This window comes from Phocoena sinus, chromosome 1 (genome assembly GCF_008692025.1).
Source record: "Phocoena sinus isolate mPhoSin1 chromosome 1, mPhoSin1.pri, whole genome shotgun sequence".
NCBI lineage: Eukaryota > Metazoa > Chordata > Mammalia > Artiodactyla > Phocoenidae > Phocoena > Phocoena sinus.
Window position 1 is genome coordinate 153,446,897 of NC_045763.1, and position 144,179 is coordinate 153,591,075.

General features: G+C 39.2%; 4 protein-coding genes, 1 non-coding gene and 1 pseudogene across 24 annotated transcripts; 2 read left to right on the plus strand and 4 right to left on the minus strand.

Annotated features, from left to right (window-relative positions):
* Positions 1-15,238: 15,238 nt before the first annotated feature.
* Positions 15,239-22,583, minus strand: LOC116742307. Its single transcript, XM_032609710.1, is given in 1 exon segment — positions 15,239-22,583. A coding segment is annotated over 1 exon segment (6,924 nt). The 5' UTR covers positions 22,191-22,583; the 3' UTR covers positions 15,239-15,266.
* A 20,790-nt stretch (positions 22,584-43,373) lies between these two features.
* TRNAK-UUU lies at positions 43,374-43,446 on the plus strand. Its single transcript has one exon. It is a non-coding gene; the product is annotated as a tRNA-Lys (tRNA).
* A 16,275-nt stretch (positions 43,447-59,721) lies between these two features.
* On the plus strand, positions 59,722-60,492 carry LOC116743004 (annotated as a pseudogene).
* A 3,138-nt stretch (positions 60,493-63,630) lies between these two features.
* SNRPE (small nuclear ribonucleoprotein polypeptide E) lies at positions 63,631-68,937 on the minus strand. Its single transcript, XM_032611007.1, has 5 exons — positions 68,820-68,937; positions 68,296-68,322; positions 67,201-67,263; positions 66,170-66,248; positions 63,631-63,865 (listed from the first exon to the last, which is right to left on the minus strand). The coding sequence occupies exons 1-5, from the start codon at positions 68,871-68,873 to the stop codon at positions 63,810-63,812; spliced, it is 279 nt and encodes a 92-aa protein (XP_032466898.1). The 5' UTR covers positions 68,874-68,937; the 3' UTR covers positions 63,631-63,809.
* A 9,009-nt stretch (positions 68,938-77,946) lies between these two features.
* ZC3H11A (zinc finger CCCH-type containing 11A) lies at positions 77,947-118,097 on the minus strand. Of its 19 annotated transcripts, XM_032621858.1 has the most exons (20): positions 117,928-118,034; positions 117,122-117,270; positions 112,065-112,118; positions 110,659-110,721; positions 106,302-106,500; positions 105,097-105,216; positions 98,394-98,517; positions 96,323-96,526; positions 96,084-96,200; positions 95,713-95,793; positions 94,353-94,460; positions 93,482-93,544; positions 92,023-92,121; positions 89,897-89,965; positions 83,624-84,130; positions 83,035-83,114; positions 81,807-82,137; positions 81,026-81,192; positions 80,600-80,667; positions 77,947-79,949 (listed from the first exon to the last, which is right to left on the minus strand). In XM_032621858.1, exons 5-20 carry the CDS (start codon positions 106,353-106,355, stop codon positions 79,691-79,693), a joined length of 2,451 nt encoding a protein of 816 aa, XP_032477749.1. In that variant the 5' UTR covers positions 106,356-106,500; positions 110,659-110,721; positions 112,065-112,118; positions 117,122-117,270; positions 117,928-118,034; the 3' UTR covers positions 77,947-79,690. The 19 variants fall into 19 exon arrangements, with proteins under 19 accessions (XP_032477749.1, XP_032477621.1, XP_032477567.1 ...); XM_032621730.1 differs by lacking the exon at positions 117,122-117,270 and having other exon boundaries at positions 94,353-94,463; positions 117,947-118,066; XM_032621676.1 differs by lacking the exon at positions 117,122-117,270 and having other exon boundaries at positions 94,353-94,463; positions 117,928-118,065.
* On the minus strand, positions 105,097-116,220 carry ZBED6 (zinc finger BED-type containing 6). 2 transcript variants are annotated; one of them, XM_032621091.1, is made up of 4 exons: positions 112,065-116,220; positions 110,659-111,106; positions 106,302-106,500; positions 105,097-105,216 (listed from the first exon to the last, which is right to left on the minus strand). In XM_032621091.1, exon 1 carries the CDS (start codon positions 116,197-116,199, stop codon positions 113,257-113,259), a length of 2,943 nt encoding a protein of 980 aa, XP_032476982.1. In that variant the 5' UTR covers positions 116,200-116,220; the 3' UTR covers positions 105,097-105,216; positions 106,302-106,500; positions 110,659-111,106; positions 112,065-113,256. The 2 variants fall into 2 exon arrangements, with proteins under 2 accessions (XP_032476982.1, XP_032476424.1); XM_032620533.1 differs by having other exon boundaries at positions 110,659-116,220.
* Positions 118,098-144,179: the final 26,082 nt, after the last annotated feature.

The window sequence follows — 144,179 nt, forward strand, 5'->3', positions numbered from 1 at the left end:
TTTATGTCACCTGATAATTTCATATAAGTATTTCTTATAGGTCTTTATTCCAAGTTGTTGAGGAAAATACTGTATGAAGTAAGGCCTGGGCCCTCAGAGTTCTCTCACCAAGTTGAAATTGATCTTATCAGTATTTGGGTTTAACTTTTCAATCAACAATAAATAAATTCACCCAACTATTTTTGCAGGGAAGAGATTGAGGTTTGTTTAGTAAATAGAGCAACAGACTGAGATTTCTATGAACGTGATTTTGACACAAATTTGTCACTGACTTTGTCAAGTTAACTAACTTCTTTTGACTCATTTGGAAAATGAGAGGGCTACACTAAACTCATTACCTCTTCCAAAATTCAGGGATTTTATCATCTAGTCCATATTTCCCCATGAAAAGAGACAATATTGTACTATCTCTTTAAGTATCCATTTTCTCTCTCAAAGACGGAGCAATAATATTTCTCTTTGGCCTAATTAATGGCACTTCAGCAAAAGTGAGTCTCACAATATTCCCAAGGATAGTCTAATTTCAATTCATTCTAAAAAACTTTGTTGAGTGCACGCATACCGTGCCAGGCATTGTACTAAGGGTCTTCTAAAAGAAATCACCAACAGTAAAAAACAAAGTTAATTACCAAATAAACCCTGCATTCCCCAAATGCCTCCTGCTTGTTGATTTTGGATCTGTGCAGAACTATGGAAGTGTGTCTCAGACTCCTTTCCATTGACACTAGCCGTTGTAGTTTCCACAGCATCAATCATTACTCATTTCATTAAAAGAACTGTATCTTGTCCTTGAATTCTCTGAGATATTCTCTCATTACCTCAGCAGCCTTATGCAATTAATCATTTCCTTCATTCTATTTTTCCAGTGTTCCTTCTGGGATCTTTAGAGAAATGGGAATTATATCAGGATTTGATTAGGGATGAAGACCACGAGGAATGACATAGAATAAAGGATTTATTATGGGGATTGGGTCTTTTACAATCCTGGGAGCCAGTTAAGCAGTCTACGTAAATCTGTTGCTCCTGCATCCAGTGCTGGACCTGCCTGAAGTCAGCAGGGCCAGCAGTTGGAAAGGGGAGACAGATTGGATGTGGGAGACACAAAGGACCAAGTGCAACCTGTGAGGACAAAATGGAACTCTGTGTGGGTCTTTCTTACTCCTACTTTAAAAGCTAGTTTTCCTTAGCATACAGGAAAATTTCCTGTACATGCACAAGGCCCAGAATTTGGAGAGAATGAAGGATATCCAGTGGGAGATGTACCCTGCACCAAACCAACAAAATGAGCCAGTAGATAATTGATGATGTGTGAACTGCATAACTGCTGAAACCCTACACTGACCTTCAGAGCACAAAATTGGCTACTACTTCACTTCTACTTTCAAAATCTCATGCAAACTTCTCTTGTGGACAATTCTAACCAAGAACCTTGCATAGAAGGAAGGAAATTATGGGAAATGTAGTTCTAGCTTAGCTACTGTTGACACAGTACAAAGCCATCATAAGAATCAAAACACAGCTGGACAGCTCTTACAAACTTTTGCTCTTTTATTGTTCAGAATCTTTTGAAGCATTCATTCCCAAATTCCCTGCTGCTGTACTTGTTTCTGTTATCAGGCTATGGGGAAAAAAAAAATGAAACCTACAGAAAAAAAAGACTTCAAATATTTTTTCAGAGGAAATTCTAAAAATTATTTTAAAATATAAAAAAACGAAATAAAAAAACATACTCTATGTTCATAGATGGGAAGCCTCAATATTAAAGTTAATAAGAAAGTAAGTTAGGGGCAGTGGTCCCCAACCTTTTTGGCACCAGGGACCGGTTTTGTGGAAGACAATGCTTCCACGGACGGGGATTGGGGGGGGATGGTTCAGGCAGTAACGCGAGCGATGGGGACCTCTGTGGAGCGGCAGATGAAGCTTCACTCGCTCGTCCGCTACTCACCTCCTGCTGTGCGGCTCGGTTCCTAACAGGCCACGGACCAGTACCGGTCCGAGGCCCAGGGGTTGGGGACCCCTGGTTAGGAGATTTCCCTAGCAGACCAGGGGTTAAGACTCTGCGTTCCCAATGCCGGGGGCGCGGGTTTTATCTCTAGTGGGAGAACTAAGATCCCACATGCTGCACGTCTCAGCCAAAAAAAAAAAAAAGGAAGTAAGTTAGGACCAAATTAATCTAAAAATTTGATTAGATTCCAGACAAGGGCTTTCCTGGTGGTGCAGTGGTTAAGAATCTGCCTGCCGGTGCAGGGGACACGGGTTTGAGCCCTGGTCCGGGAAAATCCCACATGCCGCAGAGCAACTAAGCCCGTGCGCCCCAACTACTGAGCCTGCCCTCTACAGCCCATGAGCCACAACTACTGAGCCCACGTGCCACAGCTACTGAGCCCATGTGCCTAGAGCCAGTGCTCCACAACAAGAGAAGCCACCGCGGTGAGAAGCCCGCGCACCACAACGCTGCTCACCGTGCGCAGCAAGGAAGACCCAATGCGGCCATAAATAAATAAATAAAATTTATTAAAAAAAAAAAAAGATTCCAGACAAAATCCCAAAAGACTTGTTTTGTAGAACTTACACTTCACATAAAAGATTAAAAGGTCAAGAATAGCCAGGAGTATCAAAACCTATAGGTGGTTGCCAAAGGTGGGGGTTTGGGGAAAGTGGGAAAAATGAGTGGAGAGGTTCAAAGGGTGTAAACTTCCAGTTATAAAATAAATGTCATGGGGATGTTAAAAAAAGACCTATAATAAGGACATGATATTGAACACCATGGTAATAGTATAGGGATTGTCAAGGCTGCCAGTGAAGCAGAATAAAGAGGTAGGTGCAGATACATAAAATGTGATCAATGTGACACCACAAATTGTGTAGAAAAAAATTAATTATTGAAAAATTGATATTAGAATAATCAACAATCCACAACTGAAAAAAGTATAATAGATCCCTATTTTATATCATGTACAGAAAGAAAAATCCAGGTAGATCAAGACCTAAATGCAAAAAGCAAAATTTTAACATTTTTAGAAGAGAATTGGAGAATTCTCCAATTCTCATTGGAGAACTTTTTTATACTTCGGATGGAAACCTTACAGAAAAAACCCAATAATTTTGAAAGTATTATAATGTAAAAATTCTGTACAACAAGACACCATAAAGTGAAAAACAAGCCAAAGGCTAAGGGAATATAATTGCAATAAATGTAATTGACATGGGTTAACATTTAGAATATGTAAAGAACCCCTACAACACAATAAGAAACTGAAAAACAGCTTAACAGAAAAATGAGCAAAAGATATGAGCAAGCAATTTGCAAAAGAGAAAATGTAACAGGCAAGAGCCAAATCTGACTATACGTTGGATCTGTTTCTTTAACTTTTGTTTCCCATTACTTCTGTTCACTAAAAGGGTACTGTCTATACATAATGGCCTTCCTCGAGGAACACTGCCCGTATGCCTGAATGTTAAACCAAAGTGCCTTTGTTCAGGGAAACATCTGGACCGTGTCCACCTGTGGATGGCTGCAAGAAAGAATACTTAACACATCCCCTCCACGAGGCTGACCATTCCAGGGGAGTCTACAAAAACAAGTAGTGGTGAGGATGGGAAGAATTAGGACGTAACACACTGCTAACATCTCTATTCCTAGGTATAAACAATCTACTCTAGAAAACCCTTTGTGTATGTACAATGAGAAATGTATAAGACTATTCATTGCAACATTGATGTAACACTGAAAATTGCTAATGATATAAATGTCCACTAATAGGTCACCAAATAAATATAAATTGAGGTATATTCATTCAATAAAAAATAGTCAATAGTTAAAATTAATGTATTAGAGTTACATATAACAACATGAATAATATATAAAAAATAATCTGGAATAGAAAAACAATTTGCAGAATTATATATTTATAGTGTGACACCATTTAAATGAAGTTTAGACATAGGCGAAACAATAGAATATATTATAGTATATAGTAAATGTATAAAGGCATGCAGGAAAATGATATTTACTAACATAACGGACACCCCCAGGGAGAAAGAGAATGGGATTATACCATAAAGAGCACAAAGTGGGTTCAACTATATACATTAATGTTTCTTTTAAAAAAAATCTGAAGCAAACATGGCCAAATGTTAAGATTTGAGAACCTGGGTGATGGATACCTTGCTTTTAAATTAGTCACTATATTTCCTGTTTGCCTGAAATAGTTTGTAATTTAAGTAGAAGGAAAGAAGACAAGAGCAATTCCAATAGGGGCACCCCACCCATCTCCTACTCAATGCTACAGTTTTGCTGCTGTGTCTTCTTCACAGTAGATCACCATGGTAGGATGAAGAGGAAAAAGTCCTGTTTTTCATAGATTTGGGTTCTGGTCCTAACTTGGTCCCTTTTGAGTTGTGTGAGTTAACTCAAGTCACACGATTCAAAAGGTACAGAGCTAGGATTATTTGAATCAGTATTGAGTTGGTTTCCTTTCTGTAAACTAGAAAAAAAGTAAACCCAGTTTTCAAAGTGGTTGTGAAGAATACCTGAAACAGCTTATATAAGATAACTCACAGAGTGCCTGTCTTATAGACATATGATAAACAAACGCAGAGTGAATGAGTGATTTCCTTCACCTATTTCTGACTTCCTGCCCTTCTGTTCCCACTCTCGGTGCCCTATCCTCAGCCTGATTTGCTGAAAGGCATGAATTTTCTTGGTTTTCTCATAAACCTTCAAATTTTTCCTGTCACTCCTAAAAGGTAAGGGCAGTTTCTTTTTCGCATTCTGTAGATGAGGAAACTGAAACCCATAAAAATGAAGGAATTAGACAAATATGGTATTTAGGAGAGTAGCTAGCACTGAATCTCCTGATTCTTGGCCTGCTATTCCAAACAGTCTGCCATAATATTAACAAAACAAAACCAAAAGTAAACAAACAAAGCAAAATCAAAAACCTTAGGACTTCCTAAAAGATGACAAAGATTAACTGTGCTCAGACCCTAAACTTCCCATACTCTTTTTTTTTAAAACTATTTATTTATTTATTTTTGGCTGCGTTGGGTCTTCATTGTTGCACGTAACTTTCTTTAGTTGCGGCGAGCAGGGGCTACTCTTTGTTGTGGTGTGTGGGCTTCTCACTGCGGTAGCTTTTCTTGTTGCAGAGCACAGGTTGTAGGCATGCGGGCTCAGTAGTTGTGGCTCGTGGGCTCTAGAGCACAGGCTCAGTAGTTGTGGTGCATGGGCTTAGTTGCTCCAAGAAATGTGGGATCTTCCTGGACCAGGGCTTGAACCTGTGTCCCCTGCACTTGCAGGCAGATTCTTTAGCACTGTGCCACCAGTGCTTAAGAAGTCCCCCATACTCTTTAAGTTTCAAAAACAAATCATTGAAACAGTGAAATTTCAATATCAACAATAAGACTCAAAAATTTAAACTCAAGGCAAAGGTACACACAGAAGTTAATACAGGGCCTATAAAAATAGTAATACCACGTTAGCTCACAGTTAACCCAACCATTGAAATGGCTGAGCCATAAGAAACACAAAAATATGTTAGAGAGGAGCTGAAAATTAATTCCTGAAGAAGACGCAAGGGAATATCCAGTCTAGAGAATTCTCATGTGTATGTACCAAGCAACACCTGGTCAGATTTTCACATTACCAAGTAAGATAATTGTGTAAAACAGTGAAAAGCAAAATAGACTCAACAGGAAAAAGTCAAATCAGTGAAATGAAAAATAATTTAGAGAAATATATTAGGAAATAAAAAATATAAGTAGATTTTTAAATAAAATGAAAGAGGAAGGTAGAACCAAATTTTGAATAATAGAAGTCTCAAAGAATACAGAAAAACCATCACAGGTGTGATCAATAAATGTATAAAAGAATATTTTTTCACCCCATAAAAGACCCAAGATTGGACACAAAAAAGTTCAGAGGATATCAAAATTAACTAGCAGAGACCAAGACCATGGCTTTGGAAAAAGAAATTAAATGACTAATAAAAATGAAATAGGGCTTCCCTATTAAGAATCCACCTGCCCCACTGGGTACCAAGTTTAGTTAGTATGGAGGCTCTGGGCAGGTCGAGCCTGGTCATAAAAAGGGGTGGGGAGAGGACTGGAGGCCTGAAGTCATGCTTCCTTAGCCCGAGGAAGCATAGGCTCAGATCCCAGATGGGCTGTTTAGACAAGGCCTCCAACAACCAGAGTGCAGTGAACTGAAGTGAGGCCAGATTGTGTGTGTGTGTGTGTGTGTGTGTGTGTGTGTGTGTGTGGTGTTTGTAGCCTTAAAAGTGATATGGATTCCTGTTCTAGAGTCTAGAAGGTCTTGGATTCCTGGCACCTGTGAGTTGTTCCAAGTTTAACATTGCAATTAGGTTGAGCTTAGGGCCAAGCCTAGAGCAGAAGCTTTCTTACCTGACAGCACTGGGAGCTGGGCCCTTAGGTCACTTGTCAATTGAGAAATGATGTTAAAGAGCAAAATCATTAAGTCACTTAAAAATTACACATTTGTATCCAATTTTTTAATTTAGAAGCTTCTTTTTTTAATTATTGTGGGAAGAACACTTAACATGAGGTTGACCCTCTTAAATTAAAAAAAAAAGAATACGCCTGCCAATGCAGGGGACAAGGGTTCAAGCCCTGGTCCGGGAAGATCCCACATGCTGCAGAGCAACTAAGCCGATACACCACAACTACTGGGCCCACGTGCCTAGAGCCCGTGCTCTGCAACAAGAGAAGCCATCTCAATGAGAAGCTCACGCACCACAATGAAGAGTAGCCCCCGTTTGCCGCAACTAGAGAAAGCCCGTGCCGTGCACAGCAACGAAGACAAAATACAGCGAAAAATAAATAAAATAAATAAATTTATCAAAAAAAAAAAGAAATAATTCTAAGCCTTCCAGCCTGAAAAGAAAAGCAGGCTATATGCAAATTAGAGCAGCTTTACATTTTGCCATTAAAACAAAACTGAAGGAATCAAAGGGGAAAAAAAGACATTTATTTCAAATATAAGTTTCATTTGTAAATAAATGGACAAGGAAAGCGATATTAGTTTGGCAAAGTGTTGATAAAATCTAGGAAGCCTTTTGTATTTGGTGTCTTTAAAAGCACCAAAAGCTTTGAAAGCTACTGTTTGAAGAAAAGTGATTTTGAGGAAAAGTGAAGTATTATGTGTCAAATTGGCTAGGCTATAACCCTGTTATTCAATCAAACACTAAACATTCAATATAACCCTGTTATTCAAACACGAAAAAGGTATTGCTATGAAGGTATTTTGTAGATGTGACTAACATTTATAGTCAGTTAACTTAAAGTAAAGGAGATTATTCTAAATAATCTGGGTAGGTCTGATTCAATCAGTTGAAAGCTCATAAGAGCAGAACTCAGAAGAAATTCCACTCGTGGACTGAACCATCATTTAGCTCAGCAAGGAACTTCAGCCTGTCCTTCCTGATGGCCTACCCTATGGATTTCAGACTTTTCAAGCCAGTCCCCACAATTGCAAAAGCCAATCCCTTGCAATGAATCTATTAATATCTATCTCCTACTGGTTCTCTTTCTCTGGTGGAAGCTTGACTGACACAGTGATATTCACTATGGTTGTTGGTAAGTATCTTCATTGATATATTAGGAAGAGATATAAAAGAGAGGTTGATTTTAGGAATTATAAAACCTCATGGTAAATTAATAAAGAATGAGAAACTATGAGGAAATTATAAGACAAAGAAGCTAAATGTACTAAACTGCTCATCTTATAATTTGGTAGCCAAATTCTTATTTTTATTAGACGGTTATAAGTAAGTAAATATAGAGTTAAGGATGTTTCTGGACATAAGATATTCACCAGTAGAATTAAAAATAGGGTGCTTGAGCTAACCAGCCTCCAAGATAGCTCCCAACATCCCTGCCTCCTGGTATTTACATTCTTGTGTTGTTCTTTCCCACACTGCACTAGTGTTGGTCTGCATGACCAATAGAATATAGCAAAAGTGATAGTATGTCATTGGGGGAATTAGGTTAAAAAGATATTATGGCTTCTACCTTGATCCTCCCTCTCTCTGGATCATTTGCTCTGGGGAAAGCCATCTGCCATGTCATAAACAGCCCTGTGAAAAAGTCCATGTGGTAAGGAACAAGGCCTCCAACTACCAAGCCATCAAGGTCTTTTTTTTGGCTGCATTGGGTCTTCATTACCGCACACGGACTTTCTCCAGTTGCAACGAGCAGGGGCTACTCTTCATTGTGGTGCACGGGCTTCTCATTGCAGTGGCTTCTCTTGCTGCAGAGCACAGGCTCTAGGCGCATGGGCTTCAGTAATTGTGGCATGAGGGCTCAGCAGTTGTGGTTTGCGGGCTGTAGAGTGCAGGCTCAGTAGTTGTGACTTACGGGCTTAGTTGCTCCATGGCATGTGGAATTTCCCGGACCAGATCTCGAACCCGTGTCCCCTGCATTGGCCGGTGGATTCTTAACCACTGCGCCACCAGGGAAGCCCCACCAAGGCCTTTTGACAACAGCCACTGAGTGAATCTAGAAGCAAACTTGCAGCATCTGCCCCTCCCCGCATCAAGCCTTCAAAAGACTGAAGCAACAGTAGACTGCAGCCTCCTGACACACCTTATGTAAGAAATACCTAGCTAGACCACTTCCAGATTCCTGACTTTTAGAAATTGGGGTGATAATAAATGTTTGTTATTCAAGCTGCTAAATTTATCTTACAAACTGATTTAAAAGACAAAAGGAAACCAACTAAAACCTATAGAAAAGGCAGAACTGAAAAAACAAGAATAAAAGTTAGGAGACATAAAATAGAAAAAAAAATAGAAAGTAAGATAAACCAAGCATAACAATTAAAATTATTCTAAACACTCAAAATCCTGCATTAGAAGGTAAAACAGCATAAATTGTTCAGAAATTAATTAAATAATATGTTATTACTATAGATACTTAACAGCCAACAGGTCTAGGAAGGCTAAATATCAGAGAATGGACAAAGATAAACTAAGCTAAAATGGGCAAAGATAAAAAAGGAAAGCAATGATAGCAATATTCACATCAGATAGAGTAGAACTTAGGGCAAAAAAAGCACTTAAGGCCAGTGGAGTTATTGCATATGAGAAAAGGTAGTCAACAATGAAAATATAATAATAAGGAATTGATATGGATCAACATGGCATCTAAATATATAATGCAGATTGATAGACTTGTAATGAGAAAATAATAAAACACAATTATAGTGGGAGATTTTAATACTTGAAGAGCAATGACAGATTAAGCAGATAATATATAAAGGCATGGAGGATCTAAAATATTCATAATGTAGATATTATTTCAGATTTTATATTCTCCAAAAATGGCTACACATGTTCATGCATAAAAATTGAGCATCCTGGGTCATGGAGAAAGTTTTCATTAAAGGCAATAAAGGAAAACATTTTATGGGCTATATTTTCTGTCCACAATTGAACAGTAGCAGCATGTGTGTTTTCTTATAAATAGCCCCCAATCACCTGTAAATTAAACAAGTATCCAAGGCTATAAAATTGTATGGTAAATATTAGTGATTTTTAGTAGTTACCTATTTTTAAAAAAATAAGGAAAATGCCAACCTATCTAAATCTTTGTGATAAGTCAAAGCAGTCAAAGCAGTATTTGAAGGAAAATGTAGAGTTTTAAATATTTTATTGTTTCTTGAGAGAGAAAAAAAGATTGTATAAAAAGCAACAACAAACTCCCCAAAAGTAAATAGAAGCATGGGAATAATTAAAACCAAAATAAAATTAATTAGAAAATAAAAACAATGTCATTATGTAAACATCATGAAATAGACAAGCCTCTGACAAATCTAATCAAGGAGAGAGAACATAAACATAAAATATTAGGAATAAGGAGGTAATATACGAACATGCCAAATTTTTCCCTGTCCTAAAGAAGAAACCCTTTCTTTTACTGTAGTTCTCTTTCTCTCTTCTTTTGAAAGACCCTCTCAAAACCAAACAATTTTTTGGAAATAGTGTATGCTTTCTGATTACAAAAGTAATACAAGACTTATATTTCTGGTAGTTTAACAGACTAGGCACTAGAGGACTAAACCACCTGTTAAAATCAACTAAAGTTACTACATTTTTAAAAATCTCAAATGTAATTTAAATTTCAAATTTCTTGTAATTTAAAACTTTTGTATTTACTGAGGGAGATCTTTAGACTTTGTCATCTATTTTTATCACATATTACTCTTGGGCATACATAAACAGTAAAATATAAGTGAAAGAAATCACTTAAGTTATGCCTAAAATTTTCCATTTAATCTTACTTTTCTACACAATCAATGCTCTGTGACATCAAGAACCTTGGTGATATATTATTTCATAAAATAATTCTTAAAAGAATGAAAAACCATTGATGCTGGGCTCTTAAGCCTGACTTTGCAATTATGCAGTACTAACTTACTTTTGACTTACGTTTCAGGAATGTTGCTAAATATGTGTGGTTCACTATGACGACAGCTCCTCTCCGCAGACATTTGATCCCTAGGGGTTAAAATGTGCTCCACTATCATCCTCAAAATTTTCTTCTAAGTCACGGATGTTCATCCTGCAAGTTTTGATGCTTCACTTTTGATATTCATACAAGCATAAAAAATGTGTTTATCTATGTTATGCCTGACCCTGGCTGACCATGATTGTAGGACGCCATCAATTTAAGATGCATACTAATTTCAGAGATTTTAAAATGTTAAAGAATGTATATTTTGAATAATGAAATATGATAAAGTGGGATGAAGTGAAATATCTAGCAAAAGCGGAAGAGCTTAAGATTCAATTTATATAGCACTGCATGGCATGCAAGTTAGAAGTCAAAGCCCAGGAGCATCTAAAATAGGGAAACTCCTTTTAGGAGATACTTTTCCTAACCACCCCCTCCACCCAGTAAAGCTGAGTCCTCAAAGTGTTACACTCTCAGTGTCAGGTAAATTACGAATCATGCATTTCCCTACCACAACTATCATCACCAGGACACTACAACAAAAATTGCTCATCTCAAAAGTCTGTGCAAGTTGGGAAGAAGAGGAGATTATAGCCCCCTAAGAATCTGTAACCACAAGACAACTTTAGTGCAAGTTTGCAGCTCAAACACCTCCAACCTGGACAGTTAAAAAACCTAAAGCCAAGTAATAGGTTTAAAGTAGTCCTAGTACAATGATGCCCTCAGGTGCCCAAAAGAAGCAAAAGCAAATCCCTCTGAAGGAACTCATCCTCCTCTCAGGTTTTAAAAACTTCCCAAAGAAAATGTTTTTTAAAAAATCACATCATAGTAAAACAACAATAACAAAACAAAACAAAAAACAAATCACAAAACCATCAGGAAACAAAGTACCATGAGCAAGAGCCAGCAGAAATCACAGAAAAATCAGAACTGCAAAGACATCAGATGTTGGAATTACCAGACACCAAATAGGAAAATTAAAAGGTATATTTAATAAATTTCTAGAAATAAAAGAGAAAGTTGAAAAAAGTTAAAAGCCAACATATATGAAAAGAAACCAAAAAGAACTAAATATATATATATATATGAATTAAAAAATTTCTATACAGAACAAAGAGAAAAAGATGATAAATATGAAAAAGATAATGGAGGATATAGTGTAAGGACCTAACAAATGACTATTCAAATCTCCAGAAGGAGGAAAGAGAGAAAATGGGGCAGAAGAAATAATTGAAGAAATAATGGCTAACAATGTTTTAGAACTAAAGAAAGAAAACAATTCATAGATCCAAGAAATCCAGGGAATGCCAACTAGAGCAAGTAAAAAGAAAGTTATACCAGACCTGCAACAGGGAAACTACAGAATGAAAAAAAAAAAAAAGTTACTTGAGGCAGCCATTAAAAAAGAGAGATTACTCTCATATGTATCATAATTAGAATGACATATGACTTATCAACAGCAACAATGGAAGCTAGTGAAGCTAGAAGACAATGAAATAATATTTTTTAAATGTTTAACGTGCTGAAAGGGATAACTGTCAACCTGAAATTCTATGACCAGTGAAAACATCTTTTAAAAATGAAGGCTAAATAAAGACATTTTCCAAACAAAAACAGAAAGTTTGCCACCGAATATCTTCATTAAAGGAAATTCTAGAATGTGTACTTTAGGCAGAAAGTAATGACAGATGGATGGTGTGAGATGAAAGAACTTATTAATAATAAAGAACAAAATAGTAAATACATAGATAAATTCAAACACTGGCCACATAAAACTATAATAATAACAATGCCTTATGAAATTTTAAAAAATGAGATTAAAATACATGACAATATTAGCATATAAATTCAGAAAGAAATGTTTGGAGTGGGAATATTCTAAGTTCTTTTTTGTTTTTAAACTTGGCCTTGTTTTTTGGGGGAGAGGTGGCTGCATAGGGTCTTCGTTGCTGCACGGGGGCTTTCTCTAGTTTCAACAAGCAGGGGCTACTCTTCGTTAGAGTGCACAGGCTTCTCATTGCAGTGGCTTCTCTTGTTGTGGAGCACGGGCTCTAGGTGCATGGGATTCAGTATTTGTGGCATGCGGGCTCAGTAGTTGTGGCTCTCAGGCTCCAGTAGTTGTGGCACATGGGCTTAGTAGTTGTGGCTCCTGGGCTCTAGAGTGCAGGCTCAATTGTTGTGGTGCATGGGCTTAGTTGCTCCGTGGCATGTGGGATCTTCCCAGACCAGCGTTCAAACCCATGTCCCTTGCATTGGCAGGTGGATTCTTAACCACTGTGCCACCAGGGAAGACCTCTAAGTTCTTTTGTACTGTCGGAGAGGAGGTTAATGATTCTGATTCACTATAAAATTTCCATTTATCTCTTCATATTACCTTCCTTTAAATTCTTGAGTATATTTAAAATAACTTTAAAATTCTGTGCTACTAATTCCATCATCTCTGTTATTTCTGATTCTGTTTCTATTAACCAGCTTCTCCTGGTATGGGTCACATTTTCCTTCTTCTTTGTATACTATTTTTTAATTGCATGCTGGACATAGTAAATGTTTCAATGTTGAGCAATGGATTTTGTTGCCTTCTTTTAAAGAGTGCTGAATTTTCTTTTAGCGGACAGTCAAATTTCTCGATCCTTTCAAGATTTGTTTTCAAGCCTCATTTGAGTGGGTCTACAGTAACCACTACTCTAGGACTAGTTTATTCCTACTAGTAAGGCTTGATCTTTCTGGAGTCTCTACTAAATGCCCCAGGTATTTAAAAAGTTCTTTCCTGTCTGGCTGGTTAAAATTCAAATGTCTCTCAACTTCATGTATTCTCTGGAATTTTTCACCTTATTGCCCCTCATTAGTTCTTTGCCCAGCCTCAAGGAGTTTTTTTTTTTTTTTTAATTTTAATTTTTTGGCTGCGTTGGGTCTTCATTGCTGCGTGCAGGCTTTCTCTAGTTGTGGTGAGTGGGGTCTACTCTTCGTTGCGGTGTGCAGGCTTCTCATTGTGGTGTCTTCTCTTGTTGTGGAGCATGGGCTCTAGGTGCACGGGCTTCAGTAGTTGTAGTATGTGGGCTCAGTAGTTGTAGCTCATGGGCTCTAGAGCGCAGGCTCAGTAGTTGTGGTGCATGGGCTTAGTTGCTCCGCGGCATGTGGGATCTTCCCGGACCAGGGATCGAACCCATGTCCCCTGCATTGGCAGGCGGATTCTTAACTACTGCACCACCAGGGAAGCCCCTCAAGGAGTTTTACTCTATGCATTCATAGATTGGTATTCAATCAAAAATATCAAGGGACCATGGCCCAAATGTCCAGAACCATTTCTCTATGTAGCTACCTCTTCTCCAGTGCTCTGCTAAATAATTCCAACTGCCTCAGCTTCTCCAGATTCTAATCTTTGTCTCTTTAACTCAACAAGTCCACGGTAATCTGATTGGGTTCTCCCTCTGAAACCAAGCAAGGCCTTGTGGGGCTCCTGGGCACAAAGCCTTTCTGTGTCCCCCATTTCTTTGATTACAGGAAATAACCTTCATTCAACCTCCATGACCTTCCCCAACTTCCAACAGGCAGATTCAAGCAGTTGTTAACTAGGGAAGGGAGGGGATGTGAGACAAAGGAGAAACAACCAGTCAAGAGAAACAATAGTGTAGCCTTGGGGCAAGGTCCTGGTTCCCCACCAACGATACACACAAAGATATCTTTGAGCTGTTTTGTAGATACTGAAAACCCCTCCAGGTGGGAGAAGTTAATGATTAATGATGGTTTGCTGCCCACAAGCATGTAGACCCCAGACCAGTTGGAACCTGAAAGTTGATGATGCTGACTCCTACCTACCTCACCACCAACCCATCAGAAGAATGTAAGCCCATCATTGTCTTGATCCTATCACCTACCTCTGACCACAAGCCCTGACTATTAGACCTCTCCCTATTCCCCAGGGAGGAAGGCACATTTCTTGAGGTGTTACCCTGCTGTGTTCCCTCTTTGTCTGGCAAAGAATAAAGCTACTCTTTCTCTTTCTTCCAAAACCCTGTCTCCGAATTTCTGTTCAGCATCAGTGCACAGAAAGCCAATATTTTGGCATCAGCTCCCTATGTCATATTCCAGAAAACGCCACCAAACTGAAAGCTGGAATGGTCACAGGACTGACCTTGTTTGTTTCTATTCTTTCAGGGATCCTAATCCTTTGCTGCCTATTGATCAATGTCTGAAAATAGTTATTTCTTATGTTTTGTCCAGTTTTCTAGTCATTTGTGATGAAATGCCCACGGTCACGAGACCCCTCCACAAGACCACCAGAGACAAGAGTCAAAGCCAAACGGCAAGGGTCATTTATTGCAGGTTCGAACCTGGACCTCCGCGCACTCGTTGCCGGTGACGCTAAGAGGTTCCGATGGAGTTTAGTACAGCTCTTTTATAGACAGGTACAAACAAGCTCGCGACCTTCAGGGGTGGGGGGTACTGATTGGCTAACTTTTAAACAAAGACATTAGTCACTGATTGGTTAACTTTTAAACAAAGACACTAGTCACCGTCTGATTGGTTGGATGGTTGCAAAAGGGGGTTCAGCAAGCATAGTTACAGAAGCGAGAGCGGCTGGTTAAGTTTCGGTTTCCTGAGGCTTTGTTTTTCAATTAGGAATACTTAAGATGGGGCCATAGTTACAAACAGTACAAACAGGAAGATCGATGCAATCCTAGCAGCACTACGGCCTAATGGCAGGGCATCAATTCAGTCCTATTTCTACCAAAGTAGAACATAGCCCTTCATTCCCCCTTCTTTCATGAACCAGAGGAGCCAATCTTGGGTCCTCAAGGCTCAGTTTCTTCATTTTCTAAGTCCTCGTATGGCTGATATTGTGATCTTAATACCATTAGCTGAACTGTGTTTATTCTTTTTCGGACGAAATCCATGATTTTGTTGAATATACAGGGGCCTATAGTGAGGAGGAGAAGGAGGCATAGTAGAGGGCCCAGGAAGGGGAGGAGGAAGGGAAGCATCCCATGAAATCCTGACCAAAGGGGATTGTCCGCTAATTCTTTCCGACGGCGGGCTAAGTCTTCCTGGAGCTGGTGAATTTTGTTTCTTACAATGCCTGATTTATTTGCATAAAAACAACATTTTTCTTTTAGAGCGAGGCATATCCCACCCTGTTCAGCTGTCAGCAAGTCTAAGCCCCTCCTATTTTGTAGGACCACCTCGGCCAGCGAATCTAATTGGTCCTGTAAGTCCTGAATGGTTCCAGAGAGGGCTTCTACATCTTCTATTAATTGTCTAGACAGCTGATTATAGGAGTGAAGGGAGACCCCAAGACCTGTACTCCCTGTGGCCACAGCTCCTGTAATTCCTAGTCCTACCAGGAGGGGTATGGCTGTAATGGCTCGTTTGGTTCTTCCTGCCCAAAGGTCAAAGCTGGGAATGGGCAATGGAGTGTCTCCCGAGATCAGGTCTACATTAGGGAGGAGGGTGGCTAGGTTGCAGACCCCTGTCCAGTTCTGGGGTAAATAGGTGTATGCTAGGTTATTTCCACAGACAAAGACAGTGGTGTTAGGACTACAGAGGGAGGAGTTTACGGGGATATACTGACTACATCCAGTAGATGAAAGGATTCCCAAGTCAATACTGGCGTTAGAGAGGGAATCGTTCTTGACAAAGCATGAGGTATTAAAGGTAGTTGAAAACTTTGAAAATTGTATGGGAAACGGCTCGGGGAGTAAAGTTGGGTTACATTGTTTGCTGATGTTTAAATTGGCGAAAATGGGGATAGCTATAGGGCGGGGCGGTCCTTGAGGAAGGCAGAGCCAGCAATCTTGTGCTAAGTTGGGGTTGGTGGTATTTAAAAGCGCAAAAGTAGCTTCTAGTATAGTCGTGGTTTGGGGGTCCAGTTCAGAGGGATTGACCTTAGGGCGAATTAGGGGGTGGTAGCTGAGCTGTGGGTACAGATCCTGATAGGCCTTTTCTATTTGTCTTCGGGTTTCTATCTGGCGCACTTCGTCTTGGGGCCCTCCACCGTCTGACATATGTATGGGGGCCCTGGTATTCCAGCACACCGGGGTCCCGGGAGTGCCAATGCATCCAGCCTGAAGGTATTTATTATTATCACTAATGGTGGGACTTTTATTATTCTGTAGTGTGGCTGTGAAATAAGTCTTGTTATTGGTCCCTGTACATTGCTGGTAAGAGGAGTAGCACGTGCTATGCATTGATTCCTGAAAAGTAGAACAGGGGCAAATAGCTGGGGGGGGGAGTGGTTTAGGCTTATGGTGGCATTGCCAGCTGGTTTTGACCCCGGTGCCTCCATATACCTGAACAAGGTATGCAGTTATTCCCCCACAATCCTGCATATGAGTATACCTTCGGGGAACAACAGGAGTCTCGCTAGTACCTCCCCTGCACTCGCACGGTGCACCATATAGTTGTTGCATTAAAGCATTCTTAGTGGGGGGGGGTTGAATCCTCCCCTCGTGGCCCGAGGGTTGAGGGTTAGGACTGTCATTAGAGCTATCAGCAGTACCTTGGTCCTCATGGGGGAGGGTATGGCGTAAGGTCAGTTTGAGGGGATTGTCCTTACTCCGATCAACCGTCCAGGTGACGTCAGCTTTAGTGGACTTGATGAGGTCAGAAAGTGGGTCCACCGGCTTGACGTGGGTGTAATGGATCCAGGCAGCTATGCTGTCCACCTTGATGGCCGTCGGCGTTGTCAGGATGATCTGGTAAGGTCCTTTCCACCTGGGTTCTAGGGTCTCTTGTCGATGGCGTTTGACAAGGACCCAGTCACCTGGTTGGAGCTGGTGTGGAGTAGGCGGGGGTCCTGTTGTATATAGCTCTTTTAGTTTGGGCCAGATTGTCTCATGTATCCGCTGTAAGGCTTGGAGGGAAGACAGGAGATTATTTTCTGGGTCCGATTGGATAAGGTTAGTCTTTAGGTTAGGGATAATAGGAGGAGGCCTACCATGTATTATTTCGTAGGGGGTAAATCCTAGCTTATAGGGGGAATTTCGCACCCTAAACAGAGCGTAGGGGAGTAGGACTACCCAGTTAGCACCAGTCTCCATGGTTAATTTAGTCAAGGTCTCTTTTAGAGTTCTATTCATTCTTTCTACCTGTCCTGAACTCTGGGGGCGGTATGCACAATGTAATTTCCAATCAGCCCCAAGTATGGAAGCCAGATCCTGACTTACCTTAGAAACGAAGGCCGGCCCGTTGTCTGACCCTATCATAACTGGAAAGCCATACCTGGGCAGGATTTCTTCTAGTAGCTTTTTAGCTACTATTTGTGCTGTCTCATTCTTGGTCGGGAATGCCTCAGTCCAACCTGAAAAGGTATCTATAAACACCAGTAAATATCTATATCCATATTTGCCAGGCTTTACCTCCGTGAAGTCCACTTCCCAGTAGGCTCCGGGCTGGTTCCCTCTTTCCCGGATGCCAGCGGTTGGTGGGTGGGTGTTAGCATTATGGAGTTGGCAGACTGCACAGCCAGCAACCAGTCGTTCAGTTTTTTCGGAGACATTTTTAATTTTAAGTCCAGTCTGTCTGATGAGATCCTGTAGCCGTCGGGCGCCCAAGTGGGTGCTACGATGGATCCGTTCAAGGACCAAGGTTCCTAGTTTTTCTGGAAGGAGGATATTGTTCTTAGCGTCCCGCCACCATCCGTCTTTAACCTGGGTTAGAGGGAGTTTGTTTATCCATCTAATGTCATCTTCCGAGTAGTCGGGTTGGGGCGGTAATTCCCGGGGCCCTGGATCTGGCAGTTGTAGGGGAAGTAATGGTATTGGAGTGTATGCCGCATTTCGAGCCGTCTGGTCTGCCAAATTGTTGCCCCGGGCGACTGGATTTGTGGGTTTTTGATGCCCCGGGCAATGTACAATGGCTAACTTTTTGGGTTCCCATATGGCCGCTAGCAAGGCCAGGATTTCCTCTTTGTTCTTGATGTCTTTGCCCTCTGCTGTGAGTAGTCCCCACTCTCGGTATATTGCCCCATGTATGTGTGCGGTAGCGAAAGCATACCGGCTGTCTGTATATATGGTGGCTTTTTGGTCTTTGCTCATCTTAAGAGCTTGGGTCAGGGCAATTAATTCAGCTTTTTGGGCTGAGGTCCCTGGGGGGAGAGTCTTTGCCCATATCACCTCAGTTTCCGATGTTACCGCTGCCCCCACATACCTCTGACCTTGCTGGACAAAACTACTGCCGTCAGTGAACCATGTGACTTGTGCATCTAATAGGGGCTGGTCACGTAGGTCTTCCCGAACCCCATGGATCTGAGCCAGTACCTCTGCACAATCATGGAGTGGGGAGTCTAAGTCTGGGTCAGGTAATAGAGAGGCAGGGTTTAAAGCCCGTGGTGGAGTGTAGCTGATTTTGAGAGGATTTAACAGTAGACCCTGGTAGTGGACCAATCGAGCATTGCTCATCCATTGGTCGGGAGGCTGTTTGAGAACCCCGTCGATGGCGTGGGGGGTGGTGACATGTAATTCCTGTCCCATAGTTAGTTTGTTGGCATCCTTTACCAATAGGGCTGTGGCGGCGATCACCCGGAGGCAAGGAGGCCAGCCTGCAGCCACGGGGTCCAATTTCTTCGATAGGTAAGCGATAGGCCTGGTCCAAGGACCGAGGGGTTGGGTCAACACGGCCTTAGCTATGCCTTTGTTTTCATCCACAAAGAGGTGGAAGGGTTTGGAGACATCAGGGAGACCCAGGGCGGGTGCGGATAGCAAGGCAGTTTTGATCTGCTGAAATGATTGCTCAGCCTCCTCTGTCCATTCAAAGGGCGTCTGTTCTTTGGTGGCTAAGTATAGTGGTTTGGCCATTTCAGCAAATTTGGGTATCCATAAACGGCAGAACCCAGCTGACCCCAAAAATTCTCTCACCTGTCGAGGCGTGGTGGGTCTGGGGATGCGGAGGACAGTCTCTTTCCGTGCATCTGTGAGCCATCGTTGCCCCCCTTTCAGTAGGTATCCCAGGTAAGTTACCTCAGGCCTGCAGATCTGCGCCTTTTTGGCAGAGGCCCGGTATCCCAGGGTGCCGAGAGTCTGTAGGAGGTTTCTGGTTCCCTGCAGGCAGGCTTCAGTGGTCCCAGCAGCTATTAAGAGATCATCAACATACTGCAGGAGGGTTATATTGGGGTTTTGTCTCCGGTACTCACTGAGATCCTCGTGTAGGGCCTCATCAAACAAGGTAGGTGAGTTCTTGAATCCTTGGGGAAGTCTGGTCCAGGTGAGTTGTCCGTTTATGCCTCTCTCGGGATCCGACCATTCGAAGGCAAAGAGTTCTTGACTTTTGGGTGCTAAGGGTAAACTAAAAAAGGCATCTTTGAGGTCCAGCACAGTATACCATTGTTTTTCTGGACTAAGGGCGCTCAAAAGAGTATATGGATTGGGTACGGTAGGATGGATGTCTATGACTCGTCTGTTAACTTCCCTCAGGTCCTGTACTGGGCGGTAGTCTTTACTGTTAGGTTTGCGGACTGGCAGCAGGGGTGTGTTCCAGGCCGACTGGCAGGGACGCAGTATACCTAGGTCAAGAAGCCGGCGAATATGTGGAGTGATACCAGTTTTGGCCTCTATGGGCATGGGATATTGTCTGACACGTGCAGGATCTGCCCCTGGTTTGATTTCTATGAATAGGGCTGGGCGATGTTTGGCTAGTCCCATCCCACCTGTTTCTGCCCATGCTTCGGGGAACTGCTGAAGCCATGACTTTATATCTTGATTTTGGGAGGGTGGTTCCTGGTGAAGTCGGTACTCATCTTCCAAGTTCAGGGTGAGCACAGATATGGGTTGGTTGTGAGGGTCTGTTATGATCGGCCCCTCTGACCGAAAATGAATTTGCGCTCCCATTTTAGTAAGTAAGTCTCTCCCCAGTAAGGGGCAAGGGCTATCGGGAATGACCAGAAAGGAGTGGGTTACTTTTCCCGTGCCCAAGTCTACAGTTCTCTGAGTGGTCCAGGGGTAACGTTTAACTCCTGTAGCTCCCTGGACCCAGGAGGTTTTGTCAGAAATTTTCCCGTGGGGCTTAACCAAGACCGAATGCTGTGCCCCTGTATCCACCAGGAATTGGACTGGTTTCCCCTCCACTTGTAGGGTTACCCTGGGTTCGGGGAGGGGGTCCGAACCCCGTCCCCCCTACTCTGCATCATGTGTAAACAGGACTGGGGTGGTGGCCTTCGGTTGCCATTGCCCCTGGTTGGGGCGCGGCTGCCTTTTTTTGGGGCATTCCCGAGCCCAATGGCCTTTTTCCTTGCAATAGGCACATTGATCTCTGTCCAATGGTTGCCTGGGAGGTCGAGTGGCTGGGGGGCCCCCTTGATCTTTCTGAACAATGGCGGCCAGGACCTTAGTCATTTTCTCAGTGGCTTTAAGTTGTCTATCCTCTGGGGCGTCTCGGTTATTAAAGACGCGCTGAGCAATACGGAGTAGGTCCTGTATCTGTTTGCCCTCCAGATCTTCTAACTTCTGGAGTTTCTTTTTAATATCAGGGGCTGCCTGGTTAACGAAGGACATTACAACGGCAGCCTGATTTTCGGGGGCCTCTGGATCCATAAGGGTATATTGCCTAAAGGCTTCCATTAATCTTTCTAAATAAGAGGAGGGACTTTCTGTTTTACCTTGTACAATTGAATATACCTTGGCCAAATTAGTGGGCTTGCGCGCGGCAGCCCGGAGACCCGCCATTAGAGTCTGGCGATAAATGAGCAGTCGTCCCCTACCTTCTCCGGTGTTGTAGTTCCAATCATCCTGCGGGGGGCGAGTTAAGGGAAAGGCTGCATTAATAAGATCAGGGTTAGCGGTGGGTTGACCATCATCTCCAGGAACCAGTTTTCTTGCCTCCAGCTGGATTCGTTCTCGTTCCTCGGTAGTGAACAGGATCCGGAGAAGCTGTTGGCAGTCATCCCAGATGGGCTGATGGGTAAACATAACACTATCTAGAAGAGCTATCAAGTCTTTAGGATTATCAGAAAAACGAGCATTCTGGGTTTTCCAATTATATAAGTCACTGGTAGAGAATGGCCAATATTGGAGTCGGGGGTTCCCTGTCTCATCGGGAGGGCCTATTTCTCGTAGGGGTAGGGCTGTGGTGGAATCTGGATGGCGGAACCCTGGGTCGCGCTGAGTGCGTCCACGGGTGCGTCCAGCCGGCCCAGGGGAGTTATTTTCATTGGGCAGGAGGGCCGGCAGTGCCTCTGCCTCTCGCTCCTCCGGTTCTGACCTGGGTGGCCTCTCGGGAGGGGCCACAGGAGGTTCTTCCAAGGGGAGAGGAGCAGGGTCAGGAGCAGGAAGGGGGACCGGTTGTGGGGCCAAAGGAGGATGTTGATATGGAGGGGGTTCTATGAGAAGGAGGTCTTGGCTGTCAGAAAGTATGGGTGCGGTTGAGGTCTGAGGCTTGGGAGGTTTAGTTGGTCGGGCCGTAAGGATCTTATATGTCCCTGATGACAAAAAGGGGGCCATCCAGGGAGGTGGGTTTTCTACCAGGTCCTGCCATACCAAGATGTAGGGGATTTGGTCCGGATGGCCTTCTTTCCCTGGTAAGAAAACTCTAGATTTAATTTTTAGGACTATAGGAAGACAAAAGGTACCCTCGGTGGGCCAACCAACCCCGAAAGTTGGCCATTCAGAGCGGCAGAAGGTAATAAGTTTTCTTTTCCGGATGTCCAGACTGAGATCGTGTCCTCGGGATTTCACATCCCCAAAATTAGTGAGAAGGAGGGAGAGAGGGGTACTCTGTGTTTGGCCCATGTTTAGGTCCTGGAAGAGGTTGGTTAGAAAAGGTTATTCTGAAAACGAAAGTGATTAAGAGCAGTCCCAATAGCGGAGCCTGTAAAAGGAGGAAGGGAGGTTATCGCGTGCGCGCTTCAGATGGGCTATCAACCCCCAGATGGGTCGCGGTGGACGTCTCCAACCACGCCCGACTAGGTGTCCTATAGCGCGTCCGCCAGGACTGTCCTAGTCCCCAAAACAGAAGGTACCTTGAGCCAGCTTACTTACCGATCGGTTGTCAGCGATGACCCGTTGACCTGATGTCTGGTGGGCTTGGGGGCATCCCGGACGAGCCCCCAAATGAAATGCCCACGGTCACGAGACCCCTCCACAAGACCACCAGAGACAAGAGTCAAAGCCAAACGGCAAGGGTCATTTATTGCAGGTTCGAACCTGGACCTCCGCGCACTCGTTGCCGGTGACGCTAAGAGGTTCCGATGGAGTTTAGTACAGCTCTTTTATAGACAGGTACAAACAAGCTCGCGACCTTCAGGGGTGGGGGGTACTGATTGGCTAACTTTTAAACAAAGACATTAGTCACTGATTGGTTAACTTTTAAACAAAGACACTAGTCACCGTCTGATTGGTTGGATGGTTGCAAAAGGGGGTTCAGCAAGCATAGTTACAGAAGCGAGAGCGGCTGGTTAAGTTTCGGTTTCCTGAGGCTTTGTTTTTCAATTAGGAATACTTAAGATGGGGCCATAGTTACAAACAGTACAAACAGGAAGATCGATGCAATCCTAGCAGCACTACGGCCTAATGGCAGGGCATCAATTCAGTCCTATTTCTACCAAAGTAGAACATAGCCCTTCAGTGATATATATAGGGAAGGGGCAAGTCCAGTACTAGTTACTCTGTCGTGGCCAGAACGTTATTAACTTAGACTATGAGAAATTAGGCATACATGTTAACATTTCTAGGGTAATTTCTAAAAACATAAGAATAGATAGCATATACTTGTGGTAGATTGCAAAAATGACCACAAATTCTTCCCATCCCAAAAGAAAGTAGAGTCTATTTTTCTACTCCTTTAAAAAATTTTTATTTATTTATTTATTTTTGGCTATGTTGTGTCTTTGTTGCTGTGCACGGGCTTTCTCTAGTTGCGGCGAGCAGGGACTACTCAGCTACTCTTTGTTGCAGTGAGCGGGCTTCTCATTGTGGTGGCTTCTCTTGTTGTAGAGCACAGTCTCTAGGCTCATGGGCTTCAATAGTTGTGGCATGTGGGCTCAGTAGTGGTAGCTCACAGGCTCTAGAGCACAGGCTCAGTAGTTGTGGCACACAGACTTAGTTGCTCTGCGGCATGTAGGATCTTCCCAGGCCAGGGATCGAACCCATGTCCCCTGAATTGGCAGGCAGACTCTTAACTACTGAGCCACCAAGGAAGTCCCTATTTCTCTACTCCTTAAATCTAGGTTGGCCATGTTATTTGCTTTGGACTTTAGCAAACAAGAGATAAGTGGAAAAATGAAGTTTTGTGTAGTGGAACTTATTTGCTTCGTGCTCTTCAAACTTCAAGCTGCCACTGAAAGAAGTCTGAGTGAGATAATGGCTGACAAGAGACATGTGACCCTGTCAATAGTCACCCCTATTGGTCTGGCCAACAGTCTGCCAACCACCAGACATATGAGTGAAGTCATCCTAGATCATCCAACTGCCAGCCAATCTGCTAAATGGTCACAGATTCAGAGATCCACCTAGACCAGAGCACTCCCCAGATGGTCCAGGAATTGTGAGCCAAACAAACGATTGTTGTTTTAAGCCACCGTTTGTTTTTGTTTGTTTTTTGTAGAGGAGAGAAGGACCGTTGTACAGCAAGAGCTAATTATATATAAACTTCAAAGACTAGAATTAAAAACTAGAATGAGAGAAAAAAAATTAGACAAGAAAAGCACAGGACAAAAACAAATAAAAAGCAAAACAAAAAAAAGCACAAATGGCAGAAGCAAAATTTTAATTATAAGTGTAATAACTATAGTGACTACAAAAAGACGCAAGTGAACTAAAAGATACGGCTAAGACAAAGATTGACAGATGGAATTTTTTTTTTTTTTTTCTTTTTTTGCTGGTTCTATGCAGCATGCAGGATCTTAGTTTCCCAACCAGGGATCAAACCAGTACCCACTGCAGTGGAAGTGTGGAGTCCTAACCACACTGCCAGGGAATTATCCAGACTGAATTTTTTTAAAAAGATAACTATATGCTATTTCCTTGAGACATACCTAAAATAAGATGTTTAGGTCACAACTAAAAAGAGGAAATTAACAAGTATACTTTTAAAAATAACTCATGAGTAAAAATAAATCATAATTAGAAAAATATTTAAAAGAACACTAGCATGAAGACTATATCAAAACCTGTGGTATACAACTAACGAAATATTTAGACTAAAATTTACAGTTTTTTTTTGTGTGTGTGGTACACGGGCCTCTCACTGCTGTGGCCTCTCCCGTTGTGGATCACAGGCTCCAGACGCGCAGGCTCAGTGGCCATGGCTCATGGGCCCATCCGCTCCACGGCATCTTCCCAGACCGGGGCACGAACCCGTGTCCCCTGCATCAGCAGGTGGACTCTCAACCACTGTGCCACCAGGGAAGCCCTAAAATTTATAGTTTTTAGTGCTTATTAAAGAAATGAAAAAGCTAACAGTGAGTTAAACACTAACTTTGGAAAAAGACCAACAGAGAACAGAAGGAAGAAAGGAAGAGAATAACAAAGATCAGAACCAACAGAGAACAGAAGGAAGAAAGGAAGAGAATAACAAAGATCAGAATGGAAATCCATAAAATGTAATATAAACACATAATACAGAGAAAAAACAAAATCAAAATTACTGATGAAACTGACAAACTGCTGATGAAATTGATCAAGAAAAAGGAATGGTGGCAGAAATAATCAGCAATACGAATGAAATATAGTATATAACTATAAATGCTACAAATATTAAAATATAGCATAAACAATTTAATGTCAACAAGTTTTAAGAGTTCGATAAAATGGACAAACTCCTAGAAAATATAATTAATTCCTGGACTTTTCTTTGTTAGGGGATTTTAAACTACTGACACTCTCTTTGGTGATTATAAGATTATGTAAGCATTCTACTTCTTGAGTCAGTTTTGGTAAATTACATTTTCTACAAGTTTGTCCATTACCAAAGAATTTATTCCCTAATTTATAAAAAGTTTCTAAGAATCATTGAAAAAAAATAAAATCAATAGAAAATCAATCAAAGAATATGAACAGGCAATTCTCAGAAGAAATATAAACATACAATAAAGTACAAAGTATACTGTACTAATAATTCTTGATAAACGGCAAAGCATAATGCAAATAATGGATGTTGTTAACACATCACTATTTACGACACCACACGTATTCTTTTCTCATTTAATACAGGTAAAACCTCTACTCATTCTTCTCTCTCTCTTCCAGGTTTGTTTCCTTTTTTTTTTTTTTCCACTAGCTCTCTGCCTGTCTCTTTTTCCGTCCTTAGCCTTCTCTTTCTCTCAATCCATGTTTTTTCACATAGGGTGTTCACCACTTTCCATGGTTTCTACTATGCCTATTGAAATTATACTTGTTCTTCAATAATAATAGCTACTACTTACAGTGATTACTTAGTAGTTTATCTTTATTAATCATATTGATGAGGAAACTGGGGCACAGGGCTCTTAAGTAACACGCGCAAGAGACATAACTAGTAGAACTCAGTTTTTTCTTCCAATTTTATTGAGATAAAATTGACATGTAGCACTGTATAAGTTTAGGGTGTACAGCATAATGATTTGACTTAACATATATCATTTGACTTAATGATCGTCACATATATCATTTGACTTAATGATTGTCACAAAAAGTTTAGTAAGCATCCATCATCTCAAATAAATATAACATTAAATAGAAAAAATATTTTTCCTTATGATGAGAACTTAGGATTTATTCTTTTAACAGCTTTCATATATAACATACAGCAGTATTAGTTATATTTATCATGTTGTTCATCCCAAGTACTTATATATCTATATCTGGAAGTAGGTACCTTTTGACTGTCTTTATTCAATTCCCCTCCCTCCACCTTCTAATTCTGATCATCACAAATCTGATCTCTTTTTCTGTGAGTTTGTTTGTTTTTGAAGTATGATTGACATACAACTCTATGTTAGTTGCTTCTACACAACATAGTGATTAGCTATTTCTATGCATTTCAAAATGATCCCCACAATAAGTCCACTTATGTCACCATACAAAGATATTACATAGTTATTAACTATATTCCCCACACTATATATTTCATACCTGTGAATTTTTGTTTTGCAACTGGAAGTTTGTACCTCTTAATCTCCCTCACCTATTTCTCTTCTTCTCTCATCCCCCTACCCTATGGCAACCACACATTGTTCTCTGTATCTATAACTCTGTTTCCATTTTGCTTTGTTTGTTAATTTGTTTTTTAGATTCCACACTTATGTGAAGCCATACAGTATTTGCCTTTCTCTGTCTGACTTATTTCACATAGCATACCTTCTGGGTCCATCCATGTTGTTGCAAAATAGCAACATTTCATTCTTTTTTTTAATGGCTGAGTAACATTCCATTTGAAATATTTACCACATATTCCTTATCTATTCATCTATTGATGGGCACTTATGTTGCTTTCATGTCTTGGTTATTGTAATGCTGCAATGAACATAATGGTGCATATATCTTTTCTAATTAGTATTTTCATTTTCTTCAGGTAAATATCCAGGAGTGGAATTGCTGGATCATATGATAGTTCTATATTTAATTTTTAAAGGAATCTCCATACTGTTTTCTATAATGGCTGCACAAATTTACATTCCCAACAACAACACAAGGGTTTCCTTTCTTCACATCCTCCCCCAACACTTGTTATTTGTTGATAATAGCCATTCTGACAGGTGTGAGGTAATATTGTGAGTCTGATTTACATTTCCCTGATGATTGGTGATGTTGAGCATCTTTTCACGTGCCTGCTGGCCATTTGTATGTCTTCATTGGAAAAATGTATATTCAGATCAGCTATACTTTTTCTAATCTGGTTGTTTGTTTTACTGATGTTGAGTTGTATCAGTTCTCTGTATATTTTATATATTAACCCCTTATTAGATATATTGTTTGCAAATATCCTCTCCCATTCAGCAGGTGGTCTTTTTCTTTTGTTGATAGTTTCCTTTGCTGTGCAAAAGCTTTTTATTTTGATGTAGTCCCATTTGTTTATCTTTGCTTTTGTTTCTTTTGCCTGAGGAGGCATATCCAAAAAAATATTACTAAAACCAATGTCAAATAGCTTATTTCCTATGTTTTCTTCTAGACGTGTTAAGTTTCAGATCCTTCATTTAAATCTTTAATCTATTTTGAACTTATTTTTGTTCATGGTATGAGAGAATAGTCCAATCTGATTCTTTTGCATGTAGCTGTCCAGTTTTCCCAACATCATTTATTGAAGAGGCCGTCTTTTTCCTATTGTATGTTCTTGCCTCATTTGTCATAGATTAATTGCACATATAAGTGTAGGTTTATTTCTGGGCTCTTTATTCTCTTCCATTGATCTATGAATCTGTTTTTGTGTCAGTACCATACTGTTTTGATGAGTGTAGCTTTGTACTGTGGTTTGACATCAGGGAATGTTGTACCTCCAGCTTTCCTCTTCTTTTCCCAAGATTGTATTGACGATTTAGGATCTTTTGTGTTTCCATATTTGTTCTATTTCTGTGAAAAATGACATTGGTATTTTGACAGGGACTGCATTGTATCTGTAGATTGCCTGTGTAGTATGGTCGTTTTAACAATATTAGTTCTACCAATTTCTGAACATAGTAAATCTTTCCATCTGTTTGTTTCATCTTTAGTTTCTTTCATCAGCATCTTATAGTTTTCTGAGTATAGGTCTCCTGTTCTTTTTGATGAAATTGTAAATGGGATTGGTTTCTTAAATTCTCTTTCTGATAGTTTGATGTTGGTGTATAGGAATGCAACAGATTTTTATATGTTAACTTTGTATCCTGTAACATTGATGAATCCTAGTATTTTTTTGTAGCATGTTTAGGGTTTTCTATGTATAATATGTCATCTTCAAACAGTGACAGTTTCACTTCTTCCTTTCCTATTTGGATTCATTTTGTTTCTTTTTCATGTCTGATTGCTGTGGTTAGGAATTACAACATTGTGTAGAATAAAAGTGGTGAGAATGGGCATCCTTGTCTTGTTCCTGACCTTAGAGGAACAAGATCCTCAGCTTTTCACTGTTGAGTATGATGTTGGCCATATATGGTCTTTTTTTTTTTTCAGTATGTGGGCCTCTCACTGTTGTGGCCTCTCCCGTTGTGGAGCACAGGCTCCGAATGTGCAGGCTCAGCGGCCATGGCTCACGGGACTAGCCATTCCGCGGCACGTGAGATCTTCCTGGACTGGGGCACGAACCTGCGTCCCCTGCATCGGCAGGCGGACTCTCAACCACTGTGCCACCAGGGAAGCCCCATATATGGTCTTTATTTTTTTGAGATATGTTCCCTGTATACCCACTTTCTGGAGACTCTTTATCATAAACAGATGTTGAATTTTGTTGAAAGCTCTTTCTGCATCTACTGAGATTATCCAATGATTTTTATTCTTCAGTTTGTTAACATGGTGTGTCACATTGATTGATTTGTGGATATTGAACCATCCTTGCATCCCTGGGATAAATCCCACTTGATCATTCTTTATGATTCTTTTAATGTAATGTTGAATTCAGTTTACAAATATTTTGTGGAAGATTTTTGCTATGTGTTCATCAGTGACATTGGGCTATAATTTTCTTTCCTGTGATATCTTTGTCTGGTTTTGGTATCAGGGTGATGCTGGCCTCGTAGAATACGTTTGAAAGCACTTCTTTCTCTGCAGTTTTTTGTTTTCTGTTTTTTTTGGAAAAGTTTGAGAAGGATAGGTGTTAACTCTTCTCTAAATGTTTGGTAGAGTTCACCTGTGAAGTCATCTGGTCTGGGACTTTTGTTTATTGAGACTTTAAAATTTTATTTCTGATTCAACTTCATTACATGAAATTGGTCTGTTCATATTTTCTATTTTTTTCTTGTTCAGTCTTGGGAGATTGTACACTTCTAGGAATTTGTCCATTTCTTCTAGGTTGTCTATTTTATTGGCATATAATTGTTTGTAGTTATCTCTTATGATCCTTTTTATTTTGGTGGTGTTGATTGTAAATTTTCCTTTTTCATTTCTGATTTTATTGATTTGGGCCCCTCTCTCTTTTTTTCTTGATGAGCCCAACTAACTGTTTATCAATTTTGTATATTTTTTCAAAGAACCAGCTCTTCAGTTTAATTGATCATTTATGTTCTTTTTTTGTTTTTTATCTCTATTTCATTTATTTCTGCTCTGAAATAAATAAACAAATCATGAAGATTTCTTTCCTTCTACTAAGTTTGGGTGTTTGTTTGTTCTCCTTTTTTTAGTTCCTTTAGGTGTAAATTTAGGTTGTTTGAGATTTTTCTTGTTTCCTGAGGTAAGCTTGTATCATTATAAACTTCCCTCTTAGAACTGCTTTTGCTTCATTCCACAGATTTTGGATCATTGTGTTTTCATTTTCATTTGTCTCCAGGTATTTTTTTTTTTTTTTTTTTTTTTTTGCGGTACACGGGCCTCTCACTGTTGTGGCCTTTCCTGTTGCGGAGCACAGGCTCTGGATGTGCAGGCTCAGCGGCCATGGCTCATGGGCCTAACCGCTCCATGGCATGTGGGATCTTCCTGAACCGGGGCATGAACCTGTGTCCCCTGCATCAGCAGGTGGACTCTCAACCACTGTGCCACCAGGGAAGCCCCTGTATCCAGGTATTTTTAAAATTTCTTCTTTGATTTTTTCAGTGAAGTATTGGTCGTTTAGTAGCATATTGTTTAGCCTCCACCTGTTTGTGTTTTTTGCAGTTTTTCTCTTGTAGCTGATTCCTACTCTCATAGCACTGTGGTTGGTAAGATGCTTGACATGGTTTCAATTTTTAAAAATTTACTGTGACTTGTTTTGTGGTCTACCACGTGATCTATCTTGGAGAATGTTCCATGTGCACTTGAAAATAATGTATATCCTGCTGCTTTTAGAAAGAATGTTATGTATATTTATATTGTATATATATTTATATTTATGCTATATACATACATATATGTGTGTGTATATATATATATATATATATATATATATATATATATATTCCATTTGGTCTAATGTATCATTTAAGTCCAATGTTTCCTTATCACTTTTCTGTCTGGATGATCTGTTTATTGATTTAAGTGAGGTGTTAAAGTCCTCTACTATTATTGTGTTACTGTCAATTTCTTCCTTTATGTCTGTTAATATTTGCTTTATGTATTTAGGTACTCCTATGTCAGGTGCATATATATTTACAATTGTTATATCTTCTTCTTGAATTGATCCCTTAATCATTACATACTGTCCTTCTTTGTCTCTTGTAATAGTTTTTGTTTTAAAGTGTATTTTGTCTAAGTGTTACTAACCCCAGGTTTTTTTTTCATTTCCAGTTGCATAACTTCTTCCATCCCTTCACTTTCAGTCTGTGTGTGTCTTTAGGTCTGAATTGAGCCTTTTGTAGGCAGCATATGTACAGTCTTGTTTTTGTATCTATTCACCCACTCTATGTCTTCTGACTGGAGCATTTAGTCTATTTACATTTAAAGTAATTATTATTGATAGTTATGTACTTATTGCCATTATGTTAATTGTTGGGGGTTGTTTTTGTAGTTCTTTTTTTGTTCCTGTCTTCTCCTTTTACTCTCTCTCCTTGTGATTTGATGACTATCTGTATCTGTAGTTATGTTTGGATTCCTTTCTCTTTTTTGTGTGTATCTACTATAGATTTTTGGTTTGTGGTTACCATGAGGTTTATGTATAAAAATCTATACATACATACATGATTATTTCAAGTTGCTCATCTCTTAAGTTCAAACACATTTTCCAATCCTACATTTTTACTCCCCACCCCATGTTTACTATTTTTGACATCATATTTTATATCTTTTTGTTTTTTGTATCCCTTAACTACTTGTTGTGGATATAGATGATTTCACTACTTTTGTCTTTAAACTTTACTACCTTTATACATAGCTGACTTACTACCTTTACTGTATATTTGACTTTACCAATGAGACTTTTTCATTCCTAATTTTTATATTTTTAGTTGTGGCCTTTTCTTTTTTGGTTAGAAAAGTCCCTTTAACATTTCTCACAAAGCTGGTTTAATGGTGCTTGTGTCTTTTAGCTTTTGCCTGTCTGTAAAACTTTTGATTTCTCCATCAAATCTGAATGAAAGTCTTGTGGGTAGAATATTTTTGGTTGTAGGTTTTTCTAATGCATCACTTTAAATATATGCCACTCCCTTCTGGCCTGCAGAGTTTCTGCAAGTCAGCTGATGGCCTTCTCAGAGTTCCCTTGTATGTAACTTGTTGCTTTTCCCTTGCTGCTTTTAATATTCTCTCTTTATCTTTAATTTTTGCCATTTTAATTACAATGTGTTTTGATGTAGTCCTCTTTGGGTTGATCCTGTTTGGAACTCTCTGCTTCCTGGACCTGGATACCTGTTTCTTTTCCCAGATTAGGGAAGTTTTCAGCTATTATGTCTTCAAATATGTTCTCTGCCCCTTTCTCTCTCTCTTCTCCTTTTGAGACCCCTTTAATGTCAGTGTTACTACACTCATGTTTTCTCAGAAGTCTCTTAAACTGTCCTCATTTCTTTTTATTCTTTTTTCTATTCAGCTTCAGTCATTTCCACTACTCTGTTTTCCAGCTAGCTGAACTGTTTCTCTGTAGCATCTAATCTACTGTTGATTCCTTCTAGTGTATTATTTCAGTTATTATATTTTTCATTTCTGTTTGGTTCTTCTTTATATTATCTAACTCTGTTTAAAACTTCTAACTTCTCACTCTGTTCATCCAATCTTCTCCTGAGTTATTTGAGCATCTTTATCACCTTGAACTCATATTGGGTAGATTGCCTACCTCCACTTTACTTAGTTCTTCTTCTTGGGTTTTATCTTGCTTTTTTGTCTGGAATGTACTCTTCTGTTGTCTCATTTTGTCCAGTTTGTTATTTTTATTTCTGTGTATTTTACGTTGGTTCCTGACCTTGGAGAAGTGGCCTTTTGTAGGACACATCCTATATGTTCCAGTAGTGTTCTCCCTTCTGGTCATCAGAGCTATAGGGGTGCCTCCTATGTGGGTTGCATGAGTCCTTCTCTTGTAGCAGCCTAACTACTGTGGGCAGTCTGGTATGTGTGGCTGGCCCCTTGCTCGTTAATTACCAGGCCCTGCCTTGTGCAGAAGTTGCTAGCCACTGGTGTGCAGGACCAAGTCATGGGGAGGCTGGCTTCAGAGCCCTGGGGCGTTCCAGGGCTAGTGCTGGCCCACTGGTGGGCGAAGCTAGGTTCTATTGTGGTTAGCTGTGGGACCAGGGGTCCTGGATCCAGTGTTGGCCTGCTAGTGGGCAAGGCAGGTTCCCGACATGGTTGGCTAAAGGGTCCAGTTTGTCCCAAAGCTGGTGTCAGCCTGTTGATTAGTGGGGATGGATTCTGAGGTGGCTGGTTGAAGGGTCTGAGGTGTCCCAAAGCTGGTGCTGGACAGTTGGTGGGTTGGCTGGGTACTGACATGGCAGGCTGCTGGGCTGTGTTGGTCCTAGGGCTAATGTCTGCTGACTGGTCAGCAGGGCTGGGGCCCAGGGGATCCTGGAGCTGGTGCCTGCTCACTGTTGGGTGAGGCCAGGTCCTGGGGCTAGTGCTAGCCAACTGTTGGGCAGAGATGTGTCCTAAGGTCTCTGGCTGCTGTGCCCAGGGGACCCAGAGCTAGTGTCAGTCACTAGTGAGGTGAGGTCCAGGGTGTTCCAGGGCTAGTGCCATCTCACTGGTAGGTAGAGCCAGGTCCTGGGGGTCTGTGTTCTTAATCACACAGCCATACGTAGAAAATATCACTTCCTCTGAATAACTATTATTTTCTCAAAGAAGAAATAATTTATTCTTTTCCTGCATCATTAAAAAACTCTGATTTAAACAACAAGCAGTGCTGGGATTCAAGTGTACCTGACCCTTTCCACTTCACCACCCAGAGTAGGAGCAGGGGAGGTAGAAGAAACTGGACAGATTTTGTGAAATCCTGGATTAAGACCATTTGTGCATGCCTCTTGAGAAGCTGATAATGTGCCACACTTTTGCAGCTGTGTAGGGTTCTGGTTGGGGTGTTTGGGTGGTCAGAATTGAGAGAGTCAGGGTATTCCACTAATCTCTAAGTAATGGAGATTTATAGTAAGTGAGCCATGGAATACTCAAGCACTTGTGCTCAGGAATAACAAGAACTTAGTAAAGTCGGGTGGTCTCAAAGAAACAGAAACCAAAGACAAGAAGGAATTTGGGGCAGTTAAGGAATTTGGGAATTGACCCTCCAGCACCTCACCCTCACCCTTTGAGCATACTTCAGCCACTCATCACCACTGTCTAATCCATTCTCCTCTTGCTAAGAGATCCCTTCCACTCTCCATATCTTCTCTCTGTCCTAGAACTACTCCTACTCATGGTGAATGCTTTCCTCTGACTTTGTGTTCCCATGACTTCTTATTGCCCTCACTACACATTTATATCATAATAAGCCAGGTTTTGGAGAGAAGGAACCAGAAGACCAGTTTTGGGAAGGAAGACCATGAATCTTGCTTCAGACATGTTGAGTTTGAGGTGCTCATAGGCCATCCAATTTAAATTTGGCCAACTGGGCCAATGTGAACCTTTCCTCCAATCTCCATCTAGGTCTGGAACATAGAGGACAAGTCTGGGCTAGAGATGTGGGCTTGAGAGTCACTCCTAGGTAGAAACTGTTCTAAACTAACCTAAACTCAGGGTACTCTCTTAGTTCCTTCATTTTGTGCTTCTTCAGGGTTTTCACACACAGCTCATGAGGTCGCATGTAGTTAGAGTATGCACAGTCTTTTCAAACAGACAGAGCCAAGTAAACTCCTACTGAGCAACTTATTAGCCATATGAACAAGGAAAAGTCACTTAATGGTTTCAGCCTGTTTCCTCATCTTTAAAATGAAGCAATTATCTGAGGGTTAAAAAAAATAATTATACCAGAGGAGAATAAGGAGACATGACAACTAAGTGTAATGTGATATCCTGGATAAGATCTCGCAAAAAAAAAAAAGGGCATTAGTGGGAAAATTGGTGAAATTCAAATAAAATTAGAAGTTTAGTTAATAATAATGTACCTATGTTAATTTCTTAGTTTTGACAAATATACCTAGTATGTAAGATGCTAGCACTAGGGAAAGTTGGGCAAAAGGCATATAGGAACTCTCTGTACTATCTTTGTAACTTTTCTTTAAATCTAAACTTATTCCAAAATAAAATTTTTATTAAAATATAATCAAATAAACAACTATTTATATATAATTTTATATAAATATAAAATTTATATAAAATTTAAGTGTGTATACTTTACATATATACGTATATTAAATTTTATAGCTCTGTTTGTTGAGATAATTAGAAGCAGCGACACCCCAGTAGCAATGAGCACGCCTCAGCCCAGATCTTGGTTTATGAATACCATTCTCCAATAAAAAGAACCAAGGTTCCTTGAAGAAATGGGATTTCAGGGCTGGGGCAAGGAAAATACAAGATAGGCCTGGAGCACCTTTTAGTGCCAAAAGTAAGAAAGTGCTCAAAAGACAAAATGATGGGGAAATGTCAAAGGGACACAGGAACCAACTGAAAGAGCTCCCAAAGACCAAATTTGGAATAATTTGGGCAAGAAAATAGATAACACAGTATTAGATTATAACCTAAGGCATAACATAAATATTCATGAACCCATATGTATATAAATAAATGATTGAACAAATAAATAAATGAAGAGAAAATTTTTCCTTATAGAATTCCAAATCATGTATGTCGATATTTTGACCCCTCCAGAAAGTGAAGCCTAATTCCCCCACCTTGAGTGTAGGTTCCTCTTAGTGACTTGTTTCCAAAAACAGAGTATGAAAAGGGAAACATAGTATCTGTTCAGTTGAGAGATCTGGCAGACACCACCCTAACCAAGTGAGAAAAGTTAACTCACCAGCAGTAAGTCATGTTAACATCATGTGCCCCCAATATGATGCAATGAGAAGGTTGCTTTACTTCTGTGGTTTTCTTTCCAAAAATCTGTAGCTTTAGTCTAATCATGAGAAAATCAAAACTGAGGAATATTCCACAAAATATTACTTGACCAGTATCCTCAAAATTGTCGAAGTCATGAAAAACAAGGAAAGACTGAGAAACTGTCACAGACAAGAGAAGAAAAGGAGACGTGATGATAAAACATAATGTGGCATTCTGGATTGGATCCTTGAGCAGAAAAAGGACACTTGTAGAAAAATGGTGAAATATAAATAAAGTCTGGAGTTTAGTTAATAGTGATATACCAATGTTAATCTCTAGTTTTGCTGAATGTACCATAATTATGGAAGATGTTAATATTAGGGGAGACCAAACAAAGGTATATGGGAACTCCCTGTACTATCTTTGCAACTTTTCTGCAAATCTAAAATTATTCCAAATTTAAAAATTTTATTGAAAAGAAACCATCTGGTCTATTAGACTCACAATGTGAATTATTTAAAACTTTCAAGAAATTTAAAATTTCTATATTATATAATTTATTCCAAAAAAGATGGCAAGATATAAATTCAATTTATTAGGCATATATGGTCCTGATAAAGGTAACACACACAAAAAAAAACAAAAAACAAAACAAAACAAAAAAAGTAACACACACATTCAAACAGAGGATAATAATAATGACCAATGAAATGTGTTGAATATTTAGTATGTTCCAGGCCCTGTTCTAAGTAATTTATGTAAATTAACTCAATTCATCCTTACAACAATCCTGTGAAGGAGTTACTTTGATTATTATCATTTTATAGTTAAGGAAATTGAGATATAAGCTTAAGTAAGATTACTGAAGTAAGATGTGGTAGATTACAGACCCTAGGACACATCAGTAGACTACAGCCAGTCTTAAAATGGAATTTCACATTCTATATAAGCATAGTGTCAGAAAACACACTTTTTCTCAATGTAACACATTCCTAGTTGTCCACATTTTCTACTTAAGTGTCTTAGTTTGTGTTCCTCCAAAAGCCAAGGCTAAGGTCAAGATTTGGGTACAAGTAGTTTATTTGGGAGATGATCCCAGAAAGCACAGTATGAAAGTGGGGAATGAACAGGGATGACAGGAAAGCTAACAAAATTGTTTTAATAAGCTGGTTAACCACTGTGGGTAAATGGGGCTCAATCTGCTGGGTACCCTCTGAGAGAATGTGCAGAATATGTCTCAGAATTGTAACATGGGTATTTCCCCTCATTTCCAGTCTCTTATTAGTTAAGGGTTGCTCTAAGAGCATTAAATCTCAGGCAGCACATGGACTGAGTGTGTGGCAGTGGCCAGAGAATGCCCCCAGGCAGAGATGTAAGAAGTGATTGTTGTGTACAGTAAATGGTCTGCAGGTGCCCTCAGTTTGAACCAAGGAAACATGGGCTGAACACTGATAGTCACAGTAACAAAACAATGATTTTGTTTGGTGTGGTAATATGTTAAGCTAAAAATGCTGTTACGGACTGAATTGTGTCCCCCCAGATTCATAAGCTGAAGCCCTAACCCCCATTGTGACTGTATTTAGAGATAGGGCCTTTAACAAGTTAGTTGGGGTGGGGTCATAAGGGTGGAACCCTAAACCAATAGAATTTATAAAAAGAGGAAGAGACACCAGACACCCCTTTCTCTTTCCTTGCACACACAGAGATAAGGCCACGTGAGGACACAAGGAGAAGACAGTCTTCTGCAAGCCAGAAGAGGGCCTTTACCATAAACAGAATCTGCTGGCACCTTGATCTGAGACTTCTAGCTTCTGGAAATGTGAGGAAATAGATTTCATGTAAGCTACCAGTCTGTGGTATTTTGTCACTGCAGCCCAAGCAGACTAATACGTTTACTTTTTCAGACATCCTGGTAGCTAGGAGTGAACAGTAAGTCTTGGTTATGGCTAATGATATACAAAGAAGCCTTTGGGTGGAAACTCTGGGAAAGTTTTTTTAAAAAGGTCAGACTCAAATGGCATGCTTCTTCAAGCTCCCTCCATTTTCCTAGTGGAACAGCAGTCCTTTCTTATGATCACAAAGGGAAAGGCATATGGATAATTCTCTCTGTGACAAAGGAAGCAGCAGGGAAAGATGGAAGTAGCCTGGGTGTCTGATGGTGTTGTTGGACTCCCATACTAGCACTGCAATGTGCTATATACCAATGGGTGGCACAGAGCTCGACTGCCTAGCTCAGATTTCTTACTGTGTGCTAAATAAATGTATATTTGTTTGAGCTACTGATACTTGGGTCCTGTGTTATTCGCAAGTTTCCATATGATATCATATTCCCAGATGATAAATCCAAGGAGAAAAGATGGAAAAACAAGAAGTTATAAAGTTGTGAAGCCACAGCATGAAGCATTCTTCTCCATCAGAGAAAGAATGTGGAAGGTGAGTTAAGTTTTTTAAAACATTATTTGTTTTAAATAAAATATTAAGTAAAATGTTTTAAAATGTTAAACAATGATGAAAATAAATGGAAAAAAATATAAGCAAGATCTACATGATTCTTTAAGATAAAACTTAACACTTTAAAGAAATCTCTTTCTTTGATGCATATACAAAAGCCCAGGACCAGATGGCTTCACATTCTATCAAACATTTAGAGAAGAGCTAACACCTATCCTTCTCAAACTCTTCCAAAATATAGTAGAGGGAGGAACACTCCCAAACTCATTCTACAAGGCCACCACCACCCTGATACCAAAACCAGACAAAGATGTCACAAAGAAAGAAAACTACAGGCCAGTATCACTGATGAACATAGATGCAAAAATCCTCAACAAAATACTAGCAAACAGAATCCAAAAGCACATTAAAAGGATCATACATGATGATCAAGGGGGTTTATCCCAGGAATGCAAGATTTCTTCAATATATGCAAATTAATCAATGTGATAAACCATATTAACATATTGAAGGATAAAAGCCATATGATGATCTCAATAGATGCAGAAAAATCTTTTGACAAAATTCAACACCCATTCATGATAAAAACTCTCCAGAAAGTAGGCATAGAGGGAACTTACCTCAACATAATAAAGGCCATATATGACAAACCCACAGCCAACACTGTTCTCAATGTTGAAAAACTAAAACCATTTCCACTAAGATCAGGAACAAGACAAGGTTGTCCACTCTTACCACTATTATTCAACATAGTTTTGGAAGTTTTAGCCACAGCAATCAGAGAAGAAAAAGAAATAAAAGGAATCCAAATCGGAAATGAGGAAGCAAAGCTGTCACTGTGGGGCTTCCCTGGTGGCGCAGTGGTTGAGAGTCCGCCTGCCGATGCAGGGGACACGGGTTCGTGCCCCGGTCTGGGAAGATCCCACATGCCGTGGAGCGGCTGGGCCCGTGAGCCATGGCTGCTGAGCCTGCGCGTCCGGAGCCTGTGCTCCACAACAGGAGAGGCCACAGCAGTGAGGGGCCCGCGTACTGCAAAAAAAAAAAAAAAAAAAAAAAAAAAAAAAAAAAAAAAAAAAAAAAAGCTGTCACTGTTTGCAGATGACATGATACTACACATAGAGAATCCTAAAAATGCCACCAGAAAACTACTAGAGCTAATCAATGAATTTGGTAAAGTTGCAGGATACAAAATTAATGCACAGAAATCTCTTGCATTCCTATACACTAATGATGAAAAATCTGAAAGAGAAATTAAGGAAACACTCCCATTTACCACTGGAACAAAAAGAAGAAAATGCCTAGGAATAAACCTACCTAAGAAGACAAAAGACCTGTATGCAGAAAACTATAAGACACTGATGAAAGAAATTAAAAATGTTACAAACAGATGGAGAGACATACCACATTCTTGGATTGGAAGAATCAATATTGTGAAAATGACTATACTACCAAAGCAATCTACAGATTCAATGGAATCCCTATCAAACTACCAATGGCATTTTTCACAGAAGTAGAACAAAAAATTTCACAATTTGTATGGAAACACAAAAGACCCCAAATAGCCAAAGCAATCTTGAGAAAGAAAGATGGAGCTGGAGGAATCAGGCTCCTGGACTTCAGACTATACTACAAAGCTACAGTATTCAAGACAGTATGGTACTGGCACAAAAACAGAAATATTGATCAATGGAACAGGATAGAAAGCCCAGAGATAAACCCATGCACATATGGTCACCTTACCTTTGATAAACGAGGCAAGAGTATAAAATGGAGAAAAGACAGCCTCTTCAATCAGTGGTGCTGGGAAAACTGGACAGCTACATGTAAAAGAATGAAATTAGAACACTTCCTAACACCAGACACACAAATAAACTCAAACTGGATTAAAGACCTAAATGTAAGGCCAGACAATATAAAACTGTTAGAGGAAAACACAGGCAGAACACTCTATGACATAAATCACAGCAAGATGCTTTTTGACCCACCTCCTAGAGAAATGGAAATAAAAACAAAAATAAACAAATGGGACCTAATGAAACTTAAAAGCCTTTGCACAGCAAACGAAACCATAAAAAAAGATGAAAAGACAACCCTCAGAATGGGAGAAAATATTTGCAAATGAAGCAACTGACAAAGGATTAATCTCCAAAATGTACAAGAAGCTCATGCAGCTCAATATCAAAAAAACAAACAACCCAATCCAAAAATGGGCAGAAGACCTAAATACATATTTCTCCAAAGAGGATATACAGATTGTCAACAAACACATGAATAGATGCTCAACATCACTAATCATTAGAGAAATGCAAATCAAAACCACAATGAGGTACCACCTCACACCGGTCAGAATGGCCCTCATCAAAAAATCAACAATCATTGCTGGAGAGGGTGTGGAGAAAAGGCAGCGCTCTTGCACTCTTGGTGGGAATGTAAATTGATACAGCCACTAAGGAGAACAGTATGGAGGTTGCTTAAAAAACTAAAAATAGAATTACTATATGATCCAGCTCTCCCTCTACTGGGCATATACCCTGAGAAACACAAAAAGAGTCATGTACCACAGTGTTCACTGCAGCACTATTTACAATAGCCAGGACATGGACGCAACCTAAGTGTCCACTGACAGATGAATGGATAAAGAAGATGTGGCACATATGTACAATGGAATATTACTCAGCCATAAAAAGAAACAAAATTGAGTTATTGGTAGTGAGGTGGATGGACCTAGAGTATGTCATACAGAGTGAAGTAAGTCAGAAAGAGAAAAACAAATACCATATGCTAACACATATATATGGAATCTAAAAAAAAAAAAAAGGTTCTGATGAACGTAGGGGCAGGACAGGAATAAACACATAGACGTAGAGTATGGACTTGAGGACACGGGGAGGGGGAAGGGTAAGCTGGGACGAAGTGAGAGAGTAATATTGACACATATACACTACCAAATGTAAAATAGCTAGTGGGAAGCAGCTGCATAGCACAGGGAAATCAGCTTGGTGCTTTGTAATCACCTAGAGGGATGGGATAAGGAGGGTGGGAGGGAGACACAAGAGGGAGGGGATATGGGGATATATGTATGCATAGAGCTGATTCACTTTGTTAAACAGCAGAAACTAACACAACATTGTAAAGCAATTATATTCCAATAAAGATGTTAAAAAATTATATTAGTTTCATGTGTGTTTTCTATATGGAAGGTAAACTATGGTTAATTTTGGTCAGTTTCAGCTCTTAGCACAGTACTATTCCCCATCCCCATCCACATGGCAGGCAGCTGTGCGTATGTTCCTGGAGCAGATTGCACACACCCAGGATGGGTAAAAAGGACCCTGTTCTCCAAATACTGGAAAGTTGTATTCTAATTGGTGATGGCTGCTTCTGATCACAGAGGTGCAAAGAGGAGGTGCCATTGTTGTTGCACCTCCACCCATTGTTGCAAGCCACTTCCCCTACAGCTGAAGTGAACTTACAGGGGATTTAAAGTGCCAGTGCCCTTTTCTCCCTCCCTTTCATTTTTCTCTTTTTTCCCATGTTGGCAGCCAGACATCAAAAGACTGTGACATTCAAAACCAACTACATATATGGGGAAAATTAGAAAGTGCTCAGGCTCAAACAAGAACTGAGAAGACCTTAAGTTTAACCTCCAGCTGATCCTTGGTACAGAGACAACCCATAACAATAAAATAATAATAATAATAATAACAAAAAGCCTCAGATAAGGGGGAGAATCTGATTTCCAGAGATAACATTATTAGATTCAAATGTCCAGTTTTCAGCAAAAAAATCACAAGACACACAAAGAAACAGGAAAATATTGCCCATTCAAAGGAAAAAGCTAAATCAATAGAAACTGTCCCTGAGAAAGACCTGATTGCAGATCTGCTAGACAAAGTCTAACATATCATCTTAACAATGCTCAAAAACTAAGGAAGATGTGGAGAAAGTCAAGAAAATGATATAGGAAATCTAAAAAGAAACTAAAAAAATTCTGGAGCTAAAAAGTATAACTGAGGGACTTCCCTGGTGGCGCAGTGGTTAAGAATCCTCCTGCCAATGCAGGGGACATGGGTTCGATCCCTGGTCTAGGAAGATCCCACATGCCACGGAGCAACTAAGCCCACGTGCCACAACTACTGAGCCTGCGCTCTAGAGCCCATGCCTCAACTACTGAAGCCCACACGCCTGGAGCCCATGCTCTGCAACAAGAGAAGCCACCACAATGAAGCCTGCACACACTGCAACAAAGAGTAGCCCCTGCTCGCCACAACTAGAGAAAGCCCATGTGCAGCAACGAAGACCCAACACAGCCAAAAAAAAGTATAATTGAAAAGAAAAATTCAGTAGAGGGATTCAAAGGCAGAATTGAGCTGCCAGAAGAAAGAATAGGGAAACCTGAAGAAGATAGGACAATAGGAATTATTGAGTCTGAAGAAAATAAAGAAAAAAGATGGAAGTAAAGTAAACAGAACTAAGGGACCTGTGGCACACCATCAAGTGGACCAACATATACACTGTGGGAATCCCAGAAGGAGAAGAGAGAAAGGGGCAGAGAGAATATTTAAAGAAAAGATGGCTGAAAACTTACCAAATTTGATGAAAGACATGAAAATAAACATCCAAGAAGCTCAACAAACTCCAAGATGAACGCAAAGAGACCCACTTATAATAAAATGTTCGAAAACCAAAGATAAAGAATCTTGAAAGCAGCAAGAGAAAAGTGACTTGTCACATACAAGAGATCCTCAATAAGACAATCAGATTTCTTATCAGAAACTCCAGAAGCCAGAAAGCAGTGCAGCTGATACATTCAAAGTTTTAAAAAAAATAAAATTTCAACTGATAATCCTATATCTCACAAAACTATCCTTCACGACTGAGGGAGAAATTAAGACATTCTCAGATAAACAAAAGCTGAAAAAGTTTATTACCACTAAGCCTGCCTTGCAAGAAATGCTCAAGGGTGAAATGAAAGGACACTAGACAGTAACTGAAAACAATATGAAGGACTAATGAGAACACACTGTATAGCATGGGAAACTCTACTCAATGCTCTGTGACCTAAATGGGAAGGAAATCCAAGGAAGAGGGGAGATATGTATATGTGTGGCTGATTCACTTTGCTGTACAGCAGAAACTAACACAACATTGTAAAGCAACTATACTCCAATAAAAAAAAAAATGAAGAAATAAAGATCTCAACAAAGGTAAATGTACACAAGTAATTATGAAAGCTAGAATTATTTTAAAAACAGTCTCTGGGCTTCCCTGGTGGCACAGTGGTTGAGAGTCCGCCTGCCGATGCAGGGGACACGGGTTTGTGCCCTGGGCTGGGAAGATCCCACATGCAGCGGAGCGGCTGGGCCCGTGAGCCACGGCCACTGAGCCTGCGCATCCGGAGCCTGTGCTCTGCAACAGGAGAGGCCACAACAGTGAGAGGCCCGTGTACAGCAAAAAAAAAAAAAAAAAAAAAAAAAAAAACAGTCTCTATCTCCACTTTTTTTCTATATGATTTAAGAGACTAATGTATTTTTAAAAGAATTATTAGTCTAGGGGAATTCCCTGGTGGTTCAATGGTTAAGACTCTGCACTTTTGCTGCTGAGGGCCCAGGTTCAATCCCTGGTCGGGGAACTAGGATCCCACAGGCCACATGGTGTGGCCAAAAAAAAAAAAAAAAAAAAAAAAATATATATATACACACACACACACAACAATAGGATTATTATAATTTTGGTTAGTAACTCCACATGTTGCTTTCCACAAAATTTAAGAAACTGATGCATTAAAAAGAATTATTATTTTATGTTTTGGGGCATACAGTGTTTAAAAGATTCAATTCTGTGAATTGCCAACTGAAACCAGGGGGACAGAGCCATAAAGGAGCAGAGTTTTTGTATGTTATTGAAATTAATCTGGTATAAATTCAACTTAGAATGTTGCAACTATTGAATGTTAAATGTAATACCCATGGTAACCAGAAAGAAGATACCAATAGAATATACACAAAAGAAAGTGAGAACGGAATTTAAAATTTTTACTACTAAAAAATCAACTAAACAGGACTGCAGGAAATTAGGGGGGAAAAAAACTATAACTCATAAAAACAAATAGCAAAATGGCAGAGGCAAGTCCCTTATTACCAGTAATTACTTTAAATGTAAATGGATTAAACTTTCCAGTTAAAAGACAAAGATTGGCAGAATGCATAAAAATACATGATCCAAAATATATGTTGCCTGCAAAAGACTCACTTTAGATCCCAAAACATAAATTTATTGAAAGTATAAGGATGGAAAGAGATATTCCATGCAAATAGTAATGAAAAGAGAGAAGGATTAGCTATATTAATATCAGATAAATAGACTTTAAACCAAAAAAGATTATAAGAGAGAAGGGAGATATCATATATTAATAAAAGGCACACTACAGTTCATAATAATTATCAACATTTAGGCACCTAATAACATGCCAGCAAAATATATGAAGCAAAAACAGAATTGAAGGGAAAAATAGACAGCTCTACTATAATAGTTGGAGACTTGAATACTCCACTCTCAATAATGAATAGAACAATCAGACAGAAGATAAATTAGAAAACAGAGGACTTAAACAACACAATGAACCAATTAGATCTAAGACATATACAGAACACTCTACCCAACAACTAGCATACACATTCTTCTCAAGTGCACAAGGGCCATTTTACAAGATAGACTACACGTTAGACCTTGAATTAAGTCTCAATAGATCTAGAAAGATAAATGTCATACAAAGTTATCTTCTCTGACCACAACAGGACAATGTTAGAAATCAATGAAAAGTAAAATTGGGAAATTTATAAATTGTGGAAATTAAACAACATACTCTTAAACAACCAATGAGTCAAAGAAGAAGTAACAAGGGAAATTAAACAAGAGATAAATGAAAACAAAAACACAGCATATCACAACTTGTGGGATGAAGTAAAAGCAGTATTAAGAGGAAAATGTATAGCTATAAAATGCTTACATTTAAAAAAAATCTGAAATCAACAACCTAAATTTACAACTTAAGGAACTAGAAAAAGGAACAAACTGAAACCAAAGCTAGCAGAAGAAAGGAAATAATACAGACTAGGGCAGAAATCAATGAAAAAGAGAACAGAAAAACAATAGAGAAAACTCAACGAAACCCAAAAGTTAGTTCTTTGAAAAGATCAACAAAATTGATACAACTTTAGCTAGATGAACTAAGAAAAAAAGACTCAAAATTACTAAAAACAGAAATGAAAGTGGGGACATTGCTACTGATTCTACAAAAATAAAAAGGATTATGAGAGTATTATGAACAACTATATGCCAACAAATTGAATAACCTAGATGAAATGGAAAAATTCCTAGAAACACAAAACCTACCAACATTAAATCATGAAGAAATAGAAAATCTGAATAGACCATAAAGGAGATAGAATCAGTAATCAAAAATCTCTCAACAAAGAAAAGCTCTGGACCTGATGGCTTCATTGCTGAACTCCACCAAACATTTGAAGAACCAATATTAATCCTTCCCAAGCTTTTCCAAAAAATGAAAAGGATAGGGAATATTTCCTAACTCATTCTATGAGGTCAGCATTACCCTGACACCAAAGCCAGACAAACACACTATAAAAAAACTACAGATCCAATATTCCTTATGAACAATGATGTAAAAATCCTCAACAAAGTAGTAGCAAACCAAATTCAGAAGCATATTAAAAGGTTACATGCCATGACTAAGTGGTATTTATTCCTGGAATCCAAGGATGGTTCAACATACAAAAATTGATTAATGTAATGTGACACATTAACAGAATGAAAGGGGAAAAAATCCACATGATCATTTCAGTTGATACAGAAAAAGCATTTGACAAAACTCAACAGCCTTTCATTACAAAAACACTCAACAAATTAGGAATAGCAGGAAACCATCTCAACATAATAAGAACCACACGTGAAAAACTCACAGCAAACATCATACTCAAAGTTTCAAAATGGATTAAAGACCTAAATGTAAGACTGGAAACCATAAAACTCCTAGAAGAAAACATAGACACAACACTCTGACATAAATCATAGCGATATTTTTTTTGGACCTGTCTCTTAAGGCAGAAAAGGAAACAAAAGCAAAAATAAACAAATGCCTAATTAAGAGCTTTTGCACAGCAAAAGAAACCATCAACAAAACAAAAAACAACCTACTGAATGGGAGAAAGTATTTGCAGATGATATGATCAATAAGGGGTTCATATCCAAAATATATAAACAGCTCAGACAACTCAACATCAAAAAAACAAACAACCCAATTAAAAAATGAGCAGAAGACCTGAATAGACGTTTTTCCAAAGAGGACATAGAGATGGCTAACAGGCACATGAAAAGGTGCTCAGCATTGCTAATCGTCAGAGAAATGCAAATCAAAACCACAATGAGGAACTTTCCTGGTGGTCCAGTGGGTAAGAATAATCCGCACTCCCAACGCAGGGGGCCCAGGTTCGATTCCTGGTTGGGGAACTAGAGCCCACGTGCATGCCGCAACTACAAGTTCGCATGTTGCAACTAAGAAGGCTGCACACCACAAGTAAGAGCCCGTGTGCTGCAACTAAGAAGCCTGCATGCCACAACTAATAGCCTGCATGCCGCAACTAAAGATCCCACATGCCACAACTAAACATGCTGCAACTAAGACCCAGCACAGCCTAAATAAATATTAAAAAAAAAACCCACAATGAGGTATTACCAATATCACCTCACACCTGTTAGAATGGCTATCATCGAAAAGACCATAAATAATAAGAGTTGGTGAGGATGTGGAGAAAATGGAATCCTTGTACAATGTTGGTGGGAATATAAATTGGTGCAGCCACTGTGGAAAACAGTTATGGAGGTTCCTCAAAAAAACTAGAAATAGGGCTTCCCTGGTGGCGCAATGGTTGAGAGTCTGCCTGCCGATGCAGGGGACACAGGTTTGTGCCCCGGGTCTGGGAAGATCCCACATGCCGCGGAGCGGCTGGGCCCGTGAGCCATGGCCACTGAGCCTGCGTGTCCGGAGCCTGTGCTCCGCAATGGGAGAGGCCGCAACAGCGAGAGGCCCGCGTACTGAAAAACAAAACAAAACTAGAAATAACTCACAGACACAGAAAACAAATTTATGGTTACCAAAGGGGAAAGAGGGTGGGGGAGGGATAAATTAGGAGTTTGGGATTAGCAGGTACAAACTACTATATATAAAATAGATAAACAACAAGGTTCTACGGTATAGCACAGGGAACTACATTCAATATCCTGTAATAAACCATAATGGAAAATAATATATATGAATAACTGAATCACTTTGTTGTACACCAGAAGTTAACACAACATTGTAAATCAACTATACCTCAATAAAAAAATTTAAACTAATTAATTAAAAAGGAAACTAAAAATAGAACTACCATATTATCCAGCAATTCCACTACAGGGTATACATCTGAAGAAAATGAAAACACTAATTCGAAGATATATGCACCCCAATGTTCATAGCAGCATTATTTGCAATAGCCAAGATATAGAAGCAAAATAAGTGTCCATTAGCAGATGAATAGATAAGGAAGATGCAATACACACACACACACACACACACACACACACACACACACACACACACACAAAGGAATACAGTTCAGCCATAAAAAAGAATAAAATTTTGCCATATGCAACAACATGGATGGACTTGGAGAGAATTATGCTAAGTGAAATAAGTCAGACACAGAAAGACAAATACTGTATATTACTTACATGTAGAATCTAAAATGTAAAGCCAACTAGTGAATATAACAAAAAAGAAACAGATACAGAGAACAAACTAGTGGTTACCAGTGGTGAGAGGGAAGAGGGGAGGGACAGGATAGAGGTAGGGGATTAAGAGGTACAAACTATTATGTATCAAATAAATAAGTTACAATATATATTGTATAGCACAAGGAATACAGCCAATATTTTATAATAACTATAAATGGAGTATAACCTTTAAAAATTGTGAATCACTGTGCTGTGCACCTGAAACTTATATAATATTGTAAGCCAATATACCTCAATTAAAAAAAATGTGAAAGCCCTTCCTCTAAGATCAGGTATAAGGCAAGGATGTCAACCTTTCTCACTTTTATTCAACTTAGTACTGATAGTTCTAACTAGAGCAATTAGACAAGAAAGAGAAATAAAAGGCATCTAATATGGAAAAGAAGAAGTAAAATTATCATCGTTTACAGATATGATCTTTGATAGAGAAAACCCTAGTCTACAAAAAAATTGTGACACTAAAATGTTAATTCAGCAAAGTAACAGAATATAAAGTCAACATACAAAAATCAGTTATATTTCTATCACTAATAATCACCAATAATAAACAATCTGAAAAGGAAATTACAAAAACAATTCCATTTACAATAACATCAGAAAGTATAAAATACTTAGGAATGAACTTATCTAAGGAGTTGAAACACTTATACAATGAAAACTACAAATCATTGCTGAGAGAAATTAAAGAAGACATTAAAAAATGGAAATATTCCATGTTCATTTATTGGAAGACTTAGTATTGTCAGTACTACCCCACAGATGTCAAGACTACCCAAAGTGATCTACAGATTCCTAACAAATGTAATGTATTTCTTATCAAAATCAAAATATTTTTTCCAGGAATAGAAAAAAAACCAAAACCCATCCTAAAACCAAGGACTCTGTATAACCAAAACAATCTTGAAAAGGAAGAACAAAGCTGAAAGACTCACTTCCTGATTTCAAAACATACTACAAAAAAAAAAAAAAAAAAAACATACTACAAAGCTCCAAATAGTGTGGTACTGGAATAAAGACAAATATATAGCCCAATAGAATAGAGAGAGCCCAGAAATAAATCTTCACATGGTGAAATTATTTTTGACAAGGGTGCCACAACCATGCAATAGAGAAAGGACAGTCTTCAACAAGTGGTGCTGGGAAAACTGGATATTCACATGCAAAAGAAAATGAAGTTAAACCCTATTCAATACCATATACAATGAATCAGAGACTTAAATGTAGGACCTAAAACCATAAAACTCAGGAAAAAACACAGAGTAAAAGCTACACAACACTGAATTTGGCAATAATTTCCTGGATATGACATGAAAGACACAGGCAACAAAAGAAAAAAATAGGCAAACTGGACTTCATGAAAATTTAAACATTCTCTGCACTGAAAGACACCATCCAGAGTAAAAAGGCAACCCACAGAATGGGAGAAAATATTTGCCAATCGTATATGTGATAAGGGATTAATATCTAGAATATATAGAGAATCCCTAAAACTCAAAAAGCAATTTGATTAAAAAATGGGCAAACACTTGAATAGATATTTCTCCAAAGATACACAAATGACAGGTAAGCAAATGAAAAGATGCTAAGCATCAATAATCATTAGGGAAATGTAAATCAAAACCACAATGTCAATTAATGTAAATTATTGCAGTATTGTAAGATAGAAAATTCATATAATCATTAATGAAAGCACTCTATAAAATTTAACATACATGCAGGATAAAAAGAAGGAAAAAGTATTGTACACTTACAATTTTGTTAAAGGGTAGATATCATGTTAAATGTACTTTCCACAATAAACATTTTAAAAAGAAAAAAAAACAACAACACAATGAGATACCACCTCACACCCATTAGGACGGCTACTATCAAAAAAACAAAACAACAGATGTTGGTGAGGATGTGGAGAATCTGGAACTGTTGCATGCTGTTGGTGAGAATGTAAAATGGTAGGGTTGCTGTGAAAAACAATATGGTGGTTCCTCAAAAAAATCAAAGACAGATTTACCATATGACCCAGCAATTCCACTTCTGAGGATATACACTCAAAAGAATTGAAATCAGGGTCTCCAAGAGACATATGTACACCCACGTTCAGAACTTTATTTACAATAGCTAAAACATGGAAGCAACCCAAGTGTCTGTTGATGGCTGAATGGATAAGCAAAATGTGAGATATATATATATGCAATGGAATGTTCTTTAGCCTTTAAGGAAAGAAATTTTAACATATACTACAACGTGGATAAACCTTGAGGACATTATGCTAAGTGAAATAGCCAGTTATAAAAAGACAAATACTGTATGATTCCACTTAAATGAGGTACTTAAATCATAGACACAAAAAGTAGAATTGCGGGGGCTTCCCTGGTGGTGCAGTGGTTGAGAGTCCGCCTGCCGATGCAGGGCACACGGGTTTGTGCCCCGGTCCAGGAAGATCCCACGTGCCGCGGAGTGGCTGGGCCCGTGAGCCATGGCTACTGAGCCTGCACGTCCGGAGCCTCTGCTCCGCAGCGGGAGAGGCCACAACAGTGAGAGGGCTGCATACCGCAAAAAAAAACACAAAAAACAAAAAGTAGAATTGTGATTGCCAGGGGTTGGTGGCAGGGTGGGGGAGATGAGAGGATTGTGGGAGTTATGAGCATAGGGTTTTAGTTTAACAAGATGAAGAGTTATGAAGATGGATGGTGATATTAAATATTGACCTGTACACTTAAAAATGGTTATATAGAAATTTTATATGTATTTCACACAATAAAAAAATTTTTTAAAACCAATCAAGAGGTATTGAAACCTCAAATACTAACCTCTGGAAAAAGAACAGTAGAGATCCATAACCAAATTTTTGAAAATTTCCTTGCAACAGCCTGTCTTCAACAAGTCTATACAATTTCTTCACCTTCTTTTCTCTAGGCAAAGTTATAAGATCCCCAAACCCCAGGGTATGTATTTTCCAGGTTTCTTCCTCTTTCTAACCCACTTTTGTAATACGTAATAAATATATAAAAATATATTTATATAGGTAAATATATATATTTACCTATATAAATGCTGGTAGTTTTTAAATACACAAACCCACTCATGGAAATATACCTCATGAAGTGCAAAAGAGATGCAAAAGGATGTTCACTGTGGCATAATTTATAGTAATGAAAAAGCTGAAACTACATAAAGAAATATTTCATAAATTATGATTTGTCAACTCAGTGGAATGTTATGCACAAAGCCTGAAGGACAGGAGGAAACAGCTATTACAAGGAACCATGATTATGGGTGATAATTTAAAAATCCTTGAATGCCATAACGAACTGTTTTTAACAATGGAACCTATAGAAAAAGGAACCCTCTAGAGTTGAAACAAGGTAAAAAGACTGCAGCAGAAAGTACCTTTTCATTTCTTTAGCTGTCTGAAGGAAATTAAGAAGAAGAGAAAAGGAAATGCCCTTATTGACCTTCCCTCCAGCCTTTCCTGCTGCTAATTCCTTGACACTCAACACTAGCCAACACTTTAAAAGGGAGCCTATACAGAAGTGGATTCAGCACTCAGGTTTCCTCTAAGAGGAGGTGGGAAGGTTACATATGAAAAGACCTCAAGCTGAAGCCAAGAAAAGATCCACCTGGTAAAAACAAACAAACAAACAAACAAACCCTCACGTCTCTTAAAAAAAAAAAAATGACCTGAAAAATTATTCCCAATCCAAAAGTTAAAAACTGATAAGACAGAAAAGATGGGACTTCCCAACCAGATATTCAGGTAGGTATATGTGAATCTTGTTACTATCTAAAGCAAAGATAGCAACAATGTATTGAGGAATTTATAACACATCTGAAAGTATGACAAAAGAGTATGAACAATGTGAGGAATAAGGTTCTAACACCATACATGAAGCAGTAAAATACTATTGAAGGTAAACTATAATAAGTCAAATATGTATATGTAAACTATAATAAGTCAAATATGTATTGACTATAATAAGTCAATATGTCAAATATTGTAATCCCTAGGGGAATCATGTAAAAAACTTTTTAAATGAGGTATAGCTAACAAGCCAATAGACAAATAAAATGGAATCATAATAAAAACAATCCAAAAGACAAAAAAATAGGTAAAGGGCTTCCCTGGTGGTGCAGTGGTTGAGTGTCCACCTGCCGATGCAGGGGACATGGGTTCGTGCCCCGGTCCGGGAAGATCCCACATGCCGCGGAGCGGCTGGGCCCGTGAGCCATGGCCGATAAGCCTGCACGTCCGGAGCCTGTGCTCCGCAACGGGAGAGGCCACAACAGTGAGAGGCCCGCGTACCGCAAAAAAAAAAAAAAAGAAAAAGAAATGGGACTAATAAAAAACAAGAAAGATGGATTCAAGAACTGTGAAGTATCTGAAATTTTACCCTACTTGCAAGCCAACAGGTTGGCCTGTCACAGTTTCATGGATGCTGGCAGAAGACATGAGGCATCTGAGTTACAGAAGGGCAGCTTATTATTCCTATCAATGGAAATACCCAGAGTATCAGTTTTTGTTTTTTCTACTGGTTCCCCAAATATCAATTAGCACAGAGCAATGCAACTAGGGCCACATGACACTGACATATAGTGCTTTGTCAGGTTCAGAAAAACCGTGAACTTGGAGAACTAAATTTTTTATGTGGGCAGTAAGCATGCCTGCTCCTTGCTCTAGAAAGATACTATCTTCCAAGGCTGTTTGCTAAATAAACATCCTTGAAAAAAGACAGTCAGAAACAAAGGGCAGTCAGTACCTTGCTTGCAAGACACACAGAAACGCAAAAGACTTATGAAGCTCTGTCTCCCACTAGATGGCAGATTTATTTTTAAGTTTTTTGTTCTTTTTTCATTTTTAAATTTTTTATTTTTTTTTTTTTTGGCCGTGCCACGAGGCATGAAGGATCTTAGTTCCCCGGCCAGGGACTGAATCCATGTCCCCTGCATTGGGAGTTTGGAGTCTTAACCACTGGACCGCCAGCAAAGTCCCTAGAACACACATACTTTATAAGTGCATGTGGAATAGTCACCAAGACAGATCATGTGGGCTATCAAACAAACTTAACTTAAAATAACTAAAATCATATAAAGTGTATTATCTGTACACACAGAAATACACTAGAAATCAATAACAGAAAAATAACTGGAAAATCCCCAAATATTTGGAAATTGAACAACATACTTCTAAATAACTCATGTATCAAAGAGGAATTTAAAAAGGAAACTGAAAAGATTTTGAGCTTAATAAAAATGCAATATATCAAAATTTCTGAGACATGATGAAATGCTTATATTAAAAATGTAACCGGGCTTCCCTGGTGGCTCAGTGGTTGAGAGTCCACCTGCCGATGCAGGGGACATGCCCGGGTCTGGGAAGATCCCACATGCTGCAGAGCGGCTGGGCCCGTAAGCCATGGCCGCTGAGCCTGCCTGTCTGGAGCCTCTGCTCCGCAACGGGAGAGGCCACAGCAGTGAGAGGCCCGCGTACCGCAAAAGAAAAAAAAAAAAAAGTAACCAATATTTTTATATCAATAATCTAAACTTCCACCTTAAAAAACTAGAAAATATCAAATTAAACCCAAAAGCAAGCAGACAAAAGAAAATAAAAAGCAGAAATTGATGAAATTGAAAATAGTAAAACATTACAGATTAATGAAATGAAAACCTGTTTCTTTAAGAAGTTCAATAAAAATAACAAATTTCTGACCAAGGAAAAAACTTCGACACAAATTACCAATATTAGGAATTAAAGAAAAGGTATCTCTATTGATCATACCAATATTAGGAATTAAAGAAAAGGTATCTCTACTGATCATACAGGCATTAAAATAAAATAAGAAACATTATGAACAACTTTATGCCAGTTCGATAGTTTACATAAAATGGACAAATTCCTTTATAAAAAGTTTCCTCTCAAAACTCACTCAATAAATGTAGATAACCTGAATAGTCCTAGATCTATTAAAGTAATTGAATTAGTAGTAAAAACCTTCTATCACAAAAACAAGCTGTAGAGATAGGTGAACTTAGGGGACAATGAGTTATTGGTTTTGAATACAGAGGCGTCCTAGGAGTCCTGGGGGATAAGGCGAAGTCCTGAGAGATAGATAGACTGTAGAAAGCATTGAAAGTCAGGTTAAGGACTTCAACTTCCATTACACAGACGATGTCTTTCTTTTTCATGGTGTGCCCCAGACCACCCTCTGCATTTATGCCAGTGAATCTTTTTTTCTTTTTTTTTTTTATTGGCGTATAGTTGATTTACAATGCTGTGTTAGTTTCTGCTGTACAGCAAAGTATGTCAGTTATACATATATCAGTACATATATCCACTCTTTTTTAGATTCTATTCCCATATAGGTCATTACAGAGCATTGAATAGAGTTCCCTACGCTATACAGTAGGTTCTTATTAGTTATCTATTTTATACATAGTAGTGTGTATATGTCAATCCCAATCTCCGAATTTATCCCTCCCTCCCCTTTCCCCCTTGGAAACCATAAGTTTGTTTTCTACATCTGTGACTCAGTTTGTTTTGTAAATAGGTTCATTTGTAGAATTTTTTTAGATGCCACATATAAGCAGTATCGTATGATATAGGATATCACTGTCATATTGTCATTGTCATATTGTCTTTGTCTGACTTACTTCACTCAATATGACAATCTCTAGGTCCATCCATGTCACTGCAAATGGCATTATTTTGTTCTATTTTATTATGCCAGTTAATCTTTAGTATTTATATAGTGCCTTGTACTATTTTCTCTGTTGATTATATGTGTAAGAGTGCCCTAAGTAAGTCTGTAAATTCCTTAGGATAGGTCACATGATAAAGATTTCCAAATTGGGGGCAAAGTTACAGAAACCTTCCACCTCAGGTGGCTTCATAGGTAAAAATATACTAAACATTTAAGGATGTAATGATATGAATCCCATACAACTCTTCCAGAAAATAAAAGATGAGGAAACACTTCCCAACTTTTTGAAACTATTACCCTGATACTAAAACCAGATAAAAACACCATAAAAAACTACAGATCAACATCCCTCATAAGCACAGACACAAAAAACCTTAAACAAATAAGCAAACTGAATTTAACAATATATAAAATAGATAATACACCATGACTAAGTGGTGTTTATCTCGGAAATGCAAGGTTAGTTCAACATTAACATTGAAAACCAGTTAATGCAGGAACTTCCCTGGTGGTCCAGCGGTTAAGAATCCACCTTCCAGTGCAGGGGACTCAGGTTCAATCCCTGGTCGGGGAACTAAGATCCCACATGCAGCGGGGCAACTAAGCCCACACTCTGCAACTACTGAGGCTGCGCATCACAACTAGAGAGAAGCCTGTGCACTGCAACAAAGAGCCTGAGCACTGCAACGAAAGATCCCGCGTGCCACAAATGAGACCTGACACAGCCGAAAATAAGTAATATTTTTTAAAAAAGAGAAAACCAGTTAATGCAATTTGCCTTATCAGACAATAACAGAAAAACCATGTGATCATCCCAATAGGTGCAGAAAAAAGTGGTGACAAAATTCAACACACATTCATGATAAAAAACGCTAAGCAAATTAGATTTGGAGGGAACTTAACCAACTAAAGCGACATGTACCAAAAACCTACAACTGTATCATACTTGATAGTATGTTTTTTCATTAATGGTACACTTTCTTGCTAAGATCAGGAACAAGACAAAGATGTCTACTCCTACCACTCATACTAGAATGGCCCTAGCCATTGAAAAAAGGCAAGAAAAAGAAATAAAAGGCTTAGTCTGGAAAGGAAGGAATAAAACCTTTTCTTTGAATTTTTATTTCTTGCATTTTTATTTGCAGGCAAAATGATAATGTATATAGAAAACGCCAAGCAATCCACAAAAAAGAGACTAGTATTAATAATTGAGTTTAGAAGGGTCACAGGATACAAGGTCAACTTATAAAACTCAGCTGTACTTTATAATAGCATCAAAAAACATGAAATATTTAGGAAAGGATAAATCTAACAAAATGTGTGCAAGAATTTTATGCTGAAAACTGCAGAACACTGATGAGAGAAATAAAAGAAAACCTAAATAAGTGGAGAGATATCATGTTCATCAACGGAAGATGATAGTAAGGTGTTAATTCTCCCCAAAACTAGTTACATCATCAAGTACTCTCAACCAAAATCCCAGCAGATTTTTTGTAGAAATCGACAAGCTGATTCTGAATCTATGTGGAAAAGCTACGGCCCTGGAACAAACTACTTTAAAAGAACAAAGCTGGCTGATTCCCACCACCTGATTTCAAAGCTTATTATAAAGCTATAATAGTGAAGTCAATGTGGTATTGGTTAAAATACAGACCTACAGAGCAATGGAACAAAAGAGCCCCGAAAAAGTGACCCACACATACGGTCAACTGATTTTCAACAAAGGTGCTAAAGTAAATCAATGGAAAATGACAGTCTTTTGAACAAATGGTCCTGGAATATTGGTCATCCATCTGCCAAAAAAATGAACTCAATCTATACCTCACACTGTATTATAAAATTAACACAAAATGCATCATAGATCTAAAGGTGCACCTAAGATCTCTAGAAAAAAGCATCAGAAAAATCTTTGTCACCGTTGGTTTGGCAGAGAATCCTTATGACACAAAAAGCATAAACCATAAAAAAAATTTTTTTGATAAAGGAAAACCTTGAAAATTGAAAAAATGAAAAATTTGTGTTAAGACATTGCAGAGAAATGAAAAGACAGCCACAGACTGGGAAGAAATATTTGTAAAACCCCTCTCTGATAAGGAATTTTTTGTGCAGAATATATAAAGAACTCTCCAACACTAAAAGAGGAAAACAGCCCAATTTTTAAAACAGCAAAAGGTTTGAAGAGACACTTCATCATAGATACAGAAGGCAAATAAGCACATGAAAAGACAGTCGGCCCTCCTCTGCATCTGAGGGTTCCACATCTGCAGAACGAAAATTTTCAGAAAAATAAAATTACCTAAGTTCCAAAATGCAAAACTTGAATTTGCCTCCACACCAGAAACTATTTGCATAGCATTTACATTGTATTTACAACTATTTACACTGTATTAGGTATTATAAGTAATCTAGAGATGACAAAGTATATGGGGAGGATGTGCATAGGTTATAGGCAAATACTACGCCACTTTATATGAGGGACTTAAGCATCTGCAGATTTTGGTATCCTGTGGGAGGAGGTGGGGGGCAGCCACCCGCAAACCAATCCCCCAAGGATACCAAAGAATGACTGCAGTACTCACAATTATTCAATATTAGGAAAGTGCAAATTAAAATAATGAGATACCATTATATACCTATTAGAATGGAGAAAATAAAATCTGACAATACCAATTGCTGGTGAGGATGCAGAGCAACCGGAACTCACATACATTGCTAATGGGAATGCAAAATGGTATAGCCACTTTCAAAAGTCTCACAGTCTCTTGTTAAACATACACTTATCATTTGACTGTCACACCACTCCCTTGCCAAAAACTGGAAACAACCCAAATGTCCATTAACTAGGTAATGGATGAACAAATTGAGGTATATCCATACAATGGAATACTTAGCAATAAAAAGGGAAAAACCACTGATACAAGAAACATGTATGAATCTCAAAAGCATTATATGAAGGAAGCCAGACACAAAAGGTCATACATTGTATGATTCCACTTATATGACATTCTGGAAAAGGCAAAACTGTAAAGTCAGAAATCAGATCAGTAGTTGCCAAGGAGCTAGGGTGAATGAAGTGGATTGACTGTGAAGAGCCTGAGGAAACCATTTTGGATCATGGAAATATCAATGCTATGTTTTGACTGTGGCAGAGGTTACATGACTATACATTTGGCAAATGTCATCAAAGTGCACACGTGTGAAGTGTGACTTTCAGTATCTGTAAATTATGCCTCAGTAAACTGAACCATGAAAAACAAAACAGATTCACGAAATTGTGATCTGTCTCGTTCTATGTGGAATACGTTTACCTTTTCCCCACACGTTCCTAAATAAATCTTTTAAACGACATATCTATCCTCATTTGTAACAAGACAAATAATACTTCTTGAGCATTCCTGAGGCCTGATAGGTACTTTACATGTATTATCTCATGAAATTATTCCACCAGCCCTATGAAACTGAGGTTAAGAGGTTTGGATAATTCTAAAGTTGTCGTTTAAACCCGAGTATGTGGACTACCAAGGTCATCTTTCCCTCTGTACCTCGCTGCTTTCCCAATTCCCCAAAGACAAGGACTAAACTTTTTTTTTTTTTTTAGTAAGTTTATTTATTTATTTATGGCTGAGTTGGGTCTTCGTTGCTGCGAGCAGGGGCCACTCTTCGTTGCAGTGCGCAGGCTTCTCACTGTGGTGGCTTCTCTCGTTATGGAGCACGGGCTCTAGAGCACAGGCTCAGTAGTTGTGGCACACGGGCTCAGTTACTCTGTGGCATGTGGGATCTTCCTGGACCAGGGCTGGAGCTCATGTCCCCTGCATTGGCAGGCGGATTCTTAACTACTGTGCCACCAGGGAAGCCCAGGGACTAAATTTTATATTCTTCACTATGTCTAACATATAACATCCAAATAAAAACTGACACTGGTGAAAAACAACAACTTCCCAAACAGAGTACCTTATCAAGTGTAGGATCTAAAGAAAGATGCTTTTCTGGGGAAAATCCTCCCTTTCCCACTCTACTCCTACCATCTCTGGTTTAGTAACAGCCCATCAAAAGGAGGCACTCATTTGTTTATTCTCCCTAGTTCCTCTCTGCAATTTCCCAGCCCTGCAAAACATCACAAACTCAGGTGGCTCCGGGGATGAGGCGAATCTGTTAATACTCCAGAGACAGCAATTTCTATGGACATAGAATGATGATCCAAGATCACCTTTCTCAGGAATTATTTTCCTAACTAAGGAAGTTTACTGTTTTATTGAACAAAATCAGTCACATCACTTCATTTGTATTCCCTCATACAGTCCAAGATTATCACTTCAATCGCCAACTTTCTTAACTATGGCATTTAACGAATCTTCATTGAACAACTAATCCCATCCCAAGCTTAAGAGGTACTGAAGACAAGTGGCCCCATTCTGACACTGTTCTCAGTTACAATGCTTTAGTTGTAAGTAACAGAAAATCCAACCAGGAATTTTCTTCTATCACATAACAAGTTAGGTGGTAGGGAAGTTCCAGAGTTAATTCAGTGGTTCAAAAGTCATCAAAGGCCAAATTTTTTCCATTTTTCTATTCTGGCATCCTTAGGATGTTGGCAATTATTATTTCATAGTATCCTCACAATAAGCCTGTGAGTTTCATTAAAGCTGCTGCCTAACGGTTGCCTAGTATGAAGAAAACAATTTTCTCACATGTACTTTGGAAGGCAATTTAGAAGTACCTATAGAATTTTTTTTAATGTGTATATCCTTTGATCTAGCAATTCCACTTCTAAGAATTCATCTCAGAAAATGTTAAGTGGACAAAAACAGGCATGAAGACGTTCATTACAAAATTTTTTTTAATGGTAAAAAATGAGAAACAGCCTAAAATACCCATCAATAGGGTGTGATTACTTAAACTGAGAGACTCATATATAATGGAATACATCATAGCTGTTCAACATGGAACTATGTGCAAGTTTTGCTGATAACAGCAGAACTGCAAAGAGTATGTGTGCAGAAATAAATAAAAGTACCTATGACACTAAAAAGGCAGCAGGGGATTCCTGGCGGTCCAGTGGTTAGGACTCTGCACTTTCTCTGCCAAGGGCCTGGGTTCCATCCCTGGTCAGGGAACTAAGATCCCACAAGTTGCAGCAAGGCCAAAAAAAAAAAAGGCAACAAAAGCAGAAACAGATAAACTGGATTACATCATAATTAAAAAATTCCGTGTATCAAAAGACAATGAACAGAATGAAAAGGCAACCCACAGAATGGGAGAAAATATTTGCAAATCATTTATTTAAGCCAGAATATGTAAAGAATTCCTTCAAATTAACAACAGAAAAAAACTGTTTAAAAATAGGCAGAGGACTTGAATAGACATTTCTCCAAAGAAGACAAGCTAATGACCAATAACATATGAAAAGATGCTCAACATCACTAATCATTATGGAAAAACAAATCAAAACCACAACCTCACAACCATCAGGATGACTGCTATCAAAAACAGAAGTTTTACCTCTCTGAAGAATCGACAAGATGGCAGAAATGGAGCAGAAGCACCAGACCTTCGGCAATTTCACCTACAGCAGTGTGGACCTTGTAGGACGTGACCTACAAGCAGCTGGTACAGCTGTACAGCACCCAGCTACTGCTGAACCAGGACTGCCAAGGAAGCACACCCTGCTAAAGCGCCAGTGCAAGGCCAAGGAGGCACTGCCCAAGGAGCCGCCTGAGGTGGTAAAGATGCACCTGCAGGACATCATCACCCTGCCTGAGATGGTGGGCAGCATGGTGGGCGTCTACAAGGTCAAGGCCTTCAACCAGGTGGAATCAAGCCTGAGTTCTCAATCACCTACACAGCCAGGTTGGCATTGGGGCCACTCCTCTGGCCTCACCCCCTTCAAGTAGCCTGCTCGGCCAATAAAGTCATAGACTTCTCTTAAAAAAAAAAAAGAAGTTGTTTTGCCAAGGATGTGAAGAAACTGTAACCTTTATGCACTGTTGATGAGAAAGTAAAATGGTGAATCCGCTGTGGAAAACAGTATGATGGTTACTCAAAAATCTTCAGAGAACATACTCAAAAGAACTGAAAGCAGGGTCTCGAAGATTCACAGCAGCATTATTTACAAAAGTCAAAAAGTGGAAGCAACCCAAATGTCTATCGACAGTTAAATGTATAAACAAAATGTGATATATATACATGCAATGTTATTCAGCCTTAGAAAGGAAGGAAATCCTGACACATTCTACAACATGGATGAAATTTGAGGACATTATGCTAAGTGAAATAAGTCAGTCACAAAAAGTCAAATATTGTATGATTCGACTTATATGAGGTGCCTAATCAAACTCAGAAACAAAAAATCAAATCCAGGGGCTGAGGGGAGGGATGGTTAAGTTGTTGTTTAATAGGTACAGTTTGTTTTTTGCAAGATAAAAAAGTTCTAAAGATTGGTTGCATAACAATGTGAATATACTTAACACTACTGAGCTGTACACTTTAAAATGGTGAAGATAGGGACTTCCCTGGCGGTCCAGTGTTTAGGACTCCACGCTTCCATTTAAGGGGGCAGAGGTTCCCTGGTTGGGGAACTGAGATCCCGCAAGCCGCGAAGCACAGCCAAAAAAAATAAAATAAGTAAACAAGATGGTTAAGATAGTAAATATTATGGGTATTTTACCAAAATTAAAAATTTTACCTAAAAGAAATTTTAAAGTAATACCAAAATGAGAATCAAACCAAGCCATACATATCTGTAAAGAGTTCAGAAACCACCTAACTGTTAACAGTGGTTATTTATGGAGAACACTGATGGGAAAAGGAGGGACTTTTGTTTTCTGCTCTGTATATTTCTGTATAGTTTACATTTGATCATAAACATGTATTAAGTTAATGCTTTTAATATTTAAAAATTCCACTGGATATAACTTTTAAATTAAAATTAAATTCTAAGTAGTAACAGACTTAAGTTCTCATGCCACCTTAAGTTTTACCAAGCATCCCCTCAAAAAAGCATGCCACGAGTATGTGGTTATGATCAGTTCTAATACAAATAATTAATTAGGGAAAAGATCCTGTGTCATCCAGTTAACATGAGATGGTGCTATTAGGTTTTCCCCAGAAAATGCCCGTGACGCTTCCTGGCTAATAATGCCTTAATCCAAATTAGACAGAGATCCACTCTCTAGTCTTGAAATTGACAAATGCGATACAATAATATTTGGTGCCTGCATATACAAAATTCTAGCATTTTCAAACTATTCTTATCCTTCTTTCTCCCTACTTACTACTAATAGAACACCAGGCCCAAATCAGCACTTACTTTTTCAGAGCCTGATTCTCCTCCCACCCCTCACTTCAATAATGTTACAAGAGAGTTCGTGGGTGGTTAGCAAGACCCCCTTCGGAAACCAACAGCCATTCCAGAAAAATAACCGCTCACATACCAAGGGCTGTCAACAAGAGCAGCTTCCCAGCAGCATGTTTTAATAACCTTAATGAAGCAGACAGCAACTCCCTCTGTAATACAAATTCTGGTTGGAAGAAGATCTCCAGGTTGTGGAAAAGTACAACTTAAAAAGTAAACACCACAGGCTCCAGTACAGCAGGAAAGCAAGCAGAGATTTCTAAATACAGAGCTCAATTTTAAAGTTCACTGTACCTTATTTCTCACTATCACCACTTGCTCTGTCAAAAATAGACCTTTCCACGTCTTGATCCATTCAGGATAAGCCACCGCAGGCATAGCTTTGCTTACACAGGGCAGCCAGGTCAGAAAGGCCATACAGGGAACTGGAAAAAGCAGCCAGCAGGTTTTCTTAGAGATTATACTGCTCCAGTTTTTATCCTGCTTCCCAGCTATTTTGGTGCCAAGAAAGCTACAGGGAGGTCTTTGCTCTGCTCTCAAAAAGCTTTGCACCAGAAAGGCTGAAGCAGTCTCAGGACTGCAACTCCCTCTGCTGCCCAATGTTTTCTTTGCATGCTGTAGCAGGTTCAATTGAATTTCAAACTCAAATATGTTAAAAGAGCTAAAGCAGCCCTTTATTTCAAAATATGACCAAAAAGGCACAAGTTCAAATGGAGTGGAACAGCTAGAATGCCAAGTTCTAAGCTAGACTGATTTCTACACTTACCGACAAATCTCCTCTGTCTCATGAAGTGATTCTTTTACTCAGTTTAAAGAAAAGTTCTGGGCTTCCCTGGTGGCGCAGTGGTTGAGTCCGCCTGCCGATGCAGGGGACACGGGTTCGTGCTCCGGTCCGGGAAGATCCCACATGCCACGGCGCAGCTGTGCCCGTGAGCCATGGCCGCTGAGCCTGCGCATCTGGAGCCTGTGCTCCGCAACAGGAGAGGCCACAACAGTGAGAGGCCCGCGTACAGCAGAAAAAAAAAAAAGGAAAGTTCTGTATCTCCCTCATAGGCACTTGGAAAAGCAGGAACTGGACTTTGTGATTCTTCCTTACCTACCGTTAATTATACTGCCCATTACCAGAATTTAAGGTAGGCCTTATTCATCTTTCAAGATTCAACTTAAATAACACTTAGCATGTGGTATTGAAGCTATGTTTGTCAGTCTGTTTCACTGTATATATTCAACTAATAGCAGATGCTCTATAACCATTTAACAGAATTCTAACTAGAACAACCTTGAAACATTGGGGCAAGAGAGAACTGACCACATAAGTTAATTAGGAAATAAGCCATTACTGGAGGAGGAACCAAAATTCTTGGAGATAAGAATAGGAGAGGTGTTTCCCCAACTAACATACTATTGTTCTGCCTAACAACAACTTACCAGTGTTGCCTGTGGGTCTTTTTCTGGTTCCCAATCTCACAGTCTCCCTCCAGTTAACTCTTAACAGAGCTCCTTTCTAACAAACTTTCATTCTTTGCCTATATCCAAATACTTCTCACATTCTGATCTTAGTGATAAAAGAATTCACAAAGGCCTTACACAATAACTCTAAGAGAGTGCTAAGCAAAAACTGAGCTACTATAATGTCCCCAACCTATTGTGGTTAGAAACCCTTGTGTCCCAGCATTCAGAATTAGAACTGATGATATTGGCACCATCATCTTTACTTTTGTGAACACTCCCCTTCTCCACCACCCAGCATCAGAAGATTACATGTCAGGCAGAATTCCTACTCTTTGCCTTAAGAATCTACAGATCCCAGTTCTGTGAAAAGCAAATGCCCAGGACAAGTGCCATCTTCAGAAAACCTTAAAATAAATACTAACAGCTAATGGTGCCATTGTGTAAAAACTCTCTACAACTGGATAAAAGAAAACAATGTAAATATTTTAATAAAAACAATCCCACAGCATTTATTGTCATCTGGTAATAACATAAAGGTGAGCAAAACAATATGAATAAATGCTTTAGAACTACACTTCTAACAAAGCACACCTAAAAAAACTGTATTGCCTTCTCAACAATTCCTCACTTCATTGATCATTTCTAGTTGGAGACACTTTGGAGCAGAGTAATGTTATCTCCTTTTAGCATGATCCGACCTGCAACACAAAATTAAAAAAAAAAAAAAAAAGCTATTAATAGCCACTCAGACTACTTTGTAACCACCTTTTAGCCTCAGAATTTCATATCATTCTTGAGTGATTTTGAAAATGCTTTCTCTCTTGAGAAGGTATGTGACATTTTCCAATATTCATATATTGAAAGGCTGTGCATATCAGACCATGTGTACTTTTCCAACAATAACCTAATGAAGGTAGAGAAATGTTATTTTACAAAAAGTAGTTTCTGTAGACTAAGTCAACTACCCCAACATTTCCTAATGCTCCGAGTTTGTAGAAGTTGAGAAATTGGTTTTTTTTAGGAAATGCAGCATATTTACTATAATCCCTTTCTTACAGTTCTTTTTTTTTTTTAACATCTTTATTGGAGTATAATTGCTTTACAATGGTGTGTTAGTTTCTGCTTTATAACAAAGTGAATCAGTTATACATATGTTCCCATATCTCTTCTAAAATTCTTAATATAATAGATTTCATCCTGTGGTACACAAACTTGTTTAAGTTTTACCTAACATTTTCTAAACTTATTTGAGCAGAGAATACTTTTTTCCTGAGAAATATCTATAAATATCTTCAGGAACACTGGTGTTCAGTAAAACGGTTTGAGAAATGCTAATCAACACCAATAGCAATTAAATTGTTTCACTTTCCCAGGCTTCTACAACAGGTAATATTAATCTGTTCTACAGGGTGGATATTACCATGGGAAAACAACATTTTGCAAATAATTTATAAATAACATCAATAAGGTTAGCTTGGCCTTCCTGGCAAGACATGTTTAAATTCGAAAAATAGCCTAAGCAGGAAAAAGCAAAGCAAAACATTATACCACTCCTTAGAATCTACTTTCCACAGAGCTAGTATAGGCTCAAGAGAATCCTCAAGGACTGGGAGAAAGAGGCACCTGAAACCCACCACTGATAAAAATACCAGTGAGCTCTGAAGTGGGGCATTAAACAATTAAAGACAAAATGTCTAAATAAACCTCAGGTTAATGGAGTTTTAACAGAAATGATTCAGTAGGTCTTGATGAAGCCATGAATGCTAAAGAACGTGGGTTAAGAAATTGCCTTCACTGTTCAAATATTTTAAAATTTCTACTACGTGGCATGCACTGAGTTAGGCACGGAGCATATTAGGGAGCAAAAAAAACAGGACTCATGCACTAATGGAGCATGTGGTCCAGTGGCAGAGACATTAATAATCCCAGTAATGAGTATTTTACTACAAACTCAGCACAGCACACCCTCCATCAATCCCCACCCCAAGCAAAGCCAAACCAAACCCTGGCAGGAAGTGACATTTGGTCTGAGTCCCAAGAAACAGGTAACAGCATATACAAAGATTTATGATGGGACAAATGTACAGATTCCAAGAATTGAAAGAAGTGTGGGTGAAGCTCAGAATATGAAGTGCAAAGTGATACAAAATGAGCAGAGGGAGGTAAGGCCAGATCATGAAGGACCCTGAAGGATACATTAAAGATTTCCTTATCCTATGAGCAGTAAGAAGCCATTGAAGGCTTTCTAGCAAAGAGATAACAAGTTCAGATTGGTGTTTTAAATAAAAGATGACAGGAGCCTGCAGAGCAAACTGGAGGGAGCTGAGGTAGTTGCAGAGAAATTTATTAGCAAACTGAATAGAACTGGTGCCATTCAGTATGGCAGGGAACACTAAAATTGCTCTAAACAGTGTGTGAGGGGTTGGAACTGAGTTTGATTTCTGATATGCTAACTTTGAGGAGCCTTTGAGACATCCAAGTAGAAATGTTGAATAGGCTCAGAGAGGTGTAGAGCTACAAACGTAAATTTGGAAGTCAACATATAAATGTAATTTAAGGTGCAGTCTTGAGTGCCTAGGAAAATAATACTGAGTGACAGGAGGACGTAGAACCAAGACTTGAGCAACTCAAACAGTTAATGGCTGGGTCCTAAAGAATGAATATATAAAAGTCTGAAAAAGGAACAACTAGTAATGAAAAGCAAAAACCTGACTATAGTATCACAGAGCCAAATGCTGCTTAGAGCCCAATAAAATGAGGACCATTCGATTTAACACCGCTAGTCTTTGGTAACCCTTGTGAGAGCTCTCTGAGTGGAGAGACAAAAGCAAAAATGGAGTGGGGTAAAGAATAAGTGGCAAAGGATGATTTCAAGAGTATATTTCTCTCCCAAATAATAACTTCTCAAATGCAAACTAAATTTAAACATGAAATGAGTTGCAGTTCAATTCTGTAAGTGAATAAAAATTTCTACAATTCTTTAAGGCCATCTATAGTCTTACCCAGTTGTTTTCTTGACTTTGTTTTAGAATGAATCTCTTCTGCATCATCTAATACGAGGTTCATATACTCATCAAAACCCTAGAAAAATAAGCCAATTGACTGTCATCTTCACGTAAGATCATATCCAAACCATTCTAAATGAAAATGGCTATATATAGAGATGCTAACTTCAGAAACTCACCTCTCCACTGATCTTTTTAGCTGAAACACCACCTCCCCGTCCTAAGCCTTTTTTTTTTTTTTTTTGGCCATGCTGCACAGCTTGCAGGATCTCAATTCCCCGACCAGGGACTGAACCCGGGCCATGGCAGTGAAAGCGCAGAACCCTAACCCCTAGGCCACCAGGAAACTCCCTAAGCCTCTTTTTAAATAAAGGAAGATGGAATGTACTTCAGATTACTTCTGGAACCCTTGGGACTTAAGATTTCATTAACTATGCCAAAGAGCCATTTCCCTTATCTTTTATAACACGCTCAATATAGTGTGTGTACATATATGAATTAACTCTTCCCATGTTCCCCACAAGACACTACCACCACCAACCACTGTGCTTGTTTTCTAACTAGTAAACAGGGAAGGGGAGATTATTGATGGAATCTACACTGTCTAAAAGAAATACCAGAGTCGTAGCATAACACTTCCATCCATATCTTCCTTTTTAAAAACATTATTTAGGCTATTCTGCCATCGTGGACATCTTATTTAACTAACCCCACCCAGTTCTATTCAGGTATCACCTAACCCAGAACTAATACTCCATTAATCCCATCTCCCCTGCCCCATTTTATTTCTTTTGACCCCTCCTTTAAGGACTAATACTGTTGTTTAAATAATTTTCTAGTAATTTTCCCTCTCTTTTATGAATTACATAATCCCTATCAAGCAGAACAATGAGACAAGGATAGTGGGTCCTGAAGAACTTTCCGTGGGTTGGGTCTTTGACTTTTTGTATATTGCTCTGCTGGCTATCTTTTGGTAAGTCTTTTTCTATAAACAAACTGCTCTGAGATAAAATATCTTGGGTACTCACAATAATACAGCCCTCTATCCGCATATTCACTTGCTCATAAAGCCACACCTGAATCCGAGATCTCTGAAATAATCAACAAAAATAGAAATGTTAAGAAATAAGTAAACAAAATCCAACCACTTTGGTCAAACAACAGACCACCATGGCTCCTAAGAAAACCTTAACAAATAAAAGCCAAGACTAGTTACTTATCAAGAAACATCCTCACTTAATAAATGCTATATTGGAACTAAGTTAATAATTTTCCTGTGAACTTAGAACTCAATCATATTTCCACTGCTTCTAGTCTCTATACATTTAAAGTGAAAATTTGTGACAGGATAGCATTTAAAAGGGCTTCTTTCTTATCTGCTATAGCAAAATCCAACTCCAAGACAGTTTCCTCTAGGTACTCAGTTCTCCATGTCTCACACCTAATAGGAGGGGGACCCTCAATTCCTGTGATTAAAAATTACAAGAGCTTTAAATTAATCTGTTTTTCGATTGTGTTGTCACACACTAAAGTTTGTCAGAACAACAGGAGCCACATTTTCTTTCAGAGATAAATACTCCGCCTTGTCAAGTCAAATTTTGAGTTGCTAAAAACCCTCTCAAAGGAAAGAAGGCTGCCACTAAATCCTCTGAACCTATCCTTCCTGTCTTCCTTTTTTGGTGTCTTTTCTATATATATGTGTCCCCCACCCTGCAAAGTGCTAAACACGACACTTTATGACCTAGTTTAAAGCCGACTGAATTTTTCTTCCAGTGTCTCATCCTAAAGGGAAGGGGGAAAGGTTGCAATGTTCTGGCCATACCCACTGCAACAAAAGTACCCAATTACCACTGTCATGTCAACCAATAATTACTTTTTGAAATTAGTAATTTTGGTCTTGTAGAGTAATTACGACACCATTCCTTGCATGCTTGGAGTTGGCATGGTCACACACCATTTTATCACATTAGAGCTTTCCCAGCACTCCTTCCCCTCAAATACCCTCACAATCTCCAGTTTCATCTACATTTAACTCTAGAACAATGATCAGACAGGATGAAACAAACAGCCAAATAAATTCACCTTTAACTTATAAAGTAATTATGAAACAGTTAACAACTTACATTTTGCAAGTATCTGAAGATGAGATTCTGCAGCAGTAGTTAAGGAAAAAATACACGCATAGCATAGACTCTGCTTCCTGGAACTGGTCAATCCTACCCCCATCTCACTTTTCTGAACGCGACGTCTGTGCCTATGCGAAGTGCCCAACTAGGCATCCATTTGGGGCTCCCTAAACACTGTAAACGAATCCCCTCCCACTCTCATTCTCCTGGAGTTTCTTCGGTGCCGACATCTTCCTCAGGCACGAGACCGATAACTCCCGCTTTCGCTGAGTACTTAACTAAGGTTGTCTTCCAACGGCTCACCCCCGCCATTCTTGCATTTCCCACCGCAGGGGTCGGCCAAGCCCACCTCCCACCTGTAATTGCTTCTTCAACTACCCGCGCATTCTCCCAGTCTCGGCCGCCCCAGGGGCTCATGGGATGAGGGGCCGGACTCCGCTCCCTCTGGCCTGCTCCGTCTGCTCCTTCGCGCCCCATTTCCTGGCCCAAACCTCCTCCTTCTCACATGCCGAGTAGGATACGATTGGCTGCACCATCACCTTCTGCACCTTCTGGCCCTGGCCCCGGTACGCCATGGTGGAAGCGCACAAAGACCACACTATCCCGCACACTACCTCAAAAAGCAACTTCCGGAATAAAGAGCCGGAAGCGGAAGTGCATGGTGCTCGCGGGGCGACCTGGGAGGTTCCTGGGAAATACCTCTCTAGCCACGGGCTCCGCTGATCTCGGTGCTTTGTAGCAACTGCGGCGACTGCATTTTGGAACGTGGGTTGGTCCTACAGCGCCACCTGAAGGGAGGCTGGAGGAGGAGCCTAGCGGCTTCGGTTGTGCCTCGGCTGCCGGGAGGCGGTGCACAGCGCTTGGCCATCGCGACTTCGTTTTCTGAGTCGGCTTTAAGAGCCAGATCGTCCCATTGCGTACCTCTGTCTGTGAAATAGGTCGGTTTAGTGCTTTTTCTAAGGCCTATTTCCCTTGAATTTAGGCTTGATAGCAGCGTGGTGGTGGACAGGGTAGGGCCGCAAGAAGCCCAAACTCAGGGCTCCCACAGCTGACACTTTCGGCCACAGACAATCCGAATTCAAAAGCCAGATGCTCTGGTTTGCTCCAGTAACCGATTCAACTCTCATCAACTTTGGGAGGAGCTAATTGTAAGGTGGCAACAGAAGATCTATGTAGCATGAAAACCCTGAAGTCTGATTTCTGGCCTCAAATCTGGCACTGTTATAGTGTGTGACCAAGAATAAGTTATCCAGACTTGGACTTCACTGGTGGCGCAGTGGTTGAGAATTCCCCTGCCAATGCAGGGGACACGGGTTCGAGCCCTGGCCCGGGAAGATCCCACATCCCGCGGAGCAACTAAGCCCGTGCGCCACAACTACTGAGCCTGCAAGCCACAACTACTGAGTCTGCGTGCTGCAACTACTGAAGCCCGCGAGCCTAGAGCCCCGGCTCTGCAACAGGAGAAGCCACCGCAGTGAGAAGCCCGCGCACCGCAATGGAGAGCAGCCCCTGCTCGCCGCAACCAGAGAAAGCCCACATACGGCAATGAAGACCCAACGCAGCCAAAAATAAAATAAATACATAAATTTATTTTAAAAAAAAGTTATTCAGCCTTGCCATGTCTTGGCTTAGTTGTTACCAAAGTGGAGACAAAAATGTTCCTTCGGGGGCTTCCCTGGTGGCGCAGGGATTTAAGACTCCCGGCTCCCAATGCAGGTGGCACGGCTTTGATCCCTGGTCAGGGAACTAGATCCCACATGCATGCCGCAGCTAAGAGTTCGCATGCTGCAACTAAGGAGCCCGCTGGCCACAGCTAAGACCTGGCACAACCAAAAAAGAAAGATCCTTCCTCATGGAGTTAAAGATTCAATGAAGTAGTAGTATACATGTGTACACATTAAGATCTCAATGTTTGACCTTTTCTTTTCCTGGGTAACACAGCTGGAAGGGGAGGAGTTGGAATTTGTTAGGTTATGTTGTGGGCTGGCAGAAATTTCATTTAATTGGAATACCCATTTTATAGACAAGGAAACTGAAGCTCAGAGTTGAAGGGGCCCGTCAAAGGGGACACCACTTAGGGCAAGTAGCAAAATCCTAACTTGTTTAACTGAGGTTATTACCAAACCAAACTTAGATCCACTCAGCGGAGGAGCAGTAAAGCCAAGCGGTTGATGCTGGTTTGTGATGAAGGAAAGTACAGTGTTTATTGTGAGGCCAAGCGAGGGGAACAGGCAGCTCACGCTCAAAAGACCCGAACTCCCCAGTGGCTTTTAGAAAAGGATTTTTAAAGACAAAGTAAGGGAGAGGCTTGCAGGTACATGATCAGCTCATGCACAATTCTCTGGGTGTTGAGGTAACCACGTGAGGTCACAGGGGTCAGAATTATCAATCCTCAGGCTCCAGGTGGTCTGGAGGCTAGGTGTTCATGGTCAAGTTGCAGTTAGCTTCTTAGTTGTTTTGGTATCTGAAAAACAACTCAAGGATATGGCTCAGGATATTATCTATAGCCCTTGACTTTGTTTTATGGCTAAACTATCATTATTTTGTCTTGCTTGGCTGTTTTCCTTTGTTTCTGCATTTTCTCACTTCTCTGATTAAATTTACTCTTAGAAACTCAGGGAAGTCCTAGGAGGTTAAAGGTTTTCTATAAACAAGAGGCAGGAGATACAAGGGGGTCTGTCCCCTGGAAGGCCTTGCAGGGTCCTGCTCAGTTTCAAGGCCTTCTGTTTAATGAGGATAATATTAATGGCAACCTCATAAAAATGTGAGATCAAAGGATATGAAAGTGATTTTTTAAAAAGGGCTAGATGGGACTTCCCTTGTGGCACAGTGGATAAGACTCCATGCTCCCAGTGCAGGGGGCCTGGGTTCATAACCCTGGTCAGGGAACTAGATCCCACATGCATGCTGCAACTATGAGTTCACATGCTGCAAATAAGGAACTGGAGAGCCACAACTCAGGAGCCTGCCTGCCACAACTAAGACCCAGTACAACCAAATAAATAAAAATAAAAAAGAGAGCTAGAAAACACACGGAATAATTATTTCTTTTTAATCAGCCCCCCCCCAAAACCAAATAGAGGGTCATGATGTACGTGAAGTTGAGATTTGCTGAATTTGAAGACAATGTGACTAGAACACACCAGTATACCTATCCCATCTCATATGTAGAGATGCTTAGCTACTTGTTTTTGCATTTTCCTGTTTCTGAAGTCATGATTTCTAAACTTTTAAGGATTGATCTCTAAAACCAATCATTTGAATGATTATACAACTCATGAGAAGAGATTTACTATTTTTTTCTTAATGATTTTGCCCTTTTCCATTTAAATCTTTGATCCGTCTAGAATTTATCCCAGTATATCCTAGAACTGATACAACTTTAAAAATTTCTAGGTGGCTACCCAGTTGTCCATCACTATTACAAAAAAATAATCCTTTGTTCCTCATTCAATTTTAAATTCCACTTTTATGATATACCAAGTGTATGTGTGGGTGTAGGTATGGGTTTTTATGTATAGCATTTATATTTTGTTCAGTTGATCTTAGTGTCTATTTATAGACTAGTATCACTGTTATAAGTTTTGTAGCTTTATAATGTTTTCGTATTTACTAGGACTAGAAGTACATAGAATTTTCCTAGTTATTCTGTTTTTTCTTTAAAACTTTAGAATAAGCTTATCTAATTTAAAAAATCCTTTTGGTATTTTTACTGTGATTACATTAAATCTAGAACAACTTAGAATTCTTTTTTTTTTTTTTTTTTGCGGTATGCGGTCCTCTCACTGTTGTGGCCCCTCCCGTTGCGGAGCACAGGCTCTGGACGCGCAGGCTCAGAGGCAATGGCTCATGGGCCCAGCCGCTCAGCGGCATGTGGGATCTTCCCGGACCGGGGCACGAACCCGTGTCCCCTGCATCGGCAGGCGGACTCTTAACCACTGCGCCACCAGAGAAGCCCCACAGAATTAATTTTTAAAAATCTAAGTACATGATGGCTTTCTATTTGTTCAAATTTTCCTTTGAGTCTTTGAGAAGTTTTTAATTTTCTGTAGTTCTTAGTTTCTTCTTTCTAGTTCATCCAGTTTAATCATAGATATTTCATCTCTCTTGGTCTGAAAAATTGTCTTTTATTCAATTGTGTGCTCTAACTGGTTTTTAAAAGAAAAGTAATACATTCAATTATATAAAAATTATAAAGTTTTGCATCACTAAAAAGCCACCATAATAAGCAAAATGAGAAGATCTGGGAAAAGTATGTTTGCACCACATCAGAAAAGTGGGTAATTTTACTAATATATAAAGAACTCGAAAAAAAAAGTGCTGTGTAAGAAATATTCCAAAACTTAATGGCTTAAAACAGCATACATTTTTTTTTTTTAATTTGTGACCTTTGTGGGTCAAGAGTTAGGGCAGGGATCAGCTGGGTGATTTTTCTGCTTCAGATGGTCTAAGGCCTTGGCATGTGTATTTAGAAGGCTAGCCCCACCTGAGTCAGTCTCCATGTCTATATAGCCTCAGGGTCTCACCACATGGTCTCTCTGGCAGAGGAATATGCTTTATTATATGGGGGCCCAAGGCTCTAAGAAGCCAAAGCTGAAGCTAACAGCACCCTTTAAGGCCAGGCCTGGAACTAGTATAATGTTCACACCCCAGGCCAGGTTCAAGGGCTGGAAAAATAGAGCCCACCTCTTTATTGGAGGTGTATTAAAGAATTTGCAGACATTTCTAATCTGACACAAAGACCCAAAATAAAAATTGGCAATGGATATGAACAATCAGTTTTATAGCAAAGGAAATACAAATGGTCTTCAAAGGTATGAAAAGAGGTCAAACTTCACTCATTATAAAAGAAATGCAAACTAAACTATACTGAGAAATCATTTTCTCTCACTAGGTTGGCAAAGATCAAAAACTGGTGGTAATATACCTTATGAAGCTCCAATTCTAGACACTTGATCGTACAAACTTACATGTGTGAAATAATATAATCATTGCAGCATTGTTAAAAATACCAAGATGGGAAACAACCTAAATGTCTATCAATAGGAACTAGCTCAATTATTGCATGTTCATATAGTGTAACACTATACAACTATAATAAAAATTGCAGTTCTTTGTGTCCTGTTATGAAAAGATATCCAATACACAGTAAGAGAAAAAGTAAGCTATGATACATTTCAGATTAACTTCAGAATAATTTGGTGGAGCCAGCAGAGCTGGATCTTAGATGGGGCAAGCCTAAGGAATAAAATTTAAGGAGTCACACTTGCATGTGCAAGTACAGCCCTGAGAGTGAGCACTTCCTTAAATTATGCCCAGGTACCTTGCTTGCCTCACCCTAGCCCCAGTCCTGGGGGCCAGAATAGGGGATGGACAGCTGGTGTGGGTATAGGTGAAACAGGATTTGTCATGAATTTGTAATTCATAATTTAAAACTGTTCATAATAAATATAATAAAAGCAAGGTGCAGGATATCACATTTTATATATAATATATAGAAGTATATTTGCTTATATGTGCCTAAAATATCTGTAGAATACCTGAGAAACTGAGAACATTGGTTTTGGAGGAGAAGTGGGTAGCTGGGGCAGGAGTAGGAGGGAGGATTTTTACTGTATACCCTTATACACATTTTGAAGTTTGAAACTTGTGAATGAATATCACCAATTCAATGAATTTATTAGATAGTGGAAAGTACTATAACATTTGTTTCCCTTTTTTTGTTCCAACTAATCATAATGTTCTTGTAAAAATTTGAGATTTTCATGACATTCCCAAGGTATCTGCAAATGGCTGGTACACAGAGACATACCCTGAGAATCACGGGTCCAAAGGGACATATCCTGAGAAGAGTCACCTCCGGGCCTTCTGAATATTGAAGAACATCCTTCCTCTCAGCTTAAAGTTTCTTGCATATCAACCAGGAGCCTCAAAACTTGCTGAATGAAGCATGACGAAGAATGGGGTTGGGAAAAGACGGGGGCAGCCTGACAAAGATCAACAGCCCTTGAAATGGGCAGCAAGTATTTATTGAATGCTTTCTGTTATTTTCCGAAGTGTGCCCCCCAAAATTCATGTGTTGAAGCTCTAAACCCCCAGTACCTCTAGAATGTGACTATTTGGAAATAGGCCCTTAAAGAGGAAATTAAGGTTAAATGAGGTCATATGGGTGGGCCCTAATCCAAGGTGACTAGTGTCCTTCTACCGAGATTAAAATACAGACAAGTATATGCAGAGGGAAGGCCATGCCTCATGTGAGGACACAGTGAGAAGGGGAACATCTGCAAACCAAATAGAAAGGACTCAGAAGAACCCAAACTAGCCAACACCATGATCTTGGAATTCTAGCACCCACAACAGTGAGAAAATATATTTATGTTGTTTAAGCCACCCAGGCTGTGGTATGTTGTTTTGGCCCTAACAAACTAATACACCTTCTATGTGCCAGACTTCTACTAGGTGCTGAGAATATATAGGTTAGTAAGAATCTCTATCTCAAGGAGTTTATACTCTGCTGATGGAGAGGTAAACAATTTCAAAACAATGAGGGTAAACAAAGAGTATATGTCTAGTAGACAGGCACCAGAGCCCAGTTTGGGGAGAGGGAGAACAGGGTATTGGGAGAGGTAACCTGGAAGTCACGGAGTGTGTAGGAATTAGCCAATGAAAAGAGGAGAAAAGAGACCTTTAAATAGAGGACAGCATTAACAAAGGCAAACAGCTAGAGACAGATTGGTGTATAAGGGAAGTCGGCTGTCAGTAATTTTGCTAGTGTAGAGCATGAAGGGTGAGTGATGGAAGAGGCTGGTACAACAGGGCCTTACATGCTATTCTAAGGGACTTTAATTTTGGAGGGAAGGGGAAGGCACAGGAGGATTTCATGAGAACACAGTGACTCAGATTCACATTTAAAATAGATCCTTCTTTCTTTGTAAAAGACCAGTTTATTCCTTAGCCAAGAACAGCTGACGGCAAACTGAGCAAGCATGAGACAAGACAGACTCTGAGAATACCAACGGGATTGTCAGAGGTCACTAAAAACAAACCTTACCTGCTCAATTTGGCTTTTTTTGCAGCTCAAATCATCTCCTTTGCTAAGCTACGCAAAACTCCAGATCTAACACCTCAAGGAAAACTTCCCTGACCAGTCTTGAACTCGTTGATTTCTCACTCATCCCCTTTATAGACAGCATCATCCATTTATTACTTGTACCCATTTCACTCTTGTTACTTTATCCTTAAAAGTATTTCAAAGGCAGAAGTTTACCTTATACTTAATCTATCCCTAGTGGCCAGCAGTGTTTAATGATGGTTAGAATTCATAATGTTCTGATTTGAGCCTCTTCAAGGGAAGGCAGTCCAAAACACTTTGCGGCAGTTATGCCGACGTATTTCACATTTCCTTACAGCTTTTCTAAACTTGACTACCTTCCTTGACCTCTCAACCTCAATAAGTGACCTCACTAATCAAATACACCTACCAGGGAAGGGTTCCTTCTTATTTAGCTTCTCCTTCCCCTTGAAATTTCTCCTCCTCCTCTGAGTGTTCTTGATCCATCCAATGTCCTATTTCAGTCATTTGTCTATTCAACAAACAGCAGTTTTTTTTTTTTTTTTTTGGCCGCACCATGCAGGATCTTAGTTCCCCAGCCAGGGATTGAACCCACGCCCCATACAGTGGAAGCGCGGAATCTTAACCACTGAATCGCCTGGGAAGTCCCACAGTAGTCTTTTACTTAATCATTTTTCCTCCTCTGCATTCTTCAGTCTGAATATCGGGTGTTCACACCCTTAACTCAGCAGGCTATTGCTTTACTCCTATCTGAACACAAATCACAGAATCTAAAGACCAAAAAGCCCAGGAACAGGCATTACCAAGTTTTAATCCACTGTTGCTCGTCACGATTGACTCAGACTCTGCAACACTTTCCCAATTAAATCCAACCAAACTTTACTAATAGGCCCACTCAGTAAATTTTATGACTCCTATTTTTTAAAATATAAAATTTTAATTGCTGTTCTTATTTATGGCCATTGTTTATACTGTCAATTTTATTGTACAATGTTAAGAAAATGGCCGGGCTTTCCTGGTGGCGCGGTGGTTGGGAGTCTGCCTGCTAATGCAGGGGATGCGGGTTCGAGCCCTGGTCTGGGAGGATCCCATATGCCGCGGAGCAGCTAGGCCCGTGAGCCACAATTGCTGAGCCTGCGCGTCTGGAGCCTGTGCTCCGCAACAAGAGAGGCCGTGATAGTGAGAGGCCCGCGCACCGCGACGAAGAGTGGCCCCCGCTTGCCACAACTAGAGAAAGCCCTCGCACAGAAACGAAGACCCAACACAGCAAAAATAATTAAAAACAAAAGTACCAATGCCACCGTGGATGTGAGGATTAGTCAATGCTTAAAAAAAAAAGAAAATGGCCAAGTATTTTGTGTTGATGCCTCTAACATTTTGCAATTCATATAAATTAGAGTTTGGAGAATAAATTATTAATGCAGTTAGATGTGTAGGTTGTGGAAACTTCCACAGACTTACTGAGCAGCTTTCAAAGACCAGATTTAAGAAGGCAGAACCTTCTTGAAAGGTTCAACGAATCAAACCCAACTGCACATAAAAATATACTTTCTTACTGTTATATCTGAACACACTGATTCTGACACTCCAGTGGAGATAAAAAGCAGTAATCTTCCAAGGCAGTGTAGGATTTAGTGTCAAAATGGATATGTGAATGAAGAGGCACATAATAAGTACTCAATATATGTTAGCTACTTTAGAGTGGTGTTACATAGCAACTGGAGACTACACAGTTCCTGTTGGTTCCTGACAAATTCAAAGCAAATATTTTAAAGAACTGCAGAAATATTCTGGCAAAATGAAGCCACAATTTTAGAAAAGGATCATAGAACTTTGATCAATATAGAGAACAAGCTTTATTTCTGAAACTGTAATTATTAAACATCGACCAAAGATTGGTTGAGATGAAAACAAACTATGTTCTGGTTGTATGTGAGAGGATCCACTGGAACTTGAGGTTAAGGCCAGAACTTTAAGGATCATTTATTGAGACAAATACATGAGCTGCAAATTATCTTGAAAGTTCTGGCTATGCTATGACCAAGTTCTAGAACATTTGGGCCCTTTTCCTGTTAAAACTGAAAACCATCATCACTCAAAACTGAACACACAATCTGTTCTACTTTCTGTGAAAAGTTGGCTCAACTTTTTAGGGACTACTTTTAGACTATTTGGGAAAATCTATATTCTCTGGTAAATTAAAAATTTATATGTATTCCCATAACAAAAAACTGGACTTTCCTGAAGTAAAAATTTTATATGCCTTCATGCTTGAAAATTCTAAATTGTTGGAACCATCTAAGATCACTTCTAAACCCTCTCTCCTTTAAAAACATTAATGACATTACTCGAGTTACAATGCTAATGGCTAAGTATCAGTGTCAGAAAATATCCTCACATATAATAGTATATATTCTTACCTAAAGCAAATGCAGCTAAAACTGAGCATACTTGTGGAGAAGTCTGGCAGTATGTCTTTGTAAAAGGTTTCTAAAGACCAACAGTATCTGTGAAACTGGGCCTCTACTGAGGCAGATCCCAGGCTGAAGTGATGTACGACTACTTAACTCATAACATCAAGACTTTCCTACACCAGCTTTATTTAAAACACAAATAAAGTATTTCTCTTTATGTAATGGCAAATGGTTCAAATAATGCTGAAAATGAATCACTGACTAATACAGGGCTTTAAATATGAAACAAAATTATTTTTAAAAAAGCAAAAGAATAAAGGTTATATACAAAAGGGACCTGGAATCTACAAGCCGATTCCAAAAATGAAATGAGTAGAAAATCTGCGGTGAAACCAGAACATTCCACCCTTGCTTTGGAGAAGGGCTATTAGATAACATTCAGTCAGCTGAAGATGGATTGGTAGAAGTGTCTATACATAAATTTCAAGTCAGTTTTGCTTGCGCAGAATCATCCAGATCTTCCCAAAACTGAATGGGCAATCCTGTGGCTTTCTTCCTTTTCCATATTCCCAAAAACGCTACATGAAGTTCAACTCTCGATGAGCCGCTTACAACAGCAGTTCCTTAGGAGCCAACATGACAGGTGGGTCAGATTTCCCTATGAGAAACAAAACCGGCCACCTATAGCAAAATATCAAAATGGGCAGGTCCTTTCCTCTTCCTTCTGATTATGCACAGTATGTCTCCTTTCAAGACTATTATCCCCATCATACTTGTTCCTTCACAGTCTAAACCTTGAGGTGATATGAAGGAGACCAACATCAAGAAAAGAAAATTCAATTCGGAAATGAAGAAAACTGGAAGGTATACAATACACCCCCAGAGCATCTTGATAATCCCTGCTACTGTACAATTCAGCATACTGCTACAGTCCATGGATAAATAATGGCAGCTTGAATGAGTTCATTTCTGCCCCCCTCAGGTGTTTAAAGGGCACCAAATAAATACTGGGCAAGAGGAGTTTGCTAGGAGAATTAGAAATTAAAAGTTAACCAATTTTTATCCCTGTGATAATTCAATGCTAGTAAGGTGGCAAGTACTGAAGAAGAGAAGGGACAACTTTCTTACTAAAAAATAAATTCCTGTAATCATTATGTCACCATCTCTTATTAAGAATCCAAGGAATCCCAGAAATAGAAAATTAGTTTCAGAGGACCCCTGAGGCACTTTAAAGCCTTAAAAAATTACAGTAATAATAAATCAGCTATTGCTCTTCAGAGGCTTACAGAGCAGTAGAAGCATGAAAATCACATCCAAAAAGTTATGTCCAGATTACAGGTTTCCTGAGCTGCTCAGCTGTCTCTAGAAGCTTAGTTGAATTTTCCAAATACCTTTAAAAAGACGTACAATTTAACACAGACTGAGTGGATTTTTTTGTTTAGTGGTGGCATGAAATTTGGTCCTTAATGGTAGCAGCTGTCTTCATCCTTTTCAAACTCAGGTAACAGTAGGTACATTAGGATAATACATAAAAGAAATAATACAACAAAGGGGAAAAAAGCCAAAACTGACAAACACCTCAAGGAGTCACTAAGTTTTCTTGTACCCTTTCACTTAGGTCTCCCGCTCAGTCTTTTTGTGGAGAGAGGGGTAAGACAGAACTTTTTTCTCAAAGATGCTAAACAATGGCATCAAATGGACAAAACGACTACCAAGGGACTTTAAAAATCTGACCCCAAGGAATCCAGAACACACATGGATAATTCAGAGGTATATTTCTTATTTGGGGAAAATTCTAGACTAAAGAAATGATCATTTTGGATAAATGTTATAATAGATGAAACTAAGTCCAGTTTTTGGTGAGTCTTTTTTTTGTGTTTTTGTTTTAAATGTTCTACTACAACCTTCAGCTATCAATCATTTCTGATAGCTCAAGCAGAAGGTCATCTTCATCCTTCCCAGGATCCAGGTCAATCTCAGCTTCTAATTTGCCTCCTGAAATCTCCCATATTAATTTCTCAAAATCATCCTCCATAGACAGTAGCGGCTTTCCTGTTGAGGCAGAGCTGAGTCGGCGAGTTTTTGTGGCCACCTGGGATGAGGAAGGGCCAGATACTTCTGGTGGGGAAGGATCTGAAGAGGACTGGGTTGGAGGCAGCACAAAACTGTAAGAAAAAAAACCCCAAAGGATTATTAGATAATTGCCCTTCATCAATGGTTGGCTGGACCACCCAGTCTCGGGTACACAAAGAATTTTAGCAAAGAGTTGTTTCTGAAGACACACATAAACAAAGAATTGTTTCACTGATTTGGGATAAAGGCATTTTCATCCTTTAAAGGAGAATCCAGACAGGTGTTTAAAAACTGTTTTCAATAATACAGGCAAGGGCTTCCCTGGTGGCGCAGTGGTTGAGAGTCCGCCTGCCGATGCAGGGGACACAGGTTCGTGCCCCGGTCCGGGAAGATCCCGCATGCCGCAGAGCGGCTGAGCCCGTGAGCCATGGCCGCTGAGCCTGCGTGTCCGGAGCCTGTGCTCCGCAACGGGAGAGGCCACAGCAGTGAGAGGCCCGCAAACCCAAAAAAAAAAAAAAAAAAAAAAAAAAATAATAATACAGGCAAAATATAAACAACAGCACCAAAAGAGAACAGCAACCTTGAATATCATGTTTTCCTGCAATTAATATGAAGTTTAGAAGATTTATTTAGATGTGGCTAAACTGTAAATTTTTCAAATTATTTAGCAGTGTTATTCTCTAGAGAGCATGAACAATAATAGCGGCCTAAACTTTGGTTAAAAAGAATCGCAAGGTATTACCTGTCTCTAGGTTTTTCTGTCTCAGGCACAGTGACTGATTTGTCTTCAGAGAGAAGTGGGACAACAGCCTACAAAAGTGAGAGTAAGGTAATTCAGTGGGAGAGTCAGGCTTTTAAATTTGAGCAGATTCATTTTCTCTGCTGCCTTCTTAGAACCATTCTTTAAGCCTGGGAATCCAAGAATAAATCCAAAGACTGAGGGTACAAATAAGCAAAATATCTTAATTAGGTTAAAAAAAAAAAATTCACCCTGCCACTGCAAATGTTTAAACTGTAAACATAATATACAGTAACAACCTAAACAACTAAAATGCTTAGGAATTGACAAACTATTACACATAATACAGAGAGAGCTAACAGAGAATTCATCTTGCCCACTTTCCTACCACACAGACTAAAGCACCACTGAGGTGGATTTCCTTCTTACCACAGCTGCTTTTTTGGCTGGGCTTTTCTGCAGGACACTGCTGGAGGTGAGTGGTTTCACAGATGCAATGACAGCAGAGTGGGCCTCCACTGCCCTGCGTTTTTGGGCCACTTTGTGTGATGAGACAACTTTAGCCACAGATGGCTTCACATTCATTTTAGGTTTAGCTACAAGACAGAACACATCTGATTAAAAGCTAGAATAATCCCCTTTTTACATGGAGAATAACTCAGAATATCAAAATTCCTTCTCAGCAATTTAGAAACAGCACAAATAAGTAAAAAAACGAACCAACCAACTAACCAAAAAAGAAAACTAGACTGAAAATGATCCACCAGCAATCTGCACTACACTTGGTCATAATATATACACACATACGTGTATATATATACACACATGTATCTACATACGTGTGTGTGCATGTACATATATGTATACACACACTCTCCCCTCTCCCCGCCCCCCCCAAACAATTCCTTTCAGTGCCTCTTGAATTTGCTACTGCTCTTTGCTTCCCTGGTGTTTTTCTCCTTCAAAACCAGAGGGAAAAGGCACCATGGAAAGTTTTAGACAAAGCCTTATAAACAGCAATTTTAAATTGTGAAAAAGGAACTCATCTAGTCTTTCTGTCTTTTTAAATAGAATCTTCAGAAATATTACTACCCATCTGTGTGACCAGTATACAAAGGCAAATGAAATTCAACCCAATTATTGCCAGGCAGTCACTGAAACTTGGTAATTTTGAAATTCTAAAGCAAAATGCACTAGAAAAAACATTCACCTTTACCCCTTTTTTCCAAGGTCTGTGTTGCACCTTTCACATTCAGTTTTGAGTGCCCAATCCCTGAGGTTTCCACCTCTGTCTTCTGGGATATCTTTGAATGAGGCCGTTTAGTCAGGAGCCGTGTGATGTCTGGCATGGTAGCGAGCACTGGTTTCTCTGCTAACTGGGTGTTGCAAGTGTCTAAATCTCCCCGAAGGAGTGTCAAAACTGATTTTTCCTTCTGTGAGGTTCCCTTCTCCGACAGTTTCTGCACATGCTTTTCTCTCACTGTCTCACATCTCTTGACTTGAATTTTAGTGATGTCAACTGCTGTGGTCTCATCTGAAGTCTATGGATAAATTTAAACGACAGAATTAAAATCTAGTACCTCCAACAACCTGTATGATGATAATTATTGTTTATAAGTTACCAAGCTAACATCTAAGTCGAGCAAAGTTTCACATGATCTAGAACACAAGAGCTTTTGCCTTTTATATGATATTAAATAGAAAGATCAAGATAAAAGATTAAAGATGTGTGGAACAATAAAAACCGAAATTCTATAAGCTAGACTATCATGACCGTAAGTCTAACACAAATGGTTCCTAGTCAGACACTTGCACAAAAATGTATGTACAAAGACGTTCATTATCTTAACTGGGTAAAACAAAATCCAGTCCAGAAACAGACTATATTTGTGTAATAGAACACTACGTGGCCGGTAAAAGCAATTGTCTTGAAGAATTATTAATATGGTAAAGTCAAAGCAGGCTGCAAAATGATACACTGTAGAGTTCTCACCTATGTTCTAAATATGAGTTAAACATTAAACAAGTTCACGTACATACATATACAAAGAAAAGGCCTGAAAGAAATGCATCAAAAAAACTAAGGGTGGTGACATCTGGAATGTGGAATTATAGGGTTCCTCATTCTTTTTAAAAAATAAAAATTCCTGAGTTTTATAAATGAGTAGCATTACTCTCAAAGGCAAGGGAAAACTTAGTTTAAAAAATATGAATGGCCAATTAAAAACAACTTTAAAAGGGCAGAAAACACCGATATACACAGAAGTACAGAAAACTCTCATAGAAAATTATAAGCATAGTGAAAGACTGTTTACCTGGATATATCAGTGAAGTGTTAAATAGAAAACTTATAAACTAAAACTAAAAAGCACATATACCATTCATCTAGCCTTTGCTTGCCATGGACAAAATTATAAAATGATTCTAAACAAACTCACCTCTTTAGCCTCTGTTCTAGTAACACTGCTCTGAGAAGCAACAACACTTTCTTCTTTAAGTTTCCTCTCTTCTTTTATACCTAGATTCACATTAAACACATCACTAGTAATTTTATTCGTGCTGCAACCTTGTAACAGATGAAGTTAAACAAAACTTTTCTTAATAAAAGTAATGATAAGATAGGACAAATAAAAATTGTGGACAAAATCTATTTAGTCCTCAAACAGATTCAAAATGCACATTAAAATATCAAGGTCTATATACAGTTGTTGTAAAGAAAGAGCTTTAACAACTTTTTTGGGGGGTGGGGTGGGGGTGGGTGCTGGCACGCCTCACAGCTTGTGGGATCTTAGTTCCCCAACCAGGGATTGAATCCATACCCCCTGCAGTGGAAGCACAGATTCCTAACCACTGGACTGCCAGCTTAACTTCTTTCAGTGCCCAGCTTAACTTCTTTTAATCCAGTGGTTTTCAAAGTTATCTGAGTAAAGAAAAGTTCTCACAGAATTCCTATGAATATCCTGTAGAATACTGCCCTTTGAAATATTATCTGGGGAAGTGGTACTACAGACCAAGTTCTTTTGTTACCTGTTCTTTTAGTGATCTGGAGAAGCCGTCTTGCCCCCAGGGTGGCCTCAGGCTGAGGCTGGGAGCTGGTTCTGCTCTCAGAACTCTGCTGCACCCTCAGAGCCTTCTCCAGTTTAATTTCCTCCAGCGTCTTGATATGCACTTCCTGCATAGACTTCGCTCTACCTGCAGGTTCCTCTGACTGTCCTCTGCTGACTACTACAGGTGGCAAAACCACTGTTTTTTTAATTTCATTATCAGTCTTTAGCTTGATGCAGGTTACGTCCTTTTTGCTTTTTTGTCTCTCTGCTTCCTGCTGCCGGTGTTTCTTTTCAGCCAAGACCTCAGAGAACGTTTTGATGCGGACAGTGGAGGAGGTTCTTGTTCCTGTTGTAGAATCATCAACTTTTGAAGGTCCTTCTGTCTTGAGTTTAGTGTGCAATTCTCCACGTTTTTGACTGGCTCTTTCGAGAAGAATTTCTTCTAATGTCTTCACGTGGATCTCAGCAACTTTAGTAATTCTCTCTGCTTTCATGGGGGAAAAACAAATCACTGTACTTGGATTTCATCTCCTAATGACTTATGATCTCTCTATTCTTGGATCAGGACAGAGTCCAATAGAGTGGTATCACTTAGGCAAGCAATTAAAATGGTCAAAAGCACATTAGTTTCAATCTCAATTTTAGATAGTGGCCCTGAAGGAAAACTCTTAGGAGGCAAAAATTAGTGATTTGGATTGCTATTCAGAAGCTTATTCTTGAGGATCCTGAAAGCCAGTTACTACTTAGAGAAGCTTGTCATTATAAATCTTACCAATAAAAATAAATTCTTCCATTCGTGCACAGATATAAACACATGCTAGACACTATGCTAGAAATATAATGGCAAGCAAAATGCAAACTCTGCCCACATGTACTGATAGTTCGCAGTCTAACGGACCAATAGTTAAACAACAACAAAGTATGGTAATGATTAACAGCTTTGATAAAGGAGGTAAAGTTGACCCTTAAACAATGTAGGGGTTGGGATGGAGTACTGGGGCACCAACCCCTACGCAGTTGAAACCCCACATATGTGACTTTACAACTGGGCTCCGTATCCATGGTTCTGCATCTGCAGATTCAACCAACCCACCATGGAACGTGTAGTACTGTAGTACATACTTATTGAAAACAAATCCACGTATAAGTGGACCCACACAGCTCAAACCCATGTTGTTCAAGGGTCAATTGTATAATGCTATGTAGGAGCATACAGCAAGAACACCAACCTTTTTCTACAGATTGGTTAAGGGAAGCTTTTCAGAGTAATATTTAAGTGACACTGAAAGGACGAAAAGGAAGTAGAACACGTGACAAGACAGAAGTAAAATGAGAAAGGCCCAGAGACTGGGATGCCACTGAAGAGCTATTTTTAATGATACATTAATCATTTCATATTTGTTTAAACTAAAGAGAAAATTTCACACTTGGCACATATGCCTGTCCTCATTACTGAAGGGTCTAAAGAAAGAAATAATGAAGCGATGTGAGAAAAATAAGAACAATTTGGAGATTATACACACATATTTAATCATCAACACCTTTTTTTTTTTTTTTTTTTACCAACACCTTTTAAAGAAAGATCAAAACAAAAAATATCCTTTTACAACCTTAAACATATCACTTCTGTCTCACCTTCTGAATCTTTGAATATGCTGTCCCTTCTATATGGAATATTCCCTACTGGTCTCATTTCTCCTGCTGCTTAGTTAGTTTAAAGTGAGATCAGCTTAGAACCTGACACCCTCCCTCCAGCAGTCCTAGTTTGTTTCTCTGATCACAGCACTGATCACACAGTACGGGGTAACTCCTTGTAATTCCAATCATACTGGATACTTCATGAGAACAGTGACTACGTCTAATTATTTTAGTACAGTACCTGTTACAGAGGAAGTACTCACTAATTTTCTTAGGTTTTTTAAATAAAAATTCTTCCATTTCAAGATAGTAGTCTGATCTCAAAACCACTTTAAGAAAGTATGTGAATGGTCAGTGGTTAAGAATCCGCCTGCCAATGCAGGAGACACGAGTTCAATCCCTGGTCCAGGAAGATCCCACATGCCACGGAGCAACTAAGCTGGTGCACCACAACTACTGACCTTGTGCTCTAGAGCCCGTGAGCCACAACTACTTAGCCCTCGTGCCACAACTACTGAAGCCCACGTGCCTAGAGCCCACGCTCCACAGCAAGAGAAGCCACCACAACGAGAAGCCCGCACAACACAACGAAGAGTAGCCCCCACTCGTCGCAAACTAGAGAAAGCCCGCGTGCAGCAACGGAGATCCAATGCAGCCAAAAATAAATAAATAATACATGTATTAAAAAAAAAAAAGAATGTGAATGGTGACACAGAGACCCTGTTTCCCTACACTACAAAATTTCATCAAAACAACAGAGAAGACATTAAAAGAATAAATCCACAATAGCAATGGAAAACAAGGATGCTACTGGCAGAACATAAACCTTGAGGAACTTGAGACAGAAAGATGTCTGAAATTACAGAAACAGAAAAAGAATAGATAAAACCATAGGAGTGAAATCTGTTCTTCAAAAAACAGGCAAAGAAAACTGCCAAACCAGTATGAAAATTAACAGTGGTAGAAATTAAGGATGGTTTACAACAGAACAGCTGGATCAATCAAGACCTTCTCCTGAGAACTGCTCCCTAAAAAGAGGAGAATCTGTCAGGGAAGGGAGCACACTATGAGGATGCTGGGGCTGAAAAGAAGTAGAGCATGAAAATTGCAGGCTTTCACAAATGCCAAGCAGAAAAACGAGAGGTGAGGGAGAAAAGTAAAAAGCAAAGCTAGAAAATGAAATTAGTTGCACTCTGAAAGTAAAGAAAGGCTTTCTTACCATGGCAATCATATGAGCCCTCAGCCTTGCAGCCTACAACCAACACAGGCTGCCATTTAGTGCACCCTCTCTACTTAGGCAAACAGATCTCCCAGCCAGGAGAGAGGACCACTTGGGAAAAAGACCTTTAGAATCACAGGCCCAGTGATTCTAGGTTGTAAGAAACCTAGGCCCAGTACTTACAATTATGAAAAAGCAACATTAAAAATGAACCAAAATGAAGAGAAGCAATGAGGAAGACAAAATAACATACAAACCCATTAAAAAAAAAAAGATTCAAATTAGAAACCCCAATCAATGAAACAGAATAAAGAGCCCAGAAATAAACCCACATGCCTACGGTCAATTAATCTTAGACAAAGGAAGCAAGAATATACAATGGAGAAAACACAGTCTCTTCAGCAAGTGGTGGTGGGAAAGCTGGATAGCAGCATGTAAATCAATGAAGTTAGAACACACCCTCTCACCACCATGTACAAAAATAAACTCAAAATGGCTTAAAGACTTAAATATAAGACATGACACCATAAAACTTAGAAGAGAACATAGGCAAAACATTCTCTGACATAAATCGTACCAATGTTTTCTTAATTCAGTCTCCCAAGGCAACAGAAATTAAAGCAAACAAAACCAAAACAACCAAATGGGACCTAATCAAACTTCCAAGCTTTCGTACAGCAAAGGAAACCATAAACAAAACGAAAAGACAACCTACAGACAGGGAGAAAAATATCTGCCAATGATGCGACCAACAAGGGCTTAATTTCCAAAATATACAGACAGCTCATACAACTCAACAATCAATTAAAAAAAAAACCCTATTGAAAAATGGGCAGAAAACCTAAATAGACATTTTTCCAAAGACATACAGATTGGCCAACAGGCACATGAAAAGATGCTCAACATCACTAGTTATTAGAGAAATGCAAATCAAAACTACAATGAGGCACACTGGTCAGAATGGCCATCATCAAAAAGCCTACAAACAACAAACGCTGGAGAGGGTGTGGAGAAAAAGGAACTCTCCTACACTTCTGGTGGGAATGTAAACTGGTGTAGCACTATGGAAAACAGTATGGAGGTTCCTCAAAAAACTAAAAATAGAATTTCTATATGATCGTGCAATCCCACTCCTGGGCGTATATCCAGAGAAAATATAATTTGAAAAAATACATGCACCCCGATATTCACTGCAGCACTACTTACAATAGCCAAGACATGGAAGCAACCTAAATGTCCACTGACAGATGAATGGGTAAAGAAGATGTGGTACATATATACAACGGAATACTACTCAGCCATAAAAAAGAATGAAATAAATGCCATTTCCAGCAACATGGATGGAACGAGAGATTATCATACTAAGTGAAGTAAGCAGAAAGAGAAAGACAAATACCATATACTGTCACTTACATGTGGAATCTAAAATATGACACAAATGAACTTATCTATGAAACAGAAATAGACTCACAGACATAGAGAATAGACTTGTGGTTGACAAGGGCGGGGGTTGGAGGAGGGATGGATTAGAAGTTTGGGATTAGGAGATGCAAACTATTACATATAGAATGTATAAACAACAAAGTCCTACTTATATAGCACAGGGAACTATATTCACTATCCTGTGATAAACCATAATGGAAAAAATATGAAAAAGAACGTGTATATATGTATAAATGAATCACTCTGCTATACAGCAGAAATTAATGTAACATTGTAAACCAACTATATACTTCAACAAAATAAATTTTTAAAAATAAAAAATAAATTACTTTTTAAAAAAGAAAGAAGCCCCAGAACTGCCTGAAATCAGGCTGTACAAAAGGAGAAATCAGAGAACTAAAAAAAGTTCTTGGAAAATAAAAAGCCAAGTGACAAAACAAATCCAACCTAATTAAAAAAAAAAAAAAAAAAAGACAAGGCTAGTAGAATATCAGCCATCTAGAACAGGGTCAGCAAACTATATAGTCCATGGGCCAAATATGGCCATGGTCTAAATTTTATAAATAAAGCTTTACTGGAACACAGCCACACTCATTCATTTACATACTGCAAATGGCTGCTTTCACACTACAGTGGCAGAGTTGAGTAGCTGCAACAAGAGATTGTGAACCTCAAAGTCTAAAACATTTACCAGCTGATCCTTCATAGAAAAAGTGTGTCAATTCCTAATCTAGAAAATATAACCAAGCAAAAGTCATAGAAAGTGAGGCAAAAAAAAACAAAGGAATGGAAAGTATGAAGGCAAGGGTAAGATACATGGAGCATATGTCCAAAAGTTCCAACATCTAATAACAATTCCATAAAGAGAAAACAAAAAGAAGGGTGGGGAGGACATACTCAAAGAAATCAGAGGATTATTTTCTACAACTAAAAAAGTTAGTTAAGTCCTTAGATTCAAAGGACCCACTAAACACTGAGCATAATGAACAAAAAGACCCATGTTTAGATCTATCATAGTGAAGTCCCAGCCTAGTAGGAAGAAATAAGAGGAAATCCTCAAAGTTTCTGAAGAGTTAAATTCAGGTTGTTTACAAAAGAATGTTTGACATCAGATTCCCTTTTTATGATACTTATCTAAAGATAAGGATAGGATGAAAAAGGAAAAGCACAGGCTAACACTATTCATACATATAGATATAAAAATTTAAATGCATTACTGAATCCAGCAATAAAATATTTTAATAAAAAAGCTGGATGGCTCAATACACAAAATGTTCATTTTATTATTCTTTAAAATTGTACACAGGTATATACACTTAGGTAGTTATATCTCACAATTTTAAAAGTCTAAAAATTAGAGTACAGGAGGAATATGATGAAGAAAATTAAAATTACTTAAAAGTTCAACACCCAGATAAAACCAATGTTAATATTTCGGTGTATCTTTTTTTCTAGGCATATATTTTTATAAAACTGGAAATCATCTCACATGTGGACATTTTCCCTAAGAAATATGTTTCTATAATAAGAAAATAAACTTCATTCCCCACCGCCCCCCAATAAAAAGATTCATATGTTGCCCTAAGACAAAAGCACTTGTGTATACTTTCATAATCTTTCTTCGTTCAATACAAGGAGATAAGTTTCCCATATCATTATTGTTCAGAACATGACTTTTCATGACAGCAATTATTTTAGTACATAACTATCTTAATTCCCTTTTGTTAGATATTTCTAATTTCTGGTTATTAATGCTATCATAAACAATCATTTTGCCACCTTTAACTACAAAAAGAAAACTCATTCCAGTGAGAAAACTATTACTTAAAAAGCAAACCCACAAAAAACAGAAAACGTAAGCCCCAACATAACTCAAAAGGTAAACTGGAGAAAAACCAAAGATTCTAACAGCAAGGAAAAAAATATCAGGAGCTGGCATTAGAGTTTACCTACCTGCTGCCTCCTCATTGTTTAGAGCAGCTGACATGCCTAATCGCTCCTTCAGAGACTTGGAAACTTGAACTGTTTAAAAAAAAAAAAAAAAAAAAAAAGTTGGGGACTTCCCTGGTGGTGCAGTGGTTAAGAATCTGCCTGCCAATGCAGGAGACACGGGTTCAAGCCCTGCTCCGGGAAGATCCCACATGCTGCAGAGCAACTAAGCCCGTGTGCCACAACTACAGAGCCTGTGCTCTAGAGCCCATGAGCTACAACTACTGCAGACCATGCACCTAGAGCCCACAGCAATCAATCAATCAATCAACGAACACTGTCAAAAAAAAAAAAAAGTTGAACAGAGACTTTTTATAGGTCAAAAATCTTTTTCAAAGGTCACGAATTAGGCTTATACTTGTTTTCTAATGAAAGTGCTTTTCAAAAATCTATTCAGGTCTTACAACTTCTTCTTCACAGTACAGACAGATCTATACAAATAATGGATTCTCTAGAGCACCTTGGAAAGCACAAAGAAAAAGTCCTCTCTTTTACATCTGAAAAGCAAAAATTACTGAATTTAAGGAAATAATTTTGTTACTGTGCAACATTCTAAAATCTTAACATTCTAAAATCTTATTGGCATCAAAAGGTTTTTCCCCCCTAGATCCTTCTGAAATATGCTCTTTAGTTATGAAAGTCTTCAATACGATTGATAGGCAAAAGGGAAGGAAATTTGACTGCAAAGAAAAAAAGTAACTTCTGTTTACAGCTTTCAGAATATAAGAAAGCCCCAAACAAGAAAGTCTACTCGTCAAAGCCTCTTGGGCTAGGGGAGAAGTGGAAAGAAGTGTCTTATCTTCGGCAGAAGTTAAAACTAAACACAAGAAGGAAAAAACATTTTTTTTTTAAAGTAATTAACACCACTGCTTCACTGCAAGTGAGACAAGGGGAAAAAAATCCAACCCTTTACTTCCTTCTATAAATAAAACTTCAACTATAAAATCATTCTAACTTCCAAATATCTCTCAAATCAGTCTGCATCTCTTCATACCAACTTCCAGAACACTAAATCTATGACACTAACTCCTCTTGCCTGGATTATTTTAACAGCCTGCTAACTCATTCCTGCACAGCACTCTTATCCCCTTTCTCTGTATTTTAGATGATGGCTCCAAAATGCCAATATGAGGATCCCTGATCCTTGTTTATAACCTTCCCATTGTTTGCCACTATCTTAGGATAAGCCCAAACTCTCTAATATGGCTTAAAAGGTTCTATTATCAGTAGTCCCCAAACTTTTTGGCACCAGGGACCGGTTTCGTGGAAGACAATTTTTCCACGGACCCAAGGTGGGGAGGGGGTGGTTTTGGGATGATTCAAGCGTATTACGTTTATTGTGCATTTATTTCTATTATTATTACATTGTAACATATAATTAATTATACAACTCACCATAATGCTGACAGGAGGCAGAGCTCAGGGGGTAATGCGAGCTATGGTGAGTGGCTGTAAATACAGATGAAGCTTCGCTTGCTCACCTGCTGCTCACCTCCTGCTGTGCGGCCCAGTTCCCAACAGGCCACAGACAGCTATCTGTCCGTGACCCGGGGGTTGGGGATTACTGCTCTATATGACCAATCCCTTCTTCCTCTCCAGTTACCATGCTCTTCATTCCAATTCTGATTCAGTCACAGTGAGCCCCTTGAGCTCTGTGCCTTCTGTGTATTATACTCTCTGCCTCTGGCCCTTCAACTTTACCTGGCTAAATCATGTTTCAGGTCTAAGCTTCAATATCATTTCCTCTTGGAACCTTTCCCTGACAGATGGTGAGATTAGGTGCCCTTCCTATGTGCTCCCGTAACACTGTGTACTTTCTCTGTCACAGAATTTATCACAATATATGTAAGGATTCCTATCTGCCATTATACTACAAGCTCCTGAGGTCTGTGATGGTGTTTATTTTTATCCAATGGTGTCTACCTAGAATCCAGCAGAGTAAACATTCAAATGTTTGTTGAACGAATAATAAAACAGACACAAGAATAATCTTATTAACCTGAACAAAAAGAATGACAAACCACACCTGTTAACACTACAAGAGACAAGTGTCAAGATTACACACACAAAGTATATTAGAACAAAAGTACCTTTCTTTGGTGTTCTGTCAGTGTCAGTCTCTGGAGCTTCAACTTTCTTCCCTAGCCTTTGTGCAAGGCTATGCTTTAATGGAGGATCACCGTCGCAACCTACAAACAGAGAGAGGGAACTCAGTTTAAGATTTCAAGCCAACCTTTAGCAAGGTCAAGAAATACAGGCAGAAACAGACAATGTAGAATAACTCTGTAAGTTTTTTGCATTTATATGATGTGTTCATTCACTAGCTTCCTTATAACTCAATGTTAGAGAAGGAATAAAAATGTCCCAGAAAAAAGAGGTAAGGAAGGAGATAAAAAAATTAGAATGCACAAATTAACATTTACCAAATAACTAAAACTATAAATGGAAGATTATAAACCCTGATTAAAGCTGAAATTCAGGATTAGGAATATGTGAAAAAAAAATCTTTATGCACAAAAAAAATCTTTAACTGGCCAACCGTTGAATTCTAGGTCGATCTGTGATTAAATACAACTGGGATGACTAGGAGGACAGCAAAAGAACCATAAAATTAAAAATTTTCCAGGGACACGAAGACTCCAAAGGTCAAAGAGCCCCTTTCTTCAATTCCAGATAAGAAATCTAAGGTTATGAAAGATGCTGTATCTTACCCAAGTCACCAATTAGTGACAGAGCCAGGACTTGAACCAAGTTTCCTGACACTCCTGGTTTACTGCATTACACTGGTCAATACAAGCTGTTTAAATGTCAAAAGTTTTAAAAAACTATTCTTTGGATCACTTGACTGAAGGTAGAACTTTAGCAGGGTCCCATAAAGACTTTAAAGACCCTGCACAGAATGTACTTTTCTCTCTCCTCTTATTTGTAATTTAAATATACAACCCCAAATCACAAAGTTTATTACACATATGCTGATATTAAAATAGATTATTTCCGTTATTTTTTACCTAAATTTCTCAGGCAGCGAGAATGGTATAAAACAAAACACAAAACAGGTAAGATTTCATATTCATAAGCACATTTTAAAGGAGTATGAAGGAACCTCTGAAGTCAGATAAGATTTTCAAAATAATTATTTTGAGACAGATACACTAGGGTCAGTACACAATAATTCAGTTACATGGTAAAATACTTCCTTAAGTATAAAATAGCACTAATAAGTTCAAGGACTGAATTTATATTAACTGGACACTATGTTTTCCCTCTAAAAACTCAAATTTCATTTATCCATAGAAACAGAGATATTCTTTACTCTTTTTTAAACCGAGTACCTTCTAAAAAGTTGGCCATAATCTAATTAAAACACTATAAATTTGTATAATTTCTCACATGTCAAAAACATGAAGAGATTTTATACATGCTTTCAGCCAGAAATACAAGGGAGTTAATATCAATATTGACACGGCATTTGTATAAAGAGAATTTTGGAGGAGATATGTAATGCACAAACAAGCAGAAAACAAAGGATATGCTCAAAACTTATCTCACCTCCTGAAAATTTGTGTTTCCCCAGTCTCTCGGTTAGACTCAATCTTACCAAAGGTTCTTCTCCTAAAATGGCAAAAACAGAATTTCTCTACCATTAGCCAATTTTTCCATATTCAGTAACTACTAATGGGTACAAAGTATGCTCTGATATTAAAGTCTCTTGGAAATCAGATCTCAGTCTTAAGGAAAACTACCCACATTAAAAGGAAAAAAATCAACCTATTAAATAATAATTTAAATAACCAAATGCACAGCCCAAAGGGAAGCAATAGCACAGTCCTAACTAATAGTAGCTAAGTACACAAAGACAAGCTGTGTCTAACCAACTGATTATAAAACCCAAGCTATACTTTTGCTTGTGCACTTCCATATGTTAAATGAAATCATACTTTACTCCACTGCTAACTCTCCTATATAACGTTCCTTGATCACCCCAGCAAGAAGTGAGATCTCTTTCCTCTGATTCTTTGTTGTCTGAATGGCACATTTTAATGTATCTGCATACTACAATTACTTGTGTCATATTCCTTATCAGATTTAAGACTATTAAGGGAAAAAGACTTTTACATTTTTCTATAACTTGAAAGGTTTATTACAGTTCTTTACTTACAATGGACAGTCAATAAATTTGATGGATAAAATAAACAGTATATGTAAAAATCAAATACAATACATAATGTGAGAGCTGCATGATTAAGAATTTCATCTTTTTAAACAGTAGGGGCAAATGCACTAATTTTTCATCGTTCTATCCAATCGACATACTGAAGACTCCCTGCAAATCCACCAATATACCCAACCCAATCATTTTGCTCTCCAAGTCATTTAAAAGTAGTAGGCTGACACCTCTTAAGACCTACCTATACCTCACCTTGTTTGTTGGACAGAGTTACTGTCCTCACCACAGTCCGGACATTCTCTTTTTCAGGACCTGGAATGGTCTGTGGTTGGAGTAAAAGACTGGAAACTCCTGAAGAACCTTCTAAATATAGAGAGTCAAAAACAGTAAATAATTTATGGAAAATAAAGCTATCAGAAGTCAAGAAATTCTGTTTTTGAGACCAGGTAAATCCAACACAGACCACTGGACTACAAGTCAATCAGTTTTTCTGTTCCTGTTTGCCTACAGTGAAATGGAGTAGGGAAAGGGGAGATAATCTTATTTTTTATCTGCCTTTGGCACAATGTGAAAGTAAAATATAAAACTGTTTTGAGTGACTCAGGCACTCAATGTACTTTTATTTACTAGGAAGGCTAACATTATTCTAAAGTTAACCTCAGAAGCACATCTGCCATTAAGTGTGTCAATTCAATCTTTTCCATCCATATTCAATTATCTGCAAAACACAACTCCAAAGTTGCTACGGAACAATCCTTAGCAAGAAGGCACTTAGAACCAACCATCTGATTCTCTCTAAATGCATTTCACACTATATAATTTTTAGGGTTGGAAATATAGATCAACCAGGCTAAGGCAAGCACCAGAAGAAAATCCTAGCAGCTCTTGAGGAAGAATTCACCTACTACAAAATGAACTTTTTCCTCTTTTAAATAATAGTTTAGGGAATTCCCTGGCGGTCCAGTGGTCAGGACTCCATGCTTCCACTCCAGGGGGCATGGGTTCGATACCTGGTTGGGGAATTAAGATCCTGCAAGCCATGCAATGCGTTCAAAAAAACAAACAAACAAAAAAACAAAACAAAAACCTTATATGCTATTCTTTAGAGTTATATTTCTCAAAATAAACAAACAAGTTCTTTCAGGTTCTTCATTGTATGTGCCTAGCTCTGAACAGTTAGGGACTGAAACAGCTGCAATGGGTTAAAAAAGCAACTGTGATTTAAATAAGACTGTGTTTTACTTCAAAGAAGCCACAAAAATCAAAATCTATTTGCTCATTTTGGCTGGTGTCAAGTGTCCTTATTATCAGAAGTATCTTTTTTTTTTTTTGGCTGCATTGGGTCTTCATTGCTGCAGAAGTGTCCTTTCTGTTCTTCTGCAGCAACATTCAATCCTCCGTGTCAGGACTTCCCTGGTGGTCCAGTGGTTAAGACACCACGCTCCCAATGCAGAGGGCCTGGGTTCCATCCCTGGTCAGGGAACTAGATCCCACATGCATGCCGCAACTAAGGAACCTGCCTGCCGCAACTGAGACCCGGGGGAACCAAGTCAATAAATAAATTTATTTATTTAAAAAAAAATCCTCCATGTCAAAACTCCTGATAACTCACCACCTTGCTTCTTTGATTTTTCCTTCATTTTCTTTGATTTAATTTCTTCAAGAGTTTTTATCCCAAAATTCAAACATTCACCTAGGAATGCAAATAGCAACCACATGAGGAACCAGCACCATTTCACCTCTGCAGTTTATTTGTACACAGCTGGCATTCAAATGTTTGTTCAATGAATAAGAGAAATAAGAGAAATCAAGTGTGTGGTGTGTGTGTGTGTGTGTGTGTGTGTGTGTGTGTATGGCGCAAGGAAGATGGAGGTGGTGGTAATCATGAACTAAATTTCAAGGGTATTTAAAATAGTCTGGACTCACTCAACAGTGCTGCAAGATTTATGAGCAGGAACCAGCATCAATACAGCCTCTTCTTACCTTGTTTTAAATTGACCCCAGGTTTCCGGGCAGAAGCCACTCGTAATCCATTATGAACTTCAGGAGTTGGTTGCAGGGTAGGTGTTTTGGTTTCATCACCTTCCTCAGAAAACTGATCTATATTATCAAAATTTGAGGCAAATTTCCAATTAAAAACAGGTCTAGAGCTTCAAGTCTGATTCTACTTCACTCAGCTACCCTGATCATTTACTCGCCTTGAAGAAGGAGCTAGAGCTTACCATCATCGTCTTCGTCATCATCCGCAGCGTTGATTACCACTGGTGGGTGTGTAGGGCTAGGAACATTTTCTGAACTTTCGACTTTCATAATACTTCGCAGTTGAGGAGAGGGATTAGACTGGACAGATAATTTGCTCTGCTGAACTGTGAGCTGGCTAGCCTTCACTTCCTCTTCTGGTGACTCAGGCACAGTGGGCAACACAGCTAGACATACAAAGTCAGTCATAAATTAAAAATAGAAGATACAGTCCCAATTCATCAAAAATCTGACAGAACAGTATGGAGGTTCCTTAAAAAACTAAACATATAACTGCCATATATCTCAGCAATCCCACTACTGGGCAAATACCCTGAGAAAACCATAATTCAAAAAGAGTCACGTACCACAATGGTCATTGCAGCTCTACTTACAATAGCCAGGACATGGAAGCAATCTAAGTGTCCAACGACAGATGAATGGATAAAGAAGATGTGGCACATATATACAATACAATATTACTCAGCCATAAAAAGAAATGAAATGGAGTTATTTGTAGTGAGGTGGATGGACCTAGAGTCTGTCATACAGAATGAAGTAAGTCAGAAAGAGAAAAACAAATAACGTATGCTAACACATATATATGGAATCTAAAAAAAAAAATGGTTCTGATGAACCTAGGGGCAGGATAGGAATAAACACACAGACGTAAAGAATGGACTTGAGGACACGGGGAGAGGGAAGGATAAGCTGGGACGAAGTGAGAGAGTAACACTGACATATATACACTACCAAATGTAAAATAGATAGCTAGTGGGAAGCAGCTGCATAGCACAGGGAGATCAGCTTGGAGCTTTGTGACCACCTTGAGGGGTGGGATAGGGAGGGTGGGAGGGAGATGCAAGAGGGAGGAGATAATGGGGATATATGTATAGCTGATTCACTTTGTTATAAAGCAGAAACTAACACACCATTGTAAAGCAATTATACTCCAATAAAGATGTTTTTTTTTTTTTAAAAAAAAAATCTCCAACCACCTATCGTAAGTTTGGTGATTTTCTTTGAGCATCATGTCCTTTTAATTTATGTCTTTCAATTAAAATTTTAATCTAATTTTTAATTTCCCCATTTTCCCAATTAGGTTTTAAACTCCCAGGGAGGGAAAATGTGGCTTTCAACTAGTAACTAATCACTGCACATAAACACACTCAAAGTGGGTGCTCAAAACAGAGAATAAACAGGAAGCTAGATGCACAGTAACTATTTACAAATTCTAGACATTAAACTTTAATACTAAAATTCTAGGCTTTTTGATCAAGAAGCAGCTTTTTAAAGAGATAGCGGGCAATACTTCTGAATTATACCAGAAAGGAGTGAGCCTTTTTTCCCCTTAAATAGAGATAAAAATATATATCCATCAAATTTTAATCACATAGCAGATGTGGCTTTAAATGGCTAATCACTCCATTAGGAAATTACTTTAAAAGGACTTTAACTACTAGCTTTTGGCAGAGTGTAAGTTTCATTTTAGATTACACCCTAGAGCAGGGGCAGGGTTAGCAAGCGTTTTTCTGTAAAGAGGTATATAGTAAATATCTTAGGCCTTGTAGATCTTGTCTCAACTACTCAACTCTGAAGCAGTAGCACAAAATCTGGCCACAGAAAATACATAAACAAATGGGCAGGGCTTCATTTCAATAAGTCTTTATTTTACAAAACAGGTGGAAGACCAGACTTGCCAACACCCCTGGCCTGGAGAATCAAGTTTCTTTTGAAAATCTCTATAGATATGATAAGAAAATGGGAAATGAGGTAATAAGCTGTAGTAATCTAAACTATCTTGCCAAGAAACATTTGTGAAGCAGCATGGATTTCTGGCAACAAAGTTTTAATCGTGACTGCTATTTTATTGGCTTATGACTGTGTACAAGTCATTTAACCATAATAAAGTTCAATTCCCTCATCTGTGAGTGGAAATAATACTGCTCTCTCACAAGACTAAAAGAAAGCAAAGTTTATAAAGTACTCTGTACATTGTGCATGTAGGTGTTCATTATACAGTAACTATTCTTTCAAAATTGAAACGAATCTCACTTTTGCTTGGAGGTAGGAAAAGGCCATCAACAAAACGTCCTCTGTTGTGATGAAAAGCACAGTTTAGTTTCTGACATCCCACTGGCTGATTTTCCCAATAACAAGGAATCTCACTGCGTTTTTTCTGTAAGAGGAAAAACACATTATTTTCAAATAAAAAATAGTGTGACCTGTATTAATTTGGTCATGTTTTCTGGACAAAGTTCATACAAGGTTAAAAAATCTGAGACATGTGAAATGATTTTGAGTATGAGGAAGAAGGGCTGCTGAAAGTAACTTATTCTAGCATGACAGAGAGATGAAAGGAACAGGGAAGTAGTCTGCTATTCTTTCCTCCTTGCCCTAATCCTTGAACTCCTAAATGTCTACATTTAATTTAGAAAAGCAGGGTAATATAGTAGGTAAGATTATGGAATCAAAGATAAGAGTCAAGAATCTCTATTATGTTACTTATTGACCATGTGATGTCAAATAATTTAATACCTTAGGCTCACTTTCCTCAGCTATAAAATGGGAGTAACAGTAGCTATTAATTAGTTTCTCATGAGAATTAAATGAAATAATGTACATGAAGCACTTAGCACACAGAAAAGACGCAATAAACTGCAGTTATTATTTGAAGCTGAGAGTTCAAGACTTGGAAAAATTCTTCCTCTTCCCATTCGTGACTTCTGAAGGTTCATGTAACACACTAGGATGGTTATCTTTCCTTCCCAAGCTACCTCGCTCTTATAAAGGGGAACAAGAAAAACAAGAATACTGGTACATCTAGAATGATTTGCTGGATAACAGGATATATGTCCAAGAGAAACACATACGTAAGTTCTAATATACACATTAGATGTATATAAAGAATATTCAAAGAACACTATTTGTAACAGCTCCAAAATGGAAACAAACCAAATGTACATCAACACTAGAAAGGATAAATACATCGTAGTATATTCATAAAATACAATGCTATCTAGTAATGAGAGGGAATAAACTTAACACCATGGGTGCAGAACGAAAGAAGCCAGGCACAGAAGAGCACATCCTGTATAATTCCGTTTATGTAAAGACCAAAACAGGCCAACTCCTCTATTGCAGAGTAGTCAAGACGGTGATTAGTTCTGGGGGTGTGGTGAGTGACAATGAAGAGATGAAGGGGGAAGACAGAGTGTTGGAAATGTTCTATTTCTTGATCAGGGTGCTGGTCTAGTAAGTACATTCACTTTGTGAAAATTCTTCAACTTGTAAGATTATGATATGTGCACATTTCTATATATACTTTAACAAATAGTTCAATAAAGAAAAAGAAAAAAAAAGATGTGATAAGCACTTCTGAAAAGCAACTAAATTCTGATTAATAACCTGCATTATGCTGGATCTCTCATAATAAGCAGCCTAAGGATTAAATTTCCAGGAAAGAACAGAAGCACTACTTCAGAAATCTTTAAATATGGAGGAAAGAAACAGAGGAACAATGACCATTACAAAAAGATCCTTAAATGTATCAAAAAGGGCCAAGATCCCAATATCTACTATATTGGGAGACTGATAATTTGATAATACACTGTGTTGGTAGGGATGTGGAAGAATCATGGAGTCCCACATACTGATAATGAAAATATAAATTAGCTCAACATCTCTGAAAGGTGATTGGGTAAAAACTATGTAAAAAATTTATGTCCTGCATTTACTGCCACATATTTTTAAAAAGTATAGCAAATAACTCTGCCTCTGAAAAAACTGGATAGTATTTATTAGTCTCCCGTTACACTTAAAAGGTAGGTATAATAGATACCATTGTTTTTTAGAATAACAACAATTATTCTGTTACTCCTTGAGGCAGAATCTAATGCCAATCTTCCTTGCTCCTGGATTTGTGTTTGCTTAAGTTTTTACTTCTTTCCTGAAAGCAATCTTCAAATTACTGGATGACTGCTGTGATAGCATCCTCTCTATACAAGAGTCACATGACGTTTATTTGATCTGTTTAATACTTTTACTGAATTTTATTTGTTTCAAAATAAAAAGTAATACATAAGCAAAGAAGATGACTTGGAAAATAAAATTAATGCCTGTTAGGCCATTACCCAGTGAGAGTCACTTATTTTGGTATAGAATTCTTTTTCTTAAAAAACAAAAACCTGTAGAGTGTATTGATTCACACTTAAAGTTGTTCCATATAATTCTGTACATTTTCACTTAGCAACACATCCTCCATAGTAACATTCTCCTATATGATTACTCCTTTAACTTTTTTTTTTTTTTTTTTTTTTTTTTGCGGTATGCGGGCTTCTCACTGCTGTGGCCTCTCCCATCGCGGAGCAGGCTCGGCGGCCATGGCTCATGGGCCCAGCTGCTCCGCGGCATGTGGGATCCTCCACGCACCCGCGTCCCCTGCATCGGCAGGTGGACTCTCAACCACTGCGCCACCAGGGAAGCCCCTCCTTTAACTTTTTAATAGTAACATAGCACATGGTCCAAAGATATACAGTTAATGCTCACATTATTTAATTAGCAAATACTGAACCATTCTGCTCAAGGAAACAGAGTTGGGCTCCTGAAAGCTCTTGGTCACATTTTCATCAAGTGATCAATACATAATCTTGTTTGATGTGTGTCTGTGTTTAAAGATACCTTATTTAATATCACTGGGGACTTCCCTGGTGGCGCATTGGTTAAGAATCCGCCTGCCAATGTAGGGGACACAGGTTCAATCCCTAGTCTGGGAAGATCCCACATGCTGCGGAGCAACTAAGCCCATGTGCCACAACTACTGAAGCCCGCATGCTCTAGAGCCCGCACCCCACAACTACTGAAGCCCGCACACTCCAGGGCCTGCGTGCCACAACTACTGAGCCCATGTGCTGCAATTACTGAAGCCTGTGTGCCTAGAGCCAGTGCTCCACAACAAGAAGCCACCACAATGAGAAGCCCGCACACTGCAATGAAGAGTAGCTCCCACTCGCTGCAACTAGAGAAAGCCTGTGCACAGCAACAAAGACCCAATGCAGCCAAAAATAAATAAAATTTTAATAAATAAATATCACTGATTCATTAACACTGAACTCAAGGTCAACAGCGCTGTAACTCACACCTGAATGAAGCTTATTGAACACTCGTGTTTTCTACACAAGGCACATAAGAGCTTTCTTGCACTTAGGGACATTACATACAGCACTTCAGCACTACACTTGGGGGCCATTTAAAACAGCAAAATCACAAACAAAAAGCACAAAAATGCAAACAAACATGGCACTAAATAGATCACGAAGAGGACATCTGTACTGATTTTGGGGTTATAAATTTTAGCATATATACAAATTTGCAAATATGGAACCCATGAATAATGAAAGTCGATGCATCTAGAAAGGGGGGTATACAGTAAACCGACTCCTTACCATTCCCGTCTCCACTCTCCTATAGCCATTGTTGTTAGGTTTCTCCTTTATACTTCCAGAGATACTTAAAATGCATATACGAGTGAAAAACAAATATAAATTCTTTTCCTTATCTTTTTTTTTTTTAACACAAATGGTAGTATATTACACACTTTATTCTGTCCTTTGCTTTTTCAGTGACACTATATCCTGATCTTTTCATATAAATAAATAAGTAGTATCCCTTAAAAATTTTTTGGTAACAGCTGCCCAGCACTCCACTGTATGAATGTAATAAAATTTATTTTAAATGAAGGTTCAGTTGCTTCATACACTTTACATATTACAAATTATGTTACAATGAGTAATTCTGCATAGATCTCATTTTGCACATGAGTACAGATGAGACAAAGGTACAGGTAGTTAGTAGTTTTGAAAGATGCAGCCGAACAAGCCTCTGTGCAAAAAAGAGTTAACAGAGTAGCCTAGCCCTAAGCCTGCAGTCCTCAGATAGCCTGCTTGTAAGGCTGGTCCTTTCCCGGCATGTGGGAAATTGGCTCTTATAATGCTCCTGGTCAGTTAACTGATCACTGTGCCTGGACTGTTCATGCAAACAATATGGCTTATGCTGAACACCTGACATCCTTCTAGGAGACTGGAGTTTTGGTATGTGTTAGGTAGAGGGTGCCTATGTGACCAGCCCCAATAAAAAAATTTGGATGCTGATCTAATGGGCTTCCTTGGGCAAAAACACCCCACACATGTTGCTGCATTTTCACCACTGGGGGAAGTGTATGTTCTTTGTGACCCCTTATGGGAGGGAAAGATAATAAAAGAAACCCACACATGGATTCCTCCAGTCTCTGTGTTTTTTTCTTTTATGATCAGTGTAACCTTACTATATCACTGTAATAAATCTTAGCCATGAATAAACCATATGCCAAGTCCCACGAGTTTTTTTAGAAAATCTCCAAACGCAGATGTTCTTAGAGACTGATACACCTTTCCTAGGAGTTGTGCCAGTTTACACTCTGCTCGCAATGTTACAACATGATCTTTTGAAAGTTCCAGACTATTTCTTTTTCTGAATGTATTTAGTGAATTCCCTATTTGGAAGACAGCACAGAATGTAGCTGAGAGACCATAAATCTGAAACCAGAATGGAGTAGTTATATAACCACAGGCATACAAATTGCATATTTAGTCTCTTTCTTCTTTCCCCACCCCATCTCAAACAATTCAGTCCAAAGTCATTAGGTGAAGCTGAGAGAGGTAGGCATTCATGTTGGGAGAGGGAAGGGCAAGTGCCCCAGAGCAAGGTGTTGGAGGTTGACTGAGATGAGGAAGGTATCCATGTGACAAGGTGGAACCGGCCCATAGGGTGTCAGGGTTAGTAAGGCATTTGTGTAGGAGGATGGCCTGGCACGAGGTTGGTGCCTGAGAAGGGTGAGCAAGGCTTTAATGCAGAAGGGATCCTAATGTAGGGTGAGGAGGGTATACTCATGGAGTGTCAGCCTAGAATGGGCATCAAAGATCAAGTGAGGTGAGGAAGGCAGGCTCTTCTGAGTGGGTCCTGGTACAGTCAGAGAATGAGCAGGGTGAGGAAAGCAAGCATCTCACATGGGAGGGCTGCCCAACACAGAGTATCAAAGCCCAAGGATGTGAAAAAGGCATATCCATGAGGTCCGGAGCAGGGTGAGGAAGGAGTCCTCACAGTGGAGCAAGGTGGGAGGCCTGCCCTGGTACAGGATGTCAGAATCGAAACAAGGTGAGAAAGACGTCCTGTGCAGGAGCAGCCTCATGTGACATCAGAGCCTGAGAGGAAGAGACAGGCTGTAATACACTGTCTAGTTTACGTAACTAGGGGACTGATCAAGTAAGATTAAGAACAATGGAAATCAAGTTTTGGAGAAAAGAGTTACAAGTATGAATAAGGAGAAGCCTAGACAAAACACTGTAGTGTTGGTAAACTGGAAGCATCTATGTGAACTCATGATTTTCAATACATAAAGTAATAAACAATGATATACATGTATGTATATACATTTATATATTCCTCTGTTCTGTCCACTGCATGCCTGGAAGCAGTGACACTCCAGAAGCAGTTACACTAGAAGGAACCAAGGCTCCTTGCAGAAATGGCTGATTCCACAACTGGAGGAGGAAAAGTACCAGATGAACCTGGATAATCTTGTTAGGCCACAAAGTGAAGACGTGTTCAAAGAATGATGGAAACATCAAAAAGACACAAAAACCAGCTTTAAGGTCTCTTACTGGCCCAAACTGAGTCAACCTGAGGATAACAAATGATAGTAGTGACATAAAACACATTGAATAAAATAGGAAACAATGAGTTCACACATAAAAAGCTAGAAAAAAAACCTTGAGAACTTGATGAGGAACGGGATACTTACAAGGTCTCCAAGTTCCTCTCCAAAAAATACTTACTAAATACAAAAAGGAAAACTTTATAGTGAAGCAATCTGGTGGCTACCACTTTAATGAAGTGATCAAAGTTAACACCACCAGTAATGGGATAATTAATATTGTATGCCACCCAATGGTAAGCAATGAGAAGAATATCACCTCTGTGATATTCCTGCCAAATATACATGACCTGAATTTAGTAATGAGAAAATATCAGATAAACCCAAATTGAGGAACACTCTACAGAATAACTGTCCTCAAACTATCAAAAATGTCAGGGCCAATGAAAGGCAAGAAAAGACTAACTGTTCTAGACAGAAGGAGACTGAAGAGTTATGGCAACTATATGCAACACTTGATTCTGGACTCACTCCTACTGCAATAAAGAACATCACTAGTACAATGGCAAAACTTCAATGGGATCTGAGGATTCAATGAAAATAATACATATATGTTAATTTTCTAATTTTGATGGTTGTATCACAGTTATGGAAGACAGTATCTTTCTTGTTTGTAGGAAACACTCATGAAAGTATTTGGAAGTGATAGGAAATGTCAGTAATTTACCCCTAAATGGCTTAGAAGAAAGTTTTATAATACTGTACTTGCAAGTTCTCTCTAAGTTCAGATTGCTTTAAAATAAACATAGAAATATAAATACCCCCCAAATATACATATATAATTTTTACACTTTGGACAGATTACCAAACTACCTTTAAGAAATATGATACCAATTCATACCATGTAACATCTAGATATTAAGTGAACATTTTAATGAGAGAAATTTCACTAGGTCATTAAAAAAATTTAACTCACATGTTATATGAAATGTTGTTTTTTATCCCCATATTTTTTATTGGCCCATCAGGACGCAAGACTACTTACTATAATACAAACTGAAAACTTACATCAATCTCCATGTGCCGAAACCTGCACACCTGTCGAAAACAGCGCCCTTCCTGCCATAATGTGCAAACAGTTTCATTTCCTAATGCAGCTTCACAGTGACGGAATGGACAACTGTCACCCTGTAAACAAAGAGAATAATACAGAAAAGAACTGTGGTACCAAACTAGATCCCAGACAAAATGTTCACTGTACATTTCTTGGTATCTAGACAAACACAAAGGAGTAAGGAGAGACAGGTAAAGTAGAAAACAACTGACATGAGATGACACGAACAATCTGAGGTCAACAAATTTTTAATTTCCTAAAACCTATTTCTTGACAGCATCCTACATCTGATCTGACAACGTGAATGACACAAGCTGAGAGATGGGGCTGAAAAAGACAAATGGGAGTACTAGGTACTCTTTAAAAATATATTTTACTATTAATCTTCAAAACCATTTCATACATCCTGACTTGTGTAACTAGTTTTTAATGGAAAATCAGAAAGTTAATAGATTAGAATTTAAGTATAATTCCATACTTCACTATGTATTTCATACAACGTTAATATCTGAAACAAAATGCTACTGTTGTGCAACTTGCTATATAAAATCAAAGCTTTGCTCAAAACTGACAATTTTAAACACAGCACCAATATGATTTAAGAAAAATTTTTGAAAAAAAATACACATGCATAGAATTAGTCATAAAGGAACAACAGAAAACAGCAGACAGATCTAAATGGAGCTATAGAAGAATCAAGCTGAAAAACAGGAAGCTCTGACAAAGAAAAAGCAATAAAGCTGCAAAAGCTTATTTAGAAAAGTGGCTTTAGTATTCAGCAGGAAATCTGAAGCAAGAAGTCAAATTCAACCCACCCATTCATTTAACACAAAGTAAATAAAAGCAAAGTTGGCCAGCCACAGTTAAAGTGTTCCCAATTCTAAAAGCACCCTGAACAGATTAATTACAGCTAGAACACTGAATGATGATTAAATGCTATGAACCTTTTTATTTTTGGAGAATATGGAGAACATAAAATGAAGAGAAAAAAATGATGAAGAATGAATTCCCTTAGGAATGCTACCCTTTACTAAAAAACTGACAGCAGATAATAAATAGCTGAGCAAAACATATAGACGACTTGGTATACTGGGAAAATCTTATCCAATTTTATTAGGGAAATCATAGAAAGAAATGATTTAGAGATGCCAATTCTTACTTTAGTACATGTAGAATAGAAAAAAAAATAGCAGTCTTCGCCTTGATTAGGCATGCTGAGTAGATCCTCAGATGAGAAGTGGCTTCTTGAAAACAAGCCACTGCTTCCTCAAGGCGAGGACCAGCTCCAAGTCCTCTTGAAATGGGTTTAATCTTCCAAAAGACAACTCAATCACAGGAATTGTCTTTTAAACGTAATCCTAAAATGAGAAGACAATGAACGAAAGTATTTCAGGTAAATTCTTCTAACTTTCTCCTCCAAATCACCTTGACCAATGAGATCACATTGTTAAAACCAAATTTTAATTGTATTAGTATGTCTATATTGCCTATAACAGAGCCTTATGAAAACTGATTCACATTTTATTCTGATGTGAAAGTTGTACATTCTCATCTACAATGTAAAAGTTTTGTTAAGAATAACCATGCTTCTTTCTTTTGCACTCTCTATGGTGCTTCGGCATAAACTAGGGAAGCACTGCACACTCAATAAATGATCTGCAGTTTAGATTATTAATGGGACTTGGATTATTTTACACAAGATAATTTGCGAAATCTACATTTCTGACAAACCAGATTTTTTTTCATCTTGTTGGATGGAAGTTCCAATATTTTCACAAGCATTTTTGTTATTTCAAAAGTATATAATTTTAAGTATGTGGGAAAAACTGTCTCACTAGAAAAATTGGTGAAACAATTACCCCTGAAAAATCTGTAGAGCTAATAGCTAATATAATTAAGATGGACAAAGAGCTGCACACCAATTGCAAACAAGGAGCAAAAGAAGTTCTCAGGGCTTGACCCATAAAATAGTGTTTATGCAAAATGACCAATATTCCCTCCCGCCTCAGTCCCTGCCATACCCTGGCCCCCTGCACTACAGGGTTCAAGAAAGAAAGCTTCTAGAGAAGTAAAAATACATGACAAGAGCACAAGCCAGAATTTGGAAGGGGTTTCTACAAACTCCTACATCAGAAGGTCAGGTTTCAGAAACACTGATCTAGGGACTTCCCTGGTGGTCCAGCGGTTAAGACTCTGTGCTTCCACTGCACAGGGCGTGCAGTCGATAGGGGAAGTTCTGCATGCTGAGAGGTGCGGCCAGAAACAACAACAACAACAACAACAGAAACACTGATCTACAATTTGAAATCAGCTGAATCAAATTCCTTCATATTTCCTACTAACAATTCCTAATCCAAGAACAGCAGGCCATGACAAAAACCAGCCTTTAAGTCAGCAACCAAGGTTAGAAGAGTTATGTTACTAAACATACCTTCAAAATGTACATACCCTATGACTTCCGATTCCATTTCTAGAATTTATCCTGAGATTAATATTCAACAAATATGCAAAATAACAGTGCATAAGAAAGTTCATCACCAATTTCTTCTAACAATGAAAAACCACCGAGAAACCTAAATGTTCAAAAACCGATGCATCTATAAGCCAAGGAATGACACGGATTGCCAGCAAACACCAGAAGCTAGAAGAAGCAAGGAAGGATCATTTCCCTACAGGTTTCAGAGAGAGCATGACCCTGCCAACAGAACACAGACCAAAATGTTAGCAGCAGTTACGGCCATGGTAGTAGAATTACAGGTGGCTACTGATTATTTTGTTTTATGCTGAGAATAACATTAAGTTTTCTAATATAATGCAACACAGACATAAAAAATTTAAGTTTGCCCTAACTGACCTGACCATCACTGATCCACGAAGGGCTGGACCTTTAATAGCACCTCACCAATCCACTACCAGGATTCCTCTGACCGCAAACACAGGGAATGCATTCCGCCTTGTAGGGTACACCAAAAGGTAACTTTAAAAATCGGGGGGGAGGGGGATGTCCCTGGTGGTCCAGTGGTTAAGACTCCACGCTCCCCATGCAGGGGGCCCAAGTCTGATCCCTGGTCAGGGAACTAGATCCCACATGCTGCAACTAAGACCCAGTGTGGCCAAATAAGTATTTAAAAACTGGCAGAAGAGGGGCTTCCCTGGTGGCGCAGTGATTGAGAATCCGCCTGTCGATGCAGGGGACACGGGTTCGTGCCCTGGTCCGGGAAGATCCCACGTGCCACAGAGCAACTAAGCCCATGAGCTAGAACTACTGAGCCTGCACTCTAAAGCCCGTGAGCCACAACTACTGAAGCCTACTTGCCTAGAGCCTGTGCTCCGCAGCAAGAGAAGCCACCGCAATGAGAAGCCCGCGCACAGCAACAAAGACCCAATGTAGCCAAAAATAAATAAAATAAATTTTTTAAAGAAAAGAACATGATCAAAGAAGGTTTATTCCAGGACAAAGAATGGTTTAATACTGGGAAATTCATTACATTAATAGAATAAAGGGGGGCTAAAAACAGAAACTCTATGGTATCTTAAGATTTCAAAAACAGAAAAACGGAGGGAAAAAAAGATTGAAAATTATAATTTTTTAATGTTAAAATGGCTTAACAAAAAAGAAAGCTAAAACACAACATCTACTCCCAGTAAAAACTCTTTGTAAATTACAAGGAACCTCCTTAGCATGAATGTACTAATTCATCAGAAACTATCAACACATGAGACATGGTAAAACACTGGAGGTAAATCACTCAAGGCAAAAAAAAAAAAAAAAAAAAAAAAGGCAAAAAAAAAAGTCTCGCTGTCTGCACCATCATTCAACACTGTTCCAGAGTCCAGTATATGCAATAAGGAAAAAAAAGTATAAAGATTAGAAAGGATGAGGCAAAAAATTTAGTATCTGCACATTATATGCTTCTAAACTATAAAATCTAACAATCAACTAAAGAAATTTAAAATAAGATATTTAAAAGATCAATAAATTTCCTATGTGCCAGCAACAATCATTCAGATAATAACATTGAATGCAATTCAATTCAAAATCTCAGTGATACTTTATTTTTATTGGAACTTGACAGACTGCAAAATAACCTAGAGTAACTGAGAAAAATAAGGAAAATCTTAAAAAGAATGAGAGGCCTTGTGCTTCCTGATATTATCATAGATGTGAAAGATAACATTTAAATGTAATATTGGCAAATAAATGAGTACAAGATTAACAGAATCCAAGCAATTTCTGGAAAAGGTGGCATTTGAAATTAACCAAAAAAATTAGCTACCCATTTGAAAAAAACAATTACTACTTCATCATACAAAAAGGTTCCAAGGGAATAAAAGCAAGCACGGCAAAGAGGCTTTAGCTCACTAAAAGCACTATATAAGATTCTAAATTCATAACTACGCTGAACAAAAAAACAAGCAATATTTGACAATGCTTAATGGGAGGAAGAGAGGCAATGTCATATAATTACAATCCTTAGATTACTTTTTTTTTTTTGGGGGGGGGGGGCGGTTCGCAGGCCTCTCACTGTTGTGCCCTCTCCCGTCGCGGAGCACAGGCTCCAGATGCGCAGGCTCAGCGGCCATGGCTCAAGGGCCTAGCCACTCCACGGCATGTGGGATCTTCCCGGACTGGAGCACGAACCCGTGTCCCCTGCATTGGCAGGCGGACTCTCAAGCACTGCGCCACCAGGGAAGCCCAGATTACATTTTTAATATAAAATATATAACCACCCAAATACTGGGGAAAAAAAATGCATGCTATTTTTTTTATAAGCTCAGGATGGAAAACACCTGTCCTTAACATGACACCGAAGTTACAAACCGTAATAAAACTGATGGATTTCACTACATAAAATGAAAAACATTCACATAGCAAAAGGTTTATCAGCAACACGGCCAAAGATGAATATCTTCACTAAAAGGGATGTGTTAAGAACTTTTAAAAATCAAAAAGACTTTATTAATTCAGTAAATTGGTATAATCTCTTTAGGGAATTTTAACAATTCTACAAATTCGCATCTAAGAAGTGGTTCAAAGAGATAGTTCACATATATGTGTGTACAGAGCTGTTTTTGGATGCAGGGCTTTTTTGTTTTTAATGGCAAAAACCCAAATGTCTATCAATCAGGGATACATTATATTATGGCACATCCATCCATATAAAGGAACACTATGTAGTCATTAGAAAAAGGTGAGGCAGAGCTATGTGTATGGACACTGAACTATGCCACGATAAACTACTAACAGTGCTTTTCTCTGAGGAGGTGGAATTACAGGAAGAGTCCACCTTGTTTATATTGTTTTTACCTTTTTTATAAAGTGCATATATTATCAAAAAAAGAGGGGGTAGGGATATTTCCATCAAAAAAACTAAAAACTCATGAACAATTACAAGAAAAAAATGTGTTGACAATATTTTTTTGATTTTCTCACTGATCCAGGAAAATTATGCCTTAAATTACAAAAATGTTCACTCCTTTCATCAGGGAAAAAAAGAACACATTTCCACACTTACATGATTAGCTGGTTGCTCTCAGCAGCAATGTCTGTGTCTTCACTGAGTTCCAATCTATTACGCCTGTAGGTCGAACCAACACTCAATCCATGAATTAATAATAATGAGGCAGAAAGAATTTTCCTCCTCACATTGCCAAGGAAACCTCTCAGCCACAATTCAAACACAGGGCGTGTTTTTAAAACATCTCCCAACTACTGAGAGATTTAAGTCCATTCAAACAACCTTTGTCAAACTGGAGACAGCTAGGGTTAGTTATCTCCTCAACAAAAAAACAACAAAAAAGAGTTCATATAAAGATGAACTTGAGATTCAAAGAATTATTAAAAAAAAAAAATCCATCTTCCATAGCCGAGCAATTAATTTAAAAAGAAAAAAGAAAAAGAAAAAAGAAAAAGAACACCAAAATTCAATAAGATCCAATTTCTGGTCTTCAAGATTTCTTCACCTATTAAGAAAAAAACAGAAACCTTCCCCCATCTTTATTATCTGTATAATAAAAACATACTTGTATGTAAAAATATAAAGTGTTTTATGTATAATATACATATACATATATACTAACTGGCTTATACACACACACACACACACATACACAAATGTGTAGAAATAAAACATTTGGGTAAGTTTTCCCTTTTAAAATACACTACAAAAGCTTTTAAATTTGAGTTCATTATAAAAATAGTGAACTTCCTCTTCTACCAAAGTATCATGAAGTATATTAATATGTTACACTTAATTTTGCCCAGCCCACAAAATAAAGGTGAAGGGAAATCCTCACACATATATCGATGTGTACAATGTGGATGTATATATATCATCACATCATCTTTTATCACCTTCAGGGAGTGTTTAACCAAAAAAGATAGAAATGTATAGTTATAGAGTAACTACAGAGTGGTGCAGCAAGCTGTAGAAGGCAGAGCAGCATTATAGTCATCCTGAACTGGCACTGTCAAAATTACAGAAAGCTTCTATCTAATAAGGGAAGATGTTTTCCTTCTGTTATAGCAACACCAGTGTCACCGGCATGACATTCAATGGTGGCCCTGCAAAGGCTTGCTTATGCAGCCTAGATCCAAATTCTTTACTAGTGATGGCTTCAACTATAGATTTTATAATTATCCATTTACTCCAGTTAGTAAAAGGGTAAACTTTTGGAGTTGAAATTTCATTTCACAATGGTACATTTACCATTTAAGAATTTCAAAAAAAACGAAAAACAAAAACAAAAAACAATTTTGATACATAGAAATGAGTTCTAAATTTTGAACCAGCCCAGTAACAAAGCAATTTTGATTCTCACGTAATAAATACTACATAATTTCTAGGCTAAATCTTGCCAAATACTACCCAAGACAAAACTAAAATCAAAACTTAAAAAAAAGTGGACACCTTTTACTCACACTTAATACTAGTCAATTTTCCAGGAAATTTTTGGGCAGGGAATATCCCCAAATCTAAAATGAAAAAAAGGAAAAATTGGGATCTTACATTAGTTATTCAGTCTGAAACTTTTAATAGACTTTTACTAAAAGTCATCATTTATGGCCTCCCACTCAATCACAAAAACATACTTCCAGAGTGGAAAGGGACAAGATCAATTGAGATCAATTCTCTCATTTTACCAGTGAGGCAATGATTCCTAACACATGAAAATATTGACTGCTTTTTTTAAATAAGAATTACGGCCAAAATAATCTCATAGTTAAGAATACAGTATTATGGATCATTCAGTATAATTTTTAAAAGACATTTAAGATCACTTAAATTCAAAGAAACATTCTGTGGGAAAGGGATACTGGTTTGTCACAGTATACTCATGGGGCTTTCATTCCAATTTCCATTCAATCTTTTTCAATTCTGTAAACTTTTTGTCATTTACCCATAGATTATATAAAAGTAGCTAATCTTTGTTTTTACAATAAAAGTTAAAAAGGGCAATTCAAAGACTAAAAGTAATTTCTTCCTAATTGTTTTCTCATGTTTCCTCTCTATAGAGACCCAATCTTAAATATAAAGGGCAACTCTACCACACTTAGTAAGTTGAAATTATAACGCTGACCAGTATGAGGAGGCAATTAGGAATTCCCAAATATAAAACAATTTTGTGAACTCTGTTTTTGCCAAGCTGTAAGTATGAATCAGGGTTTTTAAAGAAATAGAAAAATGGTGGTGATGGGGAGAGATACTAGTATGCTTTTTCTCTATTTCATTGGTTTCAGAGCAATCAAACTTCCCAGGTTGAGAGAAATTTTTACTTAAAACCAATTACTAGTTCAATCTACCAGCCAGAAATAGCCTAAGGCCTTTCAATGCTGCACTATATTTTTTAAATTAAAAGTCTTTTTTTCTCTCAATTGGTATAAACAAAATTTCAAGTGACAGCTACACTGAGTTACTACTATGAAATCTTTAATCTTCACTTTGTCAACATTATATTACCCCTGAGGAATTTTCAGCCCTTTCTGTGTTTTCAGGTTTCCCCAGATTGTGCATAAAGAATAATTAGTATAACTGTATACAACAATTATAGCAATTAGGACACAGTAACATAGCAATAAGTTGCCCATTTTAAATGGAGAAAGGAAAAAGAAATTAAGATAATATTTCTTTTTCATTGCTTTGAATAACTTCATTCTCAGGATCCCAGCTCAGAACCAATGAAGAATAATCATAGTTAACATTTTTCAAGTTCATTTTCAGAAACATCAGCTGTTCTATATTGTCAAAGTCCAGGCTCATGATCTGCTTTGGATGAAAGTGGCTATTTGCAGTAAAGATACATTCAGACTGCCAACTACACATGGGGCAGCTCAGATACTGAATGGCAACTTGGGTCAAAGCTGGCCATACGCTCACCTTCTTCTGCCAGTAAATCAAAGGGTCATCACCTCCTGAGGTCTCTGAATACTTCTCTTTGAAGTATTCATCCACTACTGCCATAGCAGAAGGAAACATGAAGCTTTTGCCTCCAATGGCAACATTATCTGCAGCTGAACTATCAACAGACCCTGAACTGGAGGTGCCTTCTCTTATAGATGAGGTAAATGAATCAGCTCCTACTATGCCTGAGGAACCAGAAGCTTCTGAAGTTGCAATATGGCAGACCTCTGATGAAGATTCCATATAGTTACAAACTTCTTCTGCAAGGATCTGCTTATAAGTTTCCAAATCAGCACCTTGAGGGAAAAAGTCTTCCAAACTGTTTTTAAAGCAGGGGTCTAACAAAGCAGCCAAGATACAGGGCTTGGATTTGAGCATGGCACTTAACAGGGTATCAGTTTCAAGTTTCAGAGATAAACTGTCTACCAGATTGAGGGCCTGAGTAATACCTCTAACTTGAAAATCTTCTCTGAGTTTCTGCAGGGAAAGGAGTAGATGATGGATTAGGGGTAGCACCTGATTCAATCCTGTGGTCTTCACACTCACTTTCTGGGTGGCCTCCTCAAATGGTTTAAGAATATCACAAACATACGTCATTAGAGTCCACTGAAGGGAGGTGAGCACAACTCCACTGGCTCTACCAAGACTATGGTGAACTGAGTAACAATGCTCCAAGAGCCATTTTAACATATAAAAGGTAGAAATCCAATGGCCAGCTTCATCCTGCTTCAAATTTTTCCATGGAAGTTGGTGATCATTTTGGAATTCTTGTAGTATCTGACGGGCCTTGACTGAATGACTAAAATGATGACAGGTTTTCCTAGCAGCCACTAACATGTTCTCAATGCTTTTGTGCTCACAGAAAAAGTCTTGAATGACTGTATTTAAACAATGCAAGAAGCACGGCACATGGGTAAAACCACCATCTTTGACTGCATGTACTACATTAGAAGAATTGTCAGAAACGATGAAGCTAGGGATGAGGAAATTAGGAGAAAGCCACAGACCAATCTGGTCACTTAATTCCTGTAAAATGTTGGTTATCAAACAGTCTTTGGCCAAACCTGTTACACAGAGAACTGCCCACTTTCTAAAATTGGGGATCCTGCCATTACTGGAAGAAGGTGTAGTTTGCAAAGAGACCCAGTGTACAGTCACAATGAAATAGTCAGTGGATGGGTCATGGGTCCATATGTCCACAGTCAGGTGGATCTTTTGGCTTTGAACATTCTCCAAAGTTAAGAAAATTTTTTCTCTGACCCAATCATATAATTGAGGCACAGCCTTAGTGAAAAAGTAAGTTTCAGATGGTAACCTATAGTCAGGGGCCACAATCTGCATGAACCTCTGAAAGGCTGGAGTTGAGAAATAGTTGTAAGGATGCATATCTTCCACAATCATTTGAATAATTGCTTGACTTATTTGACTTGAGGTTGAATTTTCACAATATGTTGTTTCTTGTTCCTGTGCATGCATTAGAGTGTCTTGCTCTGCAACAGGAATAGGACTCTCAGATCTTCTATTTTCAACCTCTAACACAGGAGGTTCATCTGAGTCAGAGTCACTAAGGTCCTCAGCTGTTATATCCTGGCTGCCTGTAGACTTCTCTCCAGGCAAAGTATCACTCAAGAGATCATTTCTCTCAGTCTCAGCTTCATCTAATCCATTTCCAACTGCACCACTGTCTTTGTTGGCAACTGCCCAATGGATGGGATGTGTGGCCTGCAGGTGTCGTTGAAGTGTTGAAGTTCCTAAGTGAGAACCCGGCCTACCCCGGCTCACACTTCTTTTACATATATTACAGACAGCTCTTGAGATGTGCTGAGGATCAGTATAGAAAAAATTCCAAACTGCAGATGTCTTGGCTCTTGTTCCAGGAATTAAGGCATGCTTGACAATGTTACTTTTGATGAGAAATCTCCCTCTTTCTGCCTTCAGGGCATCAGATACTGATTTATCACGTTTCTTTCCCATTCCATTATTATCCAATGGATCAGTAGGGATATATTCAAAGCTTCCACTGCTTCCCGCGGAAGAGGGAGATAAAGGTACATCCAAAGTAAAATCCTCCTCCCCACTAGTAACTCCAAATTTGTTGGCCCTGGTCCAGTGAGGTGAATGCCTTGCCTGCAGATGTCGCTGAAGAGTAGATGTCCCGAGATGGCTACCTGGTTTACCCCTGCTAACACTTTTTTCACAGAGGTTACAAATAGCCCGCCAGGTGTACTGGGGGTCAACATGAAAGAAGTGCCACACAATGGAGGTCTTGGCTCTAGTACTAGGTAAATAGATCTGTTTTTCTATATTGCTCTCAAAAAGACTTTCTTCATCCTGCTCAGGGGCATTGGAAGCCAACAAAGCAGGGGCATCTGCAACTGGCCTCCCAGATACCAAATCCTTACTAAACTTTTTCGAAAGGATCAGTTTCTTTCGTCGCCTTTTCCCCTTAATTCGCAAACCCTTCTTTCTTTTCTTTTTCGCGGGCAATTTTGCCTCTTTATCCAGTCCTTCTGCCACCATCTTTCCCTCTACCACATCTTCATCTGTATTAGACGTAATAGGAACACATCCCAGAATCCCGGCACCACTAAAAGTGCTACATCTTCTGCCAGGAGAGAGTGAGGAAACTGGTACACTTAAGGTACATACACTCATTCTTTTTATGTCTCTGAAATTCGTACCAGAATCTATTGGTGGGTTTACTCCTCAAACAGATATACAGCTGTTCCTCTCTACTTGCATTATCTTTTCTCCAATTTCTATGGGGAGTCAAATTCCCGTTGGACCAATGACTTCCAAACCAGGTTATTTTTGGAGGAAAAATGACAGCAATGGAGAACATTCCCAAACGCTTTCACAGAGGGCTTTAAGATCCCTTCCAACTTTCTGAGTTCTGAATTCAAACAGTCCAATTTACTCATGTTACAGAAAAAAGAACTGAGGCCTACTTTCCCAGAGTAATAGAGTTGATCAGTAGCAGCTAGAAACCAGGTCCTCCAAATCCCAGGTTCATGTTTTTTCTGCTTCAAGAACTATACCTGCTTGAAATGTCTTCAGTTTTTAAAATATGTATTTTGTATGCTGCCTCATGATAGCAACATCAATTTCCCTTAATTCTGAAGTTAATTATTCTCAGTAAATTTCATTTAAACAAAAACATAGTGCATCATTCAACATTCATCGTTTAGGACTGTGATTTGGCAATACAACCCAAAATGTCAATTCTGGAAAGCTAAATCAGACTCCACATACTGGTCATTAACAGCAAATTCTAGTTGAGGCCTTTCAACTCTAATTAAAAGTAACACAATTTTTAAAAAATGTGGGTACCTAAAAAAAATGCTTTGGGAGTTAAATTTTACTCAGAAGCTGAATTTTCAATTTACTGTTCGTATGGAGAGTTAATCCATGCTTGGTTTTCAAACATTTTTAGTCTGGAGAAGCTTTACAGCCTGTAAATGAGTAACTCCTAGGTTGGACTCTATATGAGCAGCAAAAACTGAAATATTAGCTTTAAACCACTTCCATGCCTTCTCGGTTGATCCCTCCCCTTCCCCCAATACCTACATACATTTACCCTAAAAAGCATCGCTATCACTAGTTCAGCCTCCTTCTCAAGGTCCAGAACCAAGGCCTGGAAGATGTCAACAATATGGGCCTTCCCCATAGGAATCCGCACCGATTATGGGAGTTTAGGGGGTGTTCTTCATTACGGTTTCATCAGTCCTACAAGGAGAACGGAAGTGTCCCTGTTGCTCTTGACTCCGATGCTGAGGGCTGGGAGTGGGAAGTGTAATTAAGGTAGGGAAGGGGTGTAGGATACCGGAATAAGGTCGGTGGCTTTCTGTGTGTGGAGTTTGAGAAAATCTCCCAAGTAGTGGGACCCTGGAGAGGAATGAGAGTAGGTAAAATCAGCTCCTGGCACTCAATTTGACTTAGGCAGCGGGGGTCCGCTCAACTACGGAAACTGTTGCCCCCAAAGAAAGCAATCTAGTGTCAGTTCTCCTCTGGGAGTAGGGAAACAAGTCGGCTTCCTGGGGCTGCTCCGGGCTCCTACAGTTTCACCAACACCGGATGTGGGGGAGGGGAAGAAGGTTCGTTGGGAAAAGGAGCAGGCGCCGTGGGGGTGGGGTGGGGTGGGGTGAAGTGGGGTGGGGGTGGGGTGGATGGGAGCGGGAGCCTGGGGCTCCCAGCCCGCCCCGGCGACGGCAGCGGCCGGGAGGTGGGGGAGGGGGTCGTTACCGCGGGGCCGAAGGACCCGCTCTGACTTCCCGGGCTAGGCCGCGACCCAGGGGCGAGGGGAGGCCGTGGCCACTCCCCTCGCCCTCTCCCCCACCTCCCCGGCCCCAAGCCACCCGGGAAGCAAAAAACGGGTCTAGTTACCAGAGAACAGAAACTTTACCGAACCGTCGACACTATCCCCGACTCCCGTTTGCTGCCACGTCTTTCTTCTTTCTTAGCCGCTGCCGCCCGCCGTCCTCTCAGCAGCAACACCAGCAGAAACCCAACACTGCCAGAGTCAAAGATGGCGCCCGGCTACAGGCTCAGCTCTAAGACCCGGCCACTAAAAGTGCCAGCACGACGCAAAGCGCAAAGATTCTGGGAGTTGTAGTTTCCTCTATGAGGCGCGGCTTAAGATGGCTTCCCCGGGTAAGAGAGGGTCACGTGAGAGGAGAGGCGATAAACCGGTGGCGTCCCTTCCTTCCTAAGGCACGCGTTTCAGAAAGTTACGGGTGTTTTGAAACCGTCTTTGATTTAAATTTTTTTAATCAAATTCACGTAATAAGCGAGGAAATCGCGAGAATTGTCTCTACCAGACAGTAGGCGCTCAGTTTATTCTCACCAGAGTGTTTGCTTAATGAATAAATCGTCCAAATCCTGTGTTAATTTGATTTAGAAATAAACTACTTTTTTCTTGCAATGTTGAAGGATTTGTGCATTTATTTTTATTTGAAGAAGTGAAATGGGTTTGAGGGAAGTTTCTTTTATTTCTTAAAACAAATTTTAGTTTTGGAAAAACAATTCATGCTCATGAAGAAGTTGACAAGGATTGAGACGTGAAAAAGGAAAAAGATCACTTGCCTACCCACTTCATTATTGATATTAGCCTGTATTTTCCCATTTGAATGTCTTTCCTTTTTTACCCCGATTATAAAGTAATGCATGAGTTTTTTAAAGGTAATAATGGAGAAATGCAAAGGTAGAAAGTTTAAATCTGCGTTAACCTCATTCCTGAGAAATAATCTCTCATTAATTTAGCATGTATTCTTTCTAACTTTTTTGTATGCAAATATACTTAAATATATTGCACTGATACAAAAGGAGCCCAAGATCCCCCCTGGGTTATAGGCTCAACAGAACTTGCTTCGTGGCAACATTTTACTGAACTGGGATAAAGGACCCATTTCTGCTACTAAGGAAGGATACACTTGATGGTAAAGCTGATGGGATTCCAGGCCTCTTTTATTTCCTCTTGGGCTTGTTTCCCCACCTACCAGCCTAGTGAGAGAGTCCCAGCCAATCCAGACGGGTGAGTCTCTTCACACTTGAGCTGCTATCTCCTTTTAAAGTGAGAAGCCACAGCATTAGAATCGTAGCACCAATCCCTGTATTACATAACAATAATCTGGTTGCCATGTCAACCAGCCCTACAAGCAGGTTCTTGGTAACCAGTTTCTGTCTGTGCCACAACACCTAGGGTTTTTCAGTTTAACAGAAGGCTTTCCAAACAGCTGAAATGTTTTCCAGACTAGGACTTTCAAGCCGCATCCAAGACCTAATACGTCACCAAACTGTAGTTTCGGCCTCTCCCAGGAGTGAAATTTTAATTTCCTGGTCAGCACTAGTGAGGCAATCTGCCTGATAAGATTCCCCCCTACCTTTCTCTAAGAAAGGGTAAATTTCCCCCAAATAATCCACCTTTAACTTCCTTGTCCCACCTGCTTTCTGCCTGTAAAAACCTTCCATTTTATACAACTCCCTCCTTCTATTTGTTAGATGGGATGCTGCCTGGTTCATGAAACGTTGAATAAAGCCAATTTCATCTTTAAATTTACTCGGCTCAAGATTTGTTCTTTAACAATAGTTATATTTCATCAAATCTAAGGTTTCATTGATTATAGCGTGCATCTTATTTTACAGGCCTCTAAGAGAAAAAACTGCCACTTAAACTCTGACAGGCCATTGATCAGAGATATTAAAATTTGATAGGATGTTCATCTCAGAATGAATGAAATACAGTAATTTCAGGATAAGAACAGGCTAAAACTATGCATATTGCTTTGCAACTTGCTTTTTTTCTTCCACTTTACCATTTATCTTGAATATCTTTTAATGGTCATCAGTGCTTAGAGGCCTACCATATTTTTTTTAACAGCTCTCATACCATGGTAAGGCTGTTTTGCAGTAAATTTCATCAGTTCCTTTCTGATGGAAATAATCCTGTTTCTGTCTCCATTAGTCTCTCCCAAGGGGGAAAAGAAAAATAATGGAGTAATAGGGACACTGAAGAGTGCAGAAGTTAAAAGCCTCTGGCTATTAAAAAGAGGGAGAACTAGTTAGGAAATCCTCTGAAGTCCAGGTGAGAACCCACATGGGGATCCCCCCCACCCCACCCCATATATACAAACAGAATTCTCAGGGGTGGATGTGGGCTTGCCCCTTGTTTGTTAAAAGGGGATAAATTATCTAGGCCAAGGGCACAATGCCAGATTTTCCCTACTCACACCCCACCTTGATTCTAAATGAATTTCAAACAATCTTTAGACCTCTTCAGTAAGTAATTGACAAAACATTTTACGATGTGCAATGTGAGAGCAAAGGTTTTGTAGAGCCCTCTAGAAAAATAATGCAAAATTATTGAGAATTGATTCAAAAGTGAGTATTTATTTAGACTAGGAAAGGAAATCACAATAAATTACACATAAAAAAACCTTGCACTATATATATTACAAACTCAAAAAAGTCATACTTTTTTTTAACCAATAAACTATAATCCTCTATAATAGACTTTTCGATATATTTAGCTGCATAGTTTTTGATTGCCTCTTCATATGACAATCTTGTAATATTTCTATAAAGAGAATAAAAAATACATCAGTCTTCCCTCTGGAATTTTTAATAAAAATAGTTTTATCAATGATAGTTTAGAAAAGTCTCTTATTTCACAGCTTATTGGTAAAATTGGTGAAAATTATAGATTTGTTGTCAAATTTAGGGAAACTTCCAGCAAGTTTCTTACATATGTAAGCACTAAGACTTCATAGAATATTGAATTATTTAATATATTCTTGACCAGGAGAGAACAATCATTTTTGCTAGATATATTAGTTATCTATTGCTACATAATAAATTATTCCTAAATTTACTGGCTTAAAACAATGAACATTTATCACCTCACAGTTTCTGTGGGTCAGGAATTCAGGAGCAGTTTAGCTGGGTGGTTCTCGCTCAGGTTCTCTCATGAGATGGTAACCAAGTTGTTGGCCATCTCTACAAGTCATCTGAAGGCTTGACTGGGGCTAGAGGATCTATTTCCAAGCTCTCTCATATAGACCTCAGTTTCTTACCATGTGGACCTCTCCACGGGGCTGCTCAGGATTTTTCCAAACATTAGTTTCTGGTTACATAAATTTCAGACCTTGTCTCTCCTCCACAATGTACGTGCCACTTATATCAAGATATGACCTCTGGCCCTACAACTTCGGGTCATAATGCCAGATGAGTCTACATAGCAGGTAATAGGGGTATTGTTGAAAGCCATTTCTACGCCTAAATGTCTGGCAATAACTTAACTCTAAGTGAAAGTGACTGTACACCACATAAATAAAACCCCAAATATTTGTATCGCAACTCAACTTCCTCTTAGCAGGATCCCAAAAATGTCCAACAAGGGGAAGGTGTTGGAGAGAGAGTCTGAGTGAAAAGAAACAAGGATCTTAGTCATTGCTATGAAAATATCTTACTTATGGAATTTTATGATAACTACATGAGCATATTGCTAAGGCCTTGCCCAGAGCCTTGAAGGGGGCTTGTGCAAGCAGGGGGCCTGAAGGTTAAACTTCTTTAGCTTCATGCTAAATCCTCCTCTCTTGGTATAGTATGTTGACTGTGGAGCCATATGATCTAGATTCAAATCCTGGCCTGTCCCTCCTCTGAAGCTCTAGCCAACTCTGTGGGCTCCACAAGTTGGCAGTAGCCCTCTTTTTGTACTTCCCACATTAGAGAACAGAATGGGAGGGGAACTACCACATGAGTAGCTAGTCCCTTCTCTGACCCCGTGTCCATCACCACTATCCATCAACCTTCCTCTTTTTCTTCCTGCCTTTGGGTCTCAAATGTCTGACATGGACATGAGTAAGGAAATAGGAACCAACAGAGTCTCCTAGCAAGGAGCCTTGCACAGGAGTCACAAATACCTGTTAACTGCAATGGATAAATTAAAAACTTCTTGCTCTAGCTGCAAGACCAGAGCTGGTATCACTGAAATCAACCTTCCTAGGACTGCCTTCCCCTCTTCACTCCCAGTGCTTTTCTTATTTCCTTATATAGAATTTTTTCCTTGGTATTTAATTTTGGAGTGGGGTAACTGTAGTTCTGTTGGATGATGGGTTAGTTAAGAAAAAGCAGATTAGGTTCTCATTCCCATTTTTCTTATACTAAGTATTCTTCTATGTTTAGGTCGCTGTGCTAGGCATTGTGAGGAATCCCAAATAGGCATAATATGTGGAATTGCCCATGTGGAACTTTTCCAGAAGACATGATAAACGTAAAGATAAATAACTGCCATGTACTGTACATCAAGTGTCCAGCTACAGTTTAGACCTGGGATTACAAACTCAAATGCTTACATGAGCCAGGCACGTGTGTATATGAGAATGATGAGCCAGGTGTAAGAATAAAACTCGAGGGACTTCCCTGGTGGTCCAGTGGTTAAGAATCCACCTTCCAATGCAAGGGACGTGGGTTCGATCCCTGGTCAGGGACCTAAGATCCGACATGCTGCGGGGCAACTAAGCCCACGTGCTACGACTACTGAGCTCGTGAACTCTGGAGCCTGTGTGCCACAACTAGAGAAGCACGTGCGCCGCAATGAAGAGCCCGTGCACTGTAATGAAAAGATCCCACATGCAGCTATGAAGATCCTGCATGCCGCAAATAAGACCTGACGCAGCCAAGCAAGTAAATAAATAAATAAATATTTTTAAAATTATTTAAAAAAGAAGAATAAAACTTGAGAATGCATGCCCTAGCTAAAGGTCCCACTGTTACATTCAACTCCAGCCTAGACTTGCCAGGTGGGAATGCCTGATTTTTCAATGGAAGCCAGAAACTCAGATTTTTATGTGAAAATTTATGATTAAGCTGATTCAAATGAAACAAACAAAAAAATCACTTCATGGCCTGGCCTGCAACTCTACTTTAGTTCTAGAAAGGAAGAGGTGGTCATTGAAAAGTGCAGTGTTCCAGGAAATACTTCCTGGAGGGAGTGAGACCTAAGCTGACCTTAAAGTAGGACAGAGTGAGAGGTAAGTGAAGACTATGTTAGGGAGATCCCTGAAGGAGCTAGGAGAGAAATTCAGCTGGGGAAGAGTCTACAGACTATAGGAAGAGAGAACATTGTAAAAGTAGGTTGGAGAAAGATTATGGAGGCCCTTGAATGTTGGAAAGGCATTTGAATAATATTCCTTGGACATTAGGAATTCCCTGAAGACTTTGGAACAGGGACAGAAAGGTAGAGGATGTGACATTTGCAAACTTGTGTTTCATAAAGGCTAAACTAGTGGTGATGTTCAGCAGGAGTGATGACAGTAAAGAGTCAATGGGAGAATCGAGGAGTGGTCCCTTATTGATCCTACCCATGATCCCCTCTGGTCTCTTGTATTATTTTTTTTTTAAGGTAAGACATAGCTTTTATTGTCATTGTTTTCTTTTCAAATACTTATTTATTTTGGCTGTGCGGGTCTTAGTTGCAGCATGCAGACTCTTAGTTGCAGCATGCGTGCGGGATCTAGTTCCCCCACCGGGGATCAAACCCGGGCCCCCTGCATTGGGAGTGTGGAGTCTTACCCACAGGACCACCAGGGAAGTCCCCATTGTCACTGTTTTCTAAAGAATGGCACTACACTGTACGTACCATTCTGAGACTTGTTCTTCTCGCTTAAGACTATCTGGAGTTCTTTCTAAGCTGGCACGTGTGTGTCACCTCAACCCTGGTTCAGCTGCAAAGAGCTCTGCATGAAGAGTTTTGAGTCTCCCACTTGCAGAGTAGGGTACACCCAGAGCCATGCAGCAGCTTCTCTACTGACAACTCCACTAAGAGTGATCTTGACCCATTTGAGTCTTTGCTTTTAGGGTATGAGGGGGACACTATGAGCACTTAAGAGGGTCCTTGTATTTAAAAAAAAATTTCTTTTATTGAAGTATAGTTAATTTACAATGTTGTGTTAGTTTCTGGTGTACAGCACAGTGATTCAGTTATACATATATATACGTATTCTTTTTCATATTCTTTTCCATTATGGTTTATTATAGCATATTGAGTATAGTTCCCTGTGCTCTACACTAGGACCTTGTTGTTTATTTTTATACATAGTAGTGTGTATCTGCTAATCCCAAACTCCTAATTTATCCCTCCCCCTGTCTTTCCCCTTTGGTAGCCGTAAGTTTGTTTTCTATGTCTGTGAGTCTGTTTCTGTTTCATAAGTAAGTTCATTTACGTCATATTTTAGATTCCACATATAAGTGATATCATACGGTATTTGTTTTTCTCTTTCTGAGTTACTTCACTCAGTATGATAATCTCTAGTTCCATCCATATTGTTGCAAATGGCATTATTTCATTCCTTTTTATGGTTGGGTAGTATTTCCATTGTGTATATGTACACTACATCTTTTTTATCCATCCATCTGTCAATGAACATTTAGGTTGCTTCCATGTTTTGGCTATTGTAAATAGTGCTGCTATGAACATTGGGGTCCATGTATCTTTTCAAATTATAGTTTTCTCCAGATATATGCCCAGGAGTGGGATTGCTGGATGATATGGCAACTCTATATTTAGTTTTTTAAGGAAGCTCCATACTGTTTTCCATAGTGGCTGCAACGTAATTCCTACCAACAGTGTAGAAGAATTCCCTTTTCTCCGCACCCTCTCCAGCATTTGTTTTTGTGGACTTTTTAATGATGGCCATTCTGACCAGTGTGAGGTGGTACTCACTGCAGTTTTGGTTTGCATTTCTCCAATAATTAGAGATGTTGAGCATCTTCCAATGTGCCTGTTGTTCATCTGTTTGTCTTCTTTGGAGAAATGTCTGTTTAGGTCTTCTGCCCATTTTTCGATTGAGTTGTTTGTTTTTTTGTTATTGAGTTGTATGAGCTGTTTGTATATTTGGGAAATAAAGCCCTTGTCGGTTGCATCATTTGCAAGTATTTTCTTCCAGTCCATAGGTTGTCTTTTCGTTTTGTTTATGGTTTCCCTTGCTGTGCAAAAGCTTGTAAGTTTGATTAGGTACCATTTGTTTATTTTTGCTTTTATTTATGTTGCCTTGGGAGATTCGCCTATGAAAACTTTGGTATGATTTATGTCAGAGAATGTTTTGCCTATGTTCTCTTCTAGGAGTTTTATGGTACCATATCTTATATTTAAATCTTTAAGCCATTTGGGTTTATTTTTGTGTGTGGTATGAGGGGTGCTCTTACTTCATTGATTTGCATGCGGCTGTCCAACTTTCCCAACGCCACTTGCTGAAGAGACTGTCTTTGCTCCACTGTATATTCTTGCCTCCTTTGTTAAAGATTAATTGAATGTGGGTATGTGGGTTTCTTTCTGGGCTCTCTTTCTGTTCCATTGATCCAGTGTCATTTTTGTGCCAGTACCATGCTGTTTTGATGACTTCTTTGTCTGAAGTCTGGGACGGGTATGCCTCCAGCTTCTTTCTTCTTCTTCAGGATTGCTATGGCAATTCTGGGTCTTTCATGGTTTCATATAAATTTTAGGATTATTTGTTTTAGTTCTGTGAAAAATGTCATGGGTAATTTGATAGGGATCACCTACAATCTGTAGATTGCTTTGGGTAGTATGGCCACTTTAACAATATGAATTCTCCCAATCCAAGTTATCTCTTGTATTTTAACTTGTCTCTCTCTAAGTTGTTCCCCAAAGGCTAGTAACATATATGAATCCCCATTCCATTTTTTAGAAAGGCTGGGGTGTGGGTATAGGCAAACATTATGCTCAATTCCTTGTTTCCCTCTGGCACACCTACTTTCTCATTTTTTTCTATAGATTTATTTATTTTGGGCTGCATTGGGTCTTGGTTGTTGTGCGCAGGCTTTCTCCAATTGCGGTGACTGGGAACTACTCTTCATTGCGCACGTGGGCTTCTCATTGTGTGGCTTCTCTTGTTGCAAAGCACGAGCTCTAGGCACACAGGCTTCCGTAGTTGTGGCACGCGGGCTCAGAAGTTGTGGCTTGCAGGCTCTAGAGAGCAGGCTCAGTAGTTGTGGCACACGGGCTTAGTTGCATCCGTGGCATGTGGGATCTTCCTGGACCAGGGCTCGAACCCGTGTCCCCTGCATTGGCAGGTGGATTCTTAACTACTGCGCCACCAGGGAAGCCCCTACTTTCTCATTTTATCTTCATTGCCGAATTCCTTGGCTCTTTCTTCACCTCTCATACACGCTTCTATATATTTCATTTGGATTTATATCTGTGTGGCTTCTCTGAAATTACTGTAGTAGGGTCATTAGTTGTAAATTGAATGGATCCTTTTCTGTGCTTATTTTTCTTATTAATCAGCATTTATTGATAGTTTATTATGTGCCAGATATTGTGCTAATAGCTTTATATACATTATCTAATTTAATCCGGACAGTAACTCTATTAGATAAGTAATATTATTAATCTCTTTTTGCAAATGCTTATAAAGTTCTGGTGATGTGTCCAAGGTGTCATTGTCGGTAAGTGGCAAAACTAGGTCTGTCCAACTCCAAATCATTATGCAATCATTTGGCCTCACTCACCATTTTCTTTCTTTAAACTCCTCCTCCCATGGTTTAAACGACAAAATTCTGTCTTGGTTTCCTTTCAAATTCTCTGGCTGCCTGTTCTCTAGGTCCTTTGTAGGTTTCCCCTTCTCTATCATCTCTCACTTAGTTGTGATTCAGTCCTCAGCCCTCATCTTTTCTCACTCTGCATTCTCTCCGTGGGTTATTTCATCCATTTCCTTGGTTTCGACTATGAATTAATTATATGTGGTGACTCTCAGATCTGTATCTCCGACCCAGATCTCTCTCCAACTGGCTTTAGGAATCTTTGATCAGATGTTTCAGAGGCACTTTAAATTCCAAACAAAAACGGAAATCATCATCTTGTCCCCAACATCTATACTTCCTCCTGAAGTCTTTGTCTTAGTGGATGGTGCCACTCACCATCCACCCAGTTACTGAGGTCAGAAATCTGGGAATGGGGACTTCCCTGGTGGTCCGGTGGCTAAGGCTCTGCGCTCCCAATGCAGGGGGGCCAGGTTCGACCCCTGGTCAGGGGACTAGATCCCACATGCCTCAAGTAAGTGTTCACATGCCACAACTAAAAAAAAAAGATCCCATATGGGGCAACGAAGATCCCACGTGCCACAACTAAGACCCAGTGCAGCCAGATAAATATTAAAAAAAAAAAAAAATCTGGGAATCAATGAGGACTTCTCTCTTTTCTCACCTTCCATATCCAAATACTTAGGAAATCCTATTGACTTTACCTCCTAAATATCTCTTGAATATTCCTTTTTCTTTTCCATTCCCATTTCTTCTGCTTAGTTTAGGCCTTTATCACTTGTTGCTCATTTTCCAGATTGCTGCCACAGCCAGCCTCCTCATTGCTTTTGCTGCCTGTCCATCTTGCCCTCTTCTTAGTCTCCCTTCCAAACAGAATTTCTCTACCACAGAATTTCTCTTTCTAAAATGCAAATATAATGTAAACGACACACACACACACACACACACACACACACACACACACACACACACCACACACTTACTTATGCACAGAAAAGTTTCTGGAAGAATCTATAAATGGTGGTTAATTGAAGAGAGAGGAGCTGGATGTCTGAGGTGGAATGGAGACTTTTATTATATTTTTTTGTACTGATTCAAATATTATTTTACTATATATGTTACTTTTATTATATAAAAACTAGTTTTTAAAAATGACTTCTCTATACTTTGACCGAGAAATTCTACATCTAAAAGTTTATCCTGGGCTTCTCTGGTGGCGCAGTGGTTGAGAGTCCGCCTGCCGATGCAGGGGACGCGGGTTCGTGCCCCGGTCTGGGAAGATCCCACATGCCGCAGAGCGGCTGGGCCCGTGAGCCATGGCCGCTGAGCCTGCGCGTCCGGAGCCTGTGCTCCGCAGCGGGAGAGGCCACAAGAGTGAGAGACCCGCTTACTGCAAAAAAAAAAAAAAAAAAAAAAAAAGTTTATCCTATTCTTGTACATACACATGAGCAAAAGTGACATATGTACATGGATATGATATAACCTAAATGCCAATAAATACTATAATGGCTAAGTACAAAAATAGTACAGACATACAATGAATTTCTATGCTGTCATGAAGAATGATGTGCTTTGTACTATGTACCTCTGTGTATTAATGTGCATGAACATGCAAAAGAGCATATTCGATGATATACCACTTGTATATCACAGAACATCTCTGAAAGATTTTTTAATAGACTTAAAACAGTAGTTGCTTCTAGGGAGGGACAAGGGGACAGGGGATATCTCCTACGTAGCATGGGAGGAAGCTTACTTTCACTGGCTTATAGTGTTTGAATTTTATACCATGTTTATGTATTAATCTATGCAAATTTTTTAAAATGCATATAATTTTAATAGGTAATATAATCCATTTCATGAAAAGAGGCACAATTCACTTGGATTGTCCTATACTGACTGGAAGCTATCTTGCTTCTCCAAGCTTCTTTATCACTCATTCTTTGCAGATACACAGTTTTATGCAAAATGAAGGAAGGTTATACTAGTAATGGTTTTAGTTTTGTATTCCCTGATAGGCTGGCTAAATATGGTTTCCTACATTGGTATACATGGTGTTACTGAAGGTCACTCCTCTTACCCTCTCTTCCATGTTCACAAACACGTGATCTCTCTGTATTGTACTGATAAGCTCTTCAAAACACATAACATGCCCCTTAATTAGGACTTATTTATGAATCAGAACAATTCCAAACCTGTATGTTAAAATTAAACATTACTCCCCTATTGAAAATCCTTCCAATCCTGTTCACTGCCTTTAGGATAAATTCTAAGCTTCTATTAATGTCTATTATTATTAAAAATCTTACTCCTGCCTACCTATTCATCCCAAAAACTTGCTAGTCCACTCTCCTCCAGTTCTTTGCTTTGTCTTGTTGAATAACCTGCAATAACCTGAATGTGTCCTACTTCTCAAGCCCCCATACTTTTACACATGTAGTTTATTCTGCCCCCAAATTCCTTTTTTCCACCCTCAGTCAACCTACTGACTGGTTACCCCTGAGTTCCAGCAGCCTGTGCTTTGTCACATGGTTCAGGAATCGGCTTATTGCTCATTTGTTTCTTTCCACACACTGTAAACTCATTGAGAACAGAAACATCTTGCTCATCTTCATAGCCCCAGTGCCTCAAGGCATTCAATATGCGTTTGAATGAATTTTGGGGAGTAAATGCTAAGATTGCATACATAGGGGAATAGGGTTTAACAGCCAGGGAGAGGAATTTGGATAATTACAAATAAGGAACCACTGTTCTTGTGCAAGGGAATGACGTGACAAAATGGAGTGGGAGAGAGAGAGGCTGGAGGGGGAGAGATTAGATAGTCAGATGTTGGGAGCAAGTTGGGTATAAAGAAATGAGGACTAATATTAGGGCTGTGGCCCTGGGATGGGTAGGGAAAGCCTAAGGGGAAACTGGTTTGGGGAGAAGGAGAGTTTATAGGCAGAAACAGGCAATAATAATAATAGCTACCATTTATTGAACATCTGTACCATGTACATGCTAAGTGTTTTACAGGCCTGGGTGGACCTTGAGCTTTTGCTGAGAGTTTAACAATGCCCCTCCCCCAGTGCATCTATTTGGTTTTGGGGTTTGATTGTTGTGGTTGGTGGATTCTGGTGGAATCCCTTGTATCTTTCTGCAGCCATGAATTTATTTAGAAACTAATCCATCCCACAAAACAGAGGGAACAGGAACTCTGACCCCACTGAGATTTAAGGTTACAAAAACATGACCGATGGGACTTCCCTTCTGGCACAGTGGTTAAGAACCTGCCTGCCGATGCAGGTGACACAGGTTCTATCCCTGGTTCGGGAAGATCCCACATGCCGCGGAGAAACTACGCCCATGCACCACAACTACTGAGCCTGTGCTCTAGAGCCCACGAGCCACAGCTACTGAGCCCGTGTGCTGCAGCTACTGAAACCCGCATGCATAGAGCCTGTGCTCCACAGCAAGTGAAGCCACTGCAATAAGAAGCCCGTGCACTGCAACGAAGAGTAGCTCTCGCTCGCCACAACTAGAGAAAGCCCAGGCGCAGCAACGAAGGCCCAAGGCAGCCAAAAAATAAATAAATAAATAAACTTGAACAAACAAAAACAGCATGACTGATGAATCGGGAAGGCCCAGGCAAAGCAAGTTTTCAGGAAAGGACAATCAGATTCCTAACAGGAAAATCCCTACAGGGTAAAATGGACTTGGGCCAGTGACGCAAATTCAATTCAAAGGTCTAAAGGGGAGTCCCTTTGACAGTGTACTGAGTGGTGGTGACTCCGGAGGAGTGTATGCATGTGAATTGAATGAGCTTACCACTTGCAGAGCCAGGCAGTTTTGCCTTGGGTTTAGTCGAAATGGAGTATGTTTCCTCCCATTTCACTAAAGTTATGCTGTCTGTGGAAACCTAGAGAGGTCTAAACTAAGCTCTTTAGGAGTCAGTAGACTAGGGTTTTATTCCTTCAGGATTTCTGGGGTGTAAGCCAAGAAACTGATACCAGTGCCGTTGATGGATTTCTAGCTCTACTGAGTGGTGGATCTGTGGCTCCATTATTAGCAGTGGCAGCAGGTGCCTGGCTGCCCACGCTGGGGCAGAGGCCAGAGGGCATGAATGACTTGGTCAGAGTGGTGTCTCTGAGGGGCGGTCAGGGACCAGAAATTGGGCCCAGCTCAAAGTGTATTTTAGTCTCCTTTTCACCAATGGGCTGAAGTAACAAGCAGTAATCAGGCCTTTCTATGGACATATAGGCGTCATGGGGATCCTCAAAAGCAGGAGCAGAGAGTAACCCCTGGAAAAGGCTGTAGCTTCTTATTTGTCAAACAGGTAGAGACTCAGCAACACCTGGAGTGTTGTTAGGAATACAATTCTCAGACCTACTGAATCAGAAAAACTGTATTTTAACAAGCCCTCCAAGTGATTCAAATAAATATTAAAGTTTGAGAATTACTGATAGAACATCACTGCAAAAGTAAAATCATTTAGACGGAGAAAGACAAACACTGTGTTAACTGAAAAAAAAAGTGCACAACCTAAAAGTTGAGAATTATGTTTTATTTGGCAGACTTACTGAGGACTTAAACCTGGGATACAGCCTCTCAGATAGCTCTGAGGGACTGTTCCAAGGAGAAAAGAGAGGAGCCAGTATATATAGGAATTTTTGCTGGAAACCCCCCCCCCATGTATTCAAACATCAAAAGATTACTGCCATCTCAAGTAATGATTTTAGTACCTTTCTATGTATGGCAAGATGCAAGCGTCTGGGCTCATTGAAATTATTCTTTTGATATGCATTTTAACTATCTAGGGCCAGTACCCTGTTTTTCTCCATCCTGAATTCCCCTCAGGTTGCACCATCAGGGGCTGCTGCAGTAGCTAGCTGACGGTTTTATGGCTGCAACATCCTTTGTTTACTGAAATGGCAGGCGACATCCTTTTTCCACAGTGTGTGATATCACTTATATGTGGAATCAAAAAAATAAAAGAAACTAGTGATTATAACAAAAAAGAAACAGACTCACAGATGTAGAGAACAAACCAGTGGGGAGAGGGAAAGGGGGAGGAGCAAGATAGGGGAAGGGGACTAAGAGGTACAAACTACTATGTATAAAATAAACAAGCTACAAGGATAAATAGTACAACACAGGGAATATAGCCAAACTTTATAATAACTATAAATGGAATATAACCTTTAAAAATTGTGAATCACTGTCGTACACCTGAAACTTATATAATATTGTACATCAACTATACCTCAGTTAAAAAGTAAAATCAGGGCTTCCCTGGTGGCACAGTGGTTGAGAGTCCGCCTGCCGATGCAGAGGACACGGGTTCGTGCCCAGGACCAGGAAGATCCCACATGCCGCGGAGAGGTTGGGCCCGTGAGCCATGGCCGCTGAGCCTGCGCGTCCGGAGCCTGTGCTCCTCAACGGGAGAGGCCACAACAGTGAGAGGCCCGCGTGCCGCAAAAAAAAAAAAAAAAAAAAAAAAAAAGTAAAATCATTTGAACTCAGGCTAACGACAACTTAGATATAGACTCTCTATAATCTATAATCCTCAGAACAACCCATTTTACTGACAGAGAAACTGAAGTCACTATGAGCTCTATGTTGGCAAATCCAAAGAACATCTCCATGCCCCTTCTCACTCAACCTCTCAGCATCGTTGGCCATGGATGACCACTACTTCTCGGGAACACTCTCTTCACATGGCTTCTATGACAACACACTCTCATAGTCTTCCTCCTATAGCATCAGGCAATCAGTCTCTTTTCCTGGCTCTTTTCTCCAACTTTCAAATGATGGAGCTCCAAAACTGGGACTTGCATCTCCTTCTTTCCTCTATCCTGATTCTCTCCCTAGGGGACCACTTCCCCTTCCATGGCTTTAAATACTGTCTACGGGCTTGTGACTCCCTAAACTCCAAACTTTCATCTAATTACCTACTTCACATCTCTACTCGGCTCTCTAAAACATATCAAACATAATATATTCAAAGCAGAGCTCTTAATTCCCCACTCCGAAACTTGTTTCTCCTCAGTCTTCCCCACCCCAGCAAATGACATACCATCTACTCATCATCTATTTGCTTAGGTCCCAAACCCAGGAGTCATCCCTGATATCCTCTAAGACTAGTATAACTGTTGAGAATATAGACTCTGCCAAAGGCAAAGGTTTCCTGAAGAACTTTGCATCGAAGGTGGAGCCTTTTCCCACAATTAAGAGATCAAGGATTTTTGGTAAAAAGAATGGTAAAAAATTTGCCCCAAACATTGGCTGTCAACTTTCATACCAGGTCAAGCAGATTTTTCAACTGTGAGGTAGCCCAGGGCCATCCAAGGCCCCATAAATTGGCATCCAGATAAGTCTTTGCCTATGAAACAAGATAATATTTGTGAAAGTGCCTACTACAGTGCTTCAGGAAGTGTGATGGTGAAGAGGGCTTGGGACTGCTCAGACATACCCCAAGACTGCAGGACAGATCTACCAGCAGTTGGTTTTCTAAGCCCTCAGACCCATCTATGTATTGCCAAAGTGTCATGTGGGACAGTGAGCATCAGATGACTTATTCAGTGTTGATGGGGTCTCTGCTGATTGAATTTGATGGACTGACTGATACATGAAAAGTCTTCTCTTCCCCCATCATCCAGACCTGAACACAGGCTAACTGTGCAAAGGCATAAAACAGGCTCTCTTCCTTACATGGGCTTCTGGGAGTTGATTAAGGGTTAATTAATTAATTATTTTTGTTTGTTTTAAGAACTGCTTGGTATCCCTGGGCACACAGGCAGTACAACACAATAGGGCTTAAGATATATAAAAAAGAGCCAAACAAAAAATTTTAATTCTCTAATTAATTAAGAGGCTAAGCCTGTTGAGAATAGCATTAAAAAAAATCAACACTGGCCCAAACCCTAGTGAGGTGGCCAGCTGAATGTGTTTATGCTGACCTTTGGCTAACAGAGTGGCTGTAACTAACTGAAGATGAACTATAGCTTGTCAGCTCAGTGGTTCTCAACCTTTCTATGTAACATCCCAACCATCACATTTCAACGAATACTATCAAACCTGCTTTAATACTGGGAGAAACTGTATCTGACAGAAGATACAAGAGACTCCAGAATGAACTCTGTATAAGGCTGAATAAGCCAGAACATTTTTCTTTTTAATCAAATAACTCAAACATAAAAAATAATAAAGGTGAAGCTTCTGGTTCTTTCCAAGATGGAATAAGACCACTACATCCTCCATCTCCTATGGATTCAGCTAATAACTCTGGACACAACATGAAAAGCAACTACATGAGGATCTGGAAAGTAAACAAAAGAAGATAAATTGTCAAGAGAAGTCAAAACTTAGAGAAATGAGCCATACAGATGTGAATTTTTTGTTTTTTAAAAAAATTTCCTCCTTTTTCTCATAGCTTTGACCGGAGGGCAGGTACCAGTTATAACACTGTGTGGTGGTGGCAGAAGAGGCTAAACTTGTAGTAGAAACCCCATCTTTCTAAAAAGAAGAAACAGGAAAAGAGGATTGAAGAGAGTATGTGTATGTGATCCTCATTTTTTTCCTCTCTTACCTCTTCTTTGAAATGGGGCCCTAGTTGTGGAAATGGGGCACAAAGCTGTACTTTGATGGTAATGTAGGCAATTAAAATTTCAGTTAAAATTCTATCTGGCCAGAGGAACTGGAAAAGGTGGCCCTGAGGGCCTGAGAGTGTGAGAGGACTCATGAGGAGGAGAGAACTGGAGAAGGGATCACTTAATTCTGTGTATGAACCTATACATGTCATGGGTTGATGTTGAACTGTGCTTGCATGGGACAGACTGAAATCAGTACAGCAAAGGCTTTGAGAACTGAACTGAGATTGAAACTACTGCCCACAGAAGATGAAGCAGAACTAGCAAGTCTGACCCTAACTAGGTTGATTGTCTGCTATAATGAAAAAAAAAATCAACATTCTTAAGAGGATTTTAACTGGACCCATACCTTATATAGCATAATATTAAAAATGCCTAGCATATAATCTAAAATTACTTTACATAAAAATAAAAGGTAAGTGTGATCAGTTCTCAAGGGACAATTAACAAATGTCAACCACAAGATGACCCAGATGTTGGAATTATCACACAGACTTTAAAGCAGCTATGGTAACTATGCTTCATTTGCTAAAGGTAAACATACCTGAAGTGAACAGAAAGATAGAAGTTCTTGGAAGAGAAATTAAAACTATAAAAAAGAAACAAATAGAAAATTTTTTAAACTGAAAAAATATAGCACATGAAATTTAAAAATTCATTTGATGGGCTAACAGCAGAATGGAGATTATAAAAGAGAGAATTAATGAACCTGAAAATAGATCAATAGAATGTATTCAATCTGAAGAACAAAGAGAAAAACAGGATGAAAAATGAACAGTATCTCAGGTTTCTGTGGAATAAAAAAATTTTTTTAAATTGTAACATTTATGACATTGGAGTTCCAAAGAAGAAGAAAGACAGATTGATGCAGAAACATGTTAGAAGAAATAATAGGTTAAAACTTCCCAAATTTAATGAAAGATATAAATTTGCAGATTCAAGAAGCTTGGTGAACCCCAAACAGGAAAAACTAAAACAACAACAAAAAAAACAAAACCCAAAAACCCCCAACCGCACACGTGAAGACACATCATAATTAAACTGCTAAAAAAAAGAATAAAGAAAATTCTTGAAAGCAGCTAGAGAAAAATGAAATATAGTGGACACAGAGATGAACAATTATTTGAATTACAGCAGATTTCTCATCAGAAATGTTACTGAGTCCAACCTTGTGCTGCTTGTTGCACAACAGGCCAATAAATCAAGAGATGATGTGTTGGGGCAAAGAATAACAATTTAATTCAGTAAGCCAGCAGACAAAGAATATGGTGGACTAGAACCATATTCTATGGTTCTTTGGATGGTTCCCAAAGAACCATCTTACCTGAATTAGAATTCAGGCTTATTTTATACTAAAAGGGGAGGGGGTGAAGTTGGTTACTGCAAACTTCTTAGCGCAGGAACCCTTGTTCTTGCAGCTGTCCACCTAGGTCTGGTCAAAATGTTCCTATAAACCTCCAACAAGACAAATGTTATTCTCTGTTCTGCAACTTTTTAAAGGAAAAGTGTTATACCTTTAAAGGTCAGAGCCTTGAGAATGGACTATCCTGTACATTTCAGGCTATAGGCAACATTCTTTTGCAAAAGGTGCAAAGCCAGCATGACTAAGCACAGGCAACAGAGCACAAAGGTTAGAGCATATTGAATAGATACAATATGGAGTCAGGTTTGTTCATCTCTGTTACAGAAACTGTGGAGGCTAGAAAACAGTGGAACAAAATCTTGTACTAAAATATCTGTCAACCCAGAGTCCTACATTCAACAAAAATATTCTTCAGTAATGAAGGCTAAATAAAGACATTTTTGGGAATTCCCTGATGGTCCAGTGGTTAGGACTTGGTGGTTTCACTGCCATGGCCCAGGTTCAATCCCTGATCAAGGAACTAAGATCCTGCAAGCTGTGCAGCACAGCCAAAAAAAAAAGACATTTTCAAATGAAAGAAAATTTGTCATCAATGGACATATCCTAAAAGAACAGGAAGAAAGGAAGTTCTTCAAGCTTAAGGGAAACAATGCTAGAGGGAAACTTGGAAATTTAAGAATAAAGGAAGACCAACAGAAGTGGTAAATAGCTAGGTAAATATAAAAGTCTATTTTTCATCTCTCATGTTTCTTTAATATATATGACTGAGTGAAAGCAAAAACAATATCATTGTCTGTTGGAGTTTTCAAATGTTCCTATAATACATATGACAGCTATAATATAAAGGAGAAAGGGTAAAGAGGCCTATATGGTTAAAAGCTTCTACATATTATTTGAGATAGTAAAATATTTACTCTGAGTAAACTGTGAAAAGTTAGATATATATATACTGAATTTCCTAGAGCAACCCCTAGAATAAAAATCCAAAGCAATATAGCCAAAAGGCCAATAGATAAAGTAAAATAATAAAAAATATTCAAATAATCAAAAAGAAAGCAGAGCAGTGGGGGACAAAAACAGCAAAAGAAATAGAAAGGAAAAGCAGAAAACAAATAATAAAATGGTAACCCTAAATCCAATAATATTAATAATTATATTACATGTAAATTGTCTAAATATACCAATTAAAAGGCAGAGACTGTCAGACTGTATTTTAAAAAGACCACATCACGGTTGCACAACATTGTAAATTGTACTAAATATCACTGAATTGTTCACTTTAAAAGTGTTAATTTTATATTATTATATTTCATTTCAATAAGTGATTTCTTAAAATTACCACAACATACGCTACATACAAATACAATTGACTTTTGAACAATGAGGAAATTGATCCTTACATAACTTAGAGTGGCCCTGCGTATCCATGGATTCAACCAACCACAGACCATGTATTTACTATTGAAAATTATCTGCATATAAGTGAACTCATGCAGTTCAAACACACATTGCTCAAGGGTCAACTGTAACCCACTTTAAAGACACAGATAGGTTAAAAGTAAAAGTATAGAAAGGGATATAATCTGCAAACACTAATCAAAAAGAAAGCTGGCAGGAGAAAAGGAATGGCTCTCCCTTACAGATAAATGCCAGTTAATAAATGTAGAGGGAATGAAGGAAATAGAAAATTATCATTATGAGATGACTGTATTAATTGTCACTGACAAGATTCACCAATAGATGCTAAAATTAATGGGAGAAAATTTGAGGAGAAATTAGGTGTGTGAACAGGTTCAATGTATCTTCCCCCAGATATTTATTTATTACAAAGCAGAAAATAGTCAATTCTCAGTGGAGAAATCTTGCAGACACCACCTAAATCAAATGATCAAGTTAGACATCACCAGTAATAAGACATATTGACATCATGTACCTGCAGATATAATGTACTGAGAAGGGCACATCATGCTGAAAGATGTAAAACCTCAACCTAATGATGAGAAGACATCAAACACAAATCAAGGAATATTTTACAAAATAACTGACAGGTACTGTTCATTTAAAGTGTCAAAATCATGAAAGACAAGGCAAGAATGATGAACTTCCACAGACTGGAGAAGCCTAAGAAGATATACAATTAAGTGTTCTGTGGGATCCTGGAATGGATCCTGGAACAGAAAAAGGACATTGGCCAAAAGCTAATAAAAGTCAAATAAAGTGTACAGCTTAGTCAGTAATCTTGTACCAAGGTTAACTTCTCAGTTTTTATCATCATATCACAGTTACGCAAGATGTTAACATTAGGGAATGTTGGATGAAGGATATGTGGGAAATCTCTGTATTATTTTTGGAATTTTTCTGTAAGTCTAAAATTACTTCAAAATAAAAAGGGTTAAACATTTTTTAAGTGAAAGAAAGGAAAGAAAGAACGAAGGAAGGGTAGAAGGAAGGAAGGAAGGGGGGTAGGTAGTGGCTATATTAATGTCAGATAAAGTAGACTTCAGAACAAGGAATTTTACCAGCAATAAAGAGGGACATTAAATAATGACAAGAGTCAATTCAATGAGAAGACATAACAGGGGCTTCCCTGATGGCGCGGTGGTTACGAATCCGCCTGCTAATGCAGGGGACACGAGTTCGAGCCCTGCTCCAGGAAGATCCCACATGCCACGGAGCAACTACGCCTGTGCGCCACAACTACTGAGCCTGCACCCTAGAACCCTCGAGCCACAACTACTAAGCACATGCACCACAACTATTGAAGCCCTCACACCTAGAGCCTGTGCTCTGCAACAAGAGAAGCCTGCACACCACAACGAAGAGTAGCCCCCACTCGCCGCAACTAGAGAAAGCCTGTGTGCAGTAATGAAGACCCACAGCAACCAAAAATAAATAAATAAAAATAAATTAAAAAAAAAGAAGACATAACAATCCTAAACGTGCATGCAACTAACAATAGAGCTTCAAAAGACATGAAGACAAAATGGGTAGAACTTGAAAGGATAGATAGAGAAATTCACAATTACATTTGAAGATTTCAACACTCCTCTCTGAGTAGTTGATAGAACCAGTAGAAGGAAAATCAATAAGGATATGTATGACCTAAACAACATTATCAACCAATTTGACATAACTGGCATTTTCAGAGCATTCCACTCAGCAGCAGATGAATACGTATTTTTTGTGGGAGATTCTGAAAAATTAGAACACACTTAGAGACTTACGCCTTTATCTGAGATTATCAAGAACACATACCTCTTATAGGGAATCAGGGTTAGCCAGGACACCTGTGACAAACCCAAGCTTTGTCAGAGGTTCTAAGTATCTAAGTGTAAGCTACTCAGGGATTTTCAAATAAATTTGGCCAACTGGAAACCTCCCCTGATGTGTCTGCCTGGTATCTCCCAGGGCATTGGTGGCTCTACATGGTTGCTTTCTGCTTTGATGTTTGCTGTGATTTCTAGGAAAGGAAGCACCTGCACTAAATTAATACACTATCTGGTACATAATCTAAATCAGTTTATCAAGAAACCAGCAGATGTGCCAGGCCTAGCAGCCATCTTCCTACTCTCATTTTTTCTTTTAAAACCCAGATGTGTGTGTATGCCTATGTGTGCACATATCATTTTACTTTTCTGAATCTTATAACAGAGCTTCAGATGCTATCAGCTTCATCTATCATCAGATATGTTAATCTGTTATGTAGTTGTGGTAGACAAAATAATGTCCCTCCCAAAGATAGTCATGTCTCAGTCCTTGGCATTTGTGAATATGTTACCCCATGTGGTAAAAAGGACTATGTGATGTGACTAAATTAATAATTTTGAGATGGGGAAATTATCCTGGATTATCTGAGCGGGCCCAATGTAATCACAAGGGTCATTATAAGAGGGAGACAAGAGACAAGAGAGGTGAGAGTCAGAAAAGGAGGTGCAGGGAATTTCCCAGTGGTCCAGTGGTTAGGCACTTTCACCGCCTGGGCCTGGATTCAATCTCTGGTCGGGGAACTAAGATCCTGCAAGCTGCGTGGCACCGTGAAAAAATAGGAGATACAACAACAGAAACAGGGTTGGAGTGTGTGCTCTGAAGATGAAGGATAAAGGCCATGAGCCATGCATGGAATGCAGTCAGTCTCTAGAAGCTGAAAAAGGCAAGGAGCCTCCTGAAGGAATATAGTTCTACCGATACCCTGGTTTTAGTCCTGTGAGACTCATTTCAGACGTCTGACTTCCAGAACTGTAAGGTAATAAATTTATGTTGTTGTCAGTCACTAAGTTGATGGCCTCATAAAACTAATACAGTAGTCAAATTTATCAATCTTTCTCTTTATAGCTAAGTTTGGGTTCATGTTTAGAAAGACCTTTGCCACTCTGAGATTATAAACCTTTTCCCCATGTCTCATTTGAAACTTCCATGGTTTTAGATTTTATTACTTTAATAGATTGACTAATTAAAGGAACCAGCCAGAGGTCTTTATCTGGTACTGATATAATAGAAGAAGGAAACATAGATGGAAGAGTCTTTATCTGTTTGATCTTTGGACTGGGCCTGTCTTTCTCTATAGGAATCTGCTAGCATAGGTAGGGATGGTCATTTATTGTCTGTCTAGCTGACACTGAAGCCTGCAAATCCTAGGCTTGGGGCATAGAATGCTGGGGAGAGTGAAGGACTGAGGGAGCCAGAGCTCTCCCTGTGAGAAAGGATGTGTTTCTTGAGGTTGGAGTGGGGAAGACGAATGTCCCATATTCCCGTAAAGAGACTCAGTACTTTGTTTGGGGGTGGCAGATTATGCTCAGAGACTGAGATTGTTCCTGTTAAATATTTTATTTAACACAGGTTCACTGCGGGAATTACGGTGATTTCACAAGCCAATAGCATACAGGATCGTGTCTCTTAATAAGCCAGTAAAGAAACAACATACACCAAACCAATGATAGATTGCTCCAGGCAAGGGGAGATGAAAAGAATAAAGTCCAAATTTAGTTGAGGGAATACCTTTTCTATGAGCTTTGATTTCTTGTTAGAGTTGACATCCGACGCCAGCACAAAAATAAAAGTCCCTGGTTGCTAAAGCACGTTGCTAGGGAATGATGGTGGTTGTGTTGGCAGGCTGGCTGATCTCCCAGCAGTTGGTCACCACTGCCAATAAAGAAGTTGCCTTTACCAAAGCAGGGGCCAATGCCCCAAGGTCTTTGGAGAACTAGGTTAATAAAGAGTAGCTCTGCCCAGACAAAAATCTCGGTACTCATAGTCTAAATGTTCCCTGGCCATAGTTCCTTCTCCACATCTTCTACGGAAAAGCCCCCTTCCGGATCCCTCAGCCACTAGGCTACTGACTGCTTATCAACAACAGATGAGATGATGACATCCTGACACAGCTTACTTCATTCTCATGTGAAAACAACTTTACTTCTAAAAACAACATTTTTTGTCTTAGTCATAAACAAGTAGATTAAAACAACTTCACCTAGGTGATAAACACCTGGATTTGAAATCATATCAAACCAATACACAACACTGGGACAAGCACCTAAACTGGAGGACAGGGAAAGAAGGCCCCTGGGAACAGGGCCAGATAGATAACTCGTGAGGCCCAATGCAAAATGAAAAAGTGGGACCCCTTCTTCAAAAATCAGGAAGAAAAAGTGTTGTCAGAGGTGCTAAAATAGAAAACGTTTTCCTTTCTTCTAGTCCCTTGACTTGTGTTTTTTCACTTACTACTTAATGTCATTCTAAGTAAAGCTTGAATTTTAAATTGTTAACATAATTTTGCCATTCAGCTGTATATCGTGCAAATGCCAGTTTTAAATGTAAATATATCAGCATTTAACTAACTCATCAGTGGAATCACCAAAATTACACCATTTTTATTTTGTAATTTGTACATGCATACACAGAGTTGATCCTCACTATTTTTAGATTCTGTGTCTGTGAATTTGCCTACTAGCTAAAATTTATTTGTAACCTCAAAATCAATGCTCTCAGCACTTTTGGTCATTCATGGACATGTGCATGCACAGTGTGGGAAAAATTGGAATTGGACAACATGCATATTCCCTCCCAAGGTTTGTTGACCTAAAACAAATAGACTGCCAGATATTTCTCCGGCAAAGATGGGTTTATTCGGAAACGGCAGAGAATTGTAATTCGAGGTCTGTGAACATGGTGTGCCATGTGCAAGTCCCCACATGGCAATGGAAGGGTACTTGACAAGGATGAAAAGGAAATTGGGAGGGCTGTAGCAAACAAAGAGTCCATGGCTTTTCATTGGCTCCTTGCTGAGAAAGCAGAGGAGTCTTCCTTTTTCCTTTTGGGCTGTGCTATCATCCCAAGGGGTGACAGCTTCCCCTTCTAGTCCCCCACTCTATTCAACTGAGGTTTCCGTTTATTAATTTTCTTAACAGGTTGAAAGAGGTGAAGTTCTGCTTTCTTGTTTTAGGTCTCAAACTGTAAACAAGTGTCTTCTTTGTGGTCTATTTAGTGTCACATTTTTTTGCATTTTGTGGGTTTTGTTCATGATTTCACTGTTTCAAGTGACCCCCAAGTGTAGTGCTGAAGGTTCAAAGGGCAAGAAAGCTGTGACGTGCCTTATGGAGAAAATATGTGTGCTAGATAAGCCTCCTTTAGGCATGAGTTAGTGCAGTTGACTGTGAGTTCAAATGTTAATGAATCAATACTGTATGTTAAATAAAGTGTCTTTAAAGAGAAACACACATAAAATAAGGTTATGTATTGATCTGTTGATGAAAATGTGATCAGAAGCTTGCAGGAACCTAACTCTGAATTTCCCTTGGGAGCACTGGGGTTCAGTATTCACCAATTCCGTGTTTGTGGTAACTTTCTAGACCATAACTACCGTGAATAACAAGAATCAACTGTATTTTGTTCTTACCAGAGCAGTGGAAACACTGTACAAAAGTAAAACAACTGCTTTAACTCCTGTGATATAGTGACCCATAATAAGAAACATATATTTGGTCTTTGTCCCCATTTCCGGCACAGAGATCTTAAAACTCTTGCAATTTCCTAAGTGATAAGAATGACAAAGATACCTTTTGTTATGTTATTGAGGTGACTACTGGCCCCACCTAAGGAAGGGGGCTGATTGTCAGGAGAACAAACCATGTGATTAGAGGGAAGGAAAGGACAAGGAGGGAAGGGAAGGGAGGGAAAGAGGAGCTAGAGGTTGAATCCATCGCCAGTCATCAATGATTTGATCAATCTGCTTGTGAACCAAAACCTCCATAAAGCCCCAGGACAGAGTTTGGAGAGCTTCCAGGCTGGTGAACCAGAGTGCTTCCACCATGATGACAGAAGCTCCTTTGTTTGGGATGGCACCCTGTGTATTGATGTCTGTCAACTGAAAAAAAAATTCACAACGTAGAAGCTGTGAGCTGAGTTTATTCAGTGTCTTACTGACAACTATAGCCTGGGAGACAGCCTCTCAGATAGCTCTGAGAAACTGTTCAAAAGGTAAAGCGGGAGGTCAGTACGTATGTGATTTTGGCAAAGGGTGTAGGTGATTTTGGTGAAGGGTATAGGTGCAATCAAGCACACATCTCGGGCTTCCCTGGTGGCGCAGTGGTTGAGAGTCTGCCTGCCGATGCAGGGGACACGGGTTCGTGCCCCGGTCCAGGAAGATCCCACATGCAGCGGAGCGGCTGGGCCCGTGAGCCGTGGCCGCTGAGCCTGCGTGTCCGGAGCCTGTGCTCCGCAACGAGAGAGGCCACAACAGTGAGAGGCCCGCGTACCGCAAAAAAAAAAAAAAAAAAAGCACACATCTCAGTAGAAGGTTGCTGCTAGTCATAAGGAACTTAGATAGCTTAGTTAACAGTTTTGTTGTAGGAAGGGGGAACCCTTCCAGGGCCCCAGAGCGGGCTCTTGTCTAACACTCAGAAACGAATTGTCCGAGGAGACACACGTGCTGACAAAGCAAGAGACTTTACTGGGAAGGGCACCCGGACAGAGAGCAGGAGGGTAAGGGAACCCAGGAGGACTGCTCTGCCATGTCGCTCACAGTCTCGGGTTTTATGGTGATGGGGTTAGTTTCTGGTTGTCTCTGTCTAATCATTCTGATTCAGGGTCCTTCCTGGTGGTGCATGCATTGCTCAGCCAAGATGGATTCCAGCGAGAAGGATTCTGGGAGGTTGGTAGGACATATTGACTTGCGTCTCCTCTCTCCTTTTGACCTTTCTTAAATTCTTCCAGTTGGTGGTAGCTTGTTAGCGCTGTGTTCCTTACCAGGACCTCCTATTGTAAGATAACTTGTGCAAACGGCTACTATCTTGTCTGGCCAGGGTGGGCGGTTTTGGTCAGTGTTTCCCCTAACAGTTTTAGTGACTTTCTAAGAATGGGAAGATGCAAGAATGCAGATTCACAAAAAATTTCTCCTGAAAATATCTAACTATCTGAAGGCCTGTTTTGCCAGTTTTTCCAGAGCACAGAGTACCTAATTCCTGATCTCCACCCTGAATCCCTTACAGGGTGTGTTGGAGGTCAGTGACTGAGAGGCTAATGACTTAATTCTTGTAGAACTGATGCTGAAAACTGGGCCCCTGTGCATCGGTGCCAAACTGAATCTTGGAGACAGA

Excerpts from the sequence above, each read along its gene's own strand:
- SNRPE (XM_032611007.1), bottom strand. The coding sequence starts at position 68,873 with ATGGCGTACCGGGGCCAGGGCCAGAAGGTGCAGAAGGTGATGGTGCAG. Across the intron at positions 68,323-68,819 it reads AGGTGATGGTGCAGCCAATC|AATCTCATCTTCAGATACTT; the intron begins GTATCCTACTCG and ends CTACTGCTGCAG. Across the intron at positions 66,249-67,200 it reads GGATAGAGGGCTGTATTATT|GGTTTTGATGAGTATATGAA; the intron begins GTGAGTACCCAA and ends TTATTTTTCTAG.
- ZC3H11A (XM_032621311.1), bottom strand. The coding sequence starts at position 106,355 with ATGCCTAATCAAGGCGAAGACTGCTATTTTTTTTTCTATTCTACATGT. Across the intron at positions 96,201-96,322 it reads TGATGACGAAGACGATGATG|ATCAGTTTTCTGAGGAAGGT; the intron begins GTAAGCTCTAGC and ends TTGATAATATAG. Across the intron at positions 95,794-96,083 it reads TGGGGTCAATTTAAAACAAG|GTGAATGTTTGAATTTTGGG; the intron begins GTAAGAAGAGGC and ends TTGCATTCCTAG.
- ZBED6 (XM_032621091.1), bottom strand. The coding sequence starts at position 116,199 with ATGAGTGTATGTACCTTAAGTGTACCAGTTTCCTCACTCTCTCCTGGC.